The 136,233-nt window shown below is 53.8% G+C and overlaps 10 protein-coding genes and 2 non-coding genes across 24 annotated transcripts in view; 5 read left to right on the top strand and 7 right to left on the bottom strand.

The window, feature by feature from the left end:
- Positions 1-21,265: 21,265 nt before the first annotated feature.
- Tmem270 (transmembrane protein 270) lies at positions 21,266-23,759 on the bottom strand. Of its 3 annotated transcripts, XM_070035442.1 has the most exons (4): positions 23,671-23,730; positions 22,904-23,000; positions 21,886-22,320; positions 21,266-21,553 (listed from the first exon to the last, which is right to left on the bottom strand). In XM_070035442.1, the coding sequence occupies exons 2-4, from the start codon at positions 22,973-22,975 to the stop codon at positions 21,281-21,283; spliced, it is 780 nt and encodes a 259-aa protein (XP_069891543.1). In that variant the 5' UTR covers positions 22,976-23,000; positions 23,671-23,730; the 3' UTR covers positions 21,266-21,280. The 3 variants fall into 3 exon arrangements, with proteins under 3 accessions (XP_069891543.1, XP_069891544.1, XP_069891542.1); XM_070035443.1 differs by lacking the exon at positions 22,904-23,000 and having other exon boundaries at positions 23,671-23,759; XM_070035441.1 differs by lacking the exon at positions 23,671-23,730 and having other exon boundaries at positions 22,904-23,020.
- A 4,769-nt stretch (positions 23,760-28,528) lies between these two features.
- Mettl27 (methyltransferase like 27) lies at positions 28,529-41,588 on the top strand. Of its 10 annotated transcripts, none has more exons than XR_011375116.1 (7): positions 28,529-28,782; positions 29,092-29,220; positions 29,416-29,551; positions 30,047-30,139; positions 38,212-38,418; positions 38,509-39,744; positions 40,146-40,810. XR_011375116.1 is itself a non-coding variant. In XM_070035539.1 (7 exons), exons 1-6 carry the CDS (start codon positions 28,531-28,533, stop codon positions 38,297-38,299), a joined length of 792 nt encoding a protein of 263 aa, XP_069891640.1. In that variant the 3' UTR covers positions 38,300-38,343; positions 38,509-38,579. The 10 variants fall into 10 exon arrangements, 3 of the variants coding, with proteins under 3 accessions (XP_069891640.1, XP_069891639.1, XP_069891638.1); XR_011375115.1 differs by having other exon boundaries at positions 38,212-39,515; positions 39,630-39,744; XR_011375118.1 differs by having other exon boundaries at positions 28,530-28,782; positions 38,212-38,343; positions 40,146-40,808.
- Positions 41,589-49,275: 7,687 nt separating this feature from the next.
- Positions 49,276-50,777, bottom strand: Cldn4 (claudin 4). Its single transcript, XM_070035536.1, has one exon. The coding sequence runs from the start codon at positions 50,545-50,547 to the stop codon at positions 49,918-49,920; it is 630 nt and encodes a 209-aa protein (XP_069891637.1). The 5' UTR covers positions 50,548-50,777; the 3' UTR covers positions 49,276-49,917.
- A 23,482-nt stretch (positions 50,778-74,259) lies between these two features.
- Cldn3 (claudin 3) lies at positions 74,260-75,337 on the top strand. The gene has a single exon (XM_070035535.1). The coding sequence runs from the start codon at positions 74,442-74,444 to the stop codon at positions 75,093-75,095; it is 654 nt and encodes a 217-aa protein (XP_069891636.1). The 5' UTR covers positions 74,260-74,441; the 3' UTR covers positions 75,096-75,337.
- A 16,305-nt stretch (positions 75,338-91,642) lies between these two features.
- Positions 91,643-94,634, top strand: Abhd11 (abhydrolase domain containing 11). Its single transcript, XM_070035534.1, has 6 exons — positions 91,643-91,837; positions 91,978-92,113; positions 93,394-93,567; positions 93,777-93,947; positions 94,058-94,239; positions 94,377-94,634. Exons 1-6 carry the CDS (start codon positions 91,719-91,721, stop codon positions 94,507-94,509), a joined length of 915 nt encoding a protein of 304 aa, XP_069891635.1. The 5' UTR covers positions 91,643-91,718; the 3' UTR covers positions 94,510-94,634.
- On the bottom strand, positions 94,577-99,946 carry LOC138836796 (uncharacterized). The gene is made up of 5 exons (XM_070035429.1): positions 99,765-99,946; positions 95,592-95,787; positions 95,162-95,259; positions 94,878-94,998; positions 94,577-94,798 (listed from the first exon to the last, which is right to left on the bottom strand). Exons 1-5 carry the CDS (start codon positions 99,944-99,946, stop codon positions 94,652-94,654), a joined length of 744 nt encoding a protein of 247 aa, XP_069891530.1. The 3' UTR covers positions 94,577-94,651.
- Trnaa-ugc (transfer RNA alanine (anticodon UGC)) lies at positions 96,363-96,443 on the bottom strand. The gene has a single exon. It is a non-coding gene; the product is annotated as a tRNA-Ala (tRNA).
- A 4,574-nt stretch (positions 99,947-104,520) lies between the features above and the next one.
- Stx1a (syntaxin 1A) lies at positions 104,521-121,129 on the top strand. The gene is made up of 10 exons (XM_070035529.1): positions 104,521-104,645; positions 112,814-112,891; positions 113,062-113,161; positions 115,380-115,454; positions 115,974-116,047; positions 116,135-116,243; positions 116,375-116,448; positions 117,352-117,489; positions 119,571-119,681; positions 120,038-121,129. The coding sequence occupies exons 1-10, from the start codon at positions 104,616-104,618 to the stop codon at positions 120,113-120,115; spliced, it is 867 nt and encodes a 288-aa protein (XP_069891630.1). The 5' UTR covers positions 104,521-104,615; the 3' UTR covers positions 120,116-121,129.
- A 397-nt stretch (positions 121,130-121,526) lies between these two features.
- Positions 121,527-128,760, bottom strand: Bud23 (BUD23 rRNA methyltransferase and ribosome maturation factor). 2 transcript variants are annotated; one of them, XM_070035530.1, is made up of 12 exons: positions 128,653-128,760; positions 128,520-128,557; positions 126,729-126,824; positions 126,557-126,639; positions 126,368-126,464; positions 125,308-125,404; positions 123,553-123,603; positions 123,096-123,181; positions 122,888-122,933; positions 122,668-122,726; positions 121,847-121,936; positions 121,527-121,760 (listed from the first exon to the last, which is right to left on the bottom strand). In XM_070035530.1, the coding sequence occupies exons 1-12, from the start codon at positions 128,698-128,700 to the stop codon at positions 121,706-121,708; spliced, it is 846 nt and encodes a 281-aa protein (XP_069891631.1). In that variant the 5' UTR covers positions 128,701-128,760; the 3' UTR covers positions 121,527-121,705. The 2 variants fall into 2 exon arrangements, with proteins under 2 accessions (XP_069891631.1, XP_069891632.1); XM_070035531.1 differs by lacking the exons at positions 128,520-128,557; positions 128,653-128,760 and adding an exon at positions 128,470-128,488.
- On the bottom strand, positions 122,067-122,194 carry LOC138837052 (small Cajal body-specific RNA 20). Its single transcript, XR_011375150.1, has one exon. It is a non-coding gene; the product is annotated as a small Cajal body-specific RNA 20 (non-coding RNA).
- A 65-nt stretch (positions 128,761-128,825) lies between the features above and the next one.
- Dnajc30 (DnaJ heat shock protein family (Hsp40) member C30) lies at positions 128,826-129,978 on the top strand. The gene has a single exon (XM_070035533.1). It carries the CDS (start codon positions 128,883-128,885, stop codon positions 129,555-129,557), a length of 675 nt encoding a protein of 224 aa, XP_069891634.1. The 5' UTR covers positions 128,826-128,882; the 3' UTR covers positions 129,558-129,978.
- A 5,615-nt stretch (positions 129,979-135,593) lies between these two features.
- Positions 135,594-136,233, bottom strand: part of Vps37d (VPS37D subunit of ESCRT-I) — a 3,887-nt gene continuing 3,247 nt past the window's right edge. Inside the window, exon 4 of the mRNA XM_070035528.1 lies at positions 135,594-136,233. This exon is cut by the window's right edge and continues 423 nt beyond it. The gene's annotated coding sequence lies outside the window, so the exon portion shown is untranslated.

Genomic DNA, 136,233 nt, shown 5'->3' with positions numbered 1-136,233 from the left:
GAGAAATGGGGACCCTGAACTACCCTAAGGGGCTCCGGTTTCTTACAGGTCTGGCTTCCTTTCCAGGCCTGGGTTGGAAGAGTCAGAAAACTCTTCCCTGGCCTGGGAGGACAGGGACAGGTCAGGCAAGGCTGGGACTTGAACTCAGGGCCCTGAACACTGTCCCGGCGCGTTTGGCTCAAGGCTGGCATTCTACCACTTGAGCCATAGCTCCCTCCCACTTCCAGCTTTTTGGTGGTTTGTTGGAGATAAGAGTTTCATGGCCTTTCCTGCCCAGCTGGCCTCAAATTGCAATCCTCAGATCTCTACCTCCAGAGTAGCTAGGATCATAGGTGTGAGCCACCAGCAGCCAGCTAGAGGCTTGACTTCAATCCTACCTTTGCTACCTGCCCGCTACAAGGCACTGGACCTGGGGGTGAATTTCCACAGACCTCCTTTTTCTCCTCCAAGGCCTGGAGGTTGAGGCTGGGAAGGGCTGAAAGCATGCATGGCCCCCAGCCCGGCCCTGAGCCCCAAGCCCCTGGCCTACAGCCATGGCTTACAGAAGAACAGGGTCCCCAGTGTCAATGACCCCCAAGTGGGATGTGAAGAGAGACTCCCAGCCCAGCCAGTCTCCTGAGAAGCAGGGCCCTCTCCCCACCTGGGCGCTGCGCCAAGCCCTCCAGCCCAGGCTGGATCTGGAGGACAGCAGACCAGGCCGGGGCCCAGGGACTCGCCTTGTGCGCTCCCGTTACCTCCTTAAAAGTCCACCAGCCAGGCTGGAGGGCCTGCGTGCTCCCAGGGCTGCATTCCCAACATGCCACGGGTGGGGAGCAGCAGGGGGGGGGCTCCCCAGAAAGCATGTGCTCCAGATCATTCCCTAGGGAAAAAGCCTTAGAACCAAGATGTGGAGCACTATGCCTGTCTGGTTACTCCAAGCCTGTGGGAGGCTCAGGGAGGAAAAAGAACTTAGCAAGAGTGGGGGAGAAGGGATGGGGGAAAGGGATGGGGTCACAGGGCGGGGGGGGATTCACATGGGGCCCTAGGGGTCCCAGGCCTTCTATCCTTTCCCTTCGTGATCTTTCTTCTTCTTCCACAATCAATCACCTGCCCTAGGCTGTGTCCTCTGACCTCCTCCAGCTGCCTGGTACAGGCCACTCTGACACATTCCTCTCTACCTGGCCACCAGGGAGCTCCAAGGCAGGATGGCCCATGCCTAGTCTCCTCTGAGCACATCTCACAGAATGCCTGTGGCCCAGGCAGGTGAATGTGTCTCCCTGAGATGGCTCTGGGTGGTGGGCACTACAGGGAAAGGGGGGAGGGGAAGGGAGTGGCGGGGGAGAGGTGTCTACTCTGACAGTGAGTGGGTCCTGTAGGGGGCAGTGGGCAGCCTGAGGACGCCATCCTGGGGGAGGAAGCGTGACCTGGAGTTATACTTCAAAGCAAAGGACGCCCAGCTGAGCCCCGATGGCTTGCGCCTATCAACCCAGCTACCGAGGAGGCTGAGATCTGTGGATCCCAGTTCAAGCCTGAATAGACAAATCTGTGAGGGTCTTATTTCCAATGAGCCACCAAAAAGCCAGAAGTAGAGCTGTGGATCAAGTGGTGAAGTGCCAGCCTTGAGGGGACAAAGCTCAGGGACAGCTGAGCTTAAGCCCCAGGACTGGCACAAACATACATGTATACCCAGGCACATGCAGACACGCATGCGCACATGCACGCATAGGCCCAGATGCACAGGGCTAGGCAGGTAGGTGGCGGGCCCAGCCCCGTAGCTCCTGCTGAGGAAGGAAACTTCTAGGTTCTGCTGTCTCCCCATCCTACCCCTCACCCCAGGGTGAGAGCGGCTCCCAGAGGGAGGGTGAGGAATGGTGTCCCCACACAACAGGAATGCCTGTTGCCTGGAAATACTGTTTTGGTACAAACACTTCTTCAGCTGATGCCCTGGGAGACACAGGAGGGAGGCAGCCAGATCCAAGGAGGCTGGGGTATGGGGGGGGGGGGGTCAGGGAGACCCCTTCTGGTTCCTGGGGGAGACAGAGGTTGCCCCCTCCGTGGGAGTCCAGGGGAGCAGAGGGGCCTGGGGCCTGCAGCCTGCTTGCCTCCTGCCTGAGCCTCAGTTCCATAGTCTGTAAAATGGACGTTTTTGTCCTGATGACTCAGTGAGCCCAGTTTCCCAGCTCCTGTAATTTCTCCTTGGAGAGAGGGGTCCAGGGGCTCCTCCTGCTCCACCCAGCCCCAGAGAAGCCCCTTTCTGTGGGGCCCACACAGAGGACGGGGAGACAGGGCTGGGGGAGAGAGCTAAAGGGGAGGGGAGGGGGAAGTTGGAAATTGTTAGGGCTTTGACAGTGCCGTGACTCAGTGGGCAGCTGGAAGTGATTAGTGCTGGCAGAGACACTACAGGGCAGAGACAGTGCCGGGCAGGAGGCCGAGACAGGACAGGTGCCATTCCAAGCCTGTGCGGGCTCCGCGCCAGCCTGTGCTCCCCTGAGGCTGGGGACAGAGCCCCAGGCCGGAAGGAAGGATGCAGGGCCTGTCCCAGAGCAGGAACACCTTGAGATAGTTGCCTCCAACAGCCACTGCTCCTCCTCAGAAGGTTCTAGAAGCTTCCCTGCCCATAACACACACACACACACCCCAACCCTTCCATCCTGTACCCCTCCTACCCTAGTCTCCCTGAGGCCCTCAAAGGATGTCTACAATCCTCAGGAAAGAGAAGCAAAGGGCATGTTATTTGCCAAAGAATTCCTATTTAAAACCTTTGTCAAGGAATGCTTTGGTCCCAACCATGCAGTGTTTTTGTTTTTGTTTTTTGTTTTTTTTGCCCAGACTGGGAGTGCTACACCTCCCTGGTAGGTGGAGATTACAGGCATGAACCACCATGCCAAGATTGTCTGTTAAGATGGGGGTCCTGCTAATTTCTTGCCCAGCTGGCCTTGGACCACAATCCTCTCCAATCTCCTGTTTCCTGAGTAGCTGGGATTACAAGCAGGTGCCACCTCACCTGGCTCCATATTGAGTGTCCATCCTCCATGGGTTCCCCATCCAGCAGGGGCCACTGGCAGACTGGGGTGGGGGTATGGGGAGGCCACGAAGGCCCAGCTCAGTCCTGGAGAGAAGCTGGGAGACGGAGGGGAGGAAGAGAGCATCAGTATGGAGTGGGGTCATGCGGGAGTGCGCAGGGGATGCCAGAGCTTCAGGGGATTTGAGAAGTGATTGACAAGTGGGTCCTAAGAAGGTGGGCAGTGCTGGGACACAGGCCAAGTCTCTCTCAGGGCCCAGGGTCCCCGTTCAGCAGTGGGTACTAATGGTTACTCTGAGGAGGGGTGGAGAGGGGAGAGGAGAGGAGGTGGGTATCCCAGGCTTCATGGCTGAGATCTAGAAGGAGGGATCACTTTCTCCTGGGGGTGAGGGAGATGGTGACCCACCGGGCGCCGGTGGCTCACGCCTGTAATCCTAGCTACGCAGGAGGCTGAGATCCGAGGATCACAGTTCAAAGCCAACCCGGGCGGAAGAGTCAATGAGACTCTTATCTCCAATAAACCACTAGAAAACCGCAAGTGGCACTGTGGCTCAAGTAGTAGAGTACTCACTCACCTTGAGCTGAAGAGCTGAGGGATAGTACCCAAGCCCAGAGTTCAAGCCCCTCGACCGACCAAAAAAAAAAAAAAGAAGGATGACCCTACACATGGTCTCAACTACTCAGGAGGCAGAAATCAGAAGGATCAAGATTTGAGGCTATGATCGTTATTGAAGGGAAAAGTTGGTAAGGCCCTATCTCATCTGCTAAGCTGTGTGTAGTGGTATGCAACTGTAATCCCAGCTAGGTGGAAGATGGAAATAGGAGGATCATGGTCCAAGGCATCCAGGGCGGAACACAAGACCCTACCTAAAATAAAATAAAGTAAAATAACTAAAACATAAAGGGCTAGGAGCATGGTTCAAGGAGTAGAAACTCAAGCATAAGGCCTGATTTCAAATTCTAGGACCATGAAGGAGAAGGAGAAGAGAAGGAGAAACAGGAGAAGAAGAAGAAAAAGGAATGTGAATAATAGAATAAAAAAAATTATAATCATGGTCAATTGATTTTTTTTATCATGAAAATACTGTACAGAGGGGTTACAATTACATGGGCAAGATAATGAGTACATTTCTTACACATTTTTTTGGGGGTCCGGTTGTGGGGCCTGAACTTTGGACCTGGGCGCTGTTCAGCTCTTCTGCTCAAGGCTAGCGCTCTACCACTTGAGCCACAGCGCCACTTCTGGCTTTTTCTGCTTATGTGGTGCTGAGAAATTGAACCCAGGGCCTCATGCATGCAAGGCAAGCACTCTACCACTGAGCCACCTTTTCAGCCCCGATAATGAGTACATTTCTTATCAAGTATTGTAGCCTCCTCCTTTGTTTCCCCTTCCCATCCCATCCTCCCCCCCCACCTCCTCATCAATTGAATTTTTTACAAGACCATTCAACAAGGAAAGAGATGTTTCAAACAACTGGATTTGTACATGAAGTTGGACCCCCACTGCATGCCACAGGTAAAAACTAACCAAATGAAGGTTAAAAATCTGAACTAAAACCATAAAACTCTTCTCTCTTTTTTTTTTAGTTGGTTGTGGGGCTTGAACTCAGGGCCTGGGCACTGTTCTTGAGCTCTTTTGCTCAAGGCTAGTGCTCTACCACTTTAAGCCACAGTGCCACTTCCAGTTTTCTGGTGGTTAATTGGTGATAAGAGTCTCATGGACTTTCCTCCCTGGGCTGGCTTTGAACCAGGATCCTCAGGTCTCAGACTCCTGAGTAGCTAGGATTACAGGTGTGAGCCATCAGCACCTGGCCGATAAAACTCTTAAAAGAAAATATGAGGGTAAATTGTGTCCTGTGCTTGTCAGTGCTTCTGAGATACAATGTACCAAAAGTACAGGTGAGAAAATTAGACAGACAGACAGACAGACAGACAGACAGACAGACAATTGAATGCAATCAAGAAAATGAAAGGACAAATTACAGAATGAAAGACAATATTTGCATGTCCACTTCAATGATTTAAAGGTATAAAAGAGACCGAAAGCCAGGCAGGCGCTGGTGGCTCACACCTGTAATCCCAGTTATTCAGGAGGCTGAGATTTGAGGATCATGGCTCAAAGGCAAGCCCAGGCAGGAAAAGTCTAAAGAGACTCTTGTCTCCAATAAACCAGCAAAAAGCCAAAAGTGGAGCTGTGGTTCAAGTGAGAAAAGTGAGGCCCTGAGTTCAAGCCCTGGTACTGGCACCAAAAAACAAACAAACAAAAAGAAAAGAAAAGAAAAAGAAGTGAGAGTCAGGGGAAGCTCTCCACCTGGGATGGAGGGAGGAAGATCCCTTCAGAGCTGCACCCCTGAGAGACTTGGGGTGGTGGAGGGTCAGAAGACACAAGGACGCTGGTCCCCAGTGAGGCCCATGTTCTCTGGGAACTTGCTTCCAAATTCCCTGAATTCTCCTCACATTCGTCTTCCAACAAGTCCTGGAAACCCACACAGGCCAGAGCAGGCAGGGCGGCAGGGAGGGGGTGACTCGTATCCCCACTGGGCCAGGTCCCTGGGAAGGTCAGGGCCGAGCCCGTGCAGGGCTGGGCTGGGCAGCACAGGTCCTAGGCAGAGGCCGAGGGCCAAAAGATCCTGGGGGCTGAGATCTCAGTTTCCAGACTTAGCAGCACAAGGTGTCGGGCCTGAATCACAAGGGCCAGGCCCCGCCCTGGGATCAGCACAGCTCAGCCCCAAGGGGACCTGAGCCAGGCTGGGGTGGACCTGTGGGGGGCAGGGTGGGGGACAGGATGCCATGGAATGGACTCCGGCATGCCGTGCACCCCCATTCACAAAAGCAATCCTCATGCCAGACACGGGGCTCTGTCTGCTGGGCCAGGAGGTCATAAACATGGGGTTGCTCAGAGCTCCAGCCACACTGTTGGGGGGCTGGGGTTTCCCACAGGGGTTGGCTACTTAAACTCTTATTAATAGGGTGGAAAGAGAATGCTTGCCAGAGCCCGGGGCAAGGAACTGACCTCCATTGAGTCAAGAGTTGTCCAAGCTGAGGACAGATCGGAGCACTATCCCCAGGGAGCTCTGTGGGTCCCCTATTCAGGAACGGGTCCTGTCAGGACTACTTGTGGTACTCCCAGGGCCCCCGCATTCCAGCCAGGTGGGCTGCTCCTGTGCAGGGGCCGGCAGCAGAACCTGCCAGCCCCGGTGAGGACCCCACATGCACATGGGCAAGCGTCCCTGTGTGTGTCCCTCCCTCCAGCCAGGGCTCCAAGTTGGGGTGCAGTCTTGACCCTCCCAAAGCAGGTGAAGGAGCTCCTTTCTGAGCAAGGATCTTGACCTTCCCACTCCAGCCCACCATGGGGCAGCCCCAAATCAGACAAAATTGATGCACGCGTAAACACCCCCCCCACACACACACACCACACCCATCCAGGACCCCACCCTGTCCCTGAAATGTAGGGCAGCTGGCCGGCTCTGTCCTGAGACAACGGATCCATGCGGATCTCAGAGTTCCGGAATTGGGGGGTCACGGCCAGAGGAGGCAGCAGTGACAGGAGGCAGCTGGGGTGGGGTGGGGGGGCCCGGGCTTGGGGCCTTCCTCTGAGAACACCCCCACCCCCCAGTTCCCAGCTGTAAGCTCCTGGCTGCCAGAGTTGGGACAGCCTGGCAGCGGCTTCGTCTGGGCCCAGCAGAGTCCCCAGCCAGAGGTAGAACCCTGGCCAGCAGTGATGGCATTGTGTCTCCCCGGGGAGCCGGGCCCCATGTCCCAGAACATTCCAGACTCTTTGGGGTGAGAGGCTAGCCAGGCTGGGCCATTGCCAGCTTTCCTTCCCATCCCTTCCCCTCAGTAGAGGGGACACACTGCCCTCAGAGGGGCGGGGCGGGGGGGGGGAACCCAGGGACCCAGCCACTTGGGATACTGAAAAAAATGCCTGTGTATGTAAGTCACCCAGAGGCACGGCAGCCAGACATGGCCAGGGCCCCTGTCCTCCCCTGCCCCCCCCCCCCACCGTGTGCAGACAGAGAGGACGCTGGTAGCGTGTGTGACCACATGCATACCTGCCTGGTGCTGGCCGCTTACAAACCCCAGTCATGAGGCTCCTCACAACTTAATAGGAAACTAGGGACCCCCATATATCTTGCTCAAAGCAGCGCAGTTACTGAACTTCCAGGTAGAGTCACCCCCCGGACTGCTGTTCTTTAGAACACTTGGCTGGCACCCCAGAGCCCCCAGCACCCCAATCAAGCCTCAACCCCACAGTGGGGGGTGGGGAGACCTGGCGCAGAGAGATGAGCCCATTCAACACCTTCATTCCATTCATGGGACAATCAAAATAGAAATTCAACCAGAAAGGCTTGTCATGTCCTGGAGCAAAGTGACGTCCAGGGGACCATACGGCACACTGCCAGGGCCCAGTGCTTCAGGGCTGGGGTGAGAAAAATCCTGGCGGCTTCCCAGAGGAGGTGTCCTTCTCAAGACCAGCATCATCCCTGAACTAGCTCTCCGCAGAGACAGCAGTAGAGCAACAAAAGGCCAATTGCAAAGAAGACTTGGGGGAGTAGGGGCTACTGCTGCCCAAGTGGCCTGAGGGGTCACCTCCTCTCCCCACACCACGGCTCCTGCTCACTATGCAGCGTGGTTCCAGCCAGCCCAGACCTACTGTGGGCAGAGCATGGGGGACTGCTCAGGGCTGCCCACACACTGCCCACTTCTTAGGAGACCCCCAAGTCCTCATGAGATGCTCATTCTTTCCTTCCCCATCTGTCCTGCCCTGTGGTTCCGTCCAGGGCAAGAGTGGGCTCTGGTCCCCCCGCTTCCTGGGGCAGCCATCCCAGGGAAGAGCTTGCCAGCTGGGGGCTGACCCTGCCTGAGCCCGGGGATCCCAGCTCTGCTTGAACAAAGCGTCCGTGCTCTAGCTGGCCTAGGTCAAGCTGACCGGCAAGGGAGGAACTATCACCAGCCTCCTGTGAGGAACTGGCTTACACGGCTCCTCCCAGCAGGGCCCATGCAGGGGCTGTGTGTAGAGGCCACGGGCATGAGGAAGATGAGGCCTAAGATTGAGGAGCTGCCCAAATCCAGAGGGACCAGACAGCAGGTACTGCCCTGGGGAAGGATCCAGAAGTCTTTGATTAGGACAGAGGGGATGGAGAGATAGGGTAGGAGGACCAGAAGTCCAGGCCTCCTGCAGCCCATATAGAGGAAAGCTGGAGCTGGGCACTCACGCCTGTAATCCCAGCTATTGAGGAGACTGGGATCTGAGGATCGCTGTTCAAAGCCAGCAGGGCAGGAAAAGTCCATAAGCCTCTTATCTCCAATAAACTCCCCAAAAGTCAGAAGTGGAGCTGTGGCTCAAGTGGTAGAGCACTTAGCCTTGAGCATAAAGCTCAGGGTCAGTGCCCAGGCCCAGAGTTCAAGCCCTAGGGACCAGCAAAAGTAAAGTGGCAGGGGGTGGGGGGGATGGAACTCCGGGTGTACAGGGGAAGAGAAGACCAAGGCCCCCCCGTCTGCCAGCCAGGTTTTGTGGGAAGTGTAGAATCCGGGTCAGGGGCCATTTTCACCTTTTAGAAACCACAGACATCTGGGAGAGACAGGCGGCCGGCGCCCGTGACGTCAATGGGGGCTCTGCGTTTGTGTCTGTGGTTTTGACAGGAGGAGGCCAGGCTGGGGAGGCTGAGCCGAGACAGCAGGAGAGGAAGCAGAGGCCCAGGGCCCCATGGCCCTCAGATCTGTCACCCCTGCATGAAGCGCCAGTGGGCGGCAGGCCTGCCTGTCATCCCAGCTGCTCAGAAGGCTGAGATGTGAGGTTCAAAGCCAGCCCGGGCAGGAAAGTCTGGGTGACTCTTTTCTCCAATAAACCATCAAAAAGCCAGAAGTGGCACTGTGGCTCAAGTGGTAGAGTGCCAGCCTTGAGAAAAAAAACTCAACGACAGCACCCAGGCCCTGAGTTCAAGCCTCAGGAACAGTGTGTGTGCACATGTGTGTGTGTGCATGTGCGCACACACACAGCTATATCCTATGTGAGGCAGAGGGTCTGCTCCAGGGAAGAGCTTGGACTAAAGAAGGTGGTACTACAGCCACTTAGGGGCAGAAGATGTGACTGAGGTTTTCTTTTTTCTTTTCTTTCTTTTTTTTTTTTTTAATTGTGAAAACACCGTACAGAGGAGTTACAATTACATGGGCAAGATAATGAGTACATTTTTTTTTTTTTTGTCGGTCGTGGGGCTTGAACTCTGGGCCTGGGCGCTGTCCCTCAGCTCTTCAGCTCAAGGCGAGCGCTCTACCACTTGAGCTACAGCGCCACTTCCGGTTTTCTGGTGATTTATTGGAGATAGGAGTCTCACGGTCTCTCCTGCCCGGGCTGGCTTTGAACCGCGATCCTCAGATCAATGAGTACATTTTTTATCAAACATTGTAGCCTCCTCCTTTGTTTCCCCTTCCCATCCCTTCCCATCCCCCCACCCCGGCCCCCCTGCCCAATCCCCTCCCCACTCTCCCACCCCATGACCAAAGTTGTAAAGTTCATTTTTTGACATAACGATTTGTGCATCTCGCTGCAATGGGTCCACCTGTATCCCTATTTAAACCATTTGTTTTTTCCCTTCCCCTCCACAAATTATACCAACAGCAAATACAGTGAAAGCAGGGGTTATACCGTGGGGGAGGGACATACAAAGCAACAAAGAAATCATCTTATAAATATGTTAGAAACAATCGCATGAAAGAAAAAAAATTTGAATACTTATCTTGGGGTTCATTTCCCTAACATCAACTCATCTGACCTTTTCTGCTTGTCTCAGACGTATACTAGTTATTGCAAATAAGGGAAACCATGGGATCTATGTTTCTTTGGGCTTGGCTTACTTCACTTAATATAATTTTTTCCAAGTGTTTCCATTTCCTAAGAAATGGGGCAATGTCATTCTTTCTGATGGAGGCATAGAATTCCATTGTGTATATATACCACATTTTCTTGATCCATTCACCTACTGAGGGGCATCTGGGTTGGTTCCATATCTTAGCTATGGTAAATAATGCTGCAATAAACATAGTTGTGCTGGTAGCTTTAGTGTGGTCTTGTTTGCGATCAGTTGGGTAAATGCCCAAAAGTGGGATTGCTGGGTCATAGGGGAGCTCTATGTGGAGTCTTTTGAGGAACCTCCATACTGCTTTCCAAAGTGGTTGAACAAGTTTACACTCCCACCAACAATGCAGTAAGGTTCCCTTCTGTCCACATCCCCTCCAGCATCTGTTGTTATTAGAGTTCTTGATTTTTGCCATTCTAACTGGGCTGAGGTGGTATCTCAATGTTGTTTTGATTTGCATTTCTGTGACTGCGGTTTTCTAAGACCAGCAAGGACAGACCCTGGCACCACTCAAAGCAATACGTAGGAGAATCACAGTCTAGATCTGCCCCAGGGGAAAATGGGAAAGAGAGCCCGTCTACCAAACACTAGGTCCTGAGTTCAAACCCCAGCACCCACAAAACAAGAAGTAGGAAGGGGAGGTGGGGCTTTGCCTCAGACCTTCTGTGTTCACTGGAAGATAAACAGCAGGCAAAGTCACCAGCATTTGAGGCTGGGTGCCTTCAGACCCAAGGCTGGGCAGCCAGAGCACATTGGAGGCCAGATGTGGAGTAGGGGGGCCAGAAGGGAAGATTTGTACTGGGGGTGACTGGGTTGGGTGGGGGTGGGGAGCCCTGGGAGGGAAACTGAGCCTCTGGCCTTGGATGCGAGGGTAGGCCAGCATGACCCTGGCCTCCTGCGGATCTTGGAATCTCCGGACCCAGCTCTTGCCTGCCAGTGGGGACCAGAGTCCCTGCCCCCCACGCCCCACCCTGCTCACTCAGTACCGGGAACCTGACTCCATCCAAGACCCAAGGAGTTAAGTTTCTACTGCACAGAGACAGAAGAGCACACCACCATTGCAGTGGCACATGCCTGTCATCCCAGCTATCTGCGAGGCTGAGATCAGTTCAAAGCCAGCTCAGGCAGGAAAGTCCTTAAGACTCTGATCTCTAATGAACCAGCAAAATGCCAGAAATGAAGCTGTGGTTCAAGTGGTAGCGTGCTAGCCTTGAGCAGGAAAAGCTAAGGGACAGTGCCCAGACCCTGAATTTAAGCCCCAGGAGCAGCACAAAAGGAAGATAGGAAGGAAGGAAGGAAGGAAGGAAGGAAGGAAGGAAGGAAGGAAGGAAGGAAGGAAGGAAGGAGCTGTGATATCAAGAGCTCCCTTTCAGAAGATCAAAGATTTTATTATTGGAGTTGGGCCGCTCTGAGGAGTCCTGCAATGCAAGAACAATGCTCTCTGAAACTTTTTCCTCCTCACAAACCATGGCGCCTCATTTGGGAAAAAATGGTTCAGACTCAGAAGAGTATCTTTCTAGAGTTCCAGGGAGGAGAAGCGAAGTCAGAGGCGCATCTCCAGTTAAAGAGGCCCCAGGCAGGGCCGGCATGGTAGTACAGGTCTGTTATCCCAGCTATTCAGGAAACGCAGGCGGGAGGATGACCCTCCAAAGCCAGGGAAAAAGTTAGTGAGATGCCATCTCCACAAGCAAGCCGAGCATGGTGGTGCACACCTGTGGTTCCAGGGTGAGGGACCTCCCTCTCTGCCACCACAAGGCTCAGAGAAGGGACCAGAGTCCTCTGCTACGTGTGGGGCTGGCGTCTCCTGGAGAGAGCCACAGGGGGACCGGTGCCCCCAGCCAGGTTTGGGGGTGACAGGTATCTCCTGGCTTCCACACCCCACCTGTGTGCTTGGAGGCTCATGTCTTCTGTGGGGCAGAGGGGAGGAAAGTTCCACCTCAGGTCCCTCCCCACTCCATCCTACTTTGGTTCTTGGCTATCATGGGAAGCAGGACAATAGTGGGAAATATTTGCCTCCAAACAGCCCGGCTGCTTCAGGAACTGCCCAACCCTGGCCAGGAAGGCCAAGTCCGGCGGCTCCACCCTGCTGCTCCAGACCAGGGCTGGGCCGCCCAGTAGGGGATCACCGGCAAAGGTGGTCACAGGCATTGGGGGCGCGGAGGGTGCTGGGTGGCTGCTGTCTCTGGGACTGGAGCTCTCCCGTCCTGGCTAACTCAGAAAGGGACTTCCCTCTAGGGTATGGTGGCTCACGTCTGTAATCCCTACTTCTCCAGGAGGTGGAGATGGGAGGATCGTGGGTGCCAGACCAGCTGGGCAAAGTCATGGAGACACTATCTCCAAAGCAAAGGGTCAACAATAGGACTAGAGTGTAACTGAAGTGATAGACCCAGCACCAGGCCCTGGGTTCAATCCCAGTCCCCCATGGAAAGGTGGAGGGGCGGGGGGGGGGGAGAGTGTGTCCCCATGCACAGAGCCAGCTTGTCACAGTGTTTTCATAGACAGCTGGGGTGCGGGTGAATCCAGCTCAGAGATAATGAAAGACTTGGGCTTGATTTCCAAAATGTATGAATTCATTCAACAAACATCCTCAACTCCAGGCTCCAAGAGATGACTGGAGATCCCGCCCAGTTCTGAAGGCCGACCCAGAAACACAGGCCTGTGCCACTCGCGCCACTGCGCTGTACTCTGCCAACCTTCTGGCAGGCCCATTGGGGGCTGGGCTGGGCAGGGGCTGACACCACCCCGCCCAGCAGGGAGACACAATTCAGAGTGTAGAGGACTCTGGCTACTCAGGAGGCTGAGATCGGAGAATCATAGTTCAAGGCCAGCCAAGGCAGGAAAGTCTAAGAGACTTTTATTTTTTAAGTAAAGATACTGTACAGAAGGGTTACAGTTACATGAGTAAGGTAATGAGTACATTTCCTATTGAGCATCGTTACCCTTTCCTTTGTTTTTCCCCTACTTAAGAGACTTATTTCCAATGATCTACCAAAAAGCTGCCAAGTGGAATTGTGGCTCAAGTGGTAGAACACCAGGAACAATATTCAATCCTACTGTTCAATTCCTACTACCAGCAGACCCACGGGGTGGGGGGTGGGAGGAGAACACTGGAGATCACTGTCCCCATGTTTGATTTAAAAAGGCCACCATGGGCTGGGAAGTTGGCTCAGTGGTAGAGCGCTTGCCTTGCATGCATGATACCCTGGGTTTGATTCCTCAGCACCACATAAGCAGAAAAAGCTGGAAGTGGTGCTATGGCTCAGGTGGTAGAGCGCTAGCCTTGAGCTGAAGAGCTGAGGGACAGCGCCCAGGCCCAGAGTTCAGGCCCCATAACCAACAAAACAAAAACAACAACAAAAGCAGGCCGCCAATGGCTCCTCCCCTTCCCCTGCCCTTCCCAGCATCCCCTTGGGTTTGACTCTGGCTAACCTCCACCTGACGGATCCTGAAAAAGTAAGATGGGCTCCCTCTTCCCTGATGGACAGACCCAGCTGCAGGTGCCTCTGGCCCCAGGTGACCCTGAGCATTTCTGTGCAGAGACACCCCCCTCTCCCCGACCCCCAGGCCATACAACTTCCTGTTCCCAGAGAGCGAGGAAGAGGAGGAAGCACCAGTGACCCCCGGGTCCCAGCAGGCCTTGGCCGGCTGCCCCAGCCTTCTTGTGAGTTGGGGACGAGGAGGCTGGCCAGGGCAGCTAAGGTCGGTGCAGGCCCTTACGCCCACCCAGCCTGCCCGCCAGACAAGGGGGAGGGGCGTGGCTCCCAGCCTTGACTGCTGACTGAAGTGCCAATGAATTTGAACCACGTGGAGTCTGAGCCTGGGAGGAGAGCGTCTCACACCCCCCCCCACCCCACCCAGACGGCACAAAAATAGTCCCGCTCTAACCCACAGGCCTGGCCCCATTTCGCCACCCCCTGTCCTGGACACAGGCAGCTGTGGCCTCTTTCCCTGGATCTGGATTGTGCAATTGTCCCCTGGCTGTTTCGTGGCCTGTTTGTTGACTGGCCTGGTTTGTCTGAGAGAATTCACTGCCCCCTGGCTTGGGAGGGGGAGGGTAAGGCCCGGAGCACCCGCCCCCCCCCCCCCCACACACACCCGCAGTGGGGAACAAATGCCACCAGGGCTTCATGATCTCCAGATGAGATCGCATGGGTTCAGGTACCAGACTGTGGCTCTGGACATGTCCTAGATGGGGGTGCAGGACCTGAAATTCCCCCACCCCCAAGGCAGCTCTAAGGCTGCTCTAACAGGAACTGCTTTCTTGGATGGTCCGGGCCAGCATGGGTGGCTCACGTCTGGAATCCCAGCTGCTCAGGATCTGGGTCAAAGGCAGCCTGAGGAAGGAAAGTCTCTGAGACCCTTATCTCCCATTATCCATGCAAAAGCCAGAAGTGGAGCAATGGCTCAAATGGTAGAGCACCAGCCTTGAGCCAAGAAAGGAACCGTGGTGAATCCCCGGCTGCCAGGGAGCCAGGCTGGAGCACCTCAGGCCTCAGCCTGGAAATGGGGTGATGTTGGCAATGGTATGTCCCCCTGGGGATGCGTTCACCCAATAAAGCCCTCAGGGGGGACCTGGCCCATGGACAGGGCTCAGTAATCACTCCCCCTCATTATTTTTTATATGTCTGTCTCCATCTTGCGTGTGTGTTGAGTCATAGTTTCTGTGGGGACAGAAAGGCACTGCACCCCACGCCTGCAGCTCCCAGGCCTCCCGGGGCCGGAGGTTACGATGGCTCCTTCCAGTTGGGGCCAGTGATGCTTGGACAAGCTGGACTACAGGATAGAGGCTGGCCACGTTCAGAGGACACCCCCGGGCCAGGGGGCTGTGGTGGGCAGCCGATGGGGTCTCTTTGCCAAGGCCCCAGCACCCTTCTTGCCCATCCCCCTCCTCCCTTTTATCCCCCACTCAGCAGGCCAGGCATCCTGTGCCCAGCCTGACCACTCCAGGCCAGGCAGGCTCCAGATGGGAGCGGTCACCTCCCAGAGTCCTCCTGTGTGCCCCTTCTAGGAGAGTCACACAGCCTGAGGCCCACTGGATGCCTGGCTCTGACCCCACCCGGTTGAATCCCTGCAGTAATGGGGAGCTCACTTCACACAATGGAACCAAGTTCAGACCCTGTCATTGGCAGGCAGCCCCTGGGCCTTGAGTAGTATTTGGTTTGTTTTGCTTTGGGGGGGGGGGGGGCGTAGTTTTTGTACCAGTCCTGGAGCTTGAACTCAGGGCGAGGTCACTGCCCCTGAGCTTTTGTGCTCAAGGCTAGTGCGCTACCACTTGAACCACAGCTCCACTGCCGGCTTTTTGCTGGCCAACTGCAGATCAGAGTCTGGAAGACTGTTGCTTTGAACTGCAGTCCTTAGATCGCAGCCCCCAGGGCTGCTAGGATTAGCGGCATGAGCCCTGGCAGCCTCTCAGGTCTTCTTACCCCTTCTCTCCTCTTCCCTGTTTGGGGTCCCTCAGCTGCAAACACAGGCAGTCCCCGGCTGCTGATGACACCCTGACAGAGCCCCAGGCTCCCCAAGAAGAGGCCATGTGAAGGGCCATCCAGGGGACCCCAGGGGCTCTTTGAAGTGGCGCCAGGCCGCTATGGATGAGCTTGTGGGGAGTGGTAATTGTCAGCCATTCCCTGGGCAGCCCAGGAGAAATCCCAAGAACAGTGCGGTCCAGAGAGTCAGGGTGCACTACTCCCCGCTCCGTCCCCGCCCCCCCACCCCCACTGCTCTCTGCTCCCCGCTCCCGCCCCGGGGCAGAGACCCCAGGCAGCGCCAGCTCATGTCCTAGCCGGACATGGGCTCCAGCCGTGCAGATGTGGGGCCAGCATTCTGCCGGAGACAGGCCCAGATGGGCCGCGTTAACCCGGCCGGCTGCTCCTATCCAGATGCTGTGCGTTTAGCCGGCGGCCAGGCGGCTTTGCTCTCCAGATGTGGGCCCAGGCAGGGGGTGGAACACAGCAGATGTGTACAGCATGACCAGAGATGGCTGCAGGGCCCAGCTGTCACATCTAGGGGCTGGGCCAGCAGCTCTCTGCTCTACTCAGACCTGGGGGTGGGGAGAGCTCTGGAGAACCCCTAATCCCTGGGCCAAGAGGGTTCAAAGTTTGCAACAATTTGAGACCCCAAAAGGAACAATAGCAGGAGTGAATCCAGATGCGGGCCCACAGCCATAGGGGCCCGGCAGGAGAGGGGCAAAGGCCCAGTTGGGGGATGGGGTGTCCCTCAAAGCTCAGGCAGCCTCCACCTGCTCAGCCTCAACAGGAAACGCAGGAGCTGCCCAGCCAGGTAGAGGCAGAACCCCACCCCCACCCTGCTTCCTAGGGCCTGGCCCCCCATCTGTCAGCCATGGTGGAGATCCAGTGAGGAGCCCAGCCTGACTGGCCACTGGCATGAGCCCCCCATAGCAGCCCCTTCCCACGGTTCACAGGGCCCCCAACTTCCCGGCCTCCCTCAGCATCAGGAGCTCTCTCACCCCACCCCTGGCCACCGGACCCTAAAAGTAAACTAGGGATGCGCAGAAGTGATGCCCACAGAACCCCGGCTTCCATCTCTGCCCCCAGCTCTCTCTGGACTCAGAAGGAAGGGCAGAGGGCAGAAGTTAAGGCCACCCAGAAGGCCTGGCCCTGCACAGGCCACAGGGGAGGGGGGAGAGGCAAAGGTCCCCTACAATGTGCGGGGTGTCCTTTGGGCTCCTCAGCCTATCCGGGGGCCCAGTGGGCTGGCAGGGGGACACGGCCGGCTTGCGGTGCAGCTTGGCGTGGCTGGGGGGAGCTGGCTGAGGTCGGGAGACCTAATAGGTTATGTCAGGCGATGGCTCTGGGGAGGGGGCCGCGCCTCTGGGCTCTGGCAGCCCTGCCTGGGCTGAGCCCAAATCTGGGGCTGGAGACAGACGCTGGCTGGATTCTGAGTAGAGCATGAGGACCAGGAGGGGGGGAAGGCAGGCTGCACCTCAGCACCCCCACTTGCAGGATCTGGGGCAGTGTGTTTGTGGGGCACACACAGAGTCCCTATCATGGGACCCCATGCTGAAGCAGCTGTCCGAGCCTGGTGGAAGCAGAGCCCAGGGAACACCCAACCACACAGGTGTCACCTCCTCAGGAAAGCCCCCAGCCAGGGTGTCAGGACCAAGACCCTCAGTCAGGAAGGTCCTGATAGCTTGCTTACCCCCAAATCCCCACCATCCAGCCTGGGGGGTCCCATCCTCCAGTACCCCCAACCCCTGTGTAACTCCAAAGGCCACTATGTCCGCTGGGGTCCAGTGGGGTCGAGAGCCAGGCCCCAGCCCCTTGTCCCAGACCAGGGGCTCAGAAGAAGCTGCAGGAGCACAGGACAGAGAGGAGCTCAGAACAGGGGGGTCAGTGGAGGGCGGGGGGCCCAGGCGTCTGAGGAGGGGGCTCCTGGAAATCATGGCGGGACAGCGTTTGTGTGTCTTGGCCGGGCAGGACCCTGGGGCCGCCAGGTATGTAACAATCCCAGCCATTTCCTGCCCTAATAATGAGAACGTGGCTGATGTCAATATACGCTCAGCATAAATAAATAGAGGCTAGGCCCCAGGCGCATAGCAGACAGATTGCGTGGAACTGCTGGCCAGTCCCCCTCTGCCCACGCCCCCCTCGCCCGCCAACCTCCACTTGTTTTGTTCCAGCCAGCCGGGGCCCCTGCACACTCCCCGCCGCCAGGGAAGGAAGGGACTGACCACCCAGCCCCCTGGCCCGTCCTAGAAATTTAGGAGTTTGGGCACCTGACATAGCACCCCTTGCCTGTCCCACATGCCAGTTCTGGAGGCCAGGGTGTTGTGGTAGTGGTCAGATCGCAAGTGGGGAGACAGAGTCCCACAGGGTTAACTTGAAGTACATCACGCCACGCAGCGGAGACCTGATGAGCCCTGAGCCTTCTCACCCCACAGCTTCTCTTTGGACACAGCCAAGGGCATACGGGGTCCTTCCTCCCAAGTCCTGCCTCCAGAATGTCAAAGTTCTTAAAAAGCATGGATGAGCTGGACACTGGTGGCTTACGCCTGTAATCCCAGCCACTCACGAAGCTGAAATCTGAGGATCACGGTGCAAAACAAGTCCGGGATGGGAAAGCTAGTGATCTTCAACTAACCATCCAAAAAATAAGCTGGAAGTGGAACTGTGGTTCAAGTGGTAACGAACCTGTGAACCAACAAAGTTAAGGGAAAGCACACAGGTCCTGACTTCAATCTCCAGTACTGGCACACAAAAAAAGAAAGAGAGATGACTCATTTTCAAGCCCCAGAGCCATAAGCAGGACCCAGAGACCCGGAGACCTGTTTCTGGTGCTGGCCCTGTGCTGGGGGAATGGGGCGGGGAGGGGGGTGTCTGAGGACTCAGGAAACCTGGCCAGACTCTAACCCAGGCCCACCTCCCACCTAGAGCCTCTAGGAGCAAGGCCTGGGCACTGAGGCCCTCAGTTGTGGCTTTCCCATTGGGGATCCCCCATCCCTGATTCAAGCATCCAGCTGTCTCTAGCCTTCTCTTGGGGTTGCTAGCCACACAGGGAAGGGCCTGGGTCTCCATGCTTGCCCTGGGAGCCCAGGCTGTACCCCTCCAGAGAACAGTGGGATTGGCCTGAGCCCAGAGCCCAGCCAGGGCCCTGCCCATGGAGGACCGGAGCATAGAGGAGCCACCGTGGCCAAGAGCCCCAGGTCCAGCCAGGCCGGGGTCTGTCAGAGCTCCCACCACAAGGGGGCGATATAGGGCCATAGCCCAGAACGTTCTTCGCAGCACAGTGTCAGTGCAGCATGTTCAGGTGGGTCTTCGAGGCAGGAACTGCTGCTCCCTGAGCAGCCTTAGCACCAGAACTTAAAACTTCTCACCATTATGTCGCCCATGTGCACACTCTGTCACAAGTCTGGCCATAGTGGCCATTTCCCTGAAGAGTCCAGTGTGTTCCCACACTACCTTGCCAAGCACAGGCACAGGCATGCATGCATGCATGCATCCATCCTCCTTCGGTCTGTCCACCCATCCACCCGTCCATATATGCATCCATTCTTTCTTCTCTTCATCCATCCATAAGTCCACCATCCACAAATCCACCCGTACATGCATGCACCCATCCATCCACCCATCCATGCATCATCTAGAGCCCCATACTAAGCCTGGGCAGTGAAATTAGATACCATGATGTTGACATTTTCCTCTTTCTATTTTTAAACAAATACAGGAGGACTGAGGTGAAACTTGCCCCTCCTGGTCCTGACTTGGCAACCTCCTGCCTTCCAGCCGTTGCCCCAGCCTGGGTCCCCTCCCGGCAGGCCCACACCCTGGCTTCCCAGGGAGAGTCAGAAGCAGGGAGCAGAGCACGTGGAGGTGAGAGGGGAGCTCCCCAGGCAGATCCCCAAAGGCCTTCCAACCCCAAAGCAGGCATGCAGGCCTCCATGTAGCCACTGAAAAGGACCCCCATGGGCTGCATATACTACCAGATGCAGAGCAGCAGTAGCTGAAGAAATCCCACTAACATTACAGGGGATTCTCTGAGCCCAGACAAGTTTGCTATATGCAAATAAGCTCCCCAAGAAAGAAACATACAGCAGCGGTCCACAGGGTCTCAAAGTACAGAGTCAGAGAAGGGAAGGCATTTGGGCCCTAGCCCTCCATTTGGGGGTTGTTTTCTTATGTTAAATGTTAGTTGAATCCTGGCTACTTAGGAGGCTGTGGATGGGAGGATAACCATTCAAGGCCACCCTTTGGCAAAAAAAATTTTATGAGAGCCCCCTTCTCAACTCATAGCTGGAACTGTGGCATACACTTCTAAGCTACATGGGAGGCAAAGATTGGGGGGACCAACATGCTTTCCCAGCAGCCACCAGGAGCCTGAAATAGGTAGATCCCACCACAGGTGCATGCGCAGGGAAGAAAGTGAGACCAGAAACAAAAACTGAAAAAGGGGGCTGGAAGCATGTACAGCACCCCAGGACTGCCAAAAAATAAGTTAGACGAAATATCACATGCATAAAATCACTTCCGGCTGCCTGTCCCATCTAGTGCAAGCCTCCAGCCCGGAGAGTAGGGAGGTGGCAGGTGGACTCTGTCCTTAGTTGTAAGTAGATGTTTGTAAGGGAGAGTGTGGAGGAGATTGGCTAAGGTTTCCTGTTCCCCAGGGAGATGAATGGTAGCTCAACAGATGAGTGGGTGGATGACAGATGGACGATGGATGGATGGATGATGGATGATGTGTGGATGGATAGATGGATGGTAGATGGATGATGATGATGATGGAAGGATGGATGATGGATGCAGGGATAGATAGATAGATGGTAGATGGATGATGATGAATGGATGGATGATGGATGATGATGGATGAATGGTAGATGGATGATGATGGATGATGATGGATGATGATGGATGGATGATGGATGATGGAGGATAAAGGATGGATGGAGGGAGGGATGAATGGTGGATGGATGATGGAGGAGTGGATGATGAGTGAATGGGTGGATGATGGGTAAGTGGGTAGCTCTGTGAAGAGCAGTGTGAGAATACATGAATGAACTAGTTGCAACTTGCTTAGAAGTAACTTCTTAAAAATTTTTCTTGGGGGGGGCTGGGAGGTGGCTCAGTGGTAGAGCGCTTGCCTTGCATGCATGAGGCCCTGGGTTCGATTCCTCAGCACCATATAAGCAGAAAAAAAAAAAGCCGGAAGTGGTGCTGTGGCTCAAGTGATAGAGTGCTAGCCTTGAGCTGAAGAGCTGAGGGACAGCGTCCAGGCCCAGAGTTCAGGCCCCACGACCAGACCCCCCTCCCCCCAAAAAATTTTTTTCTTGGGGTTGGGAATGTGGCTGGGTGGTAGAGTGCTTGCCTAGCATGTATGACAATTCATCAGTACCACATAAACAGAAAAAGCTAGAAGTGGCGCTGTAGCTCAAGTGGTAGAGTGCTATCCTTGAGCAAGAGAAGCTCAAGGACAGTGACCAGGCCCTGAGTTCAAGCCCCAGGACTGGCACAAAAAAAAAAAAAAAAAAATTCTCCCTTTCTCAAATATGAGGCCCTGGCGCCACCCAGAGGACCAGGTCTGTAACTGCAATGTCTCCTAAAGCCCTGGGCACCAAAGAACCTGGGCAAGAGCGACAAGAGCACACACAAAGTTAGGAATCTGCCGAAGACAAAGGCTCTGGCTCTGCCATTAACTTGGTTCTGGGGCCCTGGGAAGGTTTAATCCCTTGGGTTCAAGTTCTCTCATCTGGAAGTGGGGCTAATAAAATCCAGATGCCAGTTGCTAGGCGATGGGCTGCTATCTGACCCCAGGAAGGGACTAGGAGGGCTGTGGTTTCCTTTAGAGGCCCCTGGGCCGGCATCTGCGGTCAGCCCAGCTGTCCCGGCTATCCCAACTCTGAATGGCCCCCAGCCTAGAAGGGAAGGGGCAGTGTGCTGAGCCAGGGCAGACCAGCAGAGACAGATGCGGGCATTTATTCTCCAGGTTCTGGCAGTGCGGGCTCGGCCTTCGGGGTGGAGCCCTCAGGCAGTGGGGGCTCCTGTAAGGGCCCCCCAGCCTCCTGAGGGTCAGCATCTTGGGCCTCGGCCAGCTGGGCTGTGTGTTCAAAGGCAGCCTGGAGCAGGTGGGAGGCCAGGCAGGTGGTCCAGGTGATGAGGTAGGCCAGGTGCCAGGAGGCCAGTGCCGCCCCATGCTCCGCCCACCAGTACAGCCGCCGCATCCGCCCCAGGGGCTCCCACAGCAGGTCCTGGGCAGCAAGAGGGCAGCTGGGTGAACCTCGGGGGTGCCCTGAGCCCCTCATGGCCCCACAGCTGCCCCTCGGCCCGCCCAAGCCCTGTGCTGGCCATGCCCACCCAAGCCCACAACAGGCCCTGACCCAAGCCCCGCCCCGGCCACGCCCACACCCTGACTGGCCTTGACACTCTCTTCCTGTCCACGCCCCACCACCCAACCCACATGCCCCAACCATGCCCCCTCGTGGCCCTGCCCACCAAAGCCACACCCACCATGACAATGCCCCATCCTTGCCACGCCCCTGGTTGGCCACACCCACGTCCTACTGGCCTTACCCCGACCCACCTGTCCAGGCAGCCAGCTCAGGCTGAAGCGCTTCACCTTCTGGAACAATCTCCAGGGCAGCAGCAGCAGCAGCAAAGCCACGAGCATCAGGCTGTGCAGACAGGTAAGAAGCAGCTCCCTCCATGTGACCACAGGCAGGCCCCGCCACTCGCAGGCACTGAGGCGCTGCAGGGCAAGGCCCAGGGTCCCCACACAGCCCAGCCCCGATGACCACAGCAGCCGGAGCCACCACAGCAGCAGCCACACGGGAACCCATAGCAGAGTCAGCGCCGCTCGCAGAGCCTGGCCCAGGGAGCAGGCGTCAGCTTCCGGGAACAGGTAGGCCTGGGTGCTGCAGGAGCCTCGGGCCTCCTGTGCCAGCCCCAACACCCAACACCGGAAGAGGCCGATCTTCACCAGCAGGAAGCTGTACAAGTGCACGCGGTTCCGGACCACCTGCAGAGGAGCAGGACACCCAGGTCACCCAGCGCCACCTACCTCCATGGAGAAAGAAATGGAGCTTTCGGGTGCTGCAGTCAAATCTGTAATCCCAGATACTCAGGAGGGTTCACACCACAGGATCATTGTGTGTGTGTGTGTGTTGTGTGAGTCCCTGAGCTTGAACTCAGATCCTGGGCACTGGCCCTGAGCTTTTATGCTCATGGCTAGCTCTCTACCGCTTGAGCCACAGCACCGCGTCTGGATTTCTCATGGTTCATTGGAGATAAAAGTCCCATGGACTTTTCTTCTTGGGCTGGCTTTGAACAGCAATCTTCAGATCTCAGCCTCCTGAGTAGCTAGGGTTACAGGTGTGAGCCACTGGCACCGGGCTGAGGATCACAATTGTTATCCCAGCTACTCAGGGGGCTGAGATCTGAAGATCACACCTGTATCTCAGGGCAAGGTGACATTGGGGACAGAGAAAGGTGACAGGCATGGGAGGATGACATTGGGGAGCAGTTTCTCCGGATCCCCTGGGCCTGTGTGCCCTCACTAAGGTGGCTGGAAGAAGCTGCCCTGTCCTCCATCTTCAACTCACCAGAGCCGAGAGCCGCCCAACCTGCAGCAGAACTCCCAGGAGGCTGGATCGGAGTGGAGGGTTGGCCTCCATGTCTGCCCTCCCCTCACTCTTCCAGCTGAGAAAAGGCAGCATGACCTCAGAGATGTCACAAGGAGGGAGCCAAGTTACCACGGGGACCATGTTGCCACAAGAGACAATCCCCCCTTTCCCTGGCTCCCTGTGGGACCACAACCCAAGTCGGGGCCAGCATGGCCAGGGGAGGGAGGGCTGGGCTCTTGGAGTAAAGTCTCCTTCACATTCAGCAAGAATAGGAAAGACTGGTTATCCAGGCATGGTTGCACCCGCTATCATCCCAGCTACATCCCTGGAGGCAGAGATGGGCAGATCATAGTTCAAGGCCAGCCCAGGCAAAAAGTTCACAAGGCCCTATCTCAAAAATAAGCTGGACACAACAAATTGGAGAGGCATTTGACAAATGGGACTGCCTTAAAATAAAAAGTTTCTGCACAGCTAAAGACAGAGCAAGCAAGCTAGAAAGACAACCGACTAACTGGGGAAAAAATATTTACCAGCAATATATCAGACAAGGGGTTAATATCCAGTATATATATGGAACTCAAGAAGCTAATCCCTCCCAAACCTAACAAACCAATTACTGAATGGGCAAGGGAAATAGAGACATCAGAAGAAGAGATAAAAATGGCAACGAAACACATGAGGAAATGTTCACCATCCCTGGTTGTGAAACAAGTACAAATAAAGACAACCCTGAGATACCACCTTACCCCAGTCAGAATGGCCCACATCCTCAAGTCAGCCAATGACAAATGCTGGAGGGAATGCGGAGAAAGAGGAACCCTATTACACTGCTGGTGGGAATGTACACTTATACAACCACTGTGGAAAGCAGTTTGGAGGATCCTCAGAAAGTTAAATATTGACCTCCCCTATGACTCAGCCATACCACTTCTAGGCATCTACCCTGAACAGGAACCAGTATACAAGGACACATGCACCTCCATGTTTTTTATAGCACTGTTCACAATAGCCAGGATATGGAAACAACCCAGATGTCCCACCACAGATGAATGGATCCAAAACTTGTGATATTTATACACAATAGAATATTATGCAGCCATTAGAAAGGACAAAATAATGGCATTTGCAGGGAAATGAATGGAACTAGAAGAAATCATGTTGAACAAGGTAAGCCAAGAGCAAAGAGACAAACAGCACATGATAAGTGGTTGTTAAATCCAAAACGTAAGGCAACACGACAAAGTTAACAAGACTTGAGAAACAAAGCACCTCCACTCATCTGGTCGAATCACTACTAAATAACCCCATGTTGCTGATCACATATATGGTATATATGGGCACACTGGAGGGAAACCAGGAGGACACAGAGCTAGAGTGAATCAGGGAAAAACATACAACAGTGGGTCCCATCAGCTGCACTGGACATTGATCAAAATGAACTAAGCAACTCAATGGCAGCGATGGGAGCGAGAGAATGAGTGGGAAAGAGGGAACAGCTTACACTATGCAAAACAAAAGAAATGTACATATCACCCGATGTGGAAGAAATAACTGTATTGAAAAGCTCATAGAACTCGTAAAAGACAATTTGCCCCATCAAAGTTAGAATGTGTTTGTGACTTTAAGCATCACTATCCCACAATACTGTGAAATTTGGGAAATTTATGTAATCAATCACAATAAAGAATTTGGGAAAAAAAAAAAAGCTGGAGCCAGGTGCTAGTGGCTTACGCCTGTAATCCTGGCTACTCAGGAGGCTGAGAGATGAGGATCGAGGTTCAAAGCCAGCCCAGGCAAGAAAGTCTGTGAGACTTTTTATCTCCAATTAACCACCAGAAAACTGGAAGTGGCACTATGGCTCAAGTGGTAGAGCACTAGCCTTGAGCTGAAGAACTGAGAGACAGGACCAGGCCCAGAGTTCAAGCCCCACGACAAACAGGAAAAAAAAAAAAAAAGCTGGACAAGGTGACACACAGACCTGTGGTCTCAGCTACTCAAGGAGATGGAGATAAAAGGATCATGGTCCCAGATCAGCTCTGGGATCATGTGAAAGTTAAAATCTAACTGAAAAATATAAGGAAAACACTAGGAAATGGGGCTCAAGTGGTAGAGCACCTGCCTAGCAAACCTGAGGCCCTGGGTTTAAACCCTGGTCACACACACACACACACACACACACACACACTCACACACGCACGCGCGCTCAAGGTAACAAACCTTTGCCCCCAGAGCAAGGGGAAGAAGCCTGAGGCAGACAGAAAAGCGTCTGTGCAAACCTGAAGGCAGCTCCACCCGCTCCGCCCCGCCCGCCCCGCCCTGCCCCTCCGTGTGTGTCACCTGCTGGTCCTGAGTGCTCAGTGCTTTAGTTTGCTATTAGTTTGGGGATTGTTTTTGTTTTTGTTTTTAAGACAAAACCTTGTGCCTGGGATTCTAGCTTATCGAGAGGCTAAGATATGAGGATCATGGTTCAAAGCCAGCCAGAGAAGGAAAGTCCTTGATACTGTTTGTTTTTGTCAATTGTGGGCGCTTAAATTCGGGACCTGGGTGCTGTCTCTGAGCCTCTTTGTGCTCAAGGCTAGCGTTGTACTACTTGTGCCACAGCACCACTTCTGGCTTCTTTGAGCACTTTATTTTATTGGAGATAAGTGTCTTATGGAGTTTCCTGCCCAGGCTGACTTCAAACTGCAATCCTCAGATCTCAGCCTCCAGAGTAATTACAATTACAGGTGTAAGCCACCAGCACCCAGCTCCTTGACACTCTTCTCTCCAATGAACCACCAAAAAGCCACACACACACCCCTAAAAAAGACAGTCTCACTTTATATTCCAGGCTAGCCTCTAATTAGTGATCCTCCTGCCTCAGCCTTCAGAGTGCCCAGATTAGGGGTGTGCACCACCACACTCAGTGGATTCCTGGAATGGGTTAAGAAAGGGAGGAAAGAGGAACTGCCAGCATAGATACTTCCCTGTGCTCTGAGGAGGGCAGATTCTGAGGAAAAGGGAGAAATTGCTCACTTTCTCCTACAGCGTCTCAGAACTTTCTAGAACCATGGATAAGGCTCTGACTTGTAATCCTGAGGAAACTGGGACCTGGAGCACAGTGTTTCCTGGGCTGTGAGATAAAGGGTGGGCACTGCCCCAGTCTTTGCACACTCACAAGCAGACACTCTTGTACGACTGTACGTGGCACCCTGCCCTAAGAGATCAAAGTGCCTTTCATCTTCTCCAGGTGTCTCAGTTCACCCACTAATTTCAAGCCAGGGCAGGGTGGGGTGGAGTGGGGGCTCCACCCTCAGCCCTTGCTCTTCCCTTCACTTCCATTTTCCCAGCACTCACAGGACTTCCACCAGTACTGCCTGGGGTGAGTTTTGCAGGCTGGATAGGAGCTAAGGGGCAGTATCCAGGCCCTGAGTTCAAGTCCCAGTACCAGCATACGCACACAAAAAGGAAAGAAAGAAAGAGAGGGAGAGATGGAGGGAGAGAGAAGAGAGAGAGAAGAAAGGAAGGAAGGAAACAGAGAGAGAGAGAGAGAGAGGACAAGGAATAAATAAGCTCACACCCGTAATCCTTGCTACTCAGGACGCTGAGATCTGAGGATCAACATTCAAAGCCAGCCCAAGCAAGAAATGTCCACAAAACTCTCATCTCCAATTAACAACCAATCAACCAACAGAACAAACAAAAAATAGAAATGGAGTTGTGGCTCAAAGTGGTAGAACACTGTCCTTGAGCAAAAGAGGTCAGGGACAGTGCCCAGGCCCTGAGTTAAATCCCCAGGACCAACAAAATATAAAATCAAGGAAAAATAACAGGAATAATGAATGGCCCTGCCTGCCAGGTCAGGCCTAAGAGACCTCAATTTCGATTCTTAAGGCCTTCCCTCCCCCTCACTCCAAAGTCTCTCACCGATCTCTGGTGAGCCTCCGGAGGCGCAGTGCGGCGGCGCAGCCACCAGGGGGCAGAAGACACAAGGCCCTCCGCCGGCCAGGCCGCTGCGCAATGGTGTGGCATCCAGGTCCAGGCTAGGTCTTGCCAGGGTTGCTGGAGGCGGAAAAGATGAGGGCAAAACGTGGGCCCGCCCCTATTGTCCTCCTTTGTTTACTGTTCCAAGGTTAAAAGGTCATTTCAGTTCTAATCTTCACTATTTTTTCCCCAGAAGTACACAGAAATGATCAATGCATGTTTATCCTCACAGGATTATTTTCTTCCGTGGTAACTTTTATTAGCATGAGTTGTGCAAGGAGTTACACTGTGGTATTTCCACACACATAAACAATGTATCCAGATCAACTTTACTTCCTGGAGCATTCTCCCTAACCTCTCCGCATATCTGAAAACAAGTCTAACCAGGGTCATGGTTGGGTTTTCATATACGCAAATGAGTACCATGGGCCACCTTCACCCCCTTCACCTTCCCCACCCCCCTACCCTCTGGTACACGCCCCTCAACGGTGCCAACTCTCCTTTTCTTTTTTTGCCTGTCCTGGGGCTTGAACACAGGGCCTGGGTGCTGTCCCTGCACTTCTTTTTCTCAAAGCTAGCACTCTACCACTTGAGCCACAGCGCCACTTTCCTGCCTGAGCTGGCTTTGAACCACGATGCTCAGATCTCAGCCTCCTGAATAGCTGGGCTTACAGGCTGAGCCACTGGTGCCTGGCCCAAATAGCTTTCTTATGCTTGATTTCAAACCCAGGAAGGGATATTATATGAAATTAAAAAATGCAGAAGCAAAACCTAGCTGGACACAGTTGCACACACCTGTGATCCTAGAGGCCAGAGGCCCGACTCTAGGGGCTCTGATCTGGCTACTCATTCCATTAAGCCACACAAGGAGGCAGAAGGTGGCGAAGGGCAGACAGGAACTCCTCTACTGTGCAGCAGCCACAGGACGAGGCCCATCTTCCATCTTCCAGTCAGTCGCGAGCCTTACGCTTTTGTGGAGTCAGAAAGGACAGGGAGGCCGCGTGGTCACTGCACGGTCTGGACCTCGGAGCCTGGCTGACCCGCGTCTTGGTTCTGCTTCTGTGGCTTCCCGGGACACCGCTGTCTGCGCCCCCTCCTCGGCCCGGCCAGTGTCCCCTCGTAGGGCCCCCTGTCCTAGGGGCCCCGCTGTGCCTTTCCTCCTGGCATCTCGGTCCTCCAGATGTTCTGTCCAGTCCTGTCCTTCCTAGAGCTCAGGGGCCTGCAGGGCGCTGTCGCCCGGCTTTGTCACCCCAGCCTGGCGTCCTGCCCTTAAGCCACAGCGCCACTCCTGGCTCTCTGGTGGTTCACTGGAGAGGCTCAGGACTGTGCTCACGGACTGGGCTGGTTTCGAACCGCGATCCTTACAGAATGTGCAATAAAATGTGGCTAATTAAATTATGAAGACCAACTAAAAGTTCGAATCCAGTACCCACACTCGCCGGCCTGTTAACCAAGCACCCAGCACCCGGCTCTATAAAGAATTGTTAGCACAGTTGCAGAGACACTGAGAGGCTGAGAGGGGGAGGAGGGCAGGAGCCTTGGCTAGGGCCAGGGGGCGGGCTGCCTGTGCTCTCTTCTTACTGGTTGCTTTGTCTCAGCAGAAACCCAATCATCGTCCAGGAAGCGGGGGAGGGGGGTTGGAGATGTGGGCGCCTGCCCCGGGATCCGGGAGCTCTGGGCCTGCAGTGAGTTCGCGTGCGGAGCCGCCCGGCCCGGGTGTCAGGGAGAGGGGCGGATCCGCTGACCCAGCCTGCGGACCCGGGATGCCTGGGGAAGCCGTGACCCCGAGGATGGCCCCGGAGGAGGTGCGGGCCAGGGTGGAGGCCGCCCACGGCCTCACCGACCCGGCCCAAACACTCCACTTCTACGACCGCTGGGCTCAGGACTACGACCAGGTAACTGCAGGCCCCGCCCGGGGGCCCTGCGCCCCGCTCCCCATGCTGAGCCTGCCTGGAGCTGCAGGAGGGCCGCAGTCCCTGAGCTAAGGTGCCCTGCAGGCCGAGCTTGGGGGAGGGGGCGGGGCGGGGTCTATCGTCAACAGGATGCCCTCCCCCCCCCCCCAGTGCTAGAAGCCACCATACACCTGAATCTCTCCTCACTGTATCCCCACTAGCGCCAGATCTCCATCCACACCAGCTCAGCTAGCACAGGGACTCCCCAAACACTGGAGCATGCTGGGGTACATGCTCACCCTCTGATCCCAGGACGTGGCCGCCCTGCAGTACCGAGCCCCCCGCCTTGCAGTGGACTGTCTCATAAACACTTGTCCAGGCCTGGCTCCTGAGTCCCTGATCCTGGACGTGGCCTGCGGCACTGGCCTGGTAGCTTCCCAGGTGAGGGCTCCCCACATTCTCTGCCCATCCTCATCCAGCACCTCACTGACCACACATCCTTCTGGCCCTGACCCATTCCTGCCTCCTGTCTCTGGTTTATCTGCCAAGTCTGTTACCCTCCCAGGGCGCAGAGCCCCAGCTGCTGAAGGCAGGGCAGGGCCATCACTCCAGCCCCCCTCCCCCCCCACACCCCAGCTTCAGGCCCGAGGCTTCCTTCAGCTGCACGGGGTGGATGGCAGTCCAGAGATGCTCAAGCAGGCTCAAGCCCGTGGCCTCTACCAGAAGCTCAGCCTCTGCACCCTGGGCCAGGAGCCTCTGCCCAGCCCTGAAGGTACTTCCCTGCCCACCCCATCACCCCAAAGCCATCATTCACCATCACAAGAAGAGAGCCCCCACCACGCACCCATGGCTCACCCCTATAATCCCAGCTACTCAGGTGGCTGAGCTCTGAGGGTCACAGTTCAAAGCCAGCACAGGCAGGAAAGTCTGTAAGACTCTTTTTATCTCCAATGAACCACCAAAAAGTTGGAAGTAGAGCCGTGGCTCGAGTGGTAGAGTGTCAGCCTTGAGAGAAAAAGCTTAGGGACAGCACAGGCCCTGAGTTCAAGCCCCAGCACAGAAATGGAGAACCCCCTTCCCAGTCCAACCCTCCCCCTCACTTCTGTGAGCCCCTCTCCAGCATCTTACAGGAGCCCAGCTCTGGGTGTACTCTTGATACCTGTGTCTTGCAGAGACTGGTGACAGGCTTGTCCCTCTCCAGGACCCACCATGGGGTCCTGGCCTCTAGGGTGGTCTGAGGCCACACCCACCCCACTCTCCACCACAGGGACCTTCGATGCTGTTCTCATAGTGGGCGCCCTCAGCCACGGCCAAGTGCCCTGCACTGTGATACCAGAGCTCCTACGAGTCACCAAGCCAGGTGAGGAGTGGCCCCCTCTCCCATACCCTCCCCTTCCCCCAGACCCCTTCCCACTGTACCCACAGGCCAGGGAGGGCACCCAGCCCCAGCTGCCAGCCCAGGCCTCCACTCCACACACCTCCAGTGGAAGGGGGACTCAGGCTCTGAGCAGGGAGAAGGGTTCTGTAGCCTTTTGTCTCTGCCAGCTGCACCCCATCCACAGTCTTTGTCCCCACTCTTATCCCTGGGTCCCTTCCCACAGGACAGTGGTGACAGTTGGGTGAATCATGTCCCCAAGCCTTTGTTTCAGCTTGTACGGCTTCTAGAAGTAGAGATTTCTTCTCTTCAACACCCTTGTCTTCTAACTCAGAGGTGGCCTTGAGGATTCTCTCTCCTGAATTTGAAATGGGAATTTAGACTCACTCCCTGTCTTCAGGAGTCCCCCTTAGAGCCTGACATCCCCATATACCAGATAAAACGCCGCCATGGCCGGGCTGGTGCTCAGGCAAGACATGGTGCTCCCACCTCTAACCCCAGCTGCTCAGCAGGCTGAGATCTGAGGATTGCAGTTTGAAGCCAGTGCGAGCAGGAAAGTCCATGAGACTCTTATCTCCAGTAAACCACCAAAAATGCCAAAACTGGAGCTGTGGTTCAAGTGGCAGAGCAGAGGAGCTCAGGGACAATTCCCAGACCCTCAGTTCAAGCCCCAGAACTGACGCGGGAAGCGGGGAGGTGGGGAGGGGAACAGCATTTGAATACACTGCCAGCCACCTTCAGGATGCCCCCTGAGCTTTGGTTAAAGAACTGGGGTAGAGGAGGCAGGTGGAACCACCCTAAGGCCCTGGCATGGCCAGGTGACCACAATGTCAGTCTCTGTCTCTGGAAGAACTCCAGGAAAGTTGTTCAAACTTGAGGGAGCAGAAATGAGCAGGTCACTGTTGGCTGGCAGGAGGATTGCTGTTTGGCTATTCTCTCTGGGGACAGTTTGTCTTTGGTCACAAGATGTTTGCTGTTGTTGGAGCCCGGGGTGATTGCTAAGTAGCTGCAGGAGCGAAGGGTGCACAGTGGAAGCTGGGCAGAGTTCATCCATGGGGCCAACAAAGGCAGGTTCTAGGCGACTCTCTGCTCAGGGGCAGGGGTGCTGACTGGGAGAGGCTGCACCCTGAATGCTTGGCGCTCCAGCCCAGAAGCCCTTTCTATCCTGACATCTCCCTGGCCGGCCCTGATGTGGCTGTGCCTGTGCAGGTCTGGACAGGCTTTGTCTTCCTAGAGCCGAGGAGGTCATCAGATGCTGGCATGTCCTGCTGGCCTGGGGGAAGAGAAACAAGCTTTGGGCTCAGAAAGGCTAGAAATTCCCACTGGGCCCAGTACCAGCCTGTGATTGGTAGGCCTCTCAGCCAATCAGAACCCTGGCCATCTGCTCACATGGGATGGGGAAATTGAGTCTTAGAGACATGCAGGGTCTCTTGCCCAAGGTTCAGTGTCCACGGGCTTATTTCCTGTGTATGGAAACACAGCCCTGTCCTCCAGCAGAATGCATGAACAGCCAGCCACTCCCTGGTGAGGTGCGCCTGGAATCCCAGTACTGGGGAAGCTGAGGCAGAGCATCAAGGGTTCAGGGCTAGCTTGGGCTAGAGAAAGGGGGAAAAACGTTTCGGTATATGCCAGGCGCTGGTGGCTCATGCCTGTAATCCTAGCTACTCAGGTGGCTGAGACTCAGGTGGCTGAGATGTGAGGATCATGGCTCAAAGCCAATCTGGGCAGGAAAGTCTGTGAGACTAATCTCCAGTAAACCTCCAGAAAACCAGAAGCGGCCTGTGGCTCAAGTGGTAGAGCGGTAGCCTTGAGCTGAAGAGCTAAGAGACAGTGCCCAGACCCAGAGTTCAAGCCCCATGACTGACAATAAATAAATAAATATTCTCAGTATATAGGCTGTTTGGGCTTTGAAGGGTATGTAGGAGTTAATCAAGCTGAAGAAACCAAACAGAATTTTTTTCTTGGAGAGTTTCAGGAACCTGAAGGTGGGGTGGACATGGGAGTGGGAAGGGACGACCCTCCCCAGCAGGCTGGGCCTGGAACGGGAGCCCTGCACTGACCCAGCATCCCTGTGCCTCCCCTGCTTCCAGGCGGGCTGGTGTGCCTGACCACCAGGACCAATCCATCTAACCTTCCCTACAAGGAGGCGCTGGAGGCCTCCCTGGACCAGCTGGAGCGGGCTGGGGCATGGGAATGCCTGGTAGCCCAGCCAGTAGACCACTGGGAGCTGGCCACATCCGAGCGGGAGGTGGCTCCCAGAGCCCTGGCCCAGGATGGCTTCATTTCTGGCATCATCTACCTATACCGGAAGGCCCACCCCCAGCCTTCTGCTGACCTCTGACCCTCCACCTGATCTGGCCATCCTCACGGGTTACCCCACCCCTGGCTGGCAAAGGCTCCCCCTATTAAATGCATCCCCAGGGGATGAAAACCCCCCAGTTTTGTTGGTTCTTGTCTCCAGGATGAGGGTATCCTTGACCCCCATCCAGCACACCAATCCCTAAAGCCTTGTGTTTGGCAAAAGAGGGTATGCGCATGTGTGGGTGAGGGTGTGCATGCCCGACCTTGGGCTTGAACTCAGGTCCTATGCCCTAGCCCAGCACTTGAGCCACAGCTCCACTTCCAGCTTGTTGTTGGTTAATTGGAGATGAGAGTCTCATGGACTTTCCTGCCCAGGCTGGCTTCAATAGCCATGATCCTCAGATCTCAGCTTCCTGAGCAGCTAGGATTACAGGCATGAGCCACCAGTGCCTGGCTCAAAAGAGTTTTAAAGGTGGCCAAATGTGGGGAGAGTATCCCCATATTGGCTCTTAGAGCTGAGATGATTGACGTCAGAAGTAGAGTTTTAGCTGTTGTGATGTCATTGGTCCATGAGAGGATGAGGAGGCAGACACAGTAAGGTGAGTTGGAAGCTGCACGGAGCACGCATATAGCATCGCACTATTTATTCAACTATGTTTATTCAAACACGTCAAGTTTTCCAGTATTAATCCACACCAATAACTAACTTTTATACCTAAATTTACTGATCACGTCCCACATCCAGGGAGCTCATGTGGCATGTCACTTGGTCTGGAGGTGAAGGAGTCCATCTAGGGGCTGCTCTGGATCGCTGGAGGGGGTAGCGGCCACCCTGGCAAGGCGCTCCAGTGGAGGGTTGGTCCCACATGGAGTTGACTTGCTCAGGGAGGTCGTCTCACTGGGTCTCCGCTGCCCTGGGTTTTTATGTTTTAGGCTGGGCTTCTTTGCTTCTGGCCATGTCTGGTTATCGCTGCAGGTTCTGCTTCAGCTGGTTGCCTTGGAAACATCTTTGGCTCCCTAGGTGTGTACTTATCTCTGTATTCCATAGTTTTGGGGTTTGTTTTGTTTTTGTTTTTGTTTTCTATTGGTTGTGAGGCCTGAACTCTGCGCCTGGGCACTGTCCCTCAGCTCCTCAGCTCCAGGCTAGCTAGTTCTCTACCACTTGAGCCACAGTGCCACTTCCGACTTTTTCTGCTTATCTGGTGCTGAGGAATCGAACCCAGGGCCTCATGCATGCAAGGCAAGCACTTTTCCACTGAGCCACCTTCCCAGCCCCTCTATAGTTTTTTTTTTAATACGTGAGTACATTTCCTATCAAGTATTGTTAACCCCTGCTTTGTTTTTCCCCTACCATCCCTTTCCCCAAATCTGCCCCTCCCCGCCAAGTTGTAAAGTTGGTTTTCAACATAGTGTCTTGTACCTCTCATTGTTACAATGGGTCAACCTGTATCCTTGTTTCAGCATTTTGTTATTTCCCTTCCCCTCCCCATATTAGAAAAATGTATATACAAGATGCAGGGTACCAGAATCAAATACAGTGAAAATGGCTTATACTATGGGGGAAGGACATACAAAAGAAACAAAAAAAGTCACATAGTACATTTTAAGTACATTAAAAACAACAGCAAGAACAATAAAATAACTTGTGTCCCTATCTTGGGGTTAATTTTGAACATACAAAAGAAACAAAAAAAAATCACATAGTACATTTTAAGTACATTAAAAACAACAGCAAGAAAAATAAAACCTCTTGGGTCCCTATCTTGGAGTTAATTTTGTTTAACATCACCTTTATGTTCCTTTTGATCTTTTCTGCTTGTCTGGTAAGATTATCCTAGATATATACTAGTTATTACAAATAAGGGAAACCATGAGACCTATGTTTCTTACTTAATATAATTTTTTCCAAGTCATTCCATTTCCTAACAAATGGAGAGGTATCATTTTTTCTGATGGAGATGTAGAATTCCATCATATATACACCCCACATTTTCTTGATCCATTCATCTACATTCATCATCTGGGTTGGTTCCATATCTTAGCTATGGTGTATATTCCATATTTCAGTTTAATATTTCATACTACTTCACAGCACACATACACTCAATATATCCCTATTCAATAACACACTATGTTAGTATTCCATAATGTTCACTATATCATCCATTCACCCACTCCAGGACAGGAGTGGGAGTGTCCAAAAGATCTCTCTTCCGGTCACAACCTCACAGGACAAGGAAGAAATGAAGGCAGAAGTGAGAAAGACACCAGGAAAGAAAACAGAAAGAGTTGTATGTCCAGGGATGAGGCCAGGTTGGTTGGACACAGGTAGAAGGTTGGACAAGACAGGACACGGGGCATGGAGATGGCATTAGCTGTCCATGCCTAAGTCAGTGCTGACAACCAGCTGAGCAATCCTAGCTCCTGTGCATGCAGGCATGCTCCAGCCAGGCCTCACCGTTCAGGTCTCCAGGAAGTGGTGCTTGCAGCCTCTTCTGAGACAGAAGCTGGGGCAGTGGTAGTAACCCATTTGCCTGAGCCTTGGTGATGCTTTTTCTGTCTGCTAGATGGGACTTGGTGCGTCTTTACCCCAGAGGCCTGTCCACCAGGCCGCCTACAACATCTCAGATAGTCCTCAGAATGAGAGATGGGAGGTAAGGCAGATAGGAAGGAGAGAGGAAACCAGGAGAGACAGAGCCACCCCAAACCACAGCTTTTCTGGACTGGGTCTTAGTGGTCAGTACCCGGTCCATGATGTAGAAGTCCGGTGTGGAGGCCAGGCTATCTTGAGGGGAGGGACACACAGACTTGAGCACCAGGAGGTTCCAGTGAGTTTGACACCCAGCACCGTGGCCATCTGCAGAGTTGAGACATGGGACTGAATTATGGGAGAGCATGGGCAGGTCTGTGGCACAAGGGCCTGATCTCTGAGTCTCACTCATTTGCATCTGCCTGTGGTGCAGAGGAACTTGTGGCCAAGAGGTCAAGTGGCATTTGGTTTCGTGTCCCTGCTCTCCTTGCAATCGTCCCCTGGCAAGGGAGTGCCTCAGTGATATGTGCCACTTCCTGTCCTAGGTGAGACGGGGACTTAGGAGCCTGAACAGCTGATCAAGGGGATCCACATGGATCAGAGCCTCGGGGTCATGGGAGTCTCTGGGGGACACAGAGTCATGTCCAGGGTCACATGGAGGGGGAGGTGTGTTTATGACCCCATGTGTATAGAGATCTCCCTGAAGATGGATGCCACTGCCCCCAGGTCTGCCAGGGGACAATGGGCTGGGGGATTGGGGTCACACTGGCCAGTGGTACTAATGGGCTACACCTCAACAAGCCTGAACAAGGGACTCTGAAGAGGTGTGGTCAGAAGGGCTCAAGTGAAGAGCTGTGGAGATGACATCACAATGGCTCAGAAGACTTAGAACCCTGGTCCCTCCAGGCACCTACAGCCCACACAAGCCGTGGATCATGTCTATTGAGAAGATGTTTGGAGGCTCACCTCTTGAGTGAAGGGCAGAGAGGAGGCTTGGGGCATGACTGTCCACGCTGGGTGCGCCCTGGCCTCTGCCGCCGTCTCTGGAGATTGTTCTGGAGGACTTCCCAGGTGACATGGGGGGTTGGAGGGCAGGAAACCATTGGCCAGCCCAACACTCCTATGTCCCTGCTCCTCACTGGCTCTCCCTGCTATGAGACAAAGTGCATGGACAAGGCCTGCGGGTCAGAGTTCCTTGCGGCAGGCACACTGGAGAAGCAGGTGGAGCGCTTGGTGCCTGCCCAGTTGATCAGGGACTCCATCTTCATTCACACCTCCTTCAATACTTACAAGAGGTTTGCAGATACCCAGCAGGTCCTGGACCTGCTTTTCACAAGGTGAGCGCCAACTCGAATGAGATAGGATTCCTCAGCTGCACTGGGAGCCCTGGGAATGGAACCTGGTGAGTGGGGTGCCTACAGAAACTCACTTATTGGCAGTTGCCAGTGCCTGGGGAATCACACGTGGAGGTTGTGGGCTGGACCAGGCCAGGCTGGCGCGGTGCAGTGTCTGCTCTAGAGCTGTGGGTTCTCTGTAACTCTGTTTCCCTGAGGCCTCAGACCATGCAGTGTCTTTAGCAAGAGGGAAGCCGAGTCTTTCTGGGAAGAGGGTCCCAACCTAGATGTAGACAGAGCAGGGATGGCTGGGGGCAGAGAGAAGGTACCGCGACTCCTAAGCTGACCAGGCCAGGAGCTGTTCATCCTCTTCCATGGCAGATAAGAAGTTGCTACAATGGAAGGGCTGATTTCCAGGCAATGAGTGGAGTGGAGTGAGAAGAGCTGGAATGTGCTGACTCTCCTGGGCTGGCCAGTGATGCTCAAATCCTCAACAGGTTCAGGACTTGTGAAGTCTCTACAGAATCCTCTGGACAGACTTGACACTCTTACCTATTCCAGTGAGGATGTCCCTTGGGACCAGCTCTGGGAGTGAGTGGGCTTTGGTCTCCAGAGAGGGTGCATGTTTCTGGGGTGGTAACAGGTGTGTGTGTGCACACGTGCATGCTGGGGGTGGAGGGAGGCTGGGCCAACTCAGGAGCCCTCAACTCTTGTGCTTGTCACTAGAACCTTGGGTGCAGGGTTTCATCTGCAGCAGGAGGAAGACAGGCTGGGAGTCGAGGCAGGGGCCCAGGGCTGAGCCCTGTGAGAATCCATCTTCACCACTGCCCATGCCATGCAGGCTTGCCCAGCTCACCCTGAAATCCAGAGTAGGCCTGGGTCAGAGCCCCTGAGATGCTGCTAGGAAGGAGCGTCAGTGAGAACTGGTAGAATGGTGTGGAGGGAGGCAGGCCTGTGGGGTTCCTGGGGAGTGAGGCAGCAGATCTCCCAAGAAGGTGTCCTAGAACCCTATGCATGCCAGGCGAGACAGCAAGCCTTCTTGGATTCTAGCATCTAGAGGCTCAGGGGGAGAGAGAGAGAGAGGAGAAGACAGTGGGACAGAGGGAGAAGAAGAGGACAAAGCTGCTCCCAGCATTTGGTCATGGATTGCTGCTTGGAGTTTCTCTGCAGGCCTGCCCTGGGTTGGCTTGAACTGGGGATACAACCAAAAGGTGCTTGGGTTGTGCTGGTCTCTACAAGGGCAGCCACCATCACAGGGGTGTGAAGGAGATCACAGGAATGCTGGCCTTTCTTCAGACTCTACTTCCCGCCCATCTGCCCCTAGTGCCATCTCGTGACTCCTAGGCACCTGGCTGGACCACTATCCAGAGGATTTCTTTTTTTTTGGGGGGGGGGTCCGGTCATGGGGCCTGAACTCTGGGCCTGGGCGCTGTCCCTCAGCTCTTCAGCTCAAGGCTAGCGCTCTACCACTTGAGCCACAGCGCCACTTCCGGCTTTTTTCTTTTTGCTTATGTGGTGCTGAGGAATCGAACCCAGGACTTTGAGCATGCAAGGCGAGTGCTCTACCACTGAGCCACCTTCCCAGCCCCTCCAGAGGATTTCTTGGAACCCCCACAGCATCTCTGCCTCCAGCAGCTCCTGGCTCACCTGAGGCTCCATATGCATGGCTCTTTCCTGGAGCACTAAGTCTCCCATTTCCTGGCTCAGTGGGGAATCCAGGAACCCAGCCAGGGTGAGGCTATGGGTGCAGAGCCTGAGACTGAAACACAGCCCCTCCCCCCCACACACACGGACTTCCAAGACCTGCCTCACAGGCTGGGGCACCCATCAGTGTCAGTGTCCACAGTTGCTGTCCCTCCAGTTCAGGGCCTGCATCTCCCTGTCATCTCCAGGTACTGCCGGGATAACCTTGATGACCAGCAGCCCAGCCTTCCCTTCAGCCTCCAGCACAAGCAACAGCCAGACAGAGTTGTGGCGTAGGAGTGGGCGGCGGCAGCTTTCACATGTCTCTATACAACAAGCAGGTAGGACATGCCTGTTTGATCAGAGTGATCCTGTGGGAGCACACAGGAGCGGGGAGCGTCTACAAAGACATTGTGGTGAGTTGGACAGCAGGAAGCTCCCCTGGAGGCCTCAGGCAGGCAGAGCTCTGTGGCATTCTGCATGTCCTTTTCTGTGCCCTCCTCAAGGTGACCTTCTGGTGGGAAGTGGTGTGAAGAACACAACATGCTGGAGGCAGTGGGAAGTGCTCAGTGCTTCACCTGACCACAGGCCAGGAGGGAAAGAGGGAGGGAGGGGGCAGTGTGTCCAGTCCCTAGGCAAGAATCTCAATCAAACCACACACTGGGGCCCCTGAGGAGCCCTGAGGGGAAGAAACGGGGATTAGGGAGGTGAAGTCCGGCACTGTGGAAGGCTGAGTCCAACTATGACCTCTTTGATTTTCCCTGGAGGAAGGAAGATCTGGAAGCTGATGTTTGGAGCCGAGGTTTAGCCTTGAAGGAAGTGGATTTCCTGGGAGAGAATGGGTTGTCTCTGACACGGGGAGAGGAGGCTGCTGAGTAGGCTGCAATCCCAATGAAATGGTGGTTGGCCAAAGCGGGCCAAAGCCACGTGGTGGCCTCAGAGTTAATCAGGAAGGTGGGAGTCTGGGTGGTGTTCATCCTGGACACAACAGAATCTGTTCCCAAGTGAACTGGCCCAGTTCAAGAGAAGCCTCTTTCCTCTTCAAAGCCCTCAAGTGTGCTGGAGTCATGCTTCCTCATGGAGAGTCTATGACACTTCATCCTGCTCAGCCCCTTCCTGGCTACCAGCCACAATGGCTGTCACTAGTAGCCATCTGGGAGGCTGTGTCCTCCTGTTGCTCTTCTCAGAGCCACAGGGGAGCGGGATAAGGGTGGGGGCTGTGTCTCCCATCACTTCATCCTCTAGCCCAGAGCAGGCCTGGCTGGTAGGAGGCTCTGGGCCCTGGACTCTGGGCTTCCTCCCTCTCGGTTTGGGCGAATGTCTGTTGTAAGTCCTTTGTCCATTTACATTGGTTCTGTTAGCCTGTAGCCACAAGAGGTGAACGGCATCCAGGCTGGAAGGAAGTAGCACACTGCTGAGAAGAGAGCTAGGAAGAGTTCTGGACAAGACCCATCCTACCTCCCAGAGACCACACCTAGGAAGGAAGAGTTGAAATATCCGCATTGCACCATGGGTGATTCCTCTGCTGAGCACTGAGAGGGCTCCACAGGATCCTTGGCTACTGATGTGTGGGAAGGGAGGCATACTAGGCACTGGCCTGGATGGTTTCTTTCCTGTTCTGACCCAGGTGACCAACCAGGATAAGATGCGGGATGTCATCCTCAAGGCTATGAACAAATACTTGCTGCACGGGTACAAGCCAGAAAACCTGGAGCTTGTGCAGATGGTCTCAGAAGATCAAAGTAAGTCAGAAGCAGACAGCCAGGGAAAAGGCAGAAGAGGGAGGGTGGACATGGGCACAGCTGGGCAGGAGCAGCAGCAGAAGGTAGCCATTAGACATGAAGCCCCAAGTAGGCACTGGATGCGTCAGGCGTCATCACTGCCCAAGTGGCTGCTGGACATGCCTGCCCCTGCACTGCCCTGCCACGCCCTATATAGTCTACCAGAAGAGGGAAGAGACAGTGCAGGGAGACCATCAGTGTGGAAAGCAGAGGTGCAGCTGCTATGGGACAGGGTGGCGGCAGCCCTCAGTAGAAGGCACTTTCAAATGGGAAGCATGGCTTCAGAGAGAACCTCACACTGAGGTGTAGCCCAGTGGAAAAGGACTTGCCTAGCATCCAGGAAACCCTTGTTTTCTCCCCAGATCATTGAAGAAAGATGCCCTTCCAATGCTCAAGTATCCAATCTTAGTCCACCAAATGTCATATGATCAATCCATGCAAGTGGCAGAAAAGCACACTTTCAGGAGCGCAGTCAGTGATGTGGAAAGCTGATTCAAAACAGAATCAAGTCCAGGTGCAGGCCCAGAGAAAGATCTCAGAGACCATGGGATGTTCTAGATATGTTCCTCTTCACAATTAGTGGAGAGTACCCAACGTCTTAGGAAGATGACAGACGGATTGACAGAGACCCAGAGAGACAGTAGTTGGGATATATAGACAGAAAGAAAGAGACAGACAGGAAGAGAGACAGACAAAAGGACAGAGAGAAAGAGAGGTCATGTGATTTTGGACCACCAGATTACTGTGCATAGTGTCGCTGCTCTGTTCTTTATACTGGGATGAAGGCCCCATCAGGTTTTTTGCCTGGATAATCAGCATAGATTGCCACTTTCCTGTCATCAAGCCTATGCTAGTTCCTGCCCATGTAATTGTAACCCCTCTGTACAGTATATTCACAAATAAAATAAAATAAATTTTTAAAAAAAGCCTATGCTAGCTTCCTGCACCCTTCTTGCATAGTGGCATGGGTTCCCTTCTTCCAGGAAAGGAATTCAGAGACCTAGAGAGGCTAAGGAATGTGAATGAGAAACTAGAATGTGGGCAGGGGTTGAGTGCAGTTGACTTAGTAGACAGGAGACTTGTGGCCAGAGGAGACTAGGGAGAAAGAGGAGCTGACAAGAAAGGCTCAGGGCTCACCAGGTTGGAGGATGCTGGAATGCATGCTGTGCAGGGGGCCTGAGTCTAGGCCCACCCTGTGGTGGTGCTTGGAGTCCTCCTTGTTCTCAGTAGGACAGTGCTTCCAGGAGGTGCTGTGCATTCTGGAAAGCCAACTGTGCCTGGACATCTGATCATCAAGACTGCAGTGAGGGCAGGAGGGGAATCCCTTGTGCTATGTCCAGGTGGAGCTGGCATGAGCTGGACTCCCAAGTTCTTTCCTGAGCACGACAAGATAGATTTCCACAGATTCAGTTCCCAGGCAGGGCTCTCAGAGCCTTGGAGCTCTTGGAGCTGGACTGCAGGGATGGCAGCATCCTGGCTCAAAGCTGGTCTATAGGAGCTTCTCAAATGTTTGGTGTGTCCCAGTCCCCATCAGTACTGCTGACTAGCTCTCTCCCTCTTCCATCAGAGCTAAGGTTTCCTGATGACGCAGACATGTTTTCCCCTTGGGAAAACATGATTTTGTGCTCCAGGAGAGGACCTCCCTCCAGAAGGCCAAGATCAAGCTTGGAGCCGGCTTCACCCCTCTCCCCAGGAAGAGAAAGGGACAAAACATCTAAGAATGACATCTAAGAATGTCTCCCCCAAAAAATCTCAAAGGTATTCCCCAATGAAGTGTAAAGTAAGCCACAAAATAAAACCTTTGAGACAGATTTTTAAAGAAAGTATTTCATGTCATTTATTGTTAGTACTATTATTTTGTCTTCAGGATACATTAATATCTTTTATTTTCATTTGTTTCAATGATGTTAAGCCATGAAATTTTTTGGGGGGGTCCAGTCGTGGGGCCTGAACTCTGGGCCTGGGCGCTGTCCCTCAGCTCTTCAGCTCAAGGCTAGTGCTCTACCACTTGAGCCACAGTGCCACTTCCGGCTTTTTCTTTTTGCTTATGTGGTGCTGAGGAATCGAACCCAGGACCTTAGACATGCAAGGCAAGTGCTCTACCACTGAGCCACCTTCCCAGCCCCAAAGCCATGAAATGTTTCTGTCTGAATATTTATAAATTAAATTGTCAAGATCATGGACACACCCCTCTGAAAACCAATTTTTGTGTATTGAGGGGTGGTATGGTCCCGACTGGGAGTCCATGGCACATGGATATTGATGCACTGACTTCACTTACTGTAATAAATGTGTTTATGTAGCAACTTAGTCTAGCAATAAGTATATATTATATCTACAGAAAATTTTATTTAAATGCACAGGTTTTGCATTTCATTATTGTTAGAGAAAATTAGACTCAGGAAAGGTTTATTGCCAGTAAGAGGACCAGCAAGACCCCATCTCTGGGATTTGGGGGAATCTCGCTGCCTTATATGTTCATAGCTATCCCAACAGGGTGCTCTCTCAGGGAAAGGGGGGTAGGGGCTGATCATTTGCTGCCTTTACTACATGGGCCTAGTGTTGTCTAGGGAAAGAGCATGTTAACCATGAGGGGGAAGGCTTCTGGGCTAACAATTATACAATGGTAAATGGGCTTTATTACATGTATACTTCTTTTCCGTCTATATAGCAATGCCTTAGACATTTATATGCACCTAAGGGTATTTGTTCTAGCAGTTTCTTCAAGTTAATAAACGTTACTAAAAAAAGAAAAAAAAAAAGTCTCCCTTTGCTCTGGCTGGCAGGGGGCTAAGCCCAGGCCACACCCTCCCCTACATCAACCTCCAATCCAAAAACACTCAGAATCTTTCCTCCACATCCCCTCCTGATGTCAGGACCACAGTGGCTCTGTGGGTCAGGCCACCAGCCACCTTCGTTGGATGCTTAATCTAGGACACACTCCGGATCTTTTATGTACAATGTCCTCTGAGGTCAAGATGACAGTGGCAATGTGGCCCAGGCCACACATCACCTTTGCTTGACCTCCCATCCAGCACATACTCATAGTCCTATAAAATCCTTGCCTAATGTCAGAATGACAGTTGCCATGTGGCCCAGGCCACCCTCCCCCCTTCCGTTCACCTCAAATCTAGGATGCAGGAAGGATCACTTATGCACAATGTTCTACTTGTATCAGAATGATGTCTGGCACTACATACACTGCCATGCAGGGACTCCCTCAATGCTTTGAGTGTCCTCTGTACTTCTCTATATAGTAGCTGATATCTCGATAGAGCCATGGGCATGGCACTCTCACCTGCCCCTGGCTCTGCCCTCTCTATTATGATCTGACTTTTCCACTGTGATGCAGGTCTCTGCACCCTTTCCTGTGAGTTCCTTCTCTCCTCTCTAGGTTGTCTTCCTGTTGAGAGAATTTGAGCTCTGACCTTCCCTTCCCTACTCTTCAGCTATTCCAGCCTTTGTCAGGGTGCACCAGAGTTTCTCATGAGGGTTGATGGAGAGGCAGTGTGTGATGCCCACCCAAAATCCCAGGGCTCCAAAGGTCCTAGAGGAAAAAGCCTCTGCTAAGCCTCACTCCTCACCCCTCCACTAAGTGCAGACAGAGCCATGTGCTTCAAAGCCATGACAGATGATTCACCATTCTACTCAGAGACACTGGGCACTGGAGACCATAGGAAATTTCAATTATTTCAAGTGTGGATTATTTACCTGTTTACATTGTATATGAATGCATATTGGAAAGGAAAATATTTACTTATAGGGATGAAGATGAGTGTAAAACACATGTTAGCCTTGACTCAATATCATATGAAAATTCTGTTTCTACTGGAGTTTAGTCATTGTGGTTTTCTTCCTGAATCTTGAGTGTGAATGAGACACTCTCATTTTCACACTGGGTGTGGCAAAGGAACTTTACAGGATGATAGTGGACTTTAGGCAGAAGTAGGGAATGAATACCACCACCCTTGTCCACCCAATGAAGGGAGAGAATGTTCACCCTCCTCAGAGCAGTGAGTGCTCATTCCACTTTCTCTAAATAGTCTAAACAAGCTAAGCAAATCACAATGGCCACCCAAATGGTAGAGGAGGAATTGTCAAGTCCAGGCCTAGCCAGGGATGTACCCGGCACCCTTAGGGCTGGCCAGGGAGGTGGGTGGTTCTGAGAATCCACAGCTTGTAGCCTCTGCAAGGAGATCAGACTTAGTCACCAGGGGAGGGCTTCATGCAGGAAGATGCTGCTACTGATGCTGCCTGTACTGCTGCTAACATGTCAGAATTGAGGAATTGTTTCCCAATGCTAGTAAGAGAGAGGGAGCCAGGCACAGGAGGCTCAGGCCTGTAATCCTAGCTACTCAGGAAGCCCAGATCTGAGGACTGTGGTTTAAAGCCAGCCCCGGCAGGAAAGTCCCTAAGACTCTTATCTCCAGTTGATTAAATGGAAACCAGAAGTGGTGCTGGGACTTAAACCAGCGAAGTGCTAGCCTTGAACGTAAGAGCTCGGGGACGGGTGCCCAGGCCCCAAGTTCATGCCCCACGAACAACCAAAAGGAGAAGAGGGGGGGAGGAGAAAGAGGAGGACAAGAAGGAAAAGGAAGAGGAGGAGGAAGAGGAGGAGGAAGAGGAGGAAGAGGAGGTCCATGGAGGGCTGGCCATATTCAGAAACCTGCCAGTGACAAGTTCTGGATTTGATAAACAGGTTTCATCCATGAAGTTCTTGACTTTGTGCACAGAAACAACATGGCAGCCTTTCTTGCCTCTTAGTAGATAAGGAAAAGACTAGCCACACAGTTGAAGGTGCAGGGAAAAAGCAAACCAGAAACCTAAATACCCCTTAGCACATAAAATAGACTCAAGTCTCAGTCATAATAGGACAAAATGGCCAAGTCCAAAGTTTTGCAAACAAGGATCTGTGTTCCTTGCTCATTCCAGTGAGCACAGTTTGGCCTCCATCAGTCTATGAAGGATCTGTCAGGACTCCATCCACATCCATGTTACAGACGCACTTATCCTGTTCTTGGGAAGGTCCAGGCCAGGGATTTCAACAAGGGACACACCTCCACACTGGACACTCAGACATAGCCATGCTCAGCTGCTGCTTCTAGAAGAACAAGTGGGTGGAAACAGCAACTCCTTCTGCAGGGGTCTGCTTCAACGAGGGAGAATCCACATGGAGAATAATGCCACGTAGTTAGGGAGGACGACAAGGATATCAATGTCAAGGAAGATACCCTTTCTGTAAACATCCAGAAAGATGGATCCCCTGCTGGCCCTAAATGGTGCTAGGGCTGACCCACTCAGCTGTCCTCCTGATGTCCAGCTGCATTTTCCTTGTACTGGACCTAGGGCTTGAACTCATACCTGGGCATTGTCCCTGTGCTTATGTGTCTTAGGCTAGTGCTCTACCAGCTTTTGGGTTCACTGGTGATCAGAGTCTCAAGATCATCCTGCCTGGGGTGGCTTTGACCAACGGCCTTTTGAGTAGCTAAGATAAAAGAGCCCTCCCCCCTCCCCCGCCATGTGGCTTCTAGCCACCTGTTTCTGGAGCTCCTTGAGAAGTCATGGGACTTGGAGTTGTGCAGTCAACAATGAGGCCAGCATGGCCCATGAAGGTGTTCCATGTCCTGAACCCACTGCGCACTGTGACTTTGTCCTGACAGAGTGATCCTCACCAAAGAGTCAAACATCAGGCCTGGAACCAACTCCACACATTGCAATGGCAGAAGGTCTGGAGATTGTCAAGGGCGGCTGCTCAGCTATACCCAGCACCTATCAGCGAGAGAACTGATTGTCAGGGTCTCACTGCCTAGTGGACTGAGGATAGAAAGTAGAAGGCTGCAGTCTACACTCGGGTTCACCTGAGCCTCACCTGTCACTGGCACGGGCCTAGACATGAACGCGCCTGAGTGGGCCACTGGTGAACAAGATGCCTTCTGAGATATGGGTCTGGACATCTCACTGACATTAGGGCAGCAATGTGCACCCCCATCCAGCAGAGGAAGCAGCACCCTCAGGTGGGATTCCCAGAGCCTCACTTTCCTTAGGAGGAGTCGGCTCCGCTTGAGCTCTGATTGCATACCACCATGTGTAGTGCTTGGGGTAAAGCAGGGAGGAGAGGATGTCCAGAAGACTGTTTCCCACAGGTGTCCTGACCAATGAGCAAATAAAGGAGAAGAGAGATGACCCCAGTTCTTTAGGCACAGCGGTCTTGAGTGTTAAGTGTGACCACAAGAGGGTTGTGTCCGATGGTGTCTACAGAGTGTGCAAAGGGAGTGTGGCCACTTTCCTGTGTTGTTTGGGATCCAGGCTGTCCCCTAACCACCTGCAGGTGAGAAGCCCATCTCCCCATACCAGGCCCTCTGTGTCCATGTGCAAACAGAAGGCTGCCCACCTGTGCCAAGCACGCAGACAGCATCACACTTAGACTGCTTCATTCAATTTACTCAAACGCTTCAAATTTTCCAGTATTAATCTACACCAGTAAGTAACTCTTATGCCTAATTCTACTGAGCACGCCCCGCATCCAGGGAGCTCATGTGGCATGTCACTTGGTCCAGGGTGTCTTCCAAGCTGCTCCGGATCGCTGGAGGGAGTTGCGGCCACCCTGGGGAGGCGCTCCAGTGGAGGATCGGTCTGACCTGGAGTTGACTTGCTCAGGGAGGTCGTCTCACTGGGTCTCCGCTGCCCTGGGTTTTTATGTTTTAGATTGGGCTGCTTTGCTTTTGGCCATGTCGGGTTATCACTGCAGGTTCTGCTTCAGCTGGTTGCCTTGGAAACATCTTTGGCTCCCTGGGTGTATACTTATCTCTGTATTCCATAGTTTTAACTCCTAATTTCACAGCTTAATATTTCATGCTATTTCACAACACACATATACTCAGTATATTCCCTATTCAGTAATACACTATGTCAATATTCCATAATGATCACCACAGAAGCCAACCTGGGTTACATTGGGAGAACCTGTCTCAAAAAAAAAAAAAAAAAAGCCAAGCACCAGGGACTCGCGCATGTAATCTTGCTTAGCTACTGTTAGCGAACTGAGCTCCTTTCCCATAGCTTAGTACACCCCACAGCTTAGCATGCTCCCTTCCTAGACAACGCGTAGGCCCACGTAGTAAAGGCAGTAAATAATCAACTTCTAACCCCCTTTACCTTGGGATGGCCTCCTCTGGGGCAGCTACTACCATAGAAGGCAGCAAGAACCCCTTAGTGTGACTTTCAGGTCTGAGCAGCTACAGGACCTTATCTACTACTTGGGTAGCAGCCATAAATCCTAGTCTGCCATGATGAGGCCCCTGGCCCACATGTCTACACCAGGGTCTCCACTTCCCAGCCCCTTCTAGCCCCTCCTAAACCTCCTAGGTTATATAGGTCACCTCAGATAATAGTTGGTGTTTCTTCTTACTGCTCTCTTGTGAGAAGGGGTCTTGCCGGCCTCGTTTCCCAGCAATAAACCTTTCTTTGTTCTCTGTACCTGGATGTCTGCATGGTTCTCTGGCAAAGTCTAATAATCTAGCAGCTACTCAGAGGGCTGAGATCTGAGGATTGTGGCTCAAAGCCAGCCCAGGCAGGAAAATCAGTGAGACTCTTATTTCCAATAAACTACTCAGAAAGAAGCCAGAAACAATGCTGTGGCTCAAGTGGTAGAGCACTAGTGTTGAGCAAAAGAAGCCCAGGGACAGTGCCCAGGCCCTGAGTTCAAGCCTCAGGACTGGAAAAAATAAAACAACCACAACAGAAAGGATCATGTGTGGGACACTTGTGGGCAGGTTTGGTCAGGCTGGAGCCATACAAGGCTGTCTCCAAATCCCTAACAAAAATATTGAAACTTGGGGCTGGGAAGGTGGCTCAGCGGTAGAGTGCTTGCCTTGCCTGCATGAGGGTTTGTCTCCTCAGCACCACAGAAACAGAAAAGGCTAGAAGTCGCGCTGTGGCTCAAGTGGTAGAATGCTAGCCTTGAGCTGAAGAGTTCAGGGATAGCACCCAGGCCCAGAGTTCAAGCCCCATGACCAACAAAAAATAAAAAATAAAAACTGAATCCTCAAGCAGTCCCGCCTTCTCTGATATGTCAACTACATGGATGCCAAGCCAGCCCATACTCATTCCCACTGAGGAGGGCAAGACCGGTTTCCCCTCTGTTTGAAAAGAAAGAATGTAATCCTGGCCAGGCTCAGCCACACCTATAATTCCTGCAGTCAGGTGGGTAGGTGAGATTGGGGGGGCGTCAGGTTTAAGGCCAGCTGGAGCCACCTAATGAGACCCTATCTTAGCTACTCAGAAGGCTGAAATCTGAGGATCATGGTTCAAAACCAGCAGGGGCAGGAAAGTCTATGAGACTCTTATCTCTAATAAACCACCAGAAAACCAGAAGTGGAGCTGTGGCTCAAATGGTAGAATGCTACTCTTGAACTGAACAGCTGAGGGACAGTGTCCAGGCCCAGAGTTCAAGCCCCATGACTGACCAAAAAAAAAAAAAGAAAGAAAGAGAAGGGCTTGGGAGACATGGTTCAGTTAGCAGAGGGCTAGCCAGTGAGCAGAATCGGCAGGTAAGGAGTTAAGTCCTCATCTCAGACTAAGGAAAAGAAGGAAAGAGTGCTCTCTGTTGTTGGTTTGGTTTTTGTTTTTGTTTTTGTCCGTTGTGGGGCCTGAACTCTGGGCCTGGACACTGTCCCTCAGCTCTTCAGCTCAAGGCTAGCACGGTACTACAGCACCACTTCTGGCTTTTTCTGCTTATGTGGTGCTGAGGAATCGAACCCAGGGCCTCATGCATGCGAGGCAAGCGCTCCACCACTGAGTTACCTTCCCAGCCCTCTCTGTTTTCTTTGTTGTTGTTGTTTCTTTTTTATTTTCTTTCTTTTTTTTTTTCCTGTTTGCTTGTTTGTTTGCCAGTCCTGGAACTTGAACTCAGGGCCTGGGCACTGTCCCTGAGCTTTTTTTTTTGCTTAAGGCTAGCTGTCACTTGAGCCACAGCACCACTTCCAGCTTGCTCTGTTTATGTGGTATTGAGGAATCAAATCCAGGGCTTCATGCATGCTAGGCAAGCTCTTTACCACTAAGCCACATTCCCAGCCCCTGGTTTTTAACCAGGAATCTGGAGACCTCGAATTACAGGTGTAAACCACCAGTGCCTGGTGGATTTCTAAATTTTGAAGCCAGGGATTGGTGGTTCACACCGTAATCTCAACTATTCAGAAGGCTGAGACCTGAGGATCATGGTTTAAAGCCAGCCTGGGCAGGAAAGTCTCCTCTAAACTACCAAAAAAGCTAGAAACAGAGCTGTAGTTCAAGTAGTAGAGCACTAGCTTTGAGCAAAAGAAGCTCAGGGATAGTGTCCAGGCCCTGAGCTCAAGCCCCAGGCCATATGCTCTCTCTTTCACACACACACACACACATACACACACACAACACACATCTGGTCACAGTAGACCCTGATGGGCCCCCTCCCCGCACCCAGCCCTGCCCGGCTCATGCTCAGAATCACAACAAAGCTTCCGTGCATATTTCCCATTTATTGTAGAAAATAATAATTAAAGTGATAAACAGATCTTAAATTACAAACAAATGAACGAGAAGTCAGAGAGCAGGGTGAGTCTCAGACTCCCTGGGAGCGCAAAGCACCCCCCACCTTCCACCTGCTGGCCAGTATCCTTAAGACAAAGAGGATTGTGGGGTGGGGGGCAATCTCCAGGCATGGGGGTCCTGCCGAGGGGCTGAGCCACAGGGCAGCAAGGCAGGGCAGCTTTCCTCGCCTTGCCCTAGCCAGCACTTCCCAGACCAGTTTTTACTCTCAAACCTGTCCATCCACTCAGGCTCCATTCCTAGGGCAGGTGGGTGGGTGAGGCCTAGGTCACCGTCACCATCCGGAGCCCAGATCCACACCCAGCACCCTGAGGCCGGCTAGGTGTGCCCAGGTCCCTCCAGCAAAAAAAGAAAAGAAAAGCTGGAATTACCATCCAGGCAGAGTGTCCAGCTGAGGTTGAGAGCTCAAGGTGGCCTTGGGAGATGTCCCCAGGCCTCAGTCACAGCTTTCCACAGCCAGGGGCCCAGGCCAGGGCCATCTTGAGGTGACTGCTGAGCTCATCAGTCCAAGCAAATGCCAAGTGACAGAGGGGACAGCGGGGTGGCGGTGCCTCACACATAGTTGCTGGCCGGGGCGGAGCGGGCGGCCGAGTACTTGGCTGAGTAGGGCTTGTCCTGCCGGGGCGGGCAGCTGCAGCACAGAAGGGCCCCCCCAAGCAACAGTAGCCCTGACGCTGCCCAGCCGATGTACAGAGATGCTCCCATCTCCCGCTTCTGCCCTGATGCCACCAGGGGGTTGTAGAAGTCTCGGATGATGTTGTGCGCCGTCCAGGAAATGGGCACGATGACCAGGAGGCAGGCCAGCAGGAACACCACTCCTGACACGATCATGATCTTGGCTTTGGTGGTCTCGTCTTCCACGCAGTTGGTACATTTGCCCCCCACGACCGACAGCAGCAGAGCTAGGGCGGCCACAATGATGCTGATGACGATGAGCGCACGGGCCGCCTGCAGGTCCTGCGGCAGCGCCAGCAGCGAGTCGTACACCTTGCACTGCATCTGCCCGGTGCTCTGCACCACGCAGTTCATCCACAGTCCTTCCCAGCTGGTCTGCGCTGTGACAATGTTGCTGCCGATGAAGGCCGTCACGCGCCACATGGGCAGTGCGCAGCTCAGGATGGCGCCCAGCCAGCCCAGCACGGCCAGGGCAATGCCTAGCATCTGCAGCCCCATGGAGGCCATGGCTCAGTGTCCGGAGGATGGAGAATGGCCAGAGGTAGGAGACCTCACTCTGCAAGCTGTACAATCCCAAAGGGCCACAGAAAGCCTCTTCTTGTGTGGCTCAAAGACACTGCTGAACCCTCAAGGCTGAGCCCCAAAAGAATCAGGTGTGAGAGTAGCAAGTGCAAGCGGACAGGTTGCTCCCAGTCAACCAGCTCACCTCAGATCGCCGCTGATCTGATGGGAGGCTTCCCGTGGGTTGGATATATGGCTGACTGGGCGGGCGCCAAAGGAGGAGTTTCAGCCCTCCCGCCCTCCCATGACCAGTTCTTCTGGATTCCTGAGCCCTAGCCAACAGTCATGGAAAGGCCCCAGCCCTGGGCCCCTGAGTCACCAGCTAGTATCAGAGGAAACTGTCCCCTGCCCTCTCCCCCAGCCCACCAGGCACAAGCTGAGGTCAGCCTAGAGACTGACACTGACTCATCAACCACCCTAGGACACCTGGGCTCCCGCCCCAGGGAGGGGAGGGGCAGTAGCCTAGCCCAGCTAGGTTCACAGCCCGGACATCACACTGGGGTCTCCCATACCCCCCAAAGCTCCCACATGGAAAGAAAGGATGGGGGCCCCTGGGAGGGGGGGGATCAGAGGGTGAAGTCGATCTGGGAAGCTGAGAAGAAAACATCTGGACGATTGTCTTGGTGACTTTCATCAAGGCAATTAGCATGGTTATCTCTGGCATCTTTCCTGGCATTGAGGAGGCCATTTGGGAAAACACGGAACTGGGATGGGGCTCTTGGGTCCAGCTCCAGGTGGAAATCCCCCACATCCCAGGGGAGATGGCCTTGGAGTTACCCACGTGTGTGTGTATGTGTGTGTGAGGGCGTGCGCGCATGTGCACACGTGTGCCAATATTGGGGCTTGAACTCAGGACCTTGGCCCTGTCCCTTGGCTTTTTCAGTTGAGGCTAAAGCTCTACCACTCCAGCCACAGCTCCATTTTCAGCTATTAGCTTGTTGATTGAAAAGTCTAACAAACTTTCCTGCCTGGGCTGGCTTCAAACCACAAACCTTTATCTCAGTCTCGTGAGTATCTGAGATTACAGGTGTGAGCCACTGGTGCCTGGTGAGACAAGCACTTTCACTCCGCCAGGGAAGGGGACATGGAAGCCCCCTGCCTCCTCCTTTGGGGGCTGAGTCCGCAGAGCCAGAAGTAAGTGGAAGAAATTAAGCCACAACTAGGCCCTGTAAATGGTGTTTACTCTGGAGATAGAGATACGGGGTGAAGATGGGTTGGGTACAAAGTCTCCAGAGCCTTGGAGGGAAGATAGGATAGGACCCAGGAGCTGGGCAGTGCGGGGTCCCGCCCGGCACACCCCCAGGGGGCGCTGTGTCCTTATACTACAGAAACACCAAACAACTCAGAGTACCTTGCTTGGGGTCCCCAGGGCGATGGATGGGAGAAAGGGCTCTGTGGGAGGAAGTGAGGGGACATTCCTCTTTTCAGGAAGGAATCTTGATCCTCCAGAGCCTGGCAAGCCAGCAGGCAGAGACTGGGCTTTTCCAAAGATGCTGAGCAGATGGAGAGGCCAGGCAGAGGCGGGAGGGACGGAAGAACTGGGGGCCAGGCCCTGACTGCCCTTGGCATGTGGGAGACATGAGGCTTCTCCAGCAGGGCAGGACAGAAAGGCCCACTCTGGCCTCAGCCACCCTCACCCATCCTCCCTACATGCATGGAGGCTCCTAGCGTGCGGGAGGTGTGTGTACACAGGAGATGCTCTGTGTGGACCAAGGCCACACATCCTGCTTCCCTGCTAGCTGGGCCTCTGCCCCTCCCCCAGCCCCCCCACCCCCACACACGGGCTTTCTACCTTGGCCTTACAAGGCTCTGAGCTGAAGCTCACCTGCCAGGGCCTGTGGCCCCAGGTAAACACAACCTGACGGACAGGAAGCACTTTCCTTCCTCACCTCACCCCCACCTCCCAGACTGTACACAGGGCAGGGCCTCCTCCTGCTGCCTCAGCACCAGGAGGTAAACTGAGGCCCAGAGAGAGGCAGGGGCTCACTCCCAGCGGGTAGGTGGGTCTGACCCAGGCTTCCCTTCCCCTCACTCCCACCCAGGAAGCTCTGTAACAAGCTTTATAGATCCAGCTGGGAGCTGGCCAGGTGGCGGGGGGGGGGGGGGAGGGCTCCCCCACTTCCTGCCATTGTGCCCCCCCCTTCCTGGGCCACAGCCAAATGGCACTTGGGGAAGCAGGAGTGGAGGAGGGGCTGCCCAGCCCTAGAACTTTCTACCTGTGCCCAAGGGGAAGTGACAAAGAAGCTGTCCACACCTGTGGGGCCAGCCAAGCAGATCAGGGCAGTGTGGGAGAGGGCAGGGGCTGGGGACAGTGGGCAGGTGGGTGGGAAGGGGCAGGTAGGGCTGGGGGGAGGAGGCAAGGTGGGTAGGAGCTGCTGTCAGGGAAACATGGAGCCCAGAGGCACAGACTGGTTTGGTTGGTGCCAAGAGACAGGTGCCTTTGCCCAGCCACCCACCACAGGAGAAACACCTGCCTGGCCAGGCACCTCCGCTCCAGCTCCCTGAGCCCCAGGGTGGGGAAGACAGGGAAAGCTGTCTCCAGCTCTCTGTCAGCCACTCCCAATGCTTAGAAAAGCTGGGCTGCTGGCTGGGCTGCTGGCAGTACCTCTGCCACTTCTGCATTCTAGTCCCTCGGTGTACCCAACACTTATCTTGTGTAGTTTATGTCCCTGGTATTGTATTAACTGAGTCCCATGTGCTAATGCACACCTGTCATCTCAGCACTCCAGTGGCTGAGGCAGGGGGATTGAGAGGTCCTCAGCTAAATAGCGAGGCCCTGTCTCAAAAGAAAATTAATACTACTACTAATAAATATAATAATAAAACAGCAAAATATTCATGGCTCATGCTTGTTGTGATCCTAGCTACTCAGGAGGCAGAGATTGGAGGATTGGGGATGGTAGCCAGACAGGACAGAAAAGTCCATGGGATTCCATCTTCAAAATAACCAGCAGAAAGCCAGGCTTGAGGGCTAGAGGTGTGGCTCAAGTGGTAGAGCACCAGCCAAACAAGCGTGAGGTTCTAAACTCAAGCCCTAGTATTAGGAGAGGGAGAGGGAAGGGGGGAGAGAGAGAAGAAAAAAAGAAAGAGGAAGGCATAAAGAAAGAAAATAGGAAGAAAGAAAAAAGAAAGTCTGGCAGCTCATACTTGTAATCCTAGATACTCAGAAGGCTAAGATCTGAGGGTCACAGTTTGAACCCATCCCTAGCAGGAAAGTCCATGAAATTCTACCTCCAATTAATCATCAAAAAGCCATCTTTTTTTTTTCTTTTTTTTTTGCTTGTGGGGCTTGAACTCTGGCCCTGGGCTCTGTCCCTCAGCTCTTCAGCTCAAGGCTAGTGCTCTACCACTTGAGGCATAGCGCCACTTCTGGTTTTCTGGTGGCTTATTGGAGATCCCCACCCAGGAAGCTCTATAGTGAGTTTTGTGGGTTTGGCAGGGAGCTGGCCAGGTGGGCAGAACCCCCCACTTCCTGCCATTGTCCTCTCCTTCCTGGGCACCCTCCGCCTCCTAGGGCACAGCCAAATGGTGCGGGAAGCAGGCGTGGGGGAGGGGCAGCCCAGCCCTAGAACTTTCCACCTGTGCTGGAGGAAATGCCAGTGAAGCTGTCCATCCCCTCTCTGTGGGGCGGCCAAGCAGATCCCAGCTTCCTCTTTCACAGGTGTTTATTATGTGGGAGCTGGGGTGATTGCTAAGTGGCTGCAGGGGAGAAAGGCTCAGATCAAAGGGCACAGTGTAAGGGGTGCTGGGTACCCTGCTTTTATCCTGCTCTGAGTTCATCCAGGGCCCAGTGAAAGTGCCTTGTAAATTACCACTTACAGGGACTCAGGGGCAGTCAGCCGCCTAGCCAGCTCCCCAGGGACCTGTACAAAGTCTCCCTGCTCCCTGAGCCTCCAGAGCCCGAGTCCTCCCTGCCTGTGAATTTGGGGCCTCAGACTTGCTCAGGCTGTGCTTGCTAGGCTAGAACTCTGCCATTTGAGCCACACCCCTAGCCCTGCTTTTTGCTGATTATTTTAGAGATGGAATCTTTTGTTGGACTTTCTTGCCCAGGCTGGCCTCAAACCAGGATCTCCTGATCCTCAGATTTCAGCCTCCTGAGTTGCTGGGATTACAGGCATGAGCCACCAGCCCTCGGCTTTTATTTATTAACCAGAGACAATATAAGTCATAAAAAAAATTTTAAGTACGGGGCTGGGAAGGTGGCTCAGTGGTAGAGTGCTTGCCTTGCATGCATGAGGCCCTGGGTTCGATTTCTCAGCACCACATAAGCAAAAAGAAAAGAGCCGGAAGTGGTGCTGTGGCTCAAATGGTAGAGCGCTAGCCTTGAGCTGAACTGCTAAGGGACAGCGCCCAGGCCCAGAGTTCAGGCCCCACGACCAGACCCAAAAGAAAAAAAAAATTTTTAAAGTAAATGATCCATGGAGTGAGGGATAGTAAAATCCAAAGCCCTTCTTTCCTCCGTGGGAATAAAAGTATTGCCTGGTTACGTCAGTGCAGTCTCTAGATTGTTCTGAAAGGAAGGTCACACAGCAGGCAGGCCCTGAGCCCTGGGGCCTGGGGACTTTGCGAAGCAGAGGATAATGGTCCACCAGCTCTCCCTGCTGGTCCTTCCCTCCCCCCCCCCCACACCCCTTAGGTTGTCTGACATCCCCTAGGCCTGGGCCAGCTAATGACAGGCCTTGGACTCCTGGCCTGATTCAACTGGCTGAGTGGTCACTGGCCTTAGCCAGGATCCCCATGGGCTAGAATGGAGGTGGCCACATTTAGGTCCTCCAGGGAAGAGAAAGAAAAGGCCAGGCTGATGCCTCCTAGTTGGGGTCCCAGGGTCCAGACAGGTGAATGCTCTGGGGCTAAAGGGTAGATGGTTCAGAGAGAAGGGAGGGGGTGAGGGAGTTAAGGAGAGGAATGAGTCATGAATACCTTAAATTACTTTCACCTAAAATACAGCCTGAGCGGCTCACACTTATTATCCCAGCTACTGAGGAGGCTTGATCTGAGGATCAAGATTCAAAGCCAAACTGGGCAAAAAAGATTATTGACCACCCAAAAGCTACGAGTAGAACAATGGCTCAAGTGATAAGAGTACCAGCTTTGAGCCCAAAAAGCTCTGGGACAGTGCCCAGGCCTTAAGTTCAAGCCCCAGGACGGACACACACACACACACACACACACACACACACACACACACACACACACACACACACACACACACACACACACACACACACACACACACACACACACACACACACACACACACACACACACACACACACACACACACACACTCCTTAAATATGCTGATTCCTGCCTCTCTACCTAGGATTAGCTAAAGCAGGGGAAAGCTTGGCCCCCCTGCCTTCTTTTCTCTGTTTCTTTCCTCTGCAATCACCTTGGGCTCCAGGAAGGATAGAATTGGCCTATAACGTCATTATGACCAGAGCCACCTCCAAGGACAGGATCAGCTGACACTCACAGAACAGGTGACACTGAAATGAGGGCCCTGATGGTAAAGAGGCTGAGCATACCCTGGAGGGGTGTCACCTCCAGAGGTCGGGTCACTCTCTTCAGTGAGGCCTGAGGACAGAGACACCTCTCCAGAACTCAGATACTGATCAGCTAGGTTACTTTCTGCCTAGGGCTGTTTATGCACCCTGCACCTAAAGCTCAGGTCTGTACCCAGAAGATGGGCTTAGAGCTGTCTACCCAGGCCATTTAAGAAATCTTTCTCACTGGGCACCAGTGTTCACACCTGTAGTCAGAGCTACTCAAGAGGCTGATATCTGATGATGGTGGTTCAAAGCCAGCCCAGGTTCAGTTAAGTCCATGAGATTCATATCTCGAATGACCCACCAAAAAGTCAGAAATCAAACTGTGGCTCAGTGGTAGAGTGCCAGCCTTCAATGAAGAAGCTTAGGATAGCGCCCAGGCCTTGAGTTCAAGCCCCAGTACACAGACACAGACACACAAACAGACACAGACACACACACGCACACACACACTATATATATGTATGTATGTATACTATATTTTGGGGGGAGGGGTCGTCAGAGCTTGAACTCTGAGCCTGGATGCTGTCCCTAAGCTCGTCAGGTCAAGGCTAGTGCTCTACCATTTGAGCCACAGTGCCACTTCCGGTTTTCTGGTGGTTTGTTGGAGATAAGAGTCTCATGGACTTTCTTGTCCAGGCTGGCCACGATCCTTCCTGAGTAGCTAGGATTACAGGCATGAGCCATTGGTGCCCAAATATGTGTGTGTGTATATATTTATAGAAGAAGAAAAGTGGCAGTCTGAGGAATGTGGACTTGAAAAGCCTGGAGCTGGAAAGTAAATTGGGCTTATTAGCAAGGAAGTGTGGAGACCAGGGAGCCACAGAAATGATGGAGTATGGCTGGAGTAAGGGCCGCCCTGGACCTGTTATGGGAGGTAGCATTCATTCTGGGTGGTAGTGGGGCCTCAGGCAAGGGCAGGTTCACTGAGAGGCCTACTCCAATTCCAGGATCAACCCAGGTCCCCAAACCTGGCCCCAGCCCCAGTCCAGGGATCTGGTGGGTGGAGCTTTGTCTTAGATGGGAGGGGCTTTGTCTCTGATGGACGGGAGGAGTTTTGTCACTAGTTAGTGGAGCTTGGCCTCCAGTGAATGGTGTTTTGTCTCCAATAGATGGGGCTTTGTCTCAGGAGAAGCTTTGTTTTGGGTGAGTGAAGCTTTGACTCCAGTGGGTGGGGCTTTGTCTCCGGTGGGTGGGGCTTTGTCTCCAGTGGGTGGGGCTTTGTCTCCGGTGGGCGGAGCTTTGTCTCCAGTGGGTGGGGCTTTGTCTCCATTTCCTTTCTCTAGGAAGTGTTCCGGCGCAGCTTTCTCAGGGCTCAATGGGACAATAGCATCTTTGTGACAGGGACAGGAAAAGCCTGGGGACGGCCACCCGCAGGTAGTGACTAATGTGCCGTCCTGTGATGTCAGCCCTTACGACCTTCCCGGGCGGTGGGGGGGGGGGGGGCTTCCCTAACCACTGAGCTCCGCTCTGCACACCCCTCGTCCCGAACCCCAGTTCTGTCTATTAAACCTAACGTTCCTGTCTGTCAACCCGGACCCGCAACGTCGTCCTCCTTCGCTGCCTGCCCGGGGCCAGGCGGAGGCCAGCGGTCGGACTTGGTGCTGGAGTCCCGGCGATGGGGGCCTGGGGGCTGACGATCCCGGGGTTCCCGGGGAGGGAGGCGGGGCGCTGGACCGAGACAGCACGCAGCCGATGACGACACACTTGGGGGGAAACAACCTGCGACGCGCGAAACCGGGAAAAGCCGGGAGGCGCGGGGCGGGCGGCGGTGACTCAGCGGTGACGGGGACGGGGCGTGCCCGATCCCGGCCGGGCTGGTGACTCAGGCCCCTGGAGGGCCCAGGCCCGAGCCCCTGGCCCGCTCGGCCCCGCGTGGGGGGGGGGGGGCTGCCCGCACACCGTCTCCAGGCCACGCAGGACGCCCGGTGCTAAGCTGGTCTGCGTGGTGCGGAGTCAGGCACAGCCCCGGCCCTGCGGGCCCCGCCGCGGCTCGACCCCGCCCTGGCCCCGCCCGGAGGCGGCGGCCCTGCAGCCACGCTGGCGGTTAGGGTTAATTGTTCCACGCTCTTTGTGCTGGAGCTGGTTGCTCGCCTTTATTTTATGTATTTATCTTAACTCATTGGTTAGTCAGTGATCTACCACTTGAGCCACTTCTATGGCTTTTTTTTTTAATGCCAGGAATAAGGCTTTGTAGAAGTTTCTGTTTTCTTTTTTTGTAGCCTTGATTCAATCTCTTGGTTAAAGGGGGCCTGGGCCGCGAAGGGTGGGGATCAGTAGGGGTGCAGTAGACCCCCCACCCCGGGCCTTCCTGCTCTCTAACTCACCTGCGTTGGAGAATTTTTGTACTGATTCTGGGGCTTGAACTCAAGATCTGGGCATTGCCTCTTCTGTGCTCAGAGCTGGCACACTGCCCCTTTGGCCACAGCTCTACTTCTGGCTTTTTGGTTCTTAATTGGAAACAAGTTTTACAGACTTTCCTTCCTGGGCTGGCTTTCAACTTCAATCCTCAGATCTCAGCCTCCTGAGTAGCTAGGATTACAAGATGTGAGCCACCAGAGCCTGGCTTGTTTGCTCCTTCCTTCCTTCCTTCCTTCCTTCCTTCCTTCCTTCCTTCCTTCCTTCCTTCCTTCCTTCCTTCCTTCCTTCCCTCTCTCTCACTCTTTTCCCTCTCTCCTCTCTCTCTTAACAGAAAAGGAATAGGCTGGACTCGATTTCATCAACAGGCAAGGACGGTTTATTGAGGAACACTGAGGGGCACAGATCTTCCCGTGGGTTTGGAGGTTGAGACAGAGAGTTGGGACAGTAGGTCCAAGCAAGGAGGCAGAGGTTAATGAAAAAGCCACTAGGTCAAGGAAGGTGGGGGCCTTTCAGTTGGGCCCACAAGGGATGTTTACAGCCGGACTTAGGTGAATTGCCCTGCCTGCACTTCAAACAAGTTCACACATACCTGGGATTTTGCCTGGCATCTGTTTGGGCCTGGGACAATAGGGTGGGGGTCAATCCTTCAGAAATCAATTTGTTTCCTTTGCCATCTCTGGCGGTGGACTCAGCCTTGTTCTTCTAGTTGCTGCCTCTTTGTTTCTAGCTGTGGTGAATTCCCTCCATCATCCCTTGTTCTTTTAACCCTGGCTGGGCCCTGGTTACCATGGGAACCTCCAGGCTTGGGGGTGGCTGGTGTTCCTTTAGGGGTTTGGGGCCCCGTGGAGGAATCACAACTCATCCGTGGGTGTGGCTCTGGCTGGAGTCCCAGGATATCAATTAAAAGCTATCAAGTTGTATGAGCCGCTCCCTAGTTCACTTACCATTATATATGTATTTTTAGTTAACTATTTATTTCCTGTTTTCTCTGTCCAAGGACAAGCCTTTGCTTTGTTCCTATAAATAGTGGCTGATTCTCAGGTGTTCTGTGTCTCAAGCCAGCCCCGTGGCCTCTCATCCTTTCTCCCTGCTGCCACTGACCAACAGCTTTGCTTCTTCATCTTGGCTTTGCTTGCTTGCCTTTCCTTTCTTTGTGCCAGATTTTCTTTGTTTTTGTTTCGGCCAGTCATAGGGCTTGAGCTCAAGGCCTGAGCACTGTCTCTGAGCTTCTTTTAGCTCAAGGCTAGCACTCTACCATTTGAGTCACAATGCCACTTCCAGCTTTTTCTGTTCATGTGGTACTGAGGACTCGAACCCAGAGTTTTATGCATGCTAGGCAAGCATTTTCCTTCTGAGTTACATTCCCAGCCCTTTCTTGACTCAAGGATCTTGTGCTTCTGCCTGGAGTTTGGGAAGTTGCAGGAAGTCCCTAACCCATCCTCTGGGGACAACACCCATGCAGATATCCTAAAAATGATTGTGATACAGCTTCATAAATCTGTGAACATCTCAATTTAAAAAAAAATGCTGCCGGGCACTCATGGCTCACACCGTAAATCCTAAACTACTCAGGAGGCTGAGATCTGAGGATTGTGGTTCAGAGCCAGCCCTGGCAGGAAAATCCATGAGACTCTTATCTCCAATTAACCACCAGAAAACTAGAAGTGGTGCTGTGGCTCAAGTGGTACAGCGCTCACCTTGAGCTGGAGAGCTCGGGGACACTGCACCCAGGCCTGAGTTCAAGCCCCATGACCGAGAAGAAAAAAAAAAAAAGCTTCAAAAATTATCAAGAGCCAGGCATCTGTGGCTCACACCTGTAATCCTAGCTACTTTGGAGGTTGAGATCTGAGGATCCTGACTTGAAGCCAATGCAGGCAGAAAGTCCTAGAGACTCTTATGCCCAATAAACCATCAGAACACCAGAAGTAGGGCTGTGGCTCAAGTAGTAAGAGTACTAGCCTTGAGCAAAGAAGCTCAGGGACAGTGTCCAGGCCCTGAGTTCAAGCCCCAGGACAGGCACATAGACACACTTTTTTTTTGTCAGTCATGAGGCTTGAACTCTGCCTCTGGGCCTGGGTGCTGTCCCTCAGCTCTTCAACTCAAGGCTAGCACTCTACCACTTGAGCCACAGTGCCACTTCTGGTTTTCTGGTGGTTTATTGGAGGTAAGAGTCTCATGGACTTTGCTGCCCGGGCTGGCTTTGAACCATAATCCTCAGATCTCAGCCTTTTGAGTAGCTTGGGTTACAGGTGTGAGCCATCAACGCCCGACTAAGACACATACTTTAGTAATAATGTAAAAAAAGATCAAAACACTTTTTGTAGTTTCAGGGTCTTGAGCATCTAGGCAAATGTTCTACCACTGAGCCTGGTGCTGCCCTCTCTCTCTTTCTCTCTCCCTCTCTCCCTCTCTCTCTCTCTCTCTCTCTCTCTCTCTCTCTCACACACACACACACACACACACACACACACACACACTCGCTCTCTAGACCTTAGTTCTCTGGAAGTTTGGAGTACAGTCTTTTTTTTTTTTATCATGTTCTTTTTTTTTTTTTGGTCCAGTTGTGGGGCCTGAACTCTGGGCCTGAGCACTGTCCCTCAGCTCTTCAGCTCAAGGCTAGTGCCCTACCACTTGAGCCACAGCGCCACTTCCGGCTTTTTTCTTTTTGCTTATGTGGTGCTGAGGAATTGAACCCAGGGCCTCAGGCATGCAAGGCAAGCGCTCTACCACTGAGCCAACTTCCCAGCCCTGGAGTACAGTCATGATGTAAATAAAGTCATGTTCAAAACTGCTGCGGTATAGGACCTGAACCCTGATCTGTTGGTCAGCAAAGCCAGAAAGTGGTGACCATAGCAAACTCCAGACCTGCTCTAGTTTATTTACAAGTTAACTTCCCTGGCTCCACCCAGGGAGAAATTGGAAAGCCCACAGGCCAGGTGTGTGGGCTCTTCATGGGAATTCTGACCAGCAGGAGCCAGTTGGACCTGTCAGAGCAAGGTAGGTGCTGGGGGACAAGGCTGTGGGGTAAAGAGGGTGGGGGAAATTCTGGGTGCTTATGTCCACTGAAACCAACCTAGGCCACACCTTCACCCTCCAATGGCTACTCCCCATCCATGAGGAGGTACGGTGTCAAGCACAGAGTCAGAGTCCAAGCCTGAGATGCTGGGGGCAGTGGGGAGGGGGAGGGTGCCGCTTGGCGGGGGGGGGGGGGGGGGGGGGGGGGGGGGGGATGTCTCTCCCCAAAACTCAGCCAGCCAGAGACAGTGCTAGTGCTAGCTGGGATTGCCCTCTGCTGTTCCTTGTGGGAACTGCAGCTCTGCCTGTCCCACCATTGTTTTGTTGTAGGTATGGTTTTGGGGGCTTGAACTTAGGACCTGGAGCTAACCCAGAGCTTTTCTGCTCAAGGCTAGCTAGCACTTTACCACATAATCCACACAGCTCCACTTCTGGATTTTTTGGTAGTTAATAGGAGATAAGAATCTTATGGATGTGCCAGGCGCTTGTGGTTCACACCTGTAATCCTAGCTACTCAGGAGACTGAGATCTCAGGATCCAGGTTCAAAGCCAGCCCAGGCAGGCATGTCCGTGAGACTCTTATCTCCAGTTAACCACCAGAAAGCCAGAAGTGACACTGAGGCTCCAGTGATAGAGTGCTAGCCTTGAGCTGAAGAGCTCAGAGACAGCACCCAGGCCCAGAGTTCAAGACCCACGACCGACAATCATCATCATCATCATCATCTTACGGAGGTTCCTGCCTGGGCTGACTTTAGACCATGATTCTCACATCTCAGACTCCTGAGTAGTTAAGATTACAGGCCACCAGTGTGAGGCTAATAGGATTTCTAAAGGAAGGAATTTTGTGTGGAGGCAGAGTTGTACTGGGGTGCCAAGATGACCCCTAAACTGGCTGCTTCCATAGTGAACCATAGTTTAGAAATGGATAGGAAAATTCATCCAGTGCTGGGAGCAAGGCTGCCAAGTAGGCAGGCTGGACCAACAGATGTGGATCCTGGGCTGGGCAGGTGCAGGCTTGGGCACCCGGGAGGCTGGGGAGGCCACTAGGGGCAGGGCCAGAGTGGGAAAACCTGCATGGAAGTGGGTGCCCAAGTCCACTGGTGAGCAGAGCGCCCCCTTGTGGAGGGAGGCAAGCAGGATGCACACCACACCACAATTTAGTGGGGTGCTGCAGACCTGCAGACTTAGAACCTGCGAGCATTAGAGGAGGCCTCCAGTCTGGTGTTATCTGGGGTGAGGAGGGGAGTGTGCACCTTGGTGAGGAGGGGTAAGGGGGGGTAGAGGGGCACTGGGCCCTCCCCAGCTCCCTCCCCAAATCCTTCCTCCCTCCCTCCTTTCCTGGGGAGAAAGAGAACTCAGTGCAGAGAAGAGGATTTAAGGGGAGGCTCAGGGAAGGAGGGAGTTCAGGGGACAGACATGGGTGCTAGATAGGAGAGGGAGACTCAGAGATTACAAGGGAAGCCAGGTGCTGGTGCTCATGCCTGTAATCCCAGCCACTTGGGCAACTGGGTTCTGAGGATCACATTCGAAGCCAGCCAGTGCAAGAAAATCAGAGAGACATCTCTAATGAACCATCAAAAGGCCAGAAGTAGAGCTGTGGCTTAAGTGGTAGAGCACCAGCCTTGAACAAAAAAGGCTCAGGGACAGTGCCCAGTTCAAGCCCCAGAATTGGCACACACATTAATAACAATAATAATAAAGGAAAAGGAAGTGATTACTAGATGGAGTCTAGGGTGGGGCTCCAGGAGGAGGGAAGGGGTTCAGGGAAGACAGAGGGGCTCTGGAGTGTGAGATCAGGAAAGGCCTGAAACAAGGCCCTTGGGGCAGTTACAGGGTGAAGCCCCAGGCTCCTGGTCTGGGTTCCCTGGGGCCAGGCTGAGAACAGGAAGAAACAGCTTAGGCGGTTAGTTTATGGCTGAAACCTGGCCCGAGGACAGAGAAGTTTCTGTGGGGGAGGGGGACGGGCCTTGCCCTCCCAGTGACAGTGAAGGGCCTGGGAATTTGCTAAGAACTGCCCCACCCAGGCCTGTCTACATTGGAGTCCCACTTCCCCAGGGAACTGAGGGCTGGGACTAGGTGGACTAGAAATACTCAACACCCCAAGACAAACCCACCCGCTGACCGGAAACCGACAGGTGTGGGGCCGCCCCACAGCCACCCCAACTGGTTCTGCTGCTCGCCTGGCCCACGTGGGAAAGAGCCTGGACCAGAGCCAGGAGGGGGCGCATAGGGAGTCCAGGGTTGCTGGACGCTCTGAGAGGAACCCCGGCCCCACTCCCTCAGGTGATTCCCGTTCCCCAGATCTGCTGCCTCCTGCCCCCAACCCTGCCAAGAACCCAGGCATCTTGGCATCCCCAATAAACAGGTATATGCAAACATCTGTGGTATAGAAACAGTTGTTGTAGGGGCTGGGAAGGTGGCTCAGTGGTAAAGCGCTTGCCTTGCATGCCAGAGGCCCTGGGTTCGATTCCTCAGTACCACATAAGCAAAAAGAAAAAAGCCGGAAGTGGCACTGTGGTTCAAGTGGTAGAGCCCTAGCCTTGAGCTGAAGAGCTGAGGGACAGCGCCCAGGCCCAGAGTTCAGGCCCCACGACCAGACCCCCCCCCCCCCCAAAAAAAAAGAAACAGTTGTTGTCATTTTAAACTAAACCCTCAAAAAAATAAAAGGGCTGAGGATTTACCTCAGTGGACGAGCGCTTCCCTAGCAAGTGCAAGGCCCTAAGTTCAGGCCTCAGCACCACAAAGCTAAATTAAATAACTAAATGTCAAAGAATGCCCAGGTTCAATCATTCACTTGGCTGGGGTAACTAGTGTCTATGTCTCCTTCTCTTCCTCTGTATCTGAAACTGCTGAAATGTACTACCAAGCTGGGTGCCTGTGGCTTATGCTTATAATCCTAGCTATTCAGGAAGCTGAAATCTGAGGATCATGGTTCAAAGCCAGCACTGGCAGAAAACTCCAAGACAGAGACTCTTAATTCCAATTAACTAGCAAAAACAAAAACACAAAAGCAGAAGTGGAGCTGTGGCTCAAGTGGTAGAGCACTGAGTATTGGGGGGGGGACTGTGTGTACCCAACTCAGGGACAATGACCAGGCCCTGTGAAAAGAAAGAGGGGAGGGAGGGAGAGAGGAAAGGAAGAAAGGAAGAAAGGATTTGAGTGATGGTTCATGAACGTTAACAAATGTAAAAGATTTGTCCCAAGAATCTTACTGAGTATATTTTGTGCCTCAAGGTAGAAGACACCCTAAAAATGGTTAAATCTAAGCCACAGTGTGGGAGAAAATAATTGTAAACCTTATAAACAATATGTGATTAACACTCAGACTATGTACAGGAATTCTATAAATTACTCACAAAAGATAAACAAGTCAGTAGGGAACTAGACACACAGCTGGGTGGGGCCATTCCAGCCTCTAATCCTAGCAGAGACCAGCTCTGAGGCCAGCCCAGACATAAAAGTTCTTGAGACTCCATCTTAAGCAATGGCTAGGCACAGTGGTACAAACCTGTCACCCCAGGTGCAAAGGGAAGAACAATTCGGAGGCTCAAAGTCCAGTATGGTCCAGGCCTAAAGTGAGGCCTTGTCTCAAAAGTAACTAACACAGAAAGAACTGGCAGAGTGGTTCAAAGGGTTGAGCACCTGCTTCGCAAGAGAAAGACCTTAAGTTCAAACCCCAATACCATCAAAAAAGAGAGAGAAGAAAGGAAAGAAAGAAAAAGAAAGAGAAGGAGCCAGGTGCCAGTGGCTCATGCCTGTAATCCTAGCTACTCAGGAGGATGAGATCTGAGGATCTCGGTTCAAAGCCAGCCCAGGCAAGAAAAGTCCCTGAAACTCTTATCTCCAATAAACCACCAGAAAACCGGAAGTGGCTCTGTAGTTTAAGTGGTAGAGTGCTAGCCTTGAGCTGAAGAACTGAGGGATAGAGCTCAGGCCAAAAGTTCAAGCCCCACAACCAACAACGGAAAAAAAAAAAAAGAGAGAGAGAAGGAAAGAAAGAGAGACAGGCTAGGAAAACTTCATGGATCTCTGATTACTGGTCAGTAGTAACCAGAAAAATGCAAAATAAAATAGTAAGATTCTACTTGACACCCACAGAATGACAAATCATCATCAGCAACAAAAACCTCTCTGACCCAGGTGTGGTGACACATCCTTGTAATCGCAGCACTCTGGAGGCTGAGGTAAGAGAATTCCAAGGTTCAGACCAGTCTAGACTACATAGATTCTATCAAAAATAACAAAAAAAATATTTTTTTCAGAATGTTGGAGAGCTGTGTAGGATTTTAGGAGATCATTCCACAGGTGACTTATGTCCCATCATCTTTGTAATTGATGAACAGCTGGAAGCCAATCAGATGTACACTGAGAGGAAAGCAGGTGTAAACTGTCTTGTTGTGATATAGCCATAACGGAATAACACAGAGCAGTTAAAATGAATTCTCTACAGCTGGGCCTCAGTGGTTCTCCCAGTCATCCTAGCAACTCAGGATCTGAGGATCACAGTTTGAAGTCAGTCCCAGGAAAGGAGAATCTGTGAGACTTGTTTCTCCAATTGATTACCAGAAGGCCAGAAGTGGAGCTGTGGCTCAAGTGTTGTTAGAGCAACAGTTCTGAATGAAAAAGCTCAGGGACAGCGTCTACAATCTGAGTTCAAATCCTGGGATTGGAACACACACGTACACAGCATAAATGTAATAGGAAAACACCTCTCAAACTCAGCATGATATCACTTGTGCTCTCACCACATACGGCAGGGTGCTTTTCCCATGCTGAGAACAAGCAAACAATGAGGCTTTGGTCCCCAAAATGCCCACATCCCATCTTAGCCTTAGACTCCTGTGGTTATATTTGCACTCTGTGTGTGTGTGTGTATGTGTGTGTGTATGTGTGTGTGCCAGTACTGGGATTTGAACTTATGCTAGAAGCTGTCTCAGAGACTTTTTACAAGGCTGGTGCTCTACCACTTGAGCCATGCCTCTACTTTCAGGTCTTGGATGGTTCATTGGAAATAAGAGTCCCATGAGGCTGGGACGTGGCTTAGTTAGTGGTAGAGTGCTTGCCTAGCACATGTGAAGCCCTGGGTTTGAGTCCTCAGTGTCAGATAAACAGAAAAATCCAGAAGTGGTGCTGTGGCTCAAGTGGTAGAGTGCTAGCCTTGAACAAAAGAAGCTCAGGGACAATGCCCAGGTCCTGAGTTCAAGCCCCAGGACTGGTAAGGGGGAAGAAAAAAGAAGCCCATGAGCTTTCCTGTTTGCGCCAGCTTTGAGCCAGGATCCTCAGAGCTCAGTTTCCTGAGTAGTTGGGATTACAGGTATTTCTTCCCTTGTCTTTTTCTGTAGAAGTGGGCGTGAACCCAGGATCTCTTGTGCTGGGCACGTATTCAACTGCTGAGCTGCACCTCAGCCCAAGCCCTTTTGCTTTCACACATGCCTGTGTTGGCACGGAACGGGCACATGAGTTGACTAGTCTTGTGGGGGGCATGGCTGCCTTCCCCCCACAGGGCAGCCGGGTCCCTCAGCACTGAGATCTCTCTGACTCAGGGCTCAGGGCACCCCAGATCTGGTCTTGGATACAATAAGGCTGGGGTCACCAGTGGCTGAGTCACCTCTGATAGAATGCTATCTTAAATCAACTTCTGTCTCCTTAGACCGCAGCCACTTTGTTTAACTTCATGCTGTTTGGAGAAAGATATGATAAGGTCCTGTGGCTTAAATAAACTCTGAAGTCCAGAGAGCCGGTGCAGGAGCTCCCTTCCCTGGAAGACAGGCTCAGAGATAGCTGCACACGGTCCTTACAGCCTACTGCCAGCCAAGCCTCAATGCAAACACAAATTTCCTTCTCCTCCTCCTCCTCCTCCTCCTCCTCCTCCTCCTCCTCCTCCTCTTTTTTTTTTTTTTTTTTTTTTTGGGTCCGGTTATGGGGCCTGAACTCTGGGCTGGGCGCTGTCCCTCAGCAGTTCAGCTCAAGGCTAGCACTCTACCACTTGAGCCACAGTGCCACTTCTGGCTTTTTTCTTTTTGCTTATGTGGTACTGAGGAATCGAACCCATGGCCTCAGGCATGCAAGGCAAGCGCTCTACCACTGAGCCACCTTCCCAGCCCCTCCTCCTCCTTTTTTGTTCTAGTCCTGAGCTTGATTGCAGAGCCTGGACATTGTCCGTGAACTTTTGTTTTTTGTTTTTTGTTTTTTTGCTCAAGACTAATGCTCTACCACTTGAGCCACAGCTGTGCTTCTGGCTTTTGTTGTTGTTATTGTTGGTTGTGGGGCCTGAACTCTGGGCCTGGACACTGTCCCTTAGCTCTTCAGCTCAAGACTAGCGCTCTACCACTTGAGCCACAGCGCCACTTCTTTTTGTGCTTATGCGATTCTGAGAATCAAACCCAGGGCCTCATGCATGCAAGGCAAGCGCTCTACCACTGAGCCACCTTCCCAGCCCCAACACTTCTGGCTTTTTGCTAATTAATTGGAAATAAGAGTCACATGGACTTTTCTGTGTGGGCTGGCTTCAAACCTGGACCCTCAGAATTTCTTTGTACAACCACTTAAAGATAATAATTACTTTTTTTTTTTTTTTGGGTCCAGTCATGGGGCCTGAACTCTGGGCCTGGGCGCTGTCCCTCAGCTCTTCAGCTCAAGGCTAGTGCTCTACCACTTGAGCTACAGCGCTCAAGGCTTTTTTTCTTTTTGCTTATGTGGTGCTGTGGAATCGAACCCAGGGCCTCATGCATGCAAGGCAAGCGCTCTACCACAGAGCCACCTTCCCAGCCCCTTAAAGATAATAATTTAAAAAAAAAAAACAACCTGGACCTTCAGATATCACCCTCTGAGCAGCTAGCATGACAGGCGTGAGCCACTGGTGCCTGGATGCCACTTTATTTCTAATCACCCCAACCTGAAGATCACTAGCTATCCTACTACTAAGATGCATGCATGCATCTTAGCAAGAAGTATCACTCAGCTGTGAAAAAGGAATAAATGACTGGTAGAATGTAACAATTCTGTTGACACACTGTGGAGGGATCTCCATGCTAGGATCAGCTGAGTCACAGGAGGTTATAAACCCAAGATTCCATTTCTATTACTTTCCTGAATTGACAGCTTCCAAATAGAGAGCAAACTGGAGGCTGTCAGGGGCAAGGCAGGGCTGAGGCTGGGAGGGAGGGAGGTATGGAACACAATGTCCTGCCCCTGGCACTGAGCCTTAATTTTACGATCTATCACCATCCTTCTTTGCTGGGTAAAGGGCACTCAATCTCACTGTATGGTTTCTATGGTTTTTCTTTTCTTTTTTTCTTTTTGGTCAGTCGTGCACCTTGAACTCAGAGCGTGGGCACTGTCCCTGAGCTTTTCCACTCAGGGCTAGCACTCTACCACTTTGAGCCATAGCACCATTTCTGGTGGGTTATTGAAGATAAGAATCTCATAGATTTTCCTGCCCAGGGTGGATTTGAACTGTGATTCTCAGAGCTTAGCCTCCTGAGTAGCTAGGATGAGAGGTGTGAGCCACCAGCTTTTTCTTTTTCTTTTTCTCAGCCCAGGCTCTTGGATATAAGAGGCAAATGTTCTCCCCCTCACCTACATCCCCAGTGCTCTATGGTATTTTATAATGTATGTGTGTGTGTATGTGTGTGCACGTGTGCGCGCACGCACACTAGTCCTGGAGCTTGGACTTGGGGCCTGAACACTTGTCCTTTAGTTGTTTTACTCAAGACTGGCACTCTACCACTTGAACCACATCTCTACTTCTGGCTTTTTGGTGGTTCTTTGGAGGTAAGAGTCTCCCAGACTTTCCTGTGAACCTCAGGCCTCAGTATGGTGAGGAGGAGCTAGGATTATAGGTATGAGCCACAGGGCTCGACCACTTAAATGCATTATGATCAATTTATCTCTCATCAATACATAGGCAGACAACCCACACACAAATCCTGCACATGCGCGCACCTGCACGTGCATGCGCTTGTGCGCGCACACACACGTACACACACACAGAGGCTGCACCAATTAAACAGGAACACTTCCCCAAAGACTGAGTGACCACAGCCTTCCCCTCCTCCAGCACCTCATCCCTGGCCACTACATAGCCTGTCCCCCAACCGAAGGCACTGGAGCCCCAAACTCCCTGGACCGGGCTCCTCATTGTTCCTCTCCCTGCCCCTGGGGCCTGCAGGACAACAGACTGCCCACCGGGGTGAGCCTGGGCCTAAGGGCAGTAGAGAAGGGAGCTGAGTGGCGCCCTTGGGGAGAAGTGGGTGCTGGGGCCTGGAGGCTACTTCCTGAGGGGGCAACAGGTGGGTGGCTGCAGGCACAGGTTGATCCAGCTGCAGGCGATTTTCTCTGTGTGCCTGCTTTGCTGGCCTTTTGCTTCTTGGAATCTCTCAGCCTAGTCTCTGGACTCAGCAACCCAGTGTTCACACAGCACCTGCTACAGGAAGCATCTTCCCCACCCCACCTGTGCACGTGTGTGTGTGTGTGTGTGTGTGTGTGTGTGTGTACTAGGGCTGGAATTCAGGTCCTCCCAGTCTTACTCAGCTTTTTTTATGGGGGGGTCCGGTCGTGGGGCCTGAACTCTGGGCCTGGGCGCTGTCCCTCAGCTCTTCAGCTCAAGGCTAGTGCTCTACCACTTGAGCCATAGCACCACTTCCAGCTTTTTTCTTTTTGCTTATGTGGTACTGGGGAATCGAACCCAGGGCCTCAGGCATGCAAGGCAAGCGCTCTATCACTGAGCTACCCTCCCAGCCCCTCACTACTGGCTGGCATTATTCTACTTGAGGCACACACCTCTCTGGATGCATTTTGCTAGTTAATTGGAGATAAGAGCCTCTCTTTGCTGCCCACGTTGGCCTTGAACTTCGATCCTCAGCTGTCAGCCTCCTGGGTCACTGGGATTATTATGGAAGTCTGGCTGCTCCCATTTCTTGGCCATTTTGAATAGATACAATAAGCACAGGAATGCGGGAGTCTCTTCCACACATTGATTTCCTGTCCTTTGCATGTCTTCCACATCGTGGACTTGGCCGGGCCCCCAAGCCTCTATAGCCCTCTCTCATTTTCACCCCCACCAAAGGGGTGCCAGGGTCTCCCACACCCTCAGTCCTTTTATATACTTGTCATGCTAAACAAAGTGAGGTGATGCCATGTACTGTTTTTGATGTTCCTTGCCCAATTTTCAGTCAGCGCCACTCGTTTGGTTCTATGATTCACTTCTAAGACCCACAGGAGATACCAGGCTAAACCCGCCTGGCACCCTGCCTGGAGCCAAAGTCTTATTTGCCAAGTCCTTGAAGTTTGGCCCCTGGGCAAGAAGCTGGGTTCTGTTTGCCTCTCTGTGATCAGCCTTGCCCAGCACGCTCAAAAGCCAGCCACCCCTTCGTGCCCAGCCTCCCTCCAGCCTGCCCAGCCCCCAGCTCCCTCGTGGGGACTGGGAACTGGGAACAGGACCTTCTCCTGAGGAAGTCAAGGTGGGGAGAAGACTGACTTGGAGAACTCATGACCGGGTCAGATTTAGACCTAACTGCTTGTCACTCTATCCCCAAATCATTTATCTGTGCATCACATTTGCATACCCTGCCCAGGTTGTTTTCTGCCTAGAACAATCCTGGAAGGTGAGTCACCAAGACATCAGTTTCTTGACTTAAATAGAAGGAAGCTGGACACTGGTGGCTCATGCCTGTAACTGTAGCTACTCAGGAGGCTGAGATCTGAGGATCATGGTTTGAAGCCAACCTAGTCAGGAAAAGTCTGTGAGATTCCTATCTCCAATTAACCACCAAAAAAGCCAGAAATGGAGATGTGGCTCAAGTGGTAGAGCACTGGCCTTGAGCAATAAGAGCTAAGAGACAATGCCCAGGGCCTGAGTTTGAGCCCTATGGCTGGAACAAAAACAAAATAAAAGAAGCTAATAGATAAATAATAGAGGGCAAATGAGGATAGGAGAGAATAAATGACTGTGCCCAGCCACTGAGCTAGCAAGTCAGGGCTCATGATACCCAATCTGGGCCCGACTGGCAATACTTGCCAAAGCCTGGAGGGGTCCCTGGAGGGAAGGGAGCACCGTTCTCTAGTCCACGCCCATTGTCCTGAAAAGTGCAATTAAGATCAGTTTTCCATCCATAAGACCCTGACTACACAAACTTTCTCCGTAGCAGCCCCTACCCAGCACCCAATGGGCCCTCTGCCCGGGCACTCCCAGTCCTGCCAGCAGCCCCGGCCCCAGACCTTTGCCCTGGAAAGAAGGACCTGGTTTCCATGTGTCTATGGCCCTGTTTATGTCTATCACCTACCACCAGGGCTGGAGCTCTCATGCAGAAGGCATGGTTGGCCTGCCTGTGATCTGAGAGAAGGAAGACTCCCTGGCTTTGCTTCTTCAATCCTTTCAGCTTTCTTGAGAATCCCTTGGTTCCTGCTAGATTACAAAGCTCTCTGGTCAAATATAAACTCAGAGGCTTCTCAGAATCAGTCCCACAGGCAGTGGAAGAAGAGCCACTAAGTCAACTATGGCTCCAGTCCCAGCATTGTGCCTGGTGCTGGGTTTACAGCAGCAAAGAACTTTTGTCCATTTTGGAACATTCTAACAGCTCCAGTGGAGCTGACAGACTGGGGTAAAGGGAGAAAAAAGAAAGACAACTAAAAATAAGTAAGAAGCTGGGTGCCAGTGGCTTATATCTTTAAGCCTTGCTACGAAAGAGAATGAGATCAAGGTTCAAGGCTAGCCCAAGCACAAAAGTTCTTGACTGTCTCCAAAATAACTAGCAAAAAGCTGGGCTGGAGGTGTGACTCAAATGGCAGAACATCAGCTGAATAAGCTGGGCAGGCACAAAGCCCTGAGCTCCAATCCCAGTACCAGCAATATACATACACACACACACACACACACACACACACACACACACACACACACACATATACATTCATATACATATGTATGAAAAATTATAGAACATAAGTATGAAAGAGGATAAGAGAGTTAGCATGAAGGTATACACCTGTAATCCCAGCTACTCAGGAGGTAGAAAAGGAAGACGCTGCAGTCTGAGGCCAGCCAGGAGAATGTTTGAGCCCCTTACTAAAAAGCAAAATAAGGAGGACTGGGGTGAGGCTCAAGTGGTAGACTGCTTGTATAGCATGTACAGGGCTCTGAGTTCAAATCCCAGTCCCACTAATAACAATAATAATAAGCAAAAGTTGTGGGTGTGGCTAAAGTGGTAGAAGGCTAATCATCTTCAGCACCATATAGGAAGGGGCCAGGATAGTAATTGTGGGGTAGGAAGCCACTATTCCCTCATAGCCAGGGATGGTCTTGTGGGGGACAAAACCTGCTAGGAAAAGAGTGAGCTAGAGGACACCTAGAATGCCCCCACAGAGAGGACAGGGGCCAAAGGGGACTGGGGTGAGTGTTCACACTGTGGCATCTAAGAGCTAAAGCAGGCAGCCAAGTGCTGTCCAGTCCCCAGTGAAGAGAGCACAGGGCAGGACAGGACAAGAAAGGACAGGAGGGGTAGAACCACTCGACCTCTAGTCCAACCCCAAGGCTGGCAACAAGTTGGGGAGGAAGGGCCGAGAGCAAATCAAGAGCTTTACCGAAGTTTCTAACTTTTTTTTTTTGGCTTGGATTAAATCTCTTTCCTGGCCCTCAGTGGGAGGGAGGGGACCCTGGCACTCACTCAGACAGAAAGGGAGGGGGCCTGGGCTCTGAGAAGCCAGGGGGCTCAATGGGGGATGGGAAAAGGCAGCTCAGCCTGAACTCCTGGTTTTCTAACAACACAAGAGCTGCAGAAGAAAAAAAATTATTTGTGGCTTGGACTCAGGGCTTGTCTGTCATAGCTTTTCCACTCGATGCTGAGGCACAGCTCCACTTTAGGATTTTTGCAGGGTGACTGAAAATAGGAGTCCCTCGTTGTCTGTCTCTGTCTCTGTCTCTATCTCTGTCTCAGACTTTCCTGCCTGGACTGGCTTCGAACTGCGATCCTCAGATCTCAGCCCCCTGGCTAGCTAGACATGAGCCACCGATGCCCAGTTTGGAGGCCACAATAGGGCACCTGTGCGGGCAGACACTGGCTTCTGAGTCCAGCACCCCTCAGAATGGACAACTCCATCCTCCTAGGTTAGGCCAGGCCCGTTGGAGGCGTGCCTTGCTGCAGAGGACCCAGCGTCCAGAGCAGGTGTTGAGCTCAGACTTCTGCCATCCACTTAGGACAACTACAGCCACGCCCCCAGTGGCTCCGCCCACTAACCACTGTCCGGGGTGGTTGGCCGCGCCCCTCTGGCCCCGCCCACTCTCTCGTTGTCCTGAACGGTTGGCTCGGCCCCATAGACTGTCCAGGTGGTTGGTCCCGCCCGCGTAAGCCCCGCCCACTCCACTGTCACATGGCCGGCTGGCCACGCCCCCAGCCGCCTGCCCCAGAGATGCCAGCGGGAGGGGGAAAGGTGCTGAGATCCGGATAGGGAGGTCCAGCCCTTCGTGATTTGCACCCCAAATCCATGAAGCACCCCCTCCCGGCTTGCCCCAGAGAACTGGTCTGTGAGTCTTACGGACCAGGAGCCCGGAGTTGAGGATGCAGACGCCGCCCTCCCCGAGCCCCACCTGGCGCCGTCCACTGGGGGCGCGCGGTGGCCGAGAGGCGGGTCCGCGTCACGGTCCCGGGTCCGGGAGGGCGTGGCTCCGCCGCTCCCGCCCCTCCCGCCCCCCGCGGGGCGCGGGGCGCCGAGCTAAGCTCAACCCGCCCGGCCCAAGCCCGGCCCTGTCGCTGTCGCTGCCTGCAAAGCCGGGAGCGCAGCGGGGAGTGCGGCGAGCGCGGAGCGGGCCGTTACGCGCGCGGGCGCACACCTGTCAGTCCGTCCGCCCGTCCCGGCGCCGCCACCGCTCTCCAGGCCCCGCAGCCGCACAGCCCGCGGCCCTCGTCCCCCGAGCCGGCCATGTCCATGGGCCTGGAGCTGGCCGGCACGGCGCTGGCCGCGCTGGGCTGGCTGGGAGCCATCGTGAGCTGCGCGCTGCCCATGTGGCGCGTGTCGGCCTTCATCGGCAGCAGCATCATCACGGCGCAGATCACCTGGGAGGGACTGTGGATGAACTGCGTGGTGCAGAGCACCGGGCAGATGCAGTGCAAGGTGTACGACTCGCTGCTGGCGCTGCCGCAGGACCTTCAGGCGGCCCGCGCGCTCATCATCGTGGCCATCCTGCTGGACGCCTTCGGGCTGCTCGTGGCCCTGGTGGGCGCCCAGTGCACCAACTGCGTGGAGGACGACACGGCCAAGGCCAAGATCACCATCGTGGCGGGCGTGCTCTTCCTGCTGGCCGCGCTGCTCACCCTGGTGCCCGTATCTTGGTCGGCCAACACCATCGTCCGCGACTTCTACAACCCTCTGGTGCCCGAGTCGCAGAAGCGGGAGCTGGGCGCGGGGCTCTACGTGGGCTGGGCGGCCGCCGCGCTGCAGCTCCTGGGGGGCGCCCTGCTCTGCTGTTCCTGCCCCCCGCGCGACAAGTACGCGCCCACCAAGGTCCTCTACTCCGCGCCGCGCTCCACCGCGCCCGCTGCGGGCCCCGCCTACGACCGCAAGGACTACGTCTGAGCCCCGGCGCCGCCGCCGCCACCTCGCTGGACCCCCAGAGGCCGAGCCCGGAGGCCACCCCTCGAGGAGCCGCTCGCCCGGGGCCCGGGGCCGAGCTCCCTGGACGGCCGCCCGCCCGGCTCGGTGTCCACCCGCCGCGTCTTGCCAGCCCCAAAGCCAGCTGTGTGCTCCGATCGACCGGCCCGGCCACCAAGAAGCCGGGCCATTGGTATTTTTCAATAAAAGTCTTTCTCATTTTGCAATCGCTGCTGGGCACCTCCTTGTCCTGAGCGCCCACCCGGGAGTCACCCTGGGCCGGGTGCCCCGTCCTACTGCCTGGAGCTTAGAGCAGGATAGGGGTTCAAGAAGTAGAAAGTGGGGCAGGGGTGCAGCACGCTTTGGTGTTCACTAAGTGGCCACTTCCCTGCCATGCTGGGGGATTTCAGGGCCCCAACCAAGCCGAGCCGGGGTGGAGTGACAAGTCCCATCCACAAAGCCCAGCTCCGCTGCGGGGAGAAGCGGTCCCCGGTGTTGTGGAGGAGACCGTGGGGGCGCTCCTGGCTGTGGATGGGGCCCCCCCGTGGTGTGGACTGGGACCCCATGGGCGCTCCTGCTCGTGGATCGGTGGGGTACTCCCGCCCATGGATAGGGACACCCGTGGTGTGGATCTGGACTCCGTGGAGCGCTCTTGCTCGTGGTTGGTGTGGATCAGGACCCCATGGGACGCAACCCCCCCCCCCCCCCCCCCGTGGACTGGGTTCTCAGTGCAGGTCCTTCCCAGCCCTGCACATTCGGGCTCTCTAGAGTGTGGTGCACAAGAGTTAGTGGCAAACCTCAGGTGGAGGAAGACAATAGACCTTTTGTATGGATCCGGTGCACCATGGAAAGGAAAGCTCCAGGCCACATCTGCTCACCTGTTGGGAGGGGAGAAGGGGGGGAGGAGGGGTGGTGTCGGGAGAAAGAAAGACCCTCTACCTTCCCTGGGATCCTCAGGAGTGGAAAAGAAGAGAGGAGTCACAGTCTGTATCCCCAAGCTAAACAATTCTTAGTACTCAAGACTATGCCCCACCCTTACAAGGAAGAGGCTCCTATGCTTTGAGAGAGTGAGAGAGGGGATCAGCTGGAGAGATTTCCCCCATCCCTGGGTGACAGGGTGCTGGTCAGGAGCAGAGGGAGGGGGACAGAACCCAGTGGGGAGGGGGGAAGGTTTTTGAAGGAAGCAAAATTGGATTGGGGGTGTGGCTCAAGAGGGAGAGAGCCATGTTTGCCAAGTGCATGAGGCCCTGGATTCAGTTCTATATAAGGTAACAAGAAAAACAAAGTCAAAAGCTGGTGGCTCATACCTGTAATCCTAGCTACTCAAGCCTAGCTGAGATCTAAGAATTGCATTTCAATAGCCAAAATAGCCAAAAGTGGAGCTGTGGCTCAAGTGGTGGAGCGCCAGCCTTGAGCAAAAAAGCCAAGCCTGAGGCAGTGTGTTAAACCCCAATACCAATACACACACAGAAGAAGAAAGATGAAAGAAGAAGTCATCAGCATGAAGGAGCAGGAAAGGTCTAGATCTGGAATAGTGTAAGCCAGGTTCCCACCGTGGTGGGAGCCGCTGAGAGGTTCTGATGGGAGTATATTAACTTTGGCCAGTCTCGGGGCCATCCAGGAAGGACACCAGGAAATAGGAGGACGATCAGATGGCAACCGAAACCAGAGGGAAGATGACGTCAGTCTAGAAACCAAAAAAAAAAAAAAAGCTTCAAGGAGCAGCTACTGGCACCAATGTGGCAGGGAGAGGCGAGGCAAGAAAAAAAAGCTAGCTCTGCTTATGAGGATTGTGGGGTCCAGGACAGCCAGGGCTCCTTCCTAGGCCCCTCCCCAGTGAGAACTTGTCTCAAAACAAAAAAAAAGGAGGGATTAGTGGACCTCTACAGGCCCAAGGTGACAACACACATAGAACCACACATAGAACCACAGGGTCTTGAAATCTTTCGTGTTTCTCGAAATGTTTTGGCTGTGACAAGCTAAACCCATGTTCTCTATTTATTTGCCTGTTTTACTTCCATATTTTGGGCAATGGGGGTCTTGTTATGCAGCCCACACTGATCTTGAACTCCATCTCAGGCTGGCCTCAAATTCTGGATCCTCCTGTCTTGGCTTCCAGAAAGCTAGGACTATGGGCTACTGTAGCTAGAATTACAGGCATACCCTACTGTAAAAAGGATTTCTAGGCTAAGGAATACCAGTGTGGTATCACCAAATGACCCAACGAGGAGGAAGCTATTCGAGAAGTACTGTGTGCAGGGTGTAATCTCCCCAAAGCTGGCCCAGAGCAACCAGAGGAAGGAGACAACCCAGCCAAGTGACTGCTGTTGATTGAGTTCAGTCCCGAACAGGGCTGAAGAAAAGGGATTCCTGCTGGGTGCTGGTGGCTCACGTCTGTAATCCTAGCTACTCAGGAGGCTGAGATCTGAGGTTAGAGGTTCAAAGCCAGCCTGGGCAGGGAAGTCTGTGAGACTCTTATCTTCATTTACTCATCATAAAGCTGGAAATGGAGCTGTGGCTCAAGTTGTAGGGCACCAGCCTTGAGCAAACAAAATTAAGGGACAGAAGCCAAGCCCTGAATTCAAGCCAAAGGACCCCTCCTACCCCTCACACCCAAAGAAAAGGTATTCCCCCAGCTTCCCACTACCCTCTGTGAAGGGGTGGAGCTCCCCAAAGGGGGCTTCCAGAGGGAGGAGCTTAGAGCATGACTGAGGGCTGGAGGGAGGCCCATGGAGCAGAGGGCAGCGTTATAGAATCCTGTTGGGGAATCAGGGCTGCCTCTGACTTGGCTCCCACAGGCCCTGCCCAAGGCAGCCAGGTTGGGATACGATGATGAACTGAAGGGCTCCTGTGCCGCTGTCCCTGGGAGCCCTACAGGCAGCCCCAGGGTGACTGAGAACTACCAGCTTCCCGAGGACAGCCTGGATGTCATGCTCCCAGCCACATAGACATCATGGAAAGCCATGGAGACATGGCCGGAGGGAGAGAGCCTGTCCTAGGGGTGCAGACCAGACTCAGGGTGGGGGGCAAACTCTGCCAGTGTGCTTGCTCCCTAACTCTAGGCACCCATTGAGGGGCTGGGCAATGGGTACCCTCCTTCCTCACTGCTCTCTTTTTATTTATTTTGTCAGTACTGGAGATCGGTCTAGCTTGGTCTGCTTGCTGGTCAGTTGCTCTACCACTTAAGCCATACCTCCAGTCCCTTTTTGACATGGTTATTTTCCAGGCAGGGTCTCACTGTATGCCTGGACAGTGATCCTCCTATTTGTACTTCCCTGTGTCACTGGGGATTACGGGCACATCCACTGCACCCAGCCTTTGTGCGGGTATAACAGGCATGGGCCACTGAGACAGCCATTGGTTGAGATGGATCTTGAAAACTTTTGTTTTGTTTTGTTTTGGTCAGTCATGGGGCTTGAACTCTGAGCCTGGGCACTGACGTTGAGCTCTTCAACTCAAGGTGAGTGCTCTACCACTTGAGACACAGAGCCACCTCTAGTTTTCTGGTGGTTAATTTGGAGATAAGAGTCTCATAGACTTGGGCTGGGAAGGTGGCTCAGTGGTAGAGTGCTTGCCTTACATGCGTAAGTCCCTGGGTTCGATTCCTCAGCACCACATAATCAGAAAAAGCCAGAAGTGATACTGTGGCTCAAGTGGTAGAGCACTACCCTTGAGCTGGAGAGCTGAGGGACAGCACCCAGGCCCTGAGTTCAGGACCCATGACCAAAACAAACAAACAAAAAAAGAGTCTGGGCTGGTTTTGAACCGTGATCTTCAGATATCAGTCTCCTGAGTAGCTAGGATTACAGGCATGAGCCACTGGTGCCCAGTTCTTGAAAACATTAAAAAATTATTGTTATAAAGGTGATGTACAGGGCTGGGAAGGTGGCTCAGTGGTAGAGCGCTTGCCTTGCATGCATGAGGCCCTGGGTTCAATTCCTCAGAACCACATAAGCAAAAAGAAAAAAGCTGGAAGTGGCGCTGTAGCTCAAGTGATAGAGCACTAGCCTTGAGCTGAAGAGCTGAGGGACAGCGCCCAGGCCCAGAGTTCAGGCCCCATGACTGGACCCAAAACAACAACAACAACAACAAAAAGGTGATGTACAGAGAGGTAGCAACTACATGTATACATTTCTTTTTTGACAATGTATCCCTTCCCTCAGTCTGTTTTTCCCTCCCATCCTCACCCACAAGTTGTGTAGTTCATTTTCAACACAGTATCTAGTGAGTGCCACTGCCACATTTGTCCACTGTTTGTCCCTTCATGTCTGTGCCCCTTTACCCTCCTAAAGACAGATAAATGACGGGGGGGGGGGGGAGGATTGGGTGGGGGGGAAGCTGGGAAGGGATGGGAAGGGTAAACAAAGGAGGAGGTTACAATGCTTGATAAGAAATGTACTCATTATCTTGTCCATGTCATTGTAACCCCTCTGTACAGTATTTTCATAATAAAAAATATTTTATCAATTTTTTTTGTTTTCTTTTTTTTTTTTTGTGGTACTGGGGATCGAACCCAGGATGTCGCACTTGCTAGGCAAGTGCTTTGCCACTGAGCTACATCCCAGCCCCAATAAAAAATATTTTTAAAAAAAGACAAAAAAAGACAGATAAATGAACAAACAAGAGAAAAAGAAAACAACAATAATAACAAAGAAAAAAAAAACCTTGTTTCCATACTCTGAGTTCATTTCAATGAATACTATTTTATATGATCAGATGCAAATAGGCATTACACTTTTGTGTTCCTCCCCTAAGAGTGTCCTCCTTTGGTCTTACTATGTGTGAATGCCTAGAGTCCAGTACAATGTATTACGTCAGATGTATTGTAGGTCTAGCTTCTGCACATGACAGAAAAAGTGCCATTTGTCTCTTTGAGACCCCTCAGGGCTGGCCTCAAACGAACCTCCTACTCCACCTCCCAAATAGCTAAGACTACAGCCTTGAGCTACCACACCCACCTTGGATTTTTCTTGTTTGCCTTTTTCTTCTCTGAAACAGGATCTTGATTGAAGCCCAGGCTAGACTGAGCTCTTCATCCCCCTGCCTCAGGCTCTCAGGTGCTGGGATTATAGGTGTATACTACTATGCTGGGCTTTGAACCTCTGAATCCTCTCTGAATTCTGGGGCCTAAGTGGAGACAGCACAGAGATCACCAGCTGAAGGTCTCAAGAGAGAGGCCTCAGGAAGTCTTCGGAAAAGAAAAGGAGGTGGGGGGGATGGGAGGGCAGGGATGGTAATTAGAAACAAAGGCAGAGGCAACAATGCTGGATAAGAAATGTACTCATTACCTTGCTCATGTAATTGTAACCCCTCTGTACAGTATTTTCACAATAAAAAAACTTATTAATAATAAAAAAGAAAAAAGAAAAGGACATCTGGTGTCAAGGGACACATCCTGAGCAGAAAGGCAGGTGACTTGAGCTAGGTCCAGCCAGGCTTTTTTTTTTTTAACCTGGGTAGTGCTCCCCCCCATTTCTGAGCCTCAGTTTCCCTGACATTTTGACAAAGAGGAAGCAGACCAGATGGTCCATGACACCCCAACTTGTCTTTTCTACTCCCACCTTTATTCTTACCACAACCTTTACAGGAAAACCAGCTGAAAGCAAAATGAGCAGGTAAAGAGAGTCCTCCACCCTCAGTTTCCACATCCATGAAAGGGGTTTAACAATAGCATAAGTAACTCATGCCAGTAATCCCATCTATTAGGAGGCTGAGATTTCAGGCTCTAGATTCGAAGCCAGCCCTAGCAGACAAATCCATAAGACTCTTATCTCCTAATAACCAGCAAAAAGCCAGAAGAGCTCTGACTTGAGTGATAGAACACCAGCCGTGAGGAAAAAAGCCAAGCAAGAGTGCAAGGCTCTAAGTTCAAACCCCAGTACTGGCACACAAATCAGATTGCCCAGATAACAGCACTGAGTATTGCTAAGGATCCGCTCAGCCCTCCTCCTGGGCCTGCTCTCCTGGATGAACCCTAGTCTCCTGACTTCCACCAGAGGCTCAGGCCCCACAGTGAAGGCCAGTGCCCCCAGCCTCTCTGTGTACAGCCCCCAAGCCCACTGAGAAGGCTATGGAATGAGGGCAGTTGGTGGCTTGCTTGCTCCTGGCACCAGGCTGGGTACGTGTTTAATTAATTCACATTCCTACCATTCATTTTTTAATATACATAGCTAGCCAGGAAGGAACCTGGGAACACAAAAGAAGATGGCTGGATTAGGAGAAAGTCCTCAAGTTTCTCCCAAAATCACAGCCCTGGAGCTCTCTGCCAGGTGCCTGCACCTCTCTCCCCGCCTCCTGCCTGTGCCCCAGGCCACCCAGGCCTTGCTACACCTGTTTGAGATCTTCCTTGCTCTGTCAAACAAACACAGAGTTTATTGTGGCTGCCTCAAGGCCTGGAAGAACAGACAGGGCCTTCCTTGCTCCAGCCCTGCCAGATTCCAGGAGAGGTCACCAGTGCCAGGTCAAGGTGGCCAGGCCCAGCTGGTACCTGGAGCTCTGTCTGTCACTTTATGATCTCTGCAAGGCTGGCATTAGAAGCTGAGAGCTGGGGAATCACAGTTCAAAGCCAACCCAGAGCGGGACAAATTTGTGAGGCTTTTATTTCCATTTAACCAGCAAAGTACTGGATTAGAGGCATGGCTCAAGTGGTAGTGTAAGCATTATGCCCACCTTTGGTCCTCAGCTCCACCCATACCTAAACTCCTGAGCCCTGGAGTTCCTGCATACAGCTGGCCCCTCCCTCTCTCCACCAGACACACCTGAGCTCCCACCTACCTTACTTCCTTCCCCCAGACTGTCCTGCTAGCTAGACAGTGAAGAGTGCTATGTGCTCCCTCTCCAGTGGAAATATGGCTCCTCTAATAAACCTTGTAATAATCTTTCTCCTCTGCCTGTTTGCCTCTGCATGGTCCCCTGGAATGGATGTGAAGGATCCTTTCAGGTAGAATGCCAGCCATGATCAAGAAAGCTGAGCAAGCTCAAGGAGAAGCTGAGTTTAAGCCCTGGAACTGGCAATAAAATAATATTAATATTAATAATATAGTATTAGCCAGGCACTGGCGGCTCACCTCTGTAATTCTGGTTATTCAGGAGGCTAAGATCTGAGGATCGGAGTTTGAAGCCATCCTGAACAGGAAAGTCTGTGATACTCTTTATCACCAATTAGCCACCAAAAGTCAGAAGTAGAGCGCCAGCCTTAAGTTAAAAAAAACAAAACTCAGGGACAGCATCTAGGCCCTGAGTCCAAGCTCCAAGACCCACCCAACCCCTTCACACACAAAATAATAGAATTACAAAATGCTGCAGCAATGTTTCTGAGCATACCAAGAGTTACAAGGCAAACTGTAGAAAACACACACACACACACACACACAGTTGCCACAGCCCTACTCACTCACAATGCCAAGAAACAAAACCAAAGGTTCAGCAATGGATGAATGCACAAACTAAATGTGTTGCAAACACATAATGCACTATTTCTCAGTCAGCAAGAAGAAGTAAACTCCATCACCTGCTCAAACCTCCAGTGATCCTTGGTGACCCACAGCCCACAATTACTTTATATAAAGGTATTTTGTCAGATAAATAAAAACAGAAAGTAGGAGTGCTGGGAGAGGGAGAGGGAGGAGGAGGAGCTTTTGGTTAAGTGTAGAGTTTCACATTAGTGAAAGGAAGTTCTGGAGATCTCTTACACAATACTGAGAACATATTTAATACTACTGTAGGCAGGCGCTGTACCTCTTGAGCCAACACTGACCCTTCTGGTGTTGGCTATTTTCAAGACAGGGTCTTGCTTTATGCACTGGTCAGACTGGACTGTGATCCTCCTATTGGTGCCTTCCTGAATTACTGGGATGTCAAACTCACACCACCATGCCCAGACACTGGCTGAGATGGGAGTCTTCTGAACTTTTTATGACTGGACTGGCCTTGAACCACAAAATCCTGATCTCTGTCTCCTGAGTAGCTAGGCTCACAGACTTGAACCACATTGTGCACAGCTCTGAATTGTGCATTTTAAAAATGGTTAAGAGGGGCTGAGAAGGTGGCTCAGTGGTAGAGCGCTTGCATGCCTGAGGCCCTGGGTTCGATTCCTCAGCACCACATAAACAAAAAGAAAAAAAGCTGGAAGTGGTGCTGTGGCTCAAGTGGTAGAGTGCTAGCTTTGAGCTGAAGAGCTGAGGGACAGCACCCAGGCCCAGAGTTCAAGCCCCACGACCGGACCCAAAAATAAATAAATAAATAAAAATAAAAATGGTTAAGATCCAGGTGGGAAGGTGGCTCAGTGGTAGAGTGCTTGCCTTGCATGCATGAAGCCCTGGGTTTGATTTCTCAGTAACACATAAACAGAAAAAGCTGGAAGTGGTGCTGTGGCTCAAGTGGCAGAGTGCTAGCCTTGAACAAAAGACACTCAGGGACAGCGCTCAGGTCCTGAGTTCAAGTCCCAGGACCAGCAATAATAATAATAATAATAATAATAAAGAATGGTTAAGATGGTAAAGGTTATGCAATATATTCTTTGAAATAATACCAAGAATAAAAAGAATGATAGAACGCCTGCCTAGCAAGTGCAAAGTCCTGAGTTCAAACTCCAGTTATGCTGAAAAATTAATACAGAAGTAAAAAGTTCAAAGATAAACAAGAAACAGGAATAAAATATTTGCCTTATCTGTTATAGAAAGTTTCCTTGCCTTAAAGAGTTGCTGCAAATCAATAGTGAAAGTTTAATAATCCAATGGAACAACATGAGGAAAGATAAACAATTACACAAAGAACTACTTGTGCTAAATATACATCAAAAAGACGGCTAACTATCCTATTAAAAGATATATTTTTTTTATGTACTCGTCTTAGGGCTTGAACTCAGGGCCTGGGTATTGTCCTTGGGCTTTTTTGCTCACAACTGGTGCTCTACCACTTGAACCACAGCTCCACTTCAGGCTAGCTTTTTGGTGATTGTGATGCGTCTCAGGGACTTTCCTGCAGGGGCTGATTTTGAACCTGGATCTTCGATCTCAGCCTGCTGAGCAGCTAGGATTACAGGCAGGAGCCATTAGCTTTTTTTTTTTTTCTTTTTTGGTGACACTAGGGAGGGAGCCCAGGCTGTCCTGGAACTCAGGCCCTTCCTGCCTCCCCTGGACCACGAGCGAAATGCAGATTACCTCTGTCAGGGCTGCCCATTCCTGTCTTCTCCAAACCTTGTTCTTTGGTTTTGTTTCTAGACTAATGTCATCATCTTTCCCTGGTTCCAGTTGCCATCGGTTATCTGCTTCCCGCTGTCCCCACCGGGCTTCCTGGGAGGGCCAGATAAGGAGCTCCTGAGAGTCCCCAGTACAGCCTAACTCTCTGACCTTTGGGTCTTGCTTCCCTTCCCCCCCCCCCTTTTCTAGATCTCTTCTCTCTCTTTTGTCTCACTCACCCCCCTCGTCTGTCTCTCCTCTCTCTCTCTCTCTCTTGTCTCTTTCCCTCCCCTCCCCCTCTGTTTCTCTGGTACTGGGGAAGACCCCCTCCCCCTCCTCAAACTTGCCATGTAAACTCTCTACCACGTGGCCCACACCCCTGGCTGCAACTGGATTCCTCCACAGACCCCTGACTGCCACCATCTCACTAGGGTACTGGAAATTCTCTTCTGGGGTCTCCCCTATCTTTTTTTTTTTTTTTTTTTGTCGGTGGTGGGGCTTGAACTCTGGGCCTGGGCGCTGTCCCTCAGCTCTTCAGCTCAAGGCGAGCGCTCTACCACTTGAGCTACAGCGCTGCTTCCGGTTTTCTGGTGGTTTATTGGAGATAGGAGTCTCACGGTCTCTCCTGCCCGGGCTGGCTTTGAACCGCGATCCTCAGATCTCAGCCTCCTGAGTAGCTAGGATTATAGGCGTGAGCCACCAGCGCCCGGCTTCCCCTATTTTTTTTTTTTTTTTTTTTTATGGGTTGTAGGGCTTGAGCTCAGAGCCTGGGCGCTGTCCCTGAGCTTCTTTGCTCAAGACTGGCACTCTACCACTTGAGTCACAGCTCCACTTCCGACTTTTTAGTAGTGAATTGGAGATAAGAGTCTCACAGACTTTTCTACCCTACTTGGCTTCGAACCTCAACCTTGATGCTCAGATCTAAGCCCCCTGAGCAGCAATGGGTGGGGTGGGGTAATGCCTTTCACTCTTTCTAGTCATTGGAACCCTTCTTTCCTAGTGGGGCGGAGCCTCAGGTCTCCTCAGAGGGTTTCAAGAACCAGAGCTTTCTCATGGCTCAGCTTAAAGATTCACATTCCCGCTCCTCCCCTTTCCCTCCCACCCACAGATCACTGGGTAAGGCCTTTGCCCTTACCCAGCCTCCACTCCCAGGACTCAGGATGGGCCTCTGGCATGTCCCCTCCAATGGTCACCCTTGTCTGTAGCACTTACTCTTTTTTTTTTTGGTCGGTTGTGGGGCTTGAACTCTGGGCTTGGGCGCTGTCCCTGTGCTTTTCAGCTCAAGGCGAGCGCTCTACCGCTTGAGCCACAGTTCCACATTTTGGATGGAGTTAATTCTCTAATGTGATTATGCAGGTAAGAATTTTTGTGAGGTAAATGTTCATGTGAATCCCACACAGTATTTGTTTCTTAAAACAATTTTATTTTATTTTAATTAATTTTTTTTGGGGGGGTCCGGTTGTGGGCCTGAACTCTGGGCCTGGGCACTGTCCCTCAGCTCTTCAGGTCAAGGCTAGTGCTCTACCACTTGAGACACAGCGCCACTTCTGGCTTTTTTTTTCTGCTTATGTGGTGCTGAGGAATCGAACCCAGGGCCTCATGCATGCAAGGCAAGCACTCTACCACTGAGCCACCTTCCCAGCCCTCTTAAAATAATTTTAAACTCTACTCATAGTTCTTCTTCTAGTAACTTCAATATCCTCTCTTTTTTTTTTTCGATCATGGGGCTTGAACTCTGGGCTTGGGCGCTGTCCTTGCGCTTTTCGGCTCAAGGCGAGTTCTTTACTGCTTGAGCCACAGTGCCACTTCCAGTTTTCTAGTGGTTTATTGGAGATAAAGAGTCTCACGGACTTTCCTGCCCAGGCTGGCTTTGAACCTCAATGCTCAGATCTCAGCCTCCTCTAGGATTGCAGGCGTGAGCCTCCAGAGCCCGGCCACTTACTCTCTTTAATGTCAAGTACTAGCTGGGCGCCAATGGCTCATATCTATCATTGTAGCTATTCCGGAAGCTGAGATCTGAGGATTGTGGTTCAAACCCAGCCTGGGCAGCAAAGTCTATGAGACTCTTATCTCCAATTAACCACCAGAGCGCTAGCCTTGAGGAGAAAAAGAAAAGAAAAGAAAAAAAAAAGCCAGGGGCTGGGAAGGTGGCTCAGTGGTAGAGCGCTTGCCTTGCATGCATGAGCCCTGGGTTCCATTCCTCAGCACCACATAAGCAAAAAGAAAAAAGCCAAAGTGGTGCTGTGGCTCAAGCGGTAGAGCACTAACCTTGAGCTGAAGAGCTGAGGGACAGCGCCCAGGCCCAGAGTTCAGGCCCCACTATGGAACCCCCCCCCCCAAAAAAAGCCAAGAGACAGCATCCAGGCACTGAGTTCAAGCTCCTGGACTGGTGGAAAAACAAAAAGAAAAAGTTTCTGCCTCCTCACCACCCCCACCTGCCTGCCCTCTGGGACCCACTGCATCCTTTCCCCAGCGCCTCCTTTTCCCACTTCTCTCTCCTCCAATCCCAAGGTCTCTGTCTTGTCTCCTCTCTTCCTCCGAGGCACTTTCTGTTGGTCATCTCGTGCTGTACGGTCATGGACAATTAACTGACCTCTCTGATCTCTAAAGGGGATCAGAAATCATAATGTGTCTCTGGGGAGGTCATTATTCCATCACAGAAACACCAGGAACAATGCTTAGCACCTGACAAGCTCCATCAATCTTCACTCTGGCGCCACCATGGCGCCTTGCACGTTTGCCCAAGCGGAACTCTAGTGGTCAGGCCCCACGGGGGACCCACTCTTTACTTCTCCCCTCTGCCTAGTCTTCAACTCTCTAGTCTCTGACTCTCAAATATGCTCCAAATCCACCTGCTGGCCTCGGCTCACCTCCTCTTTCCAGTTCCAAGTCAGCATTCACACTGGGTGCCCATGGCTCACGCCTGTAACCCTAGCTACCTGGGAAGATGACATCTGCAGGATTGCAGTTTGAGGTACAGTTTAAGCAGAAAAGTCTACAAGACTTTGCTCAAGAGGCAGAGCACCACCTGAGCAAATTCAAAGCATCCAATCTCAATGGAATATGGCCATAATCTCCTATGTTTTTCTTCCTCTCTTCAGCTTCCCCATATCTGTTCTTTGGATAGTCAATAGCTCTTTAAAAATGTAAGTAATAGGGCTGGGAAGGTGGCTCAGTGGTAGAGCGCTTGCCTTGCATGCATGAGGCCCTGGGTTTGATTCCTCAGCACCACATAAGCAAAAAGAAAAAAGCTGGAAGTGGCACTGTGGCTCAAGTGGTAGAGGGCTAGCCTTGAGCTGAAGAGCTGAGGGACAGCGCCCAGGCCCAGAGTTCAGGCCCCACGACCGGACCAAAAAAAAGTAAGTAATAAATCAGGTTGCTAATGGCTCAAGCCTGTAAGCCTTCTAGCTACTTAGGATCTGACAATCTTGGTTCAAAACTGGCCGGGGCAGACATATCCCAGATACTTTTATCTCTAATTAAGCAGAAAAAAAAAAAGCCAGAAGTAGGGCTATGGCTCAAATGATGGCGCACCAGCCTTGAACAAAAAAGTCTAAGCCCTGAATTCAAGCCCCAGGATCACCACACACCAAAATAATAATAACAGTGAAGCTGCCTGTGGCTCACGCCTGTAATCCTAGCTGATCAAGAGGCTGAGATCTGAGGATGGCGGTTCAAAGCCAGCCCAGGCAGGAAAGGCCTTGAAACTCTTTATCTCCAATAAACCACCAGAAAACCGGAAGTGGTGCTGTGGCTCAATTGGTAGAGCCCTCGCTTGAGCTGAAGAGCTGAGAAACAGCGCCCAAGCCCACAGTTCAAGCCCATGACAGACCAAAAAAAAAAAAAAAACAAGTGCTGGGATCATGGCTGGGGCGAATGTGCAAGGTTCTGGGTTCAGATCCCTAGCCTTCCTGAACGTATATATTGCTTGAAAACCTTCACTGGCACTCAATTCTCTTAAGATAAATGGCAGTGTCTTACCAACTTTCTCCCTGCTTCTCCTAACCCAGCCCTGCTCTTCCTCATTCATATGGGCTTCCTGCTCGGCTGCCCTCCGGCCTTCCTTTGTACCTCTGGGCCTTTGCACCTGCTTTGTCTGGAGCAATTTCTCCCGCTGTACCTCTGCCCACCTACTTCTTATCCTTCCATACTTTGTGGGACACCCCCCCCCCCGCAGCCCGCTGGAGGAATCTGCCGGTGAGGCCCGGGTCGGGGAGCGGTGCCTGATCCACAGAAGAAAGGCAAGAGAAACCGAGGTTGACAGAGCCCTTGTAGCGGAGCTAAGGGCTCAAGGGAACGTACGGGCCCCGGCTCCAGGTGGGAGCGGCGGGGGGCCGTGTGCGGGCCCCGGGTCCCGGAGTCGGGCCGGGCGGGGCCTGCAGGCCAGGCCGTGGGGTCCCCGGGAGCCCGCCCAGGCCGCGGCCCGGCCCCACCGGCGGGCAGGAATTCGCCCCGTGACCTCTCCGGGCGCACTCCGGTCGCCATGGCGACCGCGCGCACAGCGGCCGATTGTCCCCCGCGCGGCGGGGAGGGTGAAACCCGGGCCACGTGACCGATACCGGGCCAGGTGCGGGCGCGGACGCCGCCGCCCCTGCGCCTTAACCCGTTCGAGGCTGCCCGGGGCCGGGGTCCCAGCCGCTGGGGGCCACGCCCCCGAGGCCCTCGGTCCCCACCCAGGTCATGGATGAATCCCAGCACTGTGCTCCGAGTCCACGGGCGTGGGCTTTACGAAGGACCTCACGCGGGCTTCTGGCTGGGGGCGGGGCCTGTGTCGGGGGGGCGGGACTACAAAAACCAGGCCCCACTCCCAAGGCGCTGGGAATGCCGGGAGCCTGGAAGGGCCCCACCCGCAGTCGTGACTGACAGGCCCGCGCGGGAGGCTCCGCCCAGGGCCTCCGGAAGCCCAGGCCCCACCCCGCCCTCACCTGCTCTGAAATGTTCTCCTGGTAACCTCAAGCCAACTGGTTTTTCTGCTTGCTGGGCCCAACCCTGAGCTGTTAGCTCTGTGACCAGGATGGGCCTCTTCCCTCTCCTCCCCCTCTCCAGGGGTCTCAGGTTCCTGACAGATGGCCGTAGGTCATGGCCCTGGCTAACCTGCCGAGCCACCCTTCCTCCCGAGGCCTAGAAAAACCTACTCTTCCTCCAAGGCCCCGCGGTCCCGGCCCTGGGTTCAGGTGTCCCCACCATCCCCTGTCATTGAAGGATTGCACCAGCTGGATTTAGACTCCCCAGTGAGCTCGGTTAGAACAAGGCACCAGTTGGGTCCCCTTAGGCTCAGAGTTGTGAGGCCTTGGAGTGGAAAAGCAGAGGACTGCTTCAGATCTGACCCCAAGGAGGTGGCAGAGGGGCCCTTGTCCTCTGCTGGGGTAGTGTGGGGCTGTAGCTGAGCCCCAGCTTAAGGTTTGACCAGGCACTCTCAGGTGCCCTTGAGCCCCCAGCCTCCCTCATGCTGGGCAGGATCCACTACCAAGCCACATTCCCAGACCAACAACCCTTGCATCTCTTGTTGATTGTTCAGTAAAATCACTAATACAGTTTGCATCAGATAACCAAAACCTAACTCCAGTCCTCCAGGAGGCTGGAACTAGGTGAAGGCCTAGGGAACTGCTGAGTAGACCCTCAAATGTTTTGAGGAGGGGCTGGGAAGGTGACTCAGTGGTAGAGCGCTTGCCTTGCATGCCTGAGGCCCTGGGTTCAATTCCTCAGCACCACATAAGCAAAAAGAAAAAATGGCTGTGGCGCTGTGGTTCAAGTGGTAGAGCACTGGCCTTGAGCTGAAGAGCTGAGGGACAGTGCCCAGCCCCAGAGTTCAAGCCCCACGACTGGACCCCCCCAAAAAATGTTTTGAGGATGTAAAGTACATTTCCACTCAGGAAATCTGGGAAGGATGAAGTGGCAGTTATCTCTAACCTCAAGAGATGTTTAGGGCACACTGGGAGTGGTGGTGCACACCTGTAAGACCAGCACCCAGGAGGCAAAGGCTTGTTAGATCCTGTCTTAAGTAACAACAAAGTGCTGGGCACAGGTGGCTCATGCTGTCATCCTAACTACTCAGCCCCAGAGCTGAAGATCAGGGCTGGAAGCTAGCCTGGTGGGAAACTCTGTGAGACTGTTTCCAATAAACTACCAAAAAGCTGGAAGTGGAGCTGTGCCTCAAATGGTGGAGTGCCAGCATTTAGAGAAAAAGCAAGGGGCAGCACCCAGACCTTGAGTTCAAGCCCCAGAATTGGCATAATCACACACACACACAAGAAGATACACAGGACCCAACATCTAGATAGACAGCTGAAAGGCAAACACCAGGGGAGAACCGCAATTAATATCTAAGAAATAGAGTGCCTGCTAGGGGACCACGGGAAGAACCCCTCTGGGAGAAGCCCCACTTAGGGACAGGAAGACCCAGGGGCTTTCGAGCAGAAAAGTACCAGAAGAAAGTGGTAGGAAGAATAGACTGGGGGAAACTTGACTGCATCTCGCCCCCCCAAAGCGAGGTGACTTCCGTGCTGCCAGGGCTGACCTGGGGCTTAAGGCAGGGCAGGGCAAAGGCGCTGATGCAGGCCGTGTGTGTGTCGCGGATTGAACATCCAGGTTTTTTTTGTTTTGTTTTGTTTTTTGGATCCAGTCGTGGGGCCTGAACTCTGGGCCTAGGTGCTGTCCCTCAGCTCTTCAGCTCAAGGCTAGTGCTCTACCACTTGAGCCACAGCGCCACTTCCGGCTTTTTCCTTATGTGGTACTGGGGAATCGAACCCACGGCCTCATGCATGCAAGGCAAGCGCTCTACCACTGACCCACCTTCCCAGCCCACATCCAGGTTTTTTGGAAGTTTGAGATACAGTCTCACGGACCTTCCAGCCCTGGTGCTCAGATAGATGCCTCCCGAGAAGCTGGGATTACAGGCGGGAGCCGCGGCAGCCGGGCCACGCCCTGCCCGGGTCCCGCCATCCCACGCACGCGGAGACCGAGGCTCTCCCTGGCCAAGGCAACTGCCCTCGACCTTCCGGCCGTGCCTCGCAGGCGAGAAAGCGGCCCCACCCTCCCCCGCCCGGCTCGGCGAGGGAAGCCATCCTCCAGAAGCCGCCTGCGCCGCCGCGGCCCCTCCCAGAACGGACGACACCTGCGTCCGGCGGACCAGATTCTGACCCCAGGCTCGGAAATCCCGCGAGGGGCGAGACTGGGAACGCGTCTTTCCGCCCGGGGCGTGGCCAGGAGGCAGGCTTTGGAGGCGAGGAGTTGCACGGTAATACGCGGTGACGTAACTGCCTGGGGGCGTGGCCACGGGAGGAGCCAGATTCGGTTTAGCGATTACGTGACTGAGAGCGCAGGCTCTTGTGGGACGTGAAGGGGCGTGGACATGCTTGTTTGTGGGCGTGGCTCCAGGGAGAGCACTGCAGGACGTCCGCCGCGTGGGACGTGCTGTCTGAGGATCGGCATGCTCCGCCGCGCCGGCGCCTGGAGGGTCCTTCGTGGGGCGTTCGGCTCTCAGGTCCCCAGCGTCTCCAGAGCTCTGATCGCGCACAGCAGCGGCGGCCGCGGGGACGCTGAGCCGAGGTCAGTCGAGGGCGCGGAGACCGCAGTTCTGCGCCGCTCCTCCCCCGCTCCACGCGCGAGTCCCCGCCCCGCCCTGGCCGCGCCCCCCGGGCCGCCCCTTCCCCGCCGCCGACCCTCTCCCTGTCTCCCCCGCCCGCCAGGCCGCTGCCGCTGTCCTACAAACTTCTTGATGGGGAGGCGACCCTCCCGGCCGTCGTCTTCCTGCACGGGCTCTTTGGCAGCAAGACCAACTTCTCCTCGATCGCTAAGGCGGTGGCCGGGCAGACGGGCCGCCGGGTGAGCTTCGGATGGCCGGCCGGCCGGGCGGGGCCTGGGAGGGGCCTACATTTGATCTCGCTTCTGGGCTGCTGCTGGCCTACCCACGCGGGTTTTAGCCAAAAGTGACACAGAAATCAAAGAAGCTGCCGGGCTCCGGTGGCTCACGCCTATACTCGTAGCTACTCAGGAGGCTGAGATCTGAGGATCGTGCTTCGAAACCAGCCCGGGTGGAAAGTCCATGAGACTCTTATTTCCAGTTAACCACCAGAAAACCAGAAGTGGTGCCGTGGCTCAAGTGGTAGAGCGCTTGCCTTGAGCTGAAGAGCTCAGGGACAACGCCTAGGCCCAGAGTTCAAGCCCCACGACCGACAAAAAAAAATCGAAGCCATTCCAAGGATGGAGAGAACCCACGCGGAGCTGGCTCTGCTTGGACCGACGTTCATGTCCCCTCTTGTGTGCTAGTGTGCGGGTACTGGGGCTTGAACTCAGGGTCTGAGCGCTGTCTCTTAGCTTCTTTCAGTTTAGGCTGGTGCTCAACCACTTCTGGCTTTTTGCTGGTTAATTGGGGACAAGAGTCTCACCGACTTTGCTGTCCCAGGTAGGCTTTGAACCTTGATCCTCAGATCTCAGCCTCCTGAGTAGCTAGGATTATAGACGTGAGCCACGAGGGGGGGGGCACTCAGCTGTTTAGTCCATTCATATTAGACCTCTCCACTGCTTCTCCACAATGAGCTAGCCTCCACTCACACCCCCTCACTATAAAGGGTCTGCTCCTGCTTGCTCACTCGGGATGACAGGGAGCTCACCACTCCTGTGGCAGCAACCCATTGACCTTATCCTACTGTTGGAAATTCTGGGCGTGGCTTTCTTGGCTGCCATCTAACCAGCCCAGATATAGTCAGTCTTTTTTTTTTTTTTTTTTTTTGGTTGGTTGGTTGTGGGGCTTGAACTCTGGGCTTGGGCGCTGTCCCTCCGCTCTTCAGCTCAAGCCGAGCGCTCTACCACTTGTCACAGTGCCATTTCCAGCTTTTTCTATTTATGTGGTACTGAGGAATCGAACCCAGGGCCTCATGCATGCAAGGCAAGCGCTCTACCACTGAGCCACCTTCCCAGCTCCTGTAGTCAGTCTTTTGTGGAAGAGTGGCCTGCTTTATGTGGGGCTCCTTGATGTGGCCCCCACACCTTCCTCAGCACCTGTCCCCAGCTTTGTCTCTCCAGTCTTCATGGCTCAGGCAGGATTCTCTCCCGGGTACTTTTGACTAATGCTTAGAGTAGCACTACCCCTTCTCACTTCCTAGGTGCTGACTGTAGATGCTCGGAACCATGGTGACAGCCCCCACAGCCCCGATGTCAGCTATGAGGCCATGAGCCAGGACCTGCAGGACCTGCTGCCCCAGCTGGGCCTGGTCCCCAGCATCCTCATTGGCCACAGCATGGGAGGAAAGACTGCCATGCTGATGGCACTACAGAGGGTGAGCCTGCCCTCTGTGGGACTTCGCCAGCCAGTGTAGATATGAGGTGCCCAGCAGGAGCACTGGGACTCATGGAATACTTCCATAGCCAAATCCAGGTTCTGGAGACCTAAGGGCTTGCAGCATGACTCAGGGGGTAAGAGCCAGCGTCTTTCTAAGAAACACACTGTACCTGCCCTGAGCCACCCCAGCCCTCTTCTCCCCCACAGCCAGACCTTGTAGAACGTCTGATAGCTGTGGACATCAGCCCTGCACCCACTACATCCGTCTCCGATTTCAAAGCCTACATGACAGCCATGAAGACCATCTCCATCCCACAGAAGGTGCCCCGCTCCCACGCCCGCAAACTGGCGGATGAGCAGCTCAGGCCCATAGTACAGGTGACATGCCCCAGCCCCCCATGCTTCCTGGGAGCAGTGTTGGGAAGAGAGGCAGCCCCTCCACACCCAGGGCTCACAGCGAACGCTCCATAACTGCCAGGCCCCCACAGGACACGGCAGTCCGGCAGTTCCTGCTCACCAACCTGGTGGAGGTGGACGGGCACTTCTCATGGAGGGTGAACCTAGATGCCCTGGCCCAGCACTTGGACCAGATCATGGCCTTCCCTCCACAACAGCAGTCCTACCCTGGCCCAGCCCTCTTCCTCCTTGGTGGGAACTCCCAGTTTGTGCAGTAAGCCAGCCCTGGTGTGGGAGGGAGGCGTTCACTCAGTCTCCTACCTGAGGATTGGGCCTGAAGCACTCCGTGGCTTCCCTCCCCACCTGGCCTCTGTTTGTCTCCTCTTCCTGTGGCCCCTCTGTGGTGGACAGGCCCAGCCATCACCCTGAGATTCGGCGGCTCTTCCCCCGGGCCCAGATGCAGATGGTGCCTGATGCGGGCCACTGGGTTCACGCCGACCGCCCGCAGGACTTCATGGCTGCCGTCCGGAGCTTCTTGGCCTAAGATGGAGACCCCAGGCTTCACATCCACGTGGCTGGGCCCGTATGACTCAGGCAAGGCACTGAGCATGTATAAGGGTGCAGAGGCAGGGGAATGCCAGCTTTAATGAATAAAGATAGTGCTCCCCATGTCTGGCCCTCATTTCTCACCACCAGTGCCTCCGCCAACCAGAGGGGAACAGGGCCCCGGGGCTCCTGGCCATGCTGGCAGCGCGGGGGTCCCCGAGGGCTCGCCCGAACTCTCCATGCAGCTGACTCTGGACCCGCTGTCTCACTAGTTGCCGCATATCCTCCTGGGGGCAGAGAGCAGGTTCAGGGCCATCCCCAGCCATCTTCCATGCCCCCCAGGCCCGGCGGGCATCCTCACCCTACCTCCCAGGCCTCCACCTCCTGCCTCAGTCGCAGTTTCTCTGCCAGGACCTCCAGCAGCTGGGCCTCCACCTCCCTTAGTCTGGCTTTGCATGTGTCCAGCTCAGCCTCCACTGCCTGCTTCCTGCAGGGGACAGGAGCAGCAGCCTGAGGCTCAGAGCCCTGGCCACCGCCCTGGCCTTAGTTGACAAAGTGGATAGTTGGGTGGCTTCTCTTCAGCAGGACAGGACCTGCAGTGGAGCCCCAGCCTCCCCACCCAGCCCTCCCTATCCCAGCCTCCTCCTCACTTGGCAATGGCTTCATCCCGCTCCCGGAGGGCCTGGTCCAAGGAGGGCCCTATCTGGATGTCCCCCAGCACGACCGCAGCTTGGGATTCCAGGCCCTGCTGGAGTGTGGCATGGGAGGGGTTTTGTTGGTCGGGGCTTGCTGGGAGAGATAACCCAGCCCAGTGGGGGGGGGGGGACCCTGCCCCCTGCCACCTGGGCTAGGACGGTAGGGGAAGAGGCTGAGGCCTTCCATGTCTTCCAGTGCCAGTCCTGGAGGCCTTGGGAATGCTGAAGGCAGCAGGGTGACTCAGCCATACTGAAAGATACTGGACTGGCCAAGGCCTAACCTAAAGACCAGCAGTGTGGGCGGGGCCTCTGATTCCCCAAAAGAGGGAGGGGTCCTCATGCAGCCCTCCGGGAAGGACAAGGTTAGTGGGTTTTGAACACTTACCCTGCAGGCCCTGGACAGAGACAGAGACGGAAGCCTGGTGACAACTCTGGCCAGTGGGGTGGGGCAAGTGAAGGACGAGGCCCTTTGCCCCGTTCCAGGTGGGGCACGCCTGGGCAGGCTCCACCCTGTGATGGCCAGCTGGGGACTAGGAGCAAGCTGCCCTTCCCTGCCTGTCCCTGCCCCGGCTTGCTGACTTCTGCCATAGGGGGCACTCCACACGTCACTTGTGATGCCAGGGGATGGCCAGGATGAGGCCAGGCAGATCCAGTGCTGAGACAGTCACAGCCCCCAGCCTGAAGGGCTGGCTTTGTAAACCACGCATGTGTCATTCACACATAAAACGAACCTCAGTATCCAGAGTGGGAAAAAACTTTTTTCCTGACAGATTTCTCCTGACATAATTTTTTTTTTCCTTTTTCTTTTTCTGTTTTTGGTCATGGGGCTTGAACTCAGCTTGGGCATTGTCCCTCACCTCTTCAGTGCAAGGTGAGCGCTCTACCACTTGAGCCACAGTGCCACTTCCAGTTTTTCTGGTGGGTTTTGGAGATAAGAGTCTCACAGCCTTTCCTGCCCAGGCTGGCTTTGAACCATGATCCTGAGTAGCTAGGATTACAGGTGTGAACCACAGGTGCCTGGATTTCCTTTTTTTTTGGGGGGGGGGTCCGGTCATGGGGCCTGAACTCTGGGCCTGGGCACTGTCCCTCAGCTCTTCAGCTCAAGGCTAGCGCTCTGCCACTTGAGCCACAGCGCCACTTCCGGCTTTTTTCATTTTGCTTATGTGGTGCTGGAGAATCGAACCCAGGGCCTCCTGCATGCAAGGCAAGCGCTCTACCACTGAGCCATCTTCCCAGCCCTGGATTTCTTTTTTTAGCCAGTTACTTGAGCTTGAATTTGGAGCATGGGCATTATCCCTGGCATTCTGTCTTTTGAGTTGCAGTTCTACTTCAAGCTTTTTTGGTGATTAATTTTAGTTAAGACTCTCATGGACTTTCCTGCCCAGGCTGGTTTCAAACTGAAAACCTCAGATCTCAACCTGAGTAGGACTTCAGATGTGAGCCATTGGTACCTATCTCCTTTCTTTAAAAAAAAAAAAAAAAAAAAATATATATGTGTGTGTGTGTGTGTGTGTGTGTGTGTGTGTGTGTGTGTGTGTGTGTGTGTGTGTGTGTGTGTGTGTGTGTGTGTGTGTGTGTGTGTGTGTGTGTGTGTTCTGCACAGGGACACCTCCCTAGCTCTTGGCTAAGTTTCTGCCCAGGATCTGCTACCTAGGTAACTGGCAGACCTGGAAGCAGGCACCTTCCCTTCCTGCTAGGTCACATCCTGGGCCACTTCTGGTCACATTCCTCCCATCTGACCTGAGGAGGGTCCCAGACCCTGAGGTAACATCTGGATCCAGTGTTGCCACACCTTTTCCCCACCTGGCCACACCTCTTCCTGTTCCTGGCCTAGATAAGTTCTGGCCAAGGGGTGGGTCCCCTTTCCTTTTCAGCCATGTCTCTCCACCATGCACGGCTGGGGCAACAATTTGGTAAATAAACGTATGCCTGAATAGCATGTGTTCTCTTCATTGGCTAATGAAACCTACCTATTTAATACACCTTACATAATACTTACATATATATATATATACACACATATATTGTGCATAATGCAAACATACACACTATTTTTGTAGAAAGGAGTTGCCATTCAACAAAGTTTATGAATACAGTGCATCTTGATGTTCCCCCTTTCATCATCATTATTCCTCATCCTTTCCCAACCCTTCCTTTCCTCCTGGTCCCTTTAAAGACAATGTTTCATTATGTAGCCCAGGCAGGCTTAAAAGTTTGCCCTCTTCGGCTTCCTGTGTGTAGCCTTTCCATGTGAATTTAAGCCACATCCATAGGAATATGTATCCCTTAAGATTTAAGTATTGGAGGAGGGAGAGATGTAGACAATGAGGCTTTTTTTTTTTTTTTTTGGCATCATGTTCACTTAGGTTGTAGTGGTACATGCCTGTAATCTCAGTACTCAGGAGGCTGAGGCAGGAAGATCTCAAATTGAAGGGCAGTCTGGCCTACATCCTGAAATGTGATCTCAAAATACTTTTAAAGGCTTCCTTCACTCCCAGTGTTAGTTTTTGTTTTTGTTTTCCTTTTGCCAGTATTGGCGTTTGAAAGCACAAGTACCTTGTGCTTTCTCTTGGTTTGCTTGCTTATTGTTGGTGTCCCACCACTTGAGTCATGGCTCAAACCATGCTTTTAAAGAGTCTCACAGACTTTCCTGCCTGGGCTGGCTTAGTACAGTGATAGTAAGCACTCAGTTCATTTAGGTTTTTTTTTTTTTCGTCGTGGGGTCTGAACTGTGGGCCTGGGCGCTGTCCCTCAGCTCTTCAATTCAAGGCTAGTGCTCTGTCACGTGAGCCACTTCACCACTACTGGCTTTTTCTGCTTATGTGGTGCTGAGGAATTGAACCCAGGGCCTCATGTGTGCAAGGAAAGCACTCTACCACTTAGCCACCTTCCCAGCCCAGTTCATTTACTTATAATAGGTGGACATATGGTTTTCTGTTTTACTCACTGGGTTTTAATGCATTCCTATTGCTTATTTTGGTAATCAGAATGCATCAGATTTGGCCAGTGGGTGTCCCTGGCCAGCTTCTTGGTCTGGCACCTCCCATCATTTTTTGGGTGCTTGGCTTTCTCTCTAGCTTAATAAGATATCCCAGGCTGGTCTTGTTTTGCTCTGACCTAGTGTGGAGCTAGCCATTTCTTCAAGGACATCCAGTTCTTTTTGGCAGGAAGTACGCTGCAGTCAGCCCTCTGCACTTGGGAATCCCAGTATGGGTTCTCCTTAACTTAGTTGTGTCCTAAGTCCTTCATGACTGACTTGTCATCCCACCCATGTGCCATTCTTTCTCTGAGGCCAGACTGCCAGTGGGCTGTCAGATGTTCCCAGGAATTTTAGACTTTTTGCACATTCTACAGTTACTTAGCATTTGCCACATTCTAGGCATGCATGCAGGGTCCTGACAAAATAGATGAGGTACTCTGGCCTCAAACAGTTTTACATTCTATTAGGAAAAAGACTAGAGAAATAAGGAGCCAGGTGTGGCAGTACCTGCCTGTAATCCCAGTTCTCAGGAGATTGGGGCAAGAGAACTGGAAGTTTGAGGTCAGATCGAACTATATATATATATATATATATATATATATATATATATAGAGAGAGAGAGAGAGAGAGAGAGAGAGAGAGAGAGAGAGAGAGAGAGAGAGAGAGAGAGAGGGGGAGAAGAAGAAGAAGAAGAAGAAGAAGAAGAAGAAGAAGAAGAAGAAGAAGAAGAAGAAGAAGAAGAAGAAGAAGAAGACGAAGAAGAAGAAGACGAAGAAGAAGAAGTCTGTTGCTTGTGGCTCATACCTGTAAGCCTAGTTACTCAGGAGCCTGAAATCTAGGGGACTGCAATTCCAGGCCAGCCAAAGCAGAGAAGTCCATGAGACTGCATCTCCAATGTAAGCAGCAAAGCCAGGCTGGAGGAGTGACTCAAATGATAGAGCACGAACCATGAGCAAGAGCCCCTGAGTATAAAACTCAGTACTGAGCCCTCCCCCCCCCCCAAAAAAAGTTTTCTGGTAAAAGTAAGGATGGGGGGGGGGAGGGCACTAGGGAGGACCCAAGGCCATGGCAGAGATGCTGGGGTAGAAATTCAGGTGAAAGATTTGATTAAAACCTCAGCCACCAGTCTGGAAAAAACATTGTTTCAACGTAACATTGTCCTTTAATGAATGTGATTTTAAATATTTAAAATTTCAATATTTTCACTACCGTAAGTGGAGAGTCAATTCCTCATCTCTGAGGGGAGAGTGCTGTCCATTGGACAGGGCTAGTCCTAGTGATCACAATAGCCAGGAATCAGTGGTCACCTGTAATCCCAGCTCCGCAAGAGACAGGCAGAGGGATCCACGAGACTCTTAGCTCCAATTAACCAGCAAAATGCCAGAAGTGAGCCGTGGCTCCAGTGGTACAGCGACAGCCTTGAGCGAAAAAAGCCACGCAAGAGCCCAGAACGGGGGGTTCAAGCCCCAGCACAAGCAGAAAGGCCCAGCTGGGCCCGGCAGGGCTGGGCCTGGCCTGCGTCCCGCTCCTCCGTTCACCGGAGCTAATTAAAAGCCTCCCCCCAGAGGCCTGGGTCACCTGCGGTTGTGCACAGCCCAGCCACCCGCAGGGCAGGGCCAGAGTTCGCGCGAGAAGAGGAAGAGGGACTTCAGCGCCGGAAGCGCGCGCATGCGCACACCTCCCGGAGCCCGGGTCCGCCGCCCCATCCCACAGCGCGGACCCCGCACACCCTCCTCTTCCCCCTGCTCTAACACCCTCATAGCCCCTGCAGGTCCCACACCGTCTAGTCCCGTTCCCGCCAGCGGGAGCACTTGGAGCGGGAGGTGATGTCATCCTAGCCTCCGCGCAGGTGCGGGGCGGTACCGGCCGCGGCCGGCAGGTGGCAGCAGCGCTTAGTGCCTGGGACCCGCGGAGCCGCCCAGTTGCTCAGTGCAGAGCCTTGGAGGCCCACTGCACCTGCTGGGCCCCAAGCCCCGCCGGAAGTCGTGTCCGGAGAGGTGAGGCAGGGCCTGGCAGAGAAGGACAGGGAAAGCCAGGTTGAAATGCTGCCCTGAACAAGTAGGAGAAACCAGTGCTTTTAACAAGCAGCCACCAGACTTCAAAGAGCGATTATCCATCAGCTGTCTATATCAAAGAATGGATGGGTATGCCTGTAATCCCTGCACTTGCGAAGCTGAGGCAAGAGGACCGCAAGTTTGAGACCAGCCTAGATTACATAATGAGAGCCTGCGTCCAAAAATAAAAAAAAAAAGACTAAATTAAAAAAGCAAAAAGAATAGGGGTGAAGCCAGGCATTGGTGGCTTAAACCTGTAATCTAGCTACTCAGTTGTGGGTCAGCTTGGGCAGACAGGTGTATGAAACTCCATCTCCAAAGTAACCAGCAAAAAGCTGAGCTGGAGGCAAAGCTCTTGGGGTAGAGCATCAGCTTAGCAATTTCCACTCCCACCAAACTACTCCCAAGTTCCCAGCTGGCACCCCACAGAAACTGCACACACCATCTGGGGGCTCCCCTGGGTGTTGATGAAAGGACCTCAGATGCTACTCAGTCCAGGCTGACTCCCCACCTGCTCCCCACAACCTGATTTTACTGAAGGACACCCAAACAGAAGCAAAGGGTTCAGTCCTATCTTATTTACATGGCTAATGCCAGAACCCTGCTCTAGCTCACAATGCTGGTGTACTTTAAGCTGGGTATTGTAGTACATGCCTGTAATCTCAGCACTAGGAGGCAGAAGCAGGAGGATCAAGAGTTCAAGGCCAGCTGAGAATGTGGCCTAGTGGTAGAGTGCTTGCCTAGCATGCAGGAAGCCCTGGGTTCGATTTCTCAGTACCACATACACAGAAAAGACCAGAAGTGGCACCGTGGCTAAAGTGGTAAAGTGCTAGCCTCAAGCAAAAGAAGCCCAGGGACAGTGCCCAGTCCCTGAGTTCAAGCCCCAGGATTGGCAAAAAGAATAAAAGTTCAAGGTCAACTTAGGCTACATTGTGAGGCCCTGTCTCAAAACACAAAATGCAAACAAAAAGGCTACTGGCAGAACTCAAGTAGTGGAGCTCCTGCCAAGCAAGAAGGAGGCCCTGGGTCCTAGGATTGAAAAAAAAAAAAAACAGAAAGGAGGAAGTAGAGAATAAATTGGTATATTTTTGTTTGGTTTATTTTATTTTATTTTTGTGTTGGTCCTAGGGCTTGGATTCAGGGTCTGGGCACTTTGTCTGAGCTTTTCTGCTCAAGGCTGGTGCTCTGCCACTGTAACCACAGCTTCACTTTTGATTATTTGGTGGTTCGAGTCTCATGGACTTTCTTGCCCAGATTGGCTTCAAACCATGATCTCAGCCTCATGAGTAGCTAGGATTGGATTATAGTTGTGATCCATAGCGCCGGCTACAATTAACAAATTCTTTTCATAATGGAAATAAGCCCCAGACACAAAGCCTTTCCCCCTCTCCAGCTCTGCCTTTGTTCCTGTGCTCACAGGTCCCTCCTGGACACCAGAGCAGATTTTCAGCTGCCCTGTCACCCTGAGGCTGCCTACTGGGAACTCTCTCTGTTTCTGTGCCTCCAGCCTGGACCTCCCCCCAGAATTCTAGGCTCCTAGGGGCCTACGTGCCTCCCCTTGGGCTGTCAATTTTTCTTTTTTTCTTTGTTCATTGTGGAGCTTGAACTCTGGACCTGGGCGCTGTCCCTGAGCTCTTCAGCTCAAGGTGAAAGTGAGCCACAGCACCACTTCTGGTTTTCTGGTGGTTCACTGGAGATAAGAGTCCCACAGACTTTCCTGCCCAATCTGGCTTGGAATTACAATCCTCAGATCTCAGCCTCCTGAATAGCTAGGATTTCAGGCATGATCCACCGGTGTCCGGCTTCAATGTTTGATTAAATGGCAGGCCTTGTTGAGAACCACCTGACAAGTCTGAAACCTCTATTCCTGCTGCACTGAGCCCACAGCTGCTCCACCTCCCACCTCCCCCACTTCTAGTCAGAAGCCTCGTCCAACCTGATGCCCTTCACACCAGTAGTCCCAAATACTCAGGAGGCTGAGCCTTGAGGATCATGGTTCAAAGCCAGTCTGGGAAGGAAAGTCTGTGAGACTCTCATCTCCCATTAACTGCCAAAAAAGGCTGGAAGTAGAGCTGTGGCTCAAGTGGTAAAGCATTTGCTTCTTTTTCTTTTTGTTTTTGTTGGTTATAGGGCTTGAACTCAGGGCCTGGTTTGTCCCTGAGCACTTTTTCCTCAAACTTGCATCCTCTCTGTCTCCTACTATATGGGGTTCCCCGGAATACAGAATGGGCCCCATGCCTGCTTTGCCAAGCCATGTGTGTCCTGGCCACAGGCTTCCCCTGAACACAGGAAATTCCCCTTGACCCCAGGAAAGTCCCCCTCCCTATGGCACCCTCTCATGTGCCAAGTGAGTGGCAGCTGGTGGACAGCTGGGAGGGTGTGGCTGCCTGGTTGCTAAGCCAGACACATCCCAGTGTCTCGAGCCAGATTCTTCATGGAAGGCTGGACCAGCATCCCCAGCCTGCCTGCCAGCCAGCTAACCTAAGCTGGAAGTCTGGGACATGTGCCAGGCCCAGACATGCTGGCCAGCAGGAGGCTGGACTGGATCCAGAGCAATGCTGGAGGGGTTGGGGGGGTGGGGCCAGGAAGGTGGCTCAGTGGTAGAGTGCTTGCCTAGCATGTGTGAAGTCCTGGGTTCGAGTCCTCAGTTTCACATACACAGAAAAACCAGAAGTGGTGCTGTGGCTTAAGGGATAGAGTGCTAGCCTTGAGCAAAAGAAGCTCAGGGACAGTGCCCAGGCCCTGAGTTCAAGCCCCAGGACCAGCCAAAAAAGGAAGGAAGGAAGGAGAGAGAGAGAGAGAGAGAGAGAGAGAGAGAGAGAGAGAGAGAGAGAGAGAGAGAGAGAGAGAGAGAGAGAGAGAACGCTAGGAAGAGGGAGGGTGGGGGGATGTGGGGGTGGCCATGCTTGCACCTAGATGTTGGCAGGGAGCCTGAGAGGGTCATCACCCCATTACCCCCCCCCCCCCCGTGGGTCTTTGCATTGAGCCATGAAGGAGCCAGAGCCCAGATTGAGCTCAATCTGACCTAAAGATGGTTGGGGAGGGCCACAGAGAGAGAGGTGCAACCTGTATCCTCACTTCCTGCAAACTGCTGGGCCTCATGAGCAGAAAAGAGGTAGCCCCAGCCTCCCACCCTGGAAAAGAGGGGACCAGAGCCTGCATCCTGATGAGAGGGTGGGAGAAGAGGGAAGGGCAAGGAGGAACTCTCTGAATGAGTGCAGGTGGAGAGGGGTGGGGCATGTGTACGTGCAAGTGCACCAGTCCTGGGGCTTTTACTCAGGGCTCAGGGCCTGGGCACTGTCTTTGAGCTCTCTACCACTTTGAGCCACAGCTCCACTTCCAGCTTTTTGATGGTTCATTGCAGATAAAAGTCTCATGGATTTCCTGCATGGGCTGGCTTCAAACCCAGATCCTCAGATCTCACCACTGAGTAGCTGGTACTACAGGTGTGAAGGCTTGGATGGGGAAATTTTGTTTTTATTTTGCCTGTCCTGGGGCTTGAACTAGGACTAGATGCTGTCCCTGAGCTCTTTTGCTCAAGCCTCTTTGGGCCACAGCACCACTTCCGGTTTTCTGGGGGTTAATTGGAGATAAGAAGCCTCATTGATTTTCCTGCCCAGCTGGCTTCGAACTGCGATTCTCGGATCTCAGCCTCCTGGGTAGCTTGGATGAGACATGAGCCACTGCACCCAGCTTGGATGAGATTTTGGGGATTTTGACCTGGGAGTAGGGTTCCCTCCTCCAGCAATTCCAGGGGATGAGGACCCAGGCCCAGACCAGGATTCTGAGGGAAGGATGCTGTGGTCGGACAGGGGAGGGGCAGACCCCCGGCTGGGTCCACACTGGGAGACTCTATGCAGGCACGGTGGAGGGCGTCTCCCACCAGGGCTCCAACCCCGCCAGGAGATTTAGCAGTTTAGTATGGAGTGCAGGGCGAGCAGGCGAGGCTTACCGAGGCGAGGCGTGGTCTTACAGGCGTGGGTAGGGCCAGGGCACGTGGGGGTATGGCCTTGGGTCACGGGCGTGGTCTGGAGGGACAGTGGGCGAGTCTTGTTGCATAGAGGCGGGGAGGGATTGAAGGCGTAGTCTTTGCGGGGGCCTGGGTGGGGCCTAGCGCGGCCTGGGTGGGGCTTTGGGCGTGGCCTTATGGGCTATGGGCGTGGCCAGGGTGTTGACGAATGGGTGGAGCTGTGGGCGTGGTAGTGCGATTGTGGGTGGGACTGTAGGCGTGGTCCTGGGAGGGCGGGGCCGGCTGGGGCCGGGCCGGGGTCCCGGGGGCTGGGGCGGGGCCGGGCGGGCGCTGCGCAGTCGCGGGGCGGCCGTCGCGCATGCGGGACTTGGTCGCTGCAGCCGGTGCCGCCGCTGCTCGGGGAGCATGAAGGACCGAACCCAGGAACTCCGCACGGTGAGTGCGCCCCGCGGGGACGCCGTCACCTGTGCCTGGGCTCTGGACAACCTTGGCCCCTCGCCCGCGGACCCCGAGGCGCGGCCCAGCGTCCCCGGCCGGGGCGGAGAGAGCTGGGAGAGCCGCGGGACCCTGACCTCCCCTCGGGTCCCGCCCCTTGGACTCCTTTGGGGTCCCCGACCTGCGCGAGCTCGGCCGCGGGGACCCGCGGGGGTTGGCGGCCGGAGCCTGCGGTGCTGGAGAAACTTTCCCGGACCTCGCGGTTTCGGGGGGCATCGGAGGGCTGGGATGGAGGGTTTCGGGGGCGGGACGGGAGCCACCTCCCCGCCCGAGGGGCAGGTCTGGTCTCCGGTCCCCCATTGTCCCACGTCCCCCTGGATGTGGACGGCGGGAGCGGGCCGGGCGCCACCTGCCAGGAGCCCCGCCGCGGGGTGCCTGGCGGATGCCCGGGTTCGGGGCGCCCTCCCGGGCGGGAGCCGCCTCGCCCGCGTCACCTGTGGCTCGCGTCCTGCTGGCCGGGTCCTCGGCGCGCCCGGGGGTGGCGGTGGGGTCACACCTGTCCGGCCCCTGGCTCACTTTCGGGCTCCAGGGTGACGTTTGCAAACCTTTCCTGGGTCCCCTGGTCTGACGGCAGCGACCGGCATTTATTTTTCCACCTGTGTCTCCCAGGGCCTTCGGGGTGTGGCTCCTGGGGCGCGGCTAGCGGGGTGCGTGGAGGTTCTGAGTCCCAGCTCCCGGTCTCCCAGTCCTGACGGAGACCCCAGCAGCCCCGCCTCCTGCACGGGTCCCCCCTTGCCGGCCCCCCTCCTCCGCCTTTAGGGATGGGAGGTCAGTGGGTGCGGGGGGATGACAGAAAGGAAGCCGGCACGTGGGGTCAGGCCCTGCTCACTGATCCCGCGGAGCCCCAGGCTTAGCAGCTCCTCACTTAGAGCCAGACCCCTTGCCCCTCTTACATGGGAACTTACTTCTGACCCCATAGCTTGTGATCTCTGACCAGATGCTCCCCAAATTTGTGCCTGCCTCTTCCCCCCCCCACTCGCCTTTATACTAGTCTTGTCTCCTGAGGTGGGGAAAGGCCCCGTTTTCTGCCTCCATCTCACCCCGTTCTGCGCCTGCCAGCCCCCACCTGCCTTCAGACCTGTGTTTACTCCTGGCCCAGTGCCCAGCCCCAGGGTAAACCCCACAGGTTTCAGAGGAAGACGATGGGCCTTCATGGTCTCTCCCCCCGCTGGCGATGCTGCTTCTCTCAGGTGTCCTGCTGTCCTAGCAGTACATGGCCGGGCAGTTACCTATGTTGAGATGTCTCATGGGTACCAGTGGAAACCCAGAGATTGGGGGATACAGTCCTTCCCCCCCATCTTCCAGTAGCTCCTGGCTTGTGGGTCTTCATCCCCTCTGTGGGTGGGGAAACTGAGGCACTGAGAATCAGCACCTGGCTTGGCAGATGAAGGGATAGGATGCAGGGGCTCAGCATGGCCTCTGAAGGTGGTCAGAACTGAGGGTTCCCCCAGAAGAGCTTGAGTTGTGAGGTACTTGTGAACCGAGAACTTTGCCCCTCCCTCTCTGCTGGGTGGCCCCCTTCCACAGGAATGCCTAGCTTTGCTTTGTTTTTATTTTATTTTAATTTATTTTTTTGTCGGTCATGGGGGCTGAACTCTGGGCCTGGGCGCTGTCCCTTCTCTCTTAGCTCAAGGCTAGCATTCTACCACTTGAGCCACAGCGCCACTTCCGGCTTTTTCTGCATATGGTGCTGAGGAATGGAACCCAGGGCCTCAGGCATGCAAGGCAAGCGCTCTACCACTGAGCCACCTTCCCAGTCCAAACCTCCCCCCCATCTTTTTTTTTTTAAATATATAGTGAGATATGTCTTGCTCTCTAGTTTGTGCTGGCCTTGAACTCGGGATCTTTCTGTTTCAGTTTCCCAAGTGCTGGTGTTACAGATCAGGCTCTGGTTTTGCTCCTTTTGTATGTGCCCCATGACCCAGAGCATGCAGAGCGCCTGCACCACTAGACCTGCTCCTCAGATGAGGCCTTCTAGCAGATTCTATTTTCTGGCAGGAGCCCACACTGGCTTGGGGGAGGGAGGGAAGAGAGTGAATCTTGAGGTGTTGTCCTTCCTAGAGCTCCCTTTCCCTTTGGGCCTGGGGTTTCCATCTGTGAAGCAGGAGGAAAACCTAGATTTCAGATTCTCAAAGGCTTCTGGTTTTCTTACTCCGCATTTGGAGGGGACCTTGAACCCCAGGAGCCTACCCTTACCCCCTTGAAGGGAGAGAGGCTAGGGCTGGCCAGGGTGACCATAGATAGTTCTGGCCAGCAGCTGTGCCCTGCTCCCATTCTTTCTTCCTTCCCTGCCCCCCCCCTTCCTCTTTTCCTCCCCCACCCACCGCTGCCAGATTTGGAAGGAAGGAAAGGAGCTTATTTATAAAAGTCACACTTGGGAAGGAGCTGCTGTTTCCTCAGCTCTGCAGCCCTAGCCCAGCCCTCCCACATGCACCTCTCATGGGGCCCATTTCCCCCTCAGCAGAGGGCCAGTGCAGCGCTCCTTGTGGCCTGTGTGGGTCCCTCATCAGTATTCAGAGATCGGGTCAGCCCTTCAGGGTGCACATGGGAAATGAGACCCTAGAGGAGCAAAGACTGGCTCAAGCCAGCTGAGGATCGCAGTTAAAAGTGGGACCAGGCAGAAAAGTCTGTGACTCTTCTCCAATTAACCACCAAAAAGGCTGGAAGTGGAGTTGTGGCTCAACTGGTAGAATGCCAGCCTTGGGTGAAAAAGCTAAAGGACAATGGCCAGGTCCTGAGTCCAAGCCCCAATACCAGCTCCAACTCCACCGCCCCCCCCTCAAAAAAAAAGAAAAAAGGCTGGATCAGCTCAAGCGAAAGCAAATAGCTACCAAGTAAGAAGGCTGGGGGTGCTCACACCCAGCCTCCAGAGTCCCCTGTGGTCTGGTGTAGGCCAAGATCACTGGAAACTGAAGCTCCCTCCCGCCCTCCCTCCCCCCCCCCAGCCCACCCACCCATCCTCTGTCTCTTGTTCAGTTTCTCTGTTCAGCTCACCTGTGGAATGGAGCTGATTTTACAGAGAAGGTGAGAACAGGCCCAGGACAGGCCCCCCTTCCCTTCCTCCAACTCAGGGGTGAGGGTATGTGTGTGTCTTAGACTGAAGGATGGCGACACAATTTTTATCTGGGGTGCTGATGGCCTCATTCTCTGCACTACTGGGATTTGAACTCAGGGACTCATACTGGTTAGGCAGGTGCTCTACTATTTAACCTCAGCCCTAACTTCCCGTCTCAGATCACGCAAGCCAAAATCAGAAAGGGCTAGGATTTATCCAAGGTCACACAGCAGAGCCCAGCCTCTTTCCAGATCTGGGCCTTAGTGAGCTCCCAGGGGCCCCCTGAAGGGGACCCAATCCTGGGGGGAGCAGAGAGCCCAGGATGTGGGGAGGGAACCGAGGTGCCCTGATTTTAGAGCCAGCTTTACTGGGGAGCTGCCTGGCCTCTCCCATACCCTGATTCTACTCCGGGCCTCTCTGCACAGTGATATTGACTTTGATTAGTCATTAAAAAGAGGAAAGGGAAAAAATAGCCCTGGAGGCAGACAACAGAGCTGGCTGGGCCCAGCGGTGATGAATCCACCCTGCCTGCCGGCTGGCCCCAGCTGGCCTGACACCAGGCGCCCGGGATGGGCTGGAGGCCACAGGGCCTTAGTGCCTCCTGTAGTGGCCAGACTCGTTACCTGGAAGGCACCCTGGGGCCCAGGACCAACTACGGGATGAGCACCAGGGCTGCCCAGCACCACCCAGAGCAGCTGTTTTCTGCCACGATGGTTCAATCCAGCTATGAGGCCTGAGCTGGGGCTGTTGCCCAGAGGCTGGAAAACCAGACCTAAGCTATCCAGGTGTAGAGAGTGCATTTTATGTGCTGTGCTATGGAGCACAGGGCCTTGGGCTTGCTAGACAAGTGCTTGAACTCAGAGCCTGCTTGCTAGGCAAGCATTTTACCACTTGAGCCATGCTCCAGCTCTTTTTGCTTTAGTTACACTCCCCCCCCCACCCCGCCCTGCCCCGCCTCAGTAATGGGGCTTGAACCCAGCCTGGGCAATGTCCCTCAAGACTAGGGCTCTACCACTTGAGCCACAGCGCCAGTTCCAATTTTCTGGTGGTTAATTGGAGATAAGAGTCTCACTGTCTTTCCTGCTCATGCTGGCTTTGAACCAAGATCCTTAGATCTCAGCTTCCTGAGTAGCTAGGATTATAGGTGTGAGCCACCAGCACCCGACTTGCTTTAGTCCCCCCCCCCTTTTTTTTTTTTTTTTTTAGACAGGTCTCTTCCCTTCGCTAAATCTGGCCGCAGATTTTAATCCTCCTACCTCTGACTCTAGGGTGCCTCTTGGGATTACAGGTGTGAGCTATAAAATCTGGCTTGGAGGAGCCACACCAGCCACACCCTTACAAACTCCCACTCAGCCTCCAGAAGGGTCTAGAAGCACACTTTTTTTTTTTTTGTTTTGTTTTTTTGGTCCGGTCATGGGGCCTGAGCGCTGTCCCTCAGCTCTTCAGCTCAAGGCTAGCGCTCTACCACTTGAGCCACAGTGCTACTTCCAGCTTTTTTCTTTTTTTGCTTATGTGGTGCTGAGGAATCGAACCCAGGGCCTCAGGCATGCAAGGCAAGCGCTCTACCACTGAGCCACCTTCCCAGCCCCTAGAAGCACGCTTTTTAACTATCACCACCACCCCTCCCCTGGAGCTGGGCCAGGGTTTTGACAACCGTAGAATGAGAAATGAATACCAGGCTTGAGTGTTGGTGGGACTCGAAGGGATTAAGAATGAAGGTGCCTTTAGGTTTCTAGCCTGGGGTGGGGGAATGGGGCTAGGATAATGGGGGTTTGGGCTGGAAATTTTTGAGGTGATCTGGGGAAAGGTGGAGGCCAGAAGGTATCTCAGTACATCTGTCCAGAGGGCACTGGGGCTTTTGAACCTGTGGCTCCAGGTTCCTAGCTGCTTACAGCCCTGTTCTGGAAGATTTCACTTGCTTTTGTTTGGAGCTGTACCAAGGTTGGAACTCAGGGCCTTGAGCTTGCTTTCTTGGGCTGGTGCTCTACCATTTAAACCACACCCCAGCCCAGCATTTTGCTGGAGTTCTCATGGACTTTTCTGCTAGGCCTGGCCTCAAACCTAGTTCCTCAAGATCTTGTTCTACTGAGTAGATAGGATTACAGGCATAAGCCACTGGCCTCTGGCCCCATCTAGGTTTTTCTGAGAGCCACCATAGCTGGTGGGACCACAGCAGAGAAGTCACACCCCAAACCTTCTGATTGGCTATGGGCCCCTCTGAATACCAGGTCCAGGGTGGAGCCTGTCCCGGTTGCCCCATTCAGGCTCAGAACCTGCGTCTCTGTCTCCCGTTCTGGCATCATGGACCTAAGTCCACACATGTCTCTCTGTGTCCTCGTGGGAGAACCTTTTGGGTTTATCTTTGCACCTGTGGGCAAGGATAGTTTTGAGGCCAGAATGGGCAGATGCCAGCAGAACACAGGTCCCTGTGTGACACATGGCAGGCTGAGGTCCAGAGGGGCTTAGACCCCAGGGGTCTCTGAGGACAAAGCTGGTACCTTCTGTTACCCCGGACATTCCTCTTGCTGGCAAAGGGACTGCTAGAATATTCTCTGTGCACCCCTTCCCAGTCTCCCTGGCCTTCAGCCACCCAAAGGACCCAAGGTGCGGATGGCACATCTCAACCTGGCTGGCTGCCCAGGATGCCATGTGCCTCAATCTCCCCCTGGAGGGCTTGGGCCTGGCATGGTCCAGGAGTATGGGGTTGCCCCTGTCTTGTCTATGGGTGGGCTTGGGGGAAGGGTGGCCACCTAGCAGCCTGGCCAGCAGATGCTGGCGAGAAGGAGGGTGCTTTTAGCAGTGGGGAGGAGGTGTGATTTTTAGACTTGGGGGGGGTGTCCCCCAGCTGCCTCCAGCCACCCCACTGTGACTGTCTGTTGCTTGTAGTGGGTCCCACTTTGGGGGGATGAGGCCGGCCTCCTCTCCGCAGCCCTCTTTCCCTGCAGCCAGAGGGCCCTCCCTTAGCCCCTCATCCCCAGTCCTGGGGAAGAACCCAGTGGGAGGTGGTTGCTCCCCTGGGAAGTGAGCCCCAAGCTGGGCACTGGTGGCTCATGCCTGTAATCCCACCTACTCTGGAGTCAGATCTGAGGATCATAGTTTGAAGCCAGCCCAGACAAGAAAGTCCATGAGACTCTTATTTCTAATTAACCACCAAAAAGCTAGACATGTTCATTACTGTTTTCATTTTCTTTTCTGTCTTGTCTCTTTATCTGTCTTTGGGAGGGTGAGGGTAGGGGCACAGAAATGGAGGGATAAAGGGCGAACAGCAGTGGTGCTCACTAGACACTCTGTAGAAAATGAACTGTACAGTTTTTGGGTGGGGATGGAGGGAAAAACTGGGGAAAAGTGAGGGAAGGGGTGACATTGTCCAAAAAGAAATGTACTTTTTACCTGAGTTATGTAATTGTAGCCCTTCTGTATGTATCACCTTTATAATAACAAAAAACTAAAAGAAAACTGGAAGTGGAGCTGTGGCTCAAGTGGTAGAGCACCAGCCTTGAGCAAAAGACAGTACCTAGGCCTTGGTTTTTAAATCCAGGACTGGAGAAGGAAGGAAGGAAGGAAGGAAGGAAGGAAGGGATGGAGGGAGGGAGGGAGGGAGGGAGGAAGGGAGGCATGGAGGGAGGGAGGAAGGAAGGGAGGGAGGGAGGAAGGAAGGAAGGAAGGGAGGGATGGAGGGAGGGAGGGAGGCATGGAGGGAGGAGGAAAGAAGGAAGGAAGAAAGGAAGGAAAGGAGGGAAAGGAGGGAATGGAAAGGAAATGGGCCCCAAGTTCCCATGGGAGAGATGGCAGCCATGCCTGGGCATCTGGGTCCTGCCAGCAGAGCTGGCTGACCCTGGCACCCTCCAGGCAGCCAGGGACGGCAGGACCACCAGCACCCAGGACGTGTGGATTTCCTACAGCTCATGCAGGGGCTGTGATATGGACACACCCTGGGCAAGGGCTAGGGCTGGCCTGGGCCATGGCAGTGTGCTTTCCCCTCACCCCTTCCAGAAGTGGGGGCATTGGCCCAAGGTGGAAGCTGACCCCAGAGAGACTGGATCAGGCTGGTGTGGGCCTTGCTGACACCAGCACCCTGCTCACATTGGGTTTTTGAGGCTGGGCTGGGGGTGCATGAGGATGACCCATGTCAGAGGGCTTGGGGGTCCCCTGGAAGATGAGCCTGGGAGCTCTGGGCTCCATTGTAAGACCATGGGGGAGCTAGGCTTGCTGGTTCATGCTTGAAACCCCAACCCTAGGGAGGCCAAGGCAGGAGGATTATGAATTTGAGGCCAGGTTTGGTGACACCCTGAGACAGCTCAGAAACACAAAGACCACGGGGCCTGGGGAGTACACAGCGCTGGCTTACAGGCAGGCCAGGGCCTGCGCCTCAGAGGGGTCAGATAGGCCCAGCTAACACACACCAGCCCAGCCATGACTCAGGCTCGGGGGCTACTGGTGGGGGGACACCACCCCGCTCCATGACAGGGCAGCTGCCAGGAGAGGATCAGCAGCTGGGTCCCTGGCCTGGAGGAAGAGACCACCACCAGGCTCTCAGGCAAGGTTTCTCTGTCTTTTTTTGTGCTGGTACTTGCACTCACTATGGCTTACCTTTTCTGCTGAAGGTTGGCGCTCTGCTACTTGAGCCACAGCTGCGCCTCTAGCTTTTTACTGCATCATTGGAGATATTATGCTCTCATATTTTTTCTGCCTGGGCTGGCTTCAAAGTGTGATCCTCAGATCTCAGCCTCCTGAGTAGCTGGGATTACAGGTGTGAGCCACCAGTGCCCTGCTTTGCATTGGCATTTTTATCATTTATCATCCCAATTAATCTATGCAGAAAAGAGACTGAGGCCCAGTGTGGAATGTCCTTAACTCAAGTTTACCCCGACTCAAGACAGTCTGACTGTCTTTGCCCCTGCTCACAGGCCCCCAGGAGGGAGGGAACGGCCAGCTGGCAGAGCTGTGCCCAGTGTACCTTCCTGTATACAGATGCTGGGCAGTTGGGGTATCAGCTCTGGAGGGATCCAGGGGTCCTGCACAGGCCCATTCATGTGTGCACACCCCTGGGTAGGCCAAAGACAGTGACGATGATGACGAGGTCACAGTCACCGTGGACCGGGATCGCTTCATGGATGAGTTCTTCGAGCAGGTAGGAGGGCCTGCCCTGTCTCCTCCCCAAGCTGGGCCTGCCTGCCCAGCCCTGGGCTCCCATGTGTGGGCATTTGGGTGTGGTCACCCCTTCCCACCTGTCCTCTCCTGGAGCTTCCTGGGCTTTCCTCTGGGCCAGTCCTGGGTCCATACAACCTGGCCTTGGTCCAGGTGGAGGAGATCCGGGGCTTCATCGACAAGATTGCTGAGAACGTGGAGGAGGTGAAGCGGAAGCACAGTGCCATCCTGGCCTCCCCTAACCCTGACGAGAGTGAGTAGGGGTCCAGGAGCCCTAAAGGGTGCCCAGGCTGGTTGGGTCAGGGGAGGGTTCTGAGAGACCATCCAGGACTGAGGACAGTCACTGGTGGGACCCTGGTCTCATGCAGACTTGTGTGGGTGGACAAGATGTGGTGGCAAGGCCTGTAAGCCCAGCTAATCAGAAGTGGAGGTAGGAGGATCGTGGTGTGAGGCTGGGGCATAAACTTGAGAAAGAACTAAAGCAAAAAAGTCTGGGGACGTGGCTCAAGTGGTAAGTCTAATTCAAACACTAATTCTAGCAAAAGAAAGAAAGAGAGGAAAGGAAATAGAAGAGAGAGGCTTGGGGGGGTCTCTTCCCGGCCCAAGTAGGGTCTGTAGCCTGCTTGGCCCGTTCCTTCCTCTGGGTTTTTCCTAAGGCTGGCTGCTGTCCAGGGAGGCCCTCTGGGAAGGAGAGGGAGGGGCTGGGAGGGGCCCTAGGGCCCCTCCCAGCTCCACCTCCCCAGGGAGCAGATGGTAGCTTTGAGGCAGCAACACTGTGGGAGGGCAGGCCGGCTGAGCAGGCAGAGCTTCCGGCAAGAGCTGGCAGCCCTGGCACCTGGCCACTTGGTACCCTGGAGCCAGGCATCCTCCCGGCTCCAGGAAGTCACCTCGCTCTGCTGGCTCAGGGAGCCTGTGTGGCCTAGGTTCCACTCTGTCCCAGCCCCCACATACATGCCAGGTTGCTCCCCCAAGATGACTTGGTCGTTTACCCGCCCCCCCCCCCCGCCCCCCGTGCTGGGTTGCAGACTTCATTGCAGCCCATCAGGGCCCAGGTTGTTTCCCTGGGGTACACTTTCTACTCTCCCGTGTGGCCCCCAAGCCACCCAGACACTTCACCTGTGCCCAGCACTGTGCCCTGGGAAGGCAGGGTGTAGTGTAGTTAGGGAGACACCAGGGTGCCTGCAGAGAGAGAATATGCCGGCTGGTTTGACCCCCTTTGCCCCCTATCCAGAGATGCCCCTGGTGGCCAGGCCTGTGGCGCGTCTGTGTGGCCCTGTGCGGGCTCTTCCCGCCGAGGCCAGGAGGTGGTGACTGAAGTGAGGTGGAAGGATTCAGCTTCTAGGAGGGGGTGGGTAGGGTTGGGGGTAACAGAGCCCCTTGGCTTCCTTCCTTGGGGTTCCTCTGTGTCTTAAGCTGAGCAGGAGACCTGGCAGGGGGGAGGGCTGGGGAGGGGTGCTGCAGGGCAGAGTAGAGTCAAGGAGGGACCAGAAATCTGGTGGTGGGGGGCTTTCCCAGCCCAGGTGCTAGGCCTCCTCTGGGCCCGCCATCCGGCTGGACTATTTTGGGTCTGAGCAAGGAAGGCTGAGATGAGAGCAGCTGGTAACCAAGCTGCCCTTGTTCTTGCTAAGAAGGTGGAGCCCCTGCCCCACACCCACCAACGCTGACTGTGGGAGGTGACCCTCCAGGCCCATCCCCAAGGCCAGCAGCCATGCCTCTCCCCAGCCACTTCAGGACTTGGTTTGGGGGGTGATGGTGGAAGGCTAGCCCTGGCTGATGGGGGGCATCCCAGGGACCACCTGGGAACACTGCAGCAGGGAGCAGTCGGCTCCCCTGAGGGAGAGGGGCCAGCTGGGCACCCCCTGGCCTCTGCCAGCTTAGTAAAAAGATGGCTTCAGTGGAATGTCAGGCCGTAACCCCCCTTCCCCTCCCTTGGCCCCAGCCACCTGCCACCTCAAGGGCCCACTTCTTTGAACCCCTTCTCCATCAGCTCTCAGCCGGGCTGGGTGCCGCCAGTCCCTGGGGAGGGGCAGGATAAGGTGCACCCCCTCTCTTCCAGTTCAGGGATCAGGGGGACTGCACTCTTGTCCCCCATCAGCCCATGGCTGGCTGCTCAGTCCCAGCCACCAGGTAAGGCCAGGTGAGCCCCACCTAGCCTGGCTCCAGCCAGCAGCAAGTCAATGCCTCCAGTCTCCTGGCGCCAACTCCAGTCTCACCAGCTGCTCCACAATTATTCTTGCCTTAAATTTAGACCCATCTGTGTTCTGCAGGGGGTGGGAGAGGCGGGAATGGGGAAGGAGCGGGGAGGGGGGACGCGGCTGCAGCTGGTGTGGCCCTGACCCAGATACAGGGCAGCAAGCAACCACTCAGCCAGGGCAGGACCCCATCCATCCAGTGCAGGAGGCAGAGCCTGACCATTAGGATAAGGGGGAAGGTACCCCAGTGCCTACACCACACCCCTTCTGCTTCCCCAGAGACAAAGGAGGAGCTGGAAGAACTCATGGCGGACATAAAGAAGACAGCAAACAAAGTTCGTTCTAAGTTAAAGAGTGAGTTGGGCTTTGGGCCATGCTTCTTCACTGTGGTTGGTTGAGGGTGGGAGACGGTCCCTGACCCCCGGGGCGATCCTGCCGTTTGGGTTCTAGGATAGGTGCTTGAGTACCAAAGGAGCATGGGAGCAGGTGAGGAGGGCTGGGATGTGGCTCCGTGGCAGTGCCCTGTCCACAGTGTCTGAGGTCCTGGGCTCCACCCTCCAAACAAGCTGGTGCTCGTGCAGTGGACATCTCAGCCGTGGGCCAGGTGTTGTGAAGGTGGTGGCTGCCCAGGAGCTCAGCCCTGTGCCCAGCCTTGCTGGGGCACGCAGCCAGCACACAGTAGGTTTGCCACCAGCACCCCCCCCCACTCCCCCCCTGCCTCCCGGGGGAAGGCCTTCAGGGCTTGCCAGCTTGCCTTGCTTCCCATGTGGCCCCCACAAGTCCCACACGGAAGCCCTCCCAGGGGAGCAAGGACCCTATCCCGGATTGGGGGGTGAGTGGGGATCTCGAGGGCTCAGCCGCTGCCTCCTCTAGGTATAGAGCAGAGCATCGAGCAGGAGGAAGGCCTGAACCGCTCTTCTGCGGACCTGAGGATCCGCAAGACACAGGTGCGCGGGCGTCTGGGGCGGGGACGCCCCGGAGGCTCTGGGGCTCCGTGAGGCCTGACAGCCGCACCCCTTGTCCCGGACTCCCAGCACTCCACGTTGTCCCGGAAGTTTGTGGAGGTCATGTCCGAGTACAACGCCACGCAGTCCGACTACCGCGAGCGCTGCAAGGGCCGCATTCAGAGGCAGCTGGAGATCAGTGAGCGGGGGTGGGGCCTGCTCAGAGGCGGGGCCTGCGGGGCGGGACCGACAGGGAGGGGCGGGGTCTGCCGTGAGCCTGGACCGGGCCACTGTGGTTAGGTTGCATGCTCAGCGTGGTCCCGTCCACAGCCGGCAGGACCACCACCAGTGAGGAGCTGGAGGACATGCTGGAGAGTGGGAACCCCGCCATCTTTGCTTCTGGGGTGAGTGTGGAGCCTGCTGCTGTGGCCTTCTAGCCATCCCTACCCCAAGGCTCCAGGGTGTGGGGGAGAAGTGCTCGGTCAGGGCGGTAGCTGGACCTAGCCACCTATGAGACAGGTTTCAGATACAGCCGAGTCCCCAGGGGTGAGGTCACATGTTAGTTGCAAAGACCTATCTATGTCCCTGAGCCCAGCATGGTGGAGCACACCTGTAAGAGGATTTGAATTCAAGGTTAGCACTGGCTACACAGTGAGACTTCCACAAACACCCAGTGTGTTCCCAGTTTCTCCTAGGGGGCTCCACTTCTGTGCCATTGCTACCCCTGGGCCTTTGCTAATAACTGTCATTGGGGTCTTTTTCCCTCCTGGTAGACATACTGTATGGTACACTCCTGGAAGGCTCCAAGTTCTCCTGGCACAGGGGGCTCTTGGGTTTATATTTTGAGACAGGGTTTTCTTTTGCAGCCCAGGCTGGTCCAGAACTTGAGATCCTTCCTTCTCAGCCTGAGTGCTGGCATTACAGCACTTAGGGTGCATTGCCGCACCCTGCTAGGGGATGCCTTATGTGAAGGAGGTGGCCCATAGTTGTGGGTGGGGATTCCAAGAGGAGAGGAAGGAGGCAGTCATTGAATGATGGTAGTTCAAAGCCTGGGTCAATGGGGCTGCAGACACTGATGTTAAGAACTGTCTCTCATGGAATGGGAACTGTGGAGCACGCACAGGTAAGTAGTTCCATGGAGAAATGGAGTTGAAGTTGAGCAGATGGGTGGAAGGACTGTGGCAGTTGGTACTGGAAATCTGCCATCCCAGTTGCCTTCCACCCTGGCCTTCTACCCTCCTCTCCCTGGGCCTGTGCCCTCCCCCTGGGTTGGCCTCTGGGTTCCAGCTCTCTGCTCCTTCCCCCAGATCATCGTGGACTCCAGCATTTCCAAGCAGGCTTTGAGTGAGATTGAGACTCGGCACAGTGAGATCATTAAGCTGGAGAGTAGCATCCGGGAGCTGCATGACATGTTCATGGACATGGCTATGCTTGTGGAGAGCCAGGTGAGCCCCAGGCCCCTCAGCCCCAGCCTCCACCACACCTGGGGCTGCATTAACCCCCTCCCTTTCTGCTCAACATGCTGCCCGGCCCGGGAGGGACTGAGCCCTCAGGTAACCAACCAAACACTTGCCTACCTGTGGCACCTCTCTTAATGGCTCTGCTTGGCCCTGCATGGTACCCCACCCTGATGTCTGTTCTCTGACCCACTGCTCTGCTAGGGGCTCCAAGATAGAACGATGAGGTCAGCAGAGGGGCCTGGAGCAGATCATTGTGTTCAAGGGCAGCATCAGTAAAGAAAGGGGTCAGCATTTTGTGGTGGTGCATGTGAGTAATACCAGCTACTCAGGAGGCTGAGGCAGGAGAATCCCACAGAGGCCTATTTGGGCAAGTTAGTGAGAGCAGGAAAGACCATGAGGCTTTTATCTCTAGTTAAACACCAAAAGGTAGAAATAGAGCTGTGGTTCAAATGGTAGAACACCATCCTTTTAGAAAAAATGTGAGGGAGCATGGGAGGCCCTGAATTCAAGCCCCAGTACTGGCACAGGGGCTTGAGTGCTGCCCTGACAGTGGATGTGGAAAGGAGCCAACTTCCAGGGAAGGTGGAGCAAATGCCCAGGGCCCTGGTCAGGTAGCTGGCTTTACTTGAGGGAAATACGTGATCAGTGGCTGGACCCCAGGGTATGGGCAGGCCCAAGGTGAGGTCAGCTGAGGGAGGTGAAATCCACAAGGCCTTGGTTAGTGGCCTTTGTTTTGGTTCGTTATGGGGCTTGAACTCTGAGCCTGGGCGCTGTCTCTCAGCTCCTCAGCTCAAGGCTAGTGGCCTACCACTTGACCCACAGCACTACTTCCAGCCTTTTCTGTTTTCTGAATTGAACCCAGGGCATCATGCATGCGAGGCAAATAGGCTCCCACTGAGCCACCTTCCCAGCCCTGGTCAGTGGCTTTGAGTACCTGAAAGCATTTACTTTTTTGTCCGTCCGGGGCTTGGGCACTGTCCCTGGGCTCTTTTGCTCAAGGCTAGCAAGCTACCATTTTGAGGCACAATACCATTTCCATCTATTTTCTTTGTTTTTTGTAAGTGGCTCCTTGGAGATAAAAGTCTCATGGGGACTTTTCTGCCCGGGCTGACTTCAAACCAGTCCTCAGATCTCAGCTTCTTGAGTAGCTAGGATGACAGGTGTGAGCCCCTGGTGTCCAGCTCACTTCTGGTTTTTGTGACAGGCTCTTGCCATGTAGCTCAGGCTGGACTTGAGCTCTCAATCATCTTGCTTCAGGATTACAGGTGTGAAGCACCACACCAAGTCAGTGGGGGCTTTGGGGCATGGTGGAGGTAGGACTTAGGAAGCAGGGAGGCTGGAGGAAGCTGTCATGCCCAGTGAGACACACTTTGGTGACCTGGACAAGAGTGAAGGCATTGGATATACTAGGAGTCTGTGGGCAGTGCCAAGATTGGACAGGCCTCCAGGGGGATCATGGGACCATGATGGCTGCAGAGGTGGGCAAGAGAGGCTTAGGGGAGTCAGCCAGCCAAAGCTCAATGGAATCATTGTGCCTCAGGGTGACAGGAACATAATGTTATTCCATAAGCTGTGGACAGGGAAGGCTTAGACTCACCTGCTGGCCCTGGGGGTCAGGGCCCAGTTGGCGCCCTCTGCATGCCTCCCCCCATCCCCAGCCTGCATGGCCAATGCCACCCCAGGATGGTTGCTGGGAGGGGAAACAACGGAGCCTGTGGTTGTCAGCTCAGCTGAGAAGCTATATCCTGGGGCTGGGGCTGGGAAGGTGGCTCAGTGGTAGAGCGCTTGCATGCATGAGGCCCTGGGTTCGATTCCTCAGCACCACATAAGCAAAAAGAAAAAAACTGGAAGTGGTGCTGTGGCTCAAGTGGTAGAGCGCTAGCCTTGAGCTGAAGAGCTGAGGGACAGAGCCCTGGCCGAGTTCAGGCCCCACGACTGACAAAAACAAAAACACCCAGCACCATGCCCACCTCTCACACCTTCTTTTCCTGACTTCAGGGTGCTGGCATGCCAGCCCTGCCCTGCCCTGAGGAGCCAGCCCTGGAGCCACCACCCGGGCCTTGCAGGGGGAGATGATCGACAGGATCGAGTATAATGTGGAGCATGCTGTGGACTACGTGGAGCGAGCTGTGTCTGACACCAAGAAGGCCGTCAAGTACCAGAGCAAGGCGCGCCGGGTCAGTGTGCTGCCCAGCCCTGGCCGGTGGGCGTCCCTCCCCTCTGCCTGGCCAGGAGCTTCAACCCTTCTTTATTTTGTGTGTGTGTGTGCCAATAGTGGGGCTTGAACTCAAGGCTATCCCTGAGCTTTTTTACTCAAGGCTAGCACTCTGCCACTTACTTGAGTCACAATTCCACTCCCTGGGCTAGCTTTGAATCACCATCCTTAGATCTCAGCCCAGGAGTAAGCTACCAGCACCAGGCACAACCCTCACTTTTACTTTGAGGTGCTGATGTTATAACCCAGTCTCAGTCCCCCCTGCCTGAGGTTCCCCAGCTCTGCCTGAGGCCTGCCCTCCCCACTCTCTGTCTGCAGAAGAAGATCATGATCATCGTGTGCTGTGTGATCCTGGGCATCGTCATTGCCTCCACCTTTGGGGGCATCTTCGCATAGGGCTGCTTGCCTGCCACGCTACCCTGGACAGCTCACCCAAGGTGGTCTGACCACGGGCCCTCTCCACCCACCTCACCTCTGGCTTGGAGCAACCCACTGCCCCCCTCTGCCCAAGCTGTGTTGTGTGCATGATCTTGTGACTGTGTGTCTGTGCAGAGGCGCAGCTGGGGCTGTGTGGGGCAGCCCCAGGTCCTCCCCCAGGCTGCCCTCCCTAGCCAGGCAGGGCTGGCCCATGGGCATGTTAGCAGTCCTCAGGCTTGGGTCCACCCTGACCTGGTGCCCAGGCTTTCTGGACCCCAACCTTGCTTCTACCCCTCCTACCCTGGCCTTCTCAACTGTTTTTCCCATCCAGCCTTCCGGAGCGCGGCCCAGCTGGCCTCATGGTGCTGCTTTTTCTGGCTGGGGGAGGGGGTGGCCCCAAAAGCTCTAGCACCAAGCCTCTGCCAGCTGCCACTGTCATGAGGCTGAGGGGTGCTGTGCTGTTGCTGGCCTGTCAGGACTAAGCTCCTCCTCCTCCTGGGCCAAGCCTCTGGCTCTCATCTCCCTTCCCAGGGCCCAGGAACAACCCCAGGGTGAGGCCTGAGCTGGGGTGGGGTCCGGGAAGGCTGCAGCCTGGGCCAGTGTTGTGCGTTTAGGGATGCTGGCCCAGGTGCCTTGCCAGGCCTGGTCTTGCCCTGCCCTTGCCATTGATGTGTCAGTGCCATGTGGCTTCAGGTGTCCTGGATGCAGTATTAAGCAGCCAGTCAGGGAGTGCCCCCATCCTGGGGCTCCTAGTTCAAATGTGCCCCAACCCCAGGTCCCCTCTTCCTTGACAGGCTAGGAGTCTGCATGCGCCCGCATGCAGGGGGACTGGCCATGCCCAGGCCACCGCCCTCAGCTTTGCTCCTGCCTGGTGCCTGTGACCACTGTCCGTGTTGCCTTCTCTGCCCTCCCCTGCCACCTCCACCAAAGGTCTTGGTACAACCAGCTGCCCATTTTGTGAATTTTTATGTAGAATAAACATTTGTATCTGTAGCTGCCTCTGGGCGATCCTTCTGTCTGCAGCAGCCTAGCCTCAGGACTTGGGGACAATATGACGGAGAGCCTGACTGCTCCCAACACACATGCACATATACCTGTGCCTTCCAGTTCCTGGTCCTGCCTTGGCCTGCCCTGTCCCCTGGAGTCTTAGTTGTGTTCCATGCCATCCTGTACTACCATGTGACTTTGTGCTCCTTGTCCTGGCAAGCTAATATCTATGCCTCCTGGACAGGCTGCCCCTCACCCCACCACCTGTGGTTGTGGGTACCTCCCACCCAAGGCCACTAACACCCGACCATGCTTCCCCACTTGTGGTTAATGGTTAGAAGAGAGACACCTAGTCCTGCGACACCTGCCTGTGGCTGGAAAGAAAGCTCTTGTCCAGTACAGATTTGTTTTTGTTGTCGTGGGAGCCACACAGTGGTCCACAAAAAGTCATTTATTCCTTCCTGAATAAAATCAGATGTCCTCAGTGCTTCTGCAGAGATGAGAACATGCTGAGCACTGCAGAGCTCTTGGCAGCCTCTGGGTAGCCGTGGTCGGTGGCCCCATAGGGTGGCATGGGACCCTTCAGAAGCGAGGCCTGCGCTTGCGGCCCGTGTACTGCGTGTTGGGCCTGACTTCCCTGTGGAAGACAGTGTTAAGTGGGGCACCCTGCCTGCAGCCAGATCCCTGTGGCCCTGTGCCCGCCCTGCTGGGCCTTGCACATACTTGCCCTGGCGCTGCCGGCGCGCCTTCTTCTCCAGCACCCACTCGCGGCTCTTTCTCACCATGGCCCGACGTGAGGTCCTGTGTGGAAGCCTGGCCCAGAGATGTAGCTGTGAGATCAGGGGAGGGCTTGGGACCCCTCTTCTTCCCAGAGCCCTGACTCCCCCCTGTGCAGCCTCCAGGAGGAGCAAGGCAGCTGGGGCGGGGCTCTCCTGGCACCCACTGGTGTGCGAGGCAGGAAAACGGGGCCGCCGGCTCATGGCGGCCCGACGAGCATCCTCAAGCCTAATCTGGGCCTCCTGCTCTGGCTGAGGGGACAGGGGACCCCTGACAGCACATGGGAGGGCAGCCCTGGGCTCCAGGAACCCATCTGTCCAGGGCCAGCATGAGTGGGAGGTGGGAAGGCTGGCAAGGCCCAGGCCCACACCCATGGGGGAGGGGGCAGGTGTGAGGCCCCCACCATGCAGGGGGCAGGGAGAGGGCGATGGCGGGAAGCTCTCTGTGGGTGATACATGTGTGGGGAGGTGGGGGCCAGGTGGCAGCATGAGGAAACACGTGGACAGACTAAGGGAGACAGGTGAAAGCTACAGTGCCTCCCGCTCCGACAGTGTTGGGAAGGAAGCCAGGGTGTTACTATGTAGCTGGAGCTGGCCTTGAACTTGAGATTGCCCTGCCTGAGCCACACTCATCCCGTAACCCGCTTCTCTGGAAGGCCCCCAGTCCCGTAAGCCACATCCCTGGAACTAGATGCAGGCTCCCTCTGCGCCCACGCTGGCACTTGGCACCCTTCACCCACAGCCCTCCTGTCCCAGGGGTGGCCTTACCTCTGGTGAGTGAACGCCGACTCTGTGGCCTGCTCTGCATCTTGGTTTTCTGTCAGCCCCTGTGGGACACAGAGTGCTCTAGGAGCCCCATCTACCCCCACCTGGGTGTCTGACCAGCTGGCGCAGGCCCGGGTCCCCACCAGGCATTGCTTCTGACTGTGACACAGAGGTCCTGCACTAGCCGCACCCCCACCCCAGCCGCAAACCCAGGGCCCCTCACCTTCGGCAGAGAAGTTGAAGGCCCAGAAAACAGGCAGAGGTAGAACCTGGAAGCAGAGCGCAGCCTTAGGCCTTCTGGGTCTGGGCCAGACCCTGAGGCCCCGCCTACTCCCTGGCTTCCCCAGACCCAGGTGGTCCACACTCCCACCTAGGTCCCCTGAGGCTCCACCCACACAGGGGCAGAGCCCTGCTCCGGGGTCTGTACTCACTTCTTTGCTCGGGCACTGTTGGGGTAGTCTACCACCACGCCGCCCGTGAAGCCGGCCTTCGTGGCCTGTGTTGTGATCAGCTCCAACTGCGAGGATGAGGGCAGGAGTTGGCGGGGAGGTGAGGCAGAAGCTTTGCCCTACTCCTTGGGAAGCCGGGCGTGGCCCCGGGCTGCCTCTGAAGTGGACACCGATGTCCTTCCCCATGAGACCCCCATAATGGAGCCTGCACAGTGGTCACCCGTCTCTCAAGTCCCTCCCGAGCTCAAATAATTGCTCGATGACTGCCCAGGGCCTCTGCACGCCCATTTATGTACTGGGTTCTCCAAATGAGTCCCATCCTGGAAGTCACGAGGTCCAACATGGCCTTGGCATTCACCTATATGCAGGGCAGGTGAGTGAGGAAGCCAGTGCCTCCCCTCTCCCTTTCCCCACACTTCTAAGCAGCCTAAAGGCTTACCTGCTCTGAGTTCTCAGGGTATAGCTGTAGGATCGCTCGGGCTCCTCGGACCTGCAAGCAACAGAAATGTCATGACCTCCCTGGCCTTGGGCATCCAGATTGGGACTCTTCACCCCTCCTTCCACCACTAAATACAAATGGAGCCCTGCCACAGGACCTCCATACTAGGAGCAGGGCCATTTCAGGGATGGACAGTTCTACCCTGAGGGCCAGGCCACAGGGCAGGGCTGGCTCAGTGGGTCCTCTCTGAGGTCCTGAGCAGACTTGAAGGATGAGGGAGAGCTGGAGGTGGCATAGGGTAAGAGGAAGAGCAGAAGAACAGAGAAGGGAGAACACAAGAGACCCTGTAAGTCTGGAGAAGGTGAGGAGATAAGAACATCCAGAGCCTTCAAACAAGGAGAAAACATATATTTTGATCTCAATGAGAACTGCAACCACTGGGTGCTGTGGCTCACTCTTGTAATCCTAGCTACTTAGGAGGCTGACAATGAGACCTGAAGATCAAAATTTGAAGGCAGCCAGGCCACTAAAGTCCAATTATTTAGGAAAAGACTGGACTTGAGGTGTGACTCAAGTGGTAGAATGCCAGCTGTGAACATAAAAAGCCTACAGAGAGCATGAGGTTCTAAGTTCAAGTCCCAGTATTCTCTCTCTCTCAACCCCTGCCCACCCCCCCCCCCCCAATGCCTATAATCCTAGCTACTCAGGAGGCTGAGATCTGAGGATTAATGTTTGAAGCTTGCTGGGAAGGAAAGTCCATAAGACTCTTATCTCCAATAACCTACTCAGAAAAAGTGGAAGTAGTACTTTGGCTCAAGTGGTAACAGACTAGCGTTGAGCACAAAGAGGCTCAAGGAGAGCACCGAATCACTGAATTCAAACCCCAGGACTGGCAAAACAAAACAAAACTGGAGCCGATGCTTCCAAGTACAAAAACAAGAGACGGGCTGGGAAGGTGGCTCAGTGGTAGAGCGCTTGCCTTGCATGCATGAGGCCATGGGTTCGATTCCTCAACACCCACACAAGCAGAAAAAAAAGCCGGAAGTAGTGCTGTGGCTCAAGTGGTAAAGCGCTAGCCTTGAGGTGAAGAGCTGAGGGACAGCGCCCAGGCCCAGAGTTCAGGCCCATGACTGGACCAAAAAAAACCCCCAAAACTACAAAACAAGAGGTGGCATATTCATGATGGCTCTGGTAAACCACGGGCTGTCCTGTCCTGAGGTGGGAGGTCCAGATCATGTCCTCTGAGGGCTAGATGCAATGCCTCTGTCCCAAACCAACTTACAGATAAAGTGAAGCAGAAAATGGGGGAGTGCTGACACGCCTGGAATCCTAGCACTCAGGAGGCTGAGGGGAAACTTAAGTTCTAGGTCAGTGTATAGCTGGCTGTCTCAAAAAAGAAACCAATCCAAACCAAAAAAGCCAGGCAAGGATGCGAAACTGTGATCCCAGCCCTCAGGAGGATGGAGTATTCAAATTCCAAACTAGCCTGGACTATAAAGCAAGACCCTGTCTCAGCAAAACAAAACCAAAAAGCAGAAGAGAGCTCAGAAACTAAGGTCATCAGAAGTGACCTAGTTCCAGGTTAAAATACTGTTTGCAGACGGCACATTCCAGCTTCTAGAAGTACCTGGACCACTGCCTGGACTTCTATGAGGCTGAGCCTCAGACCAAGCAGCCATAGGAAGGTCCTGTTAAAGTGCTTATGAAGGGACCCCTCCACAATCTGCAGGGCAGGAGAAGAGACCCCATACTCACAAGAACAGAATAGAGAGTAGTAAAGAAGCAGTACAGGCGCTTGGCAGGGATGTGAGTCTTCTTGTTGGCATTACAGAGCCACTGCACTGCAGAGATGCTAGAAAGGAGGAGAGGGACATGGTCAGGGTCAGGAGTGCCCAGCCTTCTCCACCCATGCTGAAGAATCTGCCCCCAGCTCTTCCTACAAACTATCTCCTCTAAGGTCCACGGCACACACAGGGTGGCACTCAGTCTGAGTCAGCACAGGGGATCCTGGATGCTACCAGCATCTCCTGTGTGTCTAGGCTGTGTGCGCACCTGCCCCCTTCCCTTCCATCTATCAAATGAAACCCCTGGGCAGCCCTTACCCGGTACCGCTCACAAACCTCCTTCACCTGCGATGAAGGCACCAAATCCTCATGAGGCTCTATGTCCTCTGGTCTGTGCATTCAGCCGCAGGACCCCATGGCTCACTGGGCCTCTCCCCAGCTTTTGCTTCTTTCTCACTGCCTCAGTACCCACTATCCTCTCAATGCGACACCAACCACCAGGTGCTCTGCAAATCCACCTGGAAACAGCCTTCCTAAAACAGCTCCCTAAACCAGTGCCGGAACCTGGCAGCAGAGGATGACCTCAGAACTAGAGAGGTTTTGGGGTTTTCTTTTCTATTTTTTGCCAGGGATGAGACTTGAACTCAGGGCCTCTTGCTGGGTCTTTACTACTTAGTGCTAGCACTCTACCACCTGAGTCACATCTCTAGTCCAGAGTAGGTGGTTTTGACATACTTTCGAGTGTGTGTGTGTGTGTGTGTGTGTGTGTGTGTGTGTGTGTGCCTTATCTGTCCAATAAGTCTGCACATCTCAGGAGAGGTATGTTTTTTTTGTTTTGGTTGGTCATGGGGCTTGAATTCAGGGCCTAGGCACTGTCCTTGAGCATTTTTGCTCAAAGCTAGCACTATCACTTTGAGCTACAGCATCACTTCTAAGAGAGGAACATTTTTCAGCATCCTGTGTAACTGCTTCACAGCCAGGTTTGGGAAGCAGTGGCCTAAAGATTAAGAGCAGGAAGTGAATACACTCACCTGATGCAGCCATCAAAGGAACCTGGTTTGAAAGGGAGACCCTGGCCCATATCCCCCAGAAGCAGGTCTCCCTCTGTGTCACGGTCCAAGGCTGCATCTACAGCAGAGATGAGAATAGGAGAGCATGGTATAAGGACGGCTATGCACTCCTGAGTGTGGTGGGCAGAGTGTATCACAAGGTATACTCACCCAGCATGGACGAGCTGATGTCAATGCCCACCCAGTAGTGTCCTGACTCTGAGAGGTGATCTCCACTCAGCCCAGACCCACAGCTGGAAAACACAATCACATAGCGCTCCAGTGGTGAGTACAGAGAAGCTCCATACCACCAAAGTGATCGTAGCCAGGCCTCACATCTCACCCAATATCCAACAGGTAGCAGGGCTGACCCTCAGGCAGACAAAGGAGCTCCAGGGCTCGCTCGGCCATCTTGGTCTGGACATCAATCATCCGAGAGCTGGGAAGGCAAAAACACAAGCTAGTAGAAAAGTAGTTCTGGGGTAATCTTTCTTCTAGAACAACAACAACAATCCAAGAGAAGAAAAAAAAGTCAGCCAGGGTCCTCTTTCCTGACCCTTTACCTAATAATTCTAATATGAGATTAACAAACTCAACTGTAATTATTGAAAAGAAGCCAGGCATGTTATGAAGGTAATCTCAGCTACCTGGTAAACAAACGATGTTTGAGGTCAGTCCTAGCAAAAAGTTAATGAGATTCAAAGACATGCCTGTAATCCCAACTACCAGGAGGCAGAGGCAGCAGGCTTGAGGTCTGAGGCAGGATTAAAACTAAAGCAAAAAGGTCTGAAGACATGGCTCAAGTAGATCCCAAGATAAGAAAGGGAAAGAGAAGAGCTCTAAGTTCAAATTTTAGTACTTTCCCAATTCCCAAAGAAAATCTCTCACACACACAATAATCATACAAAATAGTTTCAAAACACCAGACACAGCTGTGCAGCTAGAAGAAAGATTACTTTGTTGACCCTCTGTTTGGATCTCCAATTTGAACAGAAATGAGAGACTGAGTATGTATACAATTTTCTACATAGTAATATATATAGAAAGGGTAGTCTTAAAAGTTGCTGCTCAAGTCTTTCTGTCACATGGCTTTATATACACAACTATCCTTTATGAAATTCAGACAATATGTAGCCAGTTATGGTGAATATTTAGTGTTACTGTAAATAGGGTAACACGATAAGCCTATGTTTTCTTTCTTTTTTCTTGGGTCCAGTTGTGGGCCTGAACTCTGGGCCTGGGCGCTGTCCCTCAGCTCTTCAGCTCGAGGCTAGCGCTCTACCACTTGAGCCACAGTGCCACTTCCAGCTTTTTTCTTTTTGCTTATGTGGTGCTGGGGAATCGAATCCAGGGCCTTAAGCATGCAAGGCAAGCGATCTACCACTGAGCCACCTTCCCAGCCCTATGTTTTCTTTCTTTAGTTACTAAGTTGTTGTAAATAACGGTTTCAAGCTGGGTGTTGATGGCTCATGCCTGTTATCCTAGCTACTCAGGAGGCTGAGATCTGAGGATTGCAGTTCGAAGTCAGCCCAGGCAGAAAAGTCCATGAGACTCAGCACCAATAAACTACTCAGAAAAAGCTGGAAGTGGCGCTGTGGCTCAAGTGGCAGAGAGCTAGTCTTGAGCACAAAGAAGCTATGGGACAGCACCCACATCTTGAATTCAAGCCCCAGGACCGGCTAAACAACAACAACAAAAAGTTTCAATTCCCTAAGTCAGATAAGTACAACGCTTCTTGATCAATATATCCCCTTCCATTGTTCTCCCCCATTTTCCCCATACCATCTCATCACTTGAGGGTAGTGTACAAATGTACACCGAATATAATGGCTACATTTCTTTACTCGTGATTTTTAATTTTAGCTTTTTTTTGGCAGTCCTGGGGGTTGAACCACCGGAACCCCGTCCCCAACCTCTAGTTTACTATTCTTAGAACAAGTTATGCCACTGAACTTTGAAAACCACCGGAGTCCCTACAACTAACGTTACCAGTGGTAGACACAGACCTGACCCAGGGACTTTCCTTCCCCCACCCCCAAAATGCTACACGCTTTCCCAGGGTGCACATGATCCGGAAGACTTGCCGGTCCCCTGGACTGGCGCCCCGAAGCCCCGACACCAGCAGGCTGCTCACTTGCGGACGTATTTCTGGGCTTCATTTTCGTCGTAAAACTGCAGGAAAGAAAGAAATGGCAGGTGGAGGGAAGCTTCCAGACGCATCAGGCCTAGAGTAGAATGGGGGTCTCCGAGGGCCTTCAGGTACTCACCAACTCCGGGGGACCGCGATGCTCCGGCCGGCGGCTCCGACACGCCATCGTGCACAGTGGCGGCCGCACCTTCCGGAACCGGGTTTTTACGTCATTACTCCCGCGACCGCTCCTTAACGCGCATGCTCTACTTTCTGTCCCCGCCTTCGCTCCCAGTAGATTGGTTACTGGGGCCGACGCCCTGACAACACCTTGCGGCTCCTATTGGAGCGGCCCGTCCGCCTCTCAAGATGGCGGCCACGCAGAGACTGAAGTGGTCGCGGCTGTTGCTCCCGGGTAGGTGGCCGTCCCCCAGGCTCTCCGCGGCCCCGGCCCCCGGCTCCCGGGTGTGGGCGAGCACGTACTCCCGCACGGCGCTCTACGACCTGCTCGGCGTCCCCGCCACCGCCTCGCAGGCGCAGATAAAGGCGGCGTACTACCGGCAGAGCTTCCTCTACCACCCGGACCGCAACTCGGGGAGCAGCGAGGCCGCCGAGCGTTTCTCGCGCATCGCCCAGGCCTACCTGGTGCTGGGAAGCGCCACCCTGCGTCGCAAGTACGACCGCGGGCTGCTCACCGACGAGGACCTGCGCGGGCCGGGGGTGCGGCCCTCCCGGGTGTCGGCGGCAGACCCCGACCCGCCCTGCGCCCCACCGCCCGCCGCCTCGGCCGGCCGGGACCGCGCTCGGGACGGACGCCGCTCCGCGTCGGATGCCAATCGCACCATGTTCGACTTCGACGCCTTCTACCAGGCGCACTACGGAGAGCAGCTGGAGCGCGAACGGCGCCTCCGGGCCCGCCGGGAAGCCCTGCGTAAACTCCAGGAAGAGCGGGCCAAGAGGGGCTTCCGCTGGGACGAGACCCGAGACCTGTCTTTGATTCTCCTTTTCCTTGCCCTCTTCGCCATCTTCGGCTTTCGGGTTTAACCGGAGAAGGGAGGGTAAAAAGGAGCCACCCCAGCCAGCCCGCACAAGAGACCCGCCTGCATGTACTACCTCTGCTGGGGTGTGAAGAAACCGCACCCCTACGCCCTGCCCTCCTGCTCCACACAGCCAAGAACCATTCTACGAAGGAAGTGTTTCCATGCCCTAAGGTGGGGGGTGGAGAGGGCTTCCTAACGGACGGAGAGTCCTGAAAATCCCATGATGAAGGGTTTTCCGGGGTCCCTGCTTCTACAGGTTGCCTTCTGCTTCAGCCTGCAGAACAACTTGCTGAGGCTTCATTGGAAAATCTCAGCAAGACTTGTCTGCCTTTGGGCCTACAGTATTTGTCCCTTGTGGCCAAAACCGTGCAATATTTTCTCTGACCTAGTTGGCTGCCAAAAGAACAATCCTGGGGTTGCCCAAACTTTGTCTTTCTATCCATTTCTGAATCCACAGGTGAGAGCTGACTGACCCAGGATAAGAATGTGGTCCTGGAAAGCACCGCTATTTGTTTTGGGTTGCTGCACGGCTCTTCTTTCTGTCTGTGGCAGTGGGAACTGGGAAAACAAGGTCATCTGGCATAAGGACTATGCCATTTTGTGTACCTCATGAATGACCTTGGCTGCTCTGTGGTTGTCACAGGCAGAGGTTAATCATTTGCTGCCTTGCGGCCTGTCACACTTTACTACAGTCCAGAGTTTCCATCCCATGCAATTATTTACATAGTGTAATCTCAGCTGAGCCGGGAAGTGTGCTTGTCACCTTTCTTCCCTGTACTAGCCACCTCCATCCCTAACTGCCGACTGTCACACAGCACTTGTAGCTGTCACAGTAATCCCAGTCATTGGGAGACTTTACAGGTAGATGAAGAATTCTAGGCCAAGGCTGGGAATGTGGCTTAGTGGTAGAGTTCTTGCCTAACATGCATGAAGCCCTGGGATTGATTCCTCAGTACCACATACACAGGAAAAGCCAGGAGTGGAGCTGTGGCTCAAGTGGTAGAGTGTTAGCTTTGAGCAAAAGAAGCCCAGGGACAGTGCTCAGGCTCTGAGTTCAAGCCCCAGGACTTGCGCCGTGCATGTGTGTGTGCATACACAAAATTCCAGGCCAGCCTGGGACAAAGGAAGGAAAAGGAAAGGAAAGGGAGAGAAAGGAAAGGAAGTAGATGGGCTCAGAGCTGAGATGGACTTAGGTGTGGCAAAGTTCACAAGCCCCACAAGCCATGTCATTGGAACTCTGCAAGTTTAGTGTAGCCAGTGCTACTGAGTGACCACCTGGTGTCCAAGAGAGACAGGGTTCCTTTGTAGTACTGACTAAAAGGCTGCTGTAGGTTTCCAAGGGGAAGCCCCCTGGGCCTTATGTTAGCTTACACCTGTTAAGTCCAGGAAAGGGAACTGATCTTAAGCCAGCCAATGTTAGTGCAAGACCCTAGTTGTAAAAGTAAAAGCAAAAGGAGTAGGGAGCTGGGGAGGTGACTCAGTGGTAGAATGCTTGCCTTGCATGCATGAGCCCCTGGGTTCAATTCCTCAGCACCACATAAGCAGAAAAAGCAGGAAGTGGTGCTGTGGCTCAAATGGTAGAGTGCTAGCCTTGAGCTGAAGAGTGGAGGGATTGCTCCCAGGCCCAGAGTTCAGGCCCTACGACCGACAAAAAAAAAAAAAAAAAAAAAAAGTAAGTGTGGCTGCAGTGGTAGACCAAGAGGCTCTGAGTTCAGTTCCCAGTGCCACATATTTGCATACTTGCCCAAAGAAGAAACACCTTGCATGAGGTCTTCAGTAAGGATGGAGGCCCATGTCAAGGATATAAACAAAGTCAGGGGGCTTTGATGTGTTAATAGGAGTTTCTACTCTTGATATTTTTTGCCAGATCCTTGTACAAATTAAGATAAATCCACTGCTAGTCCAGCTTGGTCTCATGAAAACCATTTATCACTGTCTCTGTCTGTCTCTCTTATGGAGTGGGGGGTGGTTAAGCTCCTAGCCACCTGCTATGCAATTCCACAGTGAGGATCTAATCCCACCCTAGTTTAGACTTGGTAGGTTCAGGGAGCCTTGGTTTGGGGGTAAGGGAGATACATGTTTCTTAAAAAAGCATTTAATATTATTCTTTCATATTTGGAAAAGGTAGTAAGCTAAGCTTTGCAAAATGGACAGAAATCAGTGATTTCTCAAACCAAGAAACTAAGGTGTGAACTGGGCCTGACAGCACACACCTGTAATACAAGCAACTTGATAGGCTGAGGCAGAAGGATCTCAAGTTCCACACCAGCCTGGACTACAGAAATAAGGAGGGCTCCTTTTGTTCTTGGTTTGTAAAAGCACTCATGGTCTGTAATACCACTGACCCATTGACCTTCAAGTCTGCTGTCAGTGTAAACTACAGCCAAGAATGTCCCCTATGGCCTCCTACCTGTAGGTATATAGGAAGTTCCAGAAGCCTTCAAACTGGGGTGCCTGTCCAGATGAAGTGAAATTTCTGGAACATGCAAAAAATCCCATGCAAATTGAAGCAGAGCAGTCCGTATTTATTAATTACCATCCTACTTCACCACCCAGAACTAGGTCTGTTCTACTCTAGTGTTGGGCCATAGCTGACCCCTTAGGGAAGGACTTCCTGCCCTGAGACTTTTGAAGGACCCAGTTTCCACAGTAATGTATTTCCCCACTTCTCTAGGCATCCTTGATCTTCTACCCACCCTAGTAAACAGTGAGTTGGGCATGGGCTCCTTCCTTCTAGGGGCTATCATCCACCTCCTGGTAATGGAGGAATTGGGGCAGGGAAGGAGCTGAAAGTACAGTAGGAGGCTGAGTGAATGTGGGCATGCTTCCTGGGGGGATGGGGGTGGAGATGGGGCACAGGCAACAGGACCCAAACACACAGGTCAGGGGATTGTGTAGTCTTTGGACTCAAGACTTCATGCCTCTTGAGCCAAACTGCTTTTCCCTCCTTGCTCCTCAATTGTGGTTCTTGGCAGAGCCCCAATGTGGATGGAGTAGGACATCTTCCCTGGATTCCTTCCCTGCCATCCTGTGGCCTCCGGCATGGTCCCAGCACGAGCTGAGATGATCACCAAGAGCCTGTCCCTCCAGGGCTGTGCCTCCAGTGTATGGCACTCGCTAGGCAAGCCCTAGGCCCTGAATTGAATCTCCAGTTCCATAGTAAGATGTAAATATCGGCTGGGAGTTGCAGTGCCTCCCTATAATCTCAACACTCTGGAGGTGGAGGCAGGAGGACTGACAAGGCCTGCTCAGGCAAAAGAAATAAGTCTACTTCAGAAACAAAACACAAAAGGGCTGGAGGTTGGGCTGGGAAGGTGGCTTAGTGGTAGAATGTTTGCCTACCATGCATGAAGCTCTGGGCTCGATTCCTCAGTACCACATTAACAGAAAAAGCTAGAAGTGGTGCTGTGACTCAAGAGGTAAGAGTGCTTGCCTTGAGCAAAAGAAGCTCAGGGACAGTACCCAGGTCCCCGAGTTCAAGCCCCAGAACTGCACAAAGGGGCTGCAGGGTTAGGAAGGTGGCTCAGTGGTAGAGTGCTTGCTTTGGATGCATAAGGCCCTAGGTTCAATTCCTCAGCACCACATAAGCAGAAAAAAGCTGGAAGTGGTGCTGTGGCTCAAGTGGTAGGGTGCTAGCCTTGAGCTGAAGAGCTGAGGGACAGCATTCAGGACCAGAGTTCAGCCCCCAGGACTGACACACACACACACACACACGAGGTTGGAGATGTGGCTCAAGTGGAAGAGCACTTGCCTAGCTAGCAGGAGACCCCCCACTGTTACCAGTGAAATGAAAAAACAGCTGCCCTATGCCAACAAGTGTCACTGTCCTGACTGACTTCTCAGAAGTGAGTGGCTGCCAACAGCCCTTTATGGAAATGAACTTCTAAGGTGCCAAGACCCTATAGAAGGCTGAGAGAAGGGACAGCTGGTAGGTCTTGAGATTCCTCCAGTCTCAGCTTTTGTGTGTGTGTCTTGAAGGGACAAAAACCCTCATGTCATCATGTGTTGTAACAAGACAGCAACACACAGTTAGTAATTTCCAAATGAAGAGACAGATGACTCTAAGACTTCCTTGTGGGACAGAAACTCCTCCTAAAGAAGTGAGTTTTGTTTTGTGGGGGCTATTTTTTCTTTATTTGGGTTTGTAAGAACACTAATAGTCTGTAACAGGGCTATTCTTAGGGAGCCCTTAATGTAGACCCTCAGGGATGCTGAACTCCTGGAACATTTCAGGCAACAGGAAGGAACCTTCCAGAATATTCCATGTACCTGCAAACAAGGGGCTTTTTGTTTTGTTTTGCCAGTCCTGACACTTGAACTCTTGATTTTTTTTTTTCTTTTTGCTTCTTTTGCTCAAGGCTAACACTCTACCACCTGAGCCACAGCAGCACTTCTGGCCTTTTCTGTTTATGTGGTACTGAGGAATCAAACCAGGGCTTCATGCATGCTAGGCAAGCACTCTACCACTAAGTTACATTCCTAGCCCAAGCAAGGGCTTTATAAATTTTCTTTCATTGTTGTGTAAGACTAGTGGGAGAGTTTTCCTACATATCTCAGCCCATGCCTTTGGGTCTTGCGTTTCTCCTGTCTCAGCCTCCGAAGTGCTGGGATTATAGGCCTGCGTGTCCAGGCCCTTTCTTGCCTGAGTCTGCATTCTCTGCTTCTCACTAGCTCTGGGAGCCTGGACCTAGTCTGGGACACTGGTTGTTGAGGCTGCTCCCCAAGTTAGAGTAAAGAAAGGCTCAAACATGCCCACCTTAACCCACGCCCAGTTCTCCTTTAGGTTCCAAAGGCCAGTGAACATCCCTGTAAGCAGGAGCAGGTGTGGGGTGCTGTGAGTGTGCCCTGAGAGCAGGGTGGGTGAGAGCACACACCTCTGCCATGGGCATCACCTGTGTCCATAAGCTTCATCTGAGCCTGGGTTGGTGCCATCCTTCCCATGAAGTTCTGATGCAGAACTTCATCCCACAGCTCATTACCCTAAACACGCCATTTGGGGCAACTTCTAGTACAGAACTTGGGCAAACAGTAGAGCCGAGCCAGCTTTCTAAGTAGTTCTAGCCCTTAACATCATGAACCAAGGCCACACTTTCTATGTTCCTTCTGTTTTGTGCACTAGGGCTTGAACTTAGGGCCTTGAACTTGCTAAGCAGGTGCTCCACCACTTGAGCCACACCTCCATCCCTCGTTGCTTTATTTTTCTAATAGGGTCTCACATCTTTGCCAGAGGCCAGTGATCTCCCTATTTGTACTTCCTGTGGCTGGCATGACACATGTGTACCACCACATCCAGTTTTTATTTATTTTTATGGGTGAAATAGGTCTCAATGTTTTTGCCCAGGCTAGCCTCAAATGGTGATACTCCCAATTTCCACCTCCTGACTAGCTGGGATTATAGGCCTGAGGCACAATGCTCCACTGCTTTAGCACTCCTGACGGCCCCCTTCTTGCTTGTAAGAACTTCCGTGCCTCTTGGCCAAACTCCACATCCTTAGACTTGCCTGTAACTGATCCAGGGTCTCAATGGAAGCCAGGCTGGCCTCAAACTTGTACTCTTCCTGCTTCAGTCTTCTGTGCTGGGACTACAGATGTGTACCAACATGCCCAGCTCTGCTCACCGACCTTCTTGGCCCATACTCACCAGCCAGCTGGCTACCCAGGGTAAACCTAGCTGAAGAAAGGTGCCGTCCATCCTACCAAACCTTTCCATTGCCCAGTGGGGATGGTCATTTGGAAGGCCGGACGGAGCAGGTGCCATCCTGACTGGGCTGACAAGTGACCTGGGAATGGGGGGGAAGGTGCCATAGATGAGGAGACTGAGGTGGAGGTGGAGCAAGTGCTGGGAGGTAAGATTGGGAAAGGTTCTCATGGCTTGGTAACTAGAGAAGGCTTCTTGGAGGAGGCAGCAGCAGCACTGGGCCTTCGGAAGGACAGCTGGGCCCTGCATGGGAAAGGACCAGGGAACATCTCAAAAGGAGGACGAGCTGGAGCTGGTGTGGACGCTGCGCCCCTAAGTGCAGGCAGGAGTCAGGCAGCAGCATCATCTTTATCAACACATTTATTGACGGCCCCTGGGAGGCGGGGCTGGGGACAAAACATACAAACACAAGGACCTGCCCTCAAAAAGCTTCCATTCTAAGGAGACAGGGACAGAAAAATACAGATCGGTCTTTCCTAGGGACAGCCCACTCTGCCCGATGCAGGTCAGATGTCCCGGCCTACCTTGCCCTAGGGTCTGCAGCCTGGGCAGTGCCCGCAGAGGCCTGAGGGCTACAGCGCCACACTGGGGGCTGACCACCTGGCTCCTAGGCGGTGGGCCCCAGAACTGGGGGAAAGGTGGGCTCAGGCCCAGAAGGGGCAAGCCTGTCTGCCTTGGCCTTGGTACTGCTCGAGCCCAGTGGAGATGTAGGGTGCCATGGGCCCCCTGGCAGGGCCCAGGGAGGTGGGCGCCCTGCCTGGCCTCCACGGGTGAGTGGATCTGTCACGGGGCTGGTCCCTCACCCTGGAGGCCCCAGCCAGGGAGACGAAAAAGGCAGTTTCCTCAGTGCCCACCCCCCCCACCCCCCAGCCCTCAGTGGGCCACTTGGGGAGACCCTCCTCCCAGAGTGGCCTCCAGGGCCAGGGCCTGCCAGAGGCCAGGGGGAGGGGCCTGCCCCTCCCCCCACCCAGGCAGTGGGGAG

This window comes from Dipodomys merriami, unplaced genomic scaffold (assembly GCF_024711535.1).
Source record: "Dipodomys merriami isolate MVZ:Mamm:240054 unplaced genomic scaffold, mDipMer1.0.p SCAF_26, whole genome shotgun sequence".
NCBI lineage: Eukaryota > Metazoa > Chordata > Mammalia > Rodentia > Heteromyidae > Dipodomys > Dipodomys merriami.
The sequence above is the reverse complement of the archived record's forward strand: the minus strand, read 5'-3'. Positions and strand labels throughout refer to the sequence as shown.

Bases quoted from the DNA above. Each gene is read 5' to 3' on its own strand.
- Cldn4 (XM_070035536.1), bottom strand. From the start codon at position 50,547: ATGGCCTCCATGGGGCTGCAGATGCTAGGCATTGCCCTGGCCGTGCTG.
- Tmem270 (XM_070035441.1), bottom strand. From the start codon at position 23,017: ATGCTGCCTTTTCTCAGCTGGAAGAGTGAGGGGAGGGCAGACATGGAG. The intron at 22,321-22,903 runs GTGAGTTGAAGA...GCTCCTCTGCAG, and splicing joins TTGGGCGGCTCTCGGCTCTG to GTGGTCCGGAACCGCGTGCA. The intron at 21,554-21,885 runs GTGGGTCGGGGT...CTTGCTGCCCAG, and splicing joins TGAGCTGGCTGCCTGGACAG to GACCTGCTGTGGGAGCCCCT.
- LOC138836796 (XM_070035429.1), bottom strand. From the start codon at position 99,946: ATGAGGGTGTTAGAGCAGGGGGAAGAGGAGGGTGTGCGGGGTCCGCGC. The intron at 94,999-95,161 runs GTGAGGAGGAGG...TGTCCCCTGCAG, and splicing joins CGGGATGAAGCCATTGCCAA to GAAGCAGGCAGTGGAGGCTG. The intron at 94,799-94,877 runs GTAGGGTGAGGA...CTCTGCCCCCAG, and splicing joins AGGAGGTGGAGGCCTGGGAG to GAGGATATGCGGCAACTAGT.
- Bud23 (XM_070035530.1), bottom strand. From the start codon at position 128,700: ATGGCGTGTCGGAGCCGCCGGCCGGAGCATCGCGGTCCCCCGGAGTTG. The intron at 128,558-128,652 runs GTGAGTACCTGA...TCTTTCCTGCAG, and splicing joins ATCGCGGTCCCCCGGAGTTG to TTTTACGACGAAAATGAAGC. The intron at 126,825-128,519 runs GTGAGCAGCCTG...TTGCCTTCCCAG, and splicing joins GCCCAGAAATACGTCCGCAA to CTCTCGGATGATTGATGTCC.
- Abhd11 (XM_070035534.1), top strand. From the start codon at position 91,719: ATGCTCCGCCGCGCCGGCGCCTGGAGGGTCCTTCGTGGGGCGTTCGGC. The intron at 91,838-91,977 runs GTCAGTCGAGGG...CCCGCCCGCCAG, and splicing joins CGCGGGGACGCTGAGCCGAG to GCCGCTGCCGCTGTCCTACA. The intron at 94,240-94,376 runs GTAAGCCAGCCC...TGTGGTGGACAG, and splicing joins GGGAACTCCCAGTTTGTGCA to GCCCAGCCATCACCCTGAGA.
- Mettl27 (XM_070035539.1), top strand. From the start codon at position 28,531: ATGTGGGCGCCTGCCCCGGGATCCGGGAGCTCTGGGCCTGCAGTGAGT. The intron at 28,783-29,091 runs GTAACTGCAGGC...CTCTGATCCCAG, and splicing joins GGGCTCAGGACTACGACCAG to GACGTGGCCGCCCTGCAGTA. The intron at 36,911-38,211 runs GTGAGTGGGCTT...TGTCATCTCCAG, and splicing joins CCTTGGGACCAGCTCTGGGA to GTACTGCCGGGATAACCTTG.
- Cldn3 (XM_070035535.1), top strand. From the start codon at position 74,442: ATGTCCATGGGCCTGGAGCTGGCCGGCACGGCGCTGGCCGCGCTGGGC.
- Stx1a (XM_070035529.1), top strand. From the start codon at position 104,616: ATGAAGGACCGAACCCAGGAACTCCGCACG. The intron at 104,646-112,813 runs GTGAGTGCGCCC...ACCCCTGGGTAG, and splicing joins GAACCCAGGAACTCCGCACG to GCCAAAGACAGTGACGATGA. The intron at 112,892-113,061 runs GTAGGAGGGCCT...GCCTTGGTCCAG, and splicing joins TGGATGAGTTCTTCGAGCAG to GTGGAGGAGATCCGGGGCTT.
- Dnajc30 (XM_070035533.1), top strand. From the start codon at position 128,883: ATGGCGGCCACGCAGAGACTGAAGTGGTCGCGGCTGTTGCTCCCGGGT.